The 137,579-nt window shown below is 41.5% G+C and overlaps 6 protein-coding genes across 8 annotated transcripts; 2 read left to right on the forward strand and 4 right to left on the reverse strand.

Moving 5' to 3' along the window:
• Window positions 1-52,995: 52,995 nt before the first annotated feature.
• rpap1 (RNA polymerase II associated protein 1) lies at window positions 52,996-68,052 on the reverse strand (the record flags this gene model as incomplete). The annotated part of the gene is made up of 26 exons (XM_079216454.1): window positions 52,996-53,737; window positions 56,045-56,101; window positions 56,652-56,828; window positions 56,966-57,197; window positions 57,282-57,400; window positions 58,195-58,627; window positions 58,897-59,039; window positions 60,030-60,176; window positions 60,428-60,623; window positions 60,807-60,916; window positions 61,047-61,242; window positions 61,656-61,822; window positions 62,005-62,166; window positions 62,527-62,697; window positions 62,804-62,938; window positions 63,311-63,490; window positions 63,737-63,904; window positions 64,002-64,103; window positions 64,676-64,774; window positions 64,891-65,006; window positions 66,190-66,411; window positions 66,560-66,724; window positions 66,871-67,042; window positions 67,301-67,393; window positions 67,582-67,730; window positions 67,842-68,052. 26 exons carry the CDS (start codon window positions 68,050-68,052, stop codon window positions 53,588-53,590), a joined length of 4,272 nt encoding a protein of 1,423 aa, XP_079072580.1. The 3' UTR covers window positions 52,996-53,587.
• A 1,379-nt stretch (window positions 68,053-69,431) lies between these two features.
• Window positions 69,432-73,759, forward strand: LOC306733910 (transmembrane protein 151B; the record flags this gene model as incomplete). Its single annotated transcript, XM_079215221.1, has 2 exons — window positions 69,432-69,563; window positions 72,137-73,759. 2 exons carry the CDS (start codon window positions 69,432-69,434, stop codon window positions 73,757-73,759), a joined length of 1,755 nt encoding a protein of 584 aa, XP_079071347.1.
• A 2,882-nt stretch (window positions 73,760-76,641) lies between these two features.
• On the forward strand, window positions 76,642-80,407 carry lrr1 (leucine rich repeat protein 1; the record flags this gene model as incomplete). Its single annotated transcript, XM_079226253.1, has 5 exons — window positions 76,642-76,824; window positions 77,747-77,845; window positions 78,599-78,851; window positions 79,063-79,537; window positions 79,632-80,407. The coding sequence occupies 5 exons, from the start codon at window positions 76,642-76,644 to the stop codon at window positions 79,885-79,887; spliced, it is 1,266 nt and encodes a 421-aa protein (XP_079082379.1). The 3' UTR covers window positions 79,888-80,407.
• A 181-nt stretch (window positions 80,408-80,588) lies between these two features.
• Window positions 80,589-82,653, reverse strand: dnaaf2 (dynein axonemal assembly factor 2; the record flags this gene model as incomplete). Its single annotated transcript, XM_079229235.1, has 2 exons — window positions 80,589-80,873; window positions 80,953-82,653. The coding sequence occupies 2 exons, from the start codon at window positions 82,651-82,653 to the stop codon at window positions 80,589-80,591; spliced, it is 1,986 nt and encodes a 661-aa protein (XP_079085361.1).
• A 2,489-nt stretch (window positions 82,654-85,142) lies between these two features.
• Window positions 85,143-88,597, reverse strand: LOC306749177 (Krueppel-like factor 11). Its single transcript, XM_079232437.1, has 4 exons — window positions 88,485-88,597; window positions 87,448-87,717; window positions 85,990-86,950; window positions 85,143-85,756 (listed from the first exon to the last, which is right to left on the reverse strand). The coding sequence occupies exons 1-4, from the start codon at window positions 88,521-88,523 to the stop codon at window positions 85,455-85,457; spliced, it is 1,572 nt and encodes a 523-aa protein (XP_079088563.1). The 5' UTR covers window positions 88,524-88,597; the 3' UTR covers window positions 85,143-85,454.
• Window positions 88,598-100,003: 11,406 nt separating this feature from the next.
• Window positions 100,004-114,452, reverse strand: grhl1 (grainyhead-like transcription factor 1). Of its 3 annotated transcripts, none has more exons than XM_079232539.1 (16): window positions 114,331-114,452; window positions 111,982-112,171; window positions 111,732-111,805; window positions 110,815-110,948; window positions 110,492-110,727; window positions 109,937-110,019; window positions 109,437-109,590; window positions 109,207-109,318; window positions 108,890-108,984; window positions 106,623-106,866; window positions 105,838-105,965; window positions 104,657-104,685; window positions 104,352-104,434; window positions 102,398-102,483; window positions 102,006-102,070; window positions 100,004-101,368 (listed from the first exon to the last, which is right to left on the reverse strand). In XM_079232539.1, exons 1-16 carry the CDS (start codon window positions 114,348-114,350, stop codon window positions 101,254-101,256), a joined length of 1,848 nt encoding a protein of 615 aa, XP_079088665.1. In that variant the 5' UTR covers window positions 114,351-114,452; the 3' UTR covers window positions 100,004-101,253. The 3 variants fall into 3 exon arrangements, with proteins under 3 accessions (XP_079088665.1, XP_079088667.1, XP_079088666.1); XM_079232541.1 differs by lacking the exon at window positions 114,331-114,452 and adding an exon at window positions 114,236-114,272; XM_079232540.1 differs by lacking the exon at window positions 114,331-114,452 and adding an exon at window positions 114,107-114,216.
• Between the last annotated feature and the right edge of the window lie 23,127 nt (window positions 114,453-137,579).

Genomic DNA, 137,579 nt, shown 5'->3' on the forward strand with positions numbered 1-137,579 from the left:
AACAATACTCTTTGGCCCTCATGTGTTTACAAAGGAATCACACAAAAGGTTTTGCTAACTTGTGAAAATAATAATAATGTTTATTTATCATAAAATATGAGAATGACAGGGTGGACAATGACATGACAGGGTGGACACACTGTGGAATGTAATTGAATGGCCTCATAAATGCAATAAATCTAAAGGAAATTATGAAAAAAGATGTCAGAGATCCTTTTTCCATGTTTTTAATTCCCTGGGGAATTACCAGTTGAACAGATTTGACAGTTTTTTATCCCTCTACATGTATGCAGCCACTGAATAAAGATGCCCAAAATGTGGCCTTCTAGTGTTAAACTCTGTACATCATTCTGCACAGAAAAAGAGTTTTTAAACAGTTGATTTAAAAAAAGCTGCATGTTACAGAGAGATCGTATCTGATGTCTTTCCACATGCTGGGGACTCATCAGATGAAACAGGAACATCAGCAAGAGTCCAAAACACCTTCCTCCATTTTACACAGACATGAAATGCCTCAGTATTTCATCTGGCCGGATGCCAGACTACAGTTACTGAAATGCTGCATACGTTGTAACGATGAATGAATGAAGCGTCTGATACATGCAGCAGATTTTACGGAATAACTTGAACACTCTGAAAACTGAACTCCATTCCTGCAGATGTCTCCTCCCATGGACTCCGTAGTTACAGTATTTGCAATCACCAATCAGAGGAGAGGAAAGAAATCCCTGGAAATGTGTGCGTCTGCTGTTGCCCGTTAATCTGACAGGTCAAGCTATATAAACATCCAGCATGGAGAAGCCATGCCTCGCTGTGTCAGCTTCATGTCAGTCGGCAGGGGGAGGAAAACGAGGATTTCAATCCAAGAGGCAACAAAAGAATCCACCCAGCCTCTTTCGCATGCGGCTGCACTTGGAGGGATTCATTAAAAGAATATCTTTGACTGCACTATTTAGGTGGGCCAGACAGTAATACTACAGCTGGTGTTATTAATGACTAACTAGCTCTCTTTTATCAACATGTCATTGTCTAACGTGTATTGGAGGATGAGTATGGGGATAAATAAGCCCAGTGCTGTGCTACTTCAGGTCCATCGCTGTACTGCAGATCTCTGGCGGTGCAATAATTTATTATCTTTTTCTTTCTGGCGAATTTATCAGCAAAGACATTCCTATTACGAAGAACTCATGCCAGATATTTTTGGACTTGCATCTATCAGTATCTCCTTGTGTCCTTCCATGGCCTGGGATTTTAATCTGCTTTAAGTAAAGTCCACTTTAATTCTATAGCCCCCATATTAAATGTGAGCTGTGAAGGCAAACATCAAGGTACCAGAGCTTCCTAATAAAAAGATTAGGTAAAACGTCCTCTGCTTAAAGTTCAAGGCCTGAAAGTCAGAGCACATGACAAGAAAACAACAAATACACTTGTTGTTGGTGGCAGTCAGGTGATGGAGAAAGGAGGGATAGTTCAAGGTCAGCTGGTGGACAGACGGAAAATAGAAATGTCTTGATTTGGGGAACTAGAAATGTGGCAAGAGAGACAGTGTGATCGAGATGCTACAGCGTGGACCAAACAACAAACAGTTCAAGGAAAACACGATAAAAAGCCTTTAATCAGGAGAAGCAATGAAGTAAAGTTAGTTTTGTATTATAACAATAAAGTCTTGACAAAAAGTATTTGCTGAGACTAATAGACTGATGAAACTATGAAGCTGGTGAAACTGCGAAGACTGGGCGATGAAGGCATGAACGTACTGAAGGCAGCGAGATGTATCTTATTCAAAAAGACAGCAGCAAGAAGATGAGCCAACAATGTTGTTGTGTCACTATGCTATTCAAAAGATTTTACCAGCTGATGAGCTGATTTTACGATTGACATCCCGAAACAATGGCAGCAGTACATTATGAGTGAGCGAGTGTGAGAGGAACGAATGGCAGAATGTGTGAGAGATAAGCTACAGGCCTGAGCATGCCAGAGAATAGTATTCCTGACTGAATTTACACTACATAATCAATCCAAATGCACGTGTGAGAGGCAGCAGCAGATATCCCCGATGATCCGACCACGTCTCCAATCTGTTTAAATTCTCTTTTTCCAAATACACAGATCAGAAGAAAAAAACAGGCAGCTACAAATTACACTTCTGTAAATCTGTTTTCCGAAAATAGTTTATTCTGACTGATGTGAAGAGCATTTCACGGAGAAAACCTGTGGAGATTATGTGGAGAATGGAAATGATACGGCCCTCACAGCCAGGAATGCCACGGACGTCTGCACATGTGGAATGACAACAAAGCAGCGCACACACACACACACACACCAGAACTAATGTGGCTCGACCTGCCAGCTAGATGTGAACCTGTGAAGAAGAGAGAGCCAAAGCAGCAGGAGAGAAAGACCGCCTGTCCAAAAGATTTACATGTCTGGAATATTTCATACCAATCTGAATGGTTTCAGAGCTTCCAAATTGACACCAAATGAATTTCTCATAACGAATCACATCCAAACCGTGTGAGAGTTAAACAGCTAGATTAGTGGGGAAGGAAGTTCAATTCCAGCTTTATCTGCAACATGCGCTGCCTGCACAGCTGAGCTGGAGAGCTGTGCACAGTGTGTCAACCAAACAGGGACATGGTGTCTCTCTTTATCTTTTGTCATATGTCCATATGCAAACCAAATGTGCACAAAAAATCAGATGAGGTTTTAGGACTTTGGACTTTGTTTGAGGGTCAAATAAGGATTATTCCAAGGAATACCTCTCCCATAAAATGACCATCTGTATGCCTGTTACCTTGAAGTCATACTTTTCTTTTCTTGCCGGCCTTCAAGGTGAACGGAGTTCATCCAGTCGTATGCTCAGTACCTCCCGAGCACATGCATCTGCAAAATCGTTCACTTCTTAACACTGCCTCCAATATTGACTCATGCTTGTGCGTGTGTGCTCTGACAGTCGTGGAGGAAGTGTTTAAAAAGATTTGAACGAATATGCATGTGTTTGGGAAGTACCGAAGTACTTTAATATTGTCTGTTGTTAAACCTGGCATCCATTTACTGTAATTCATCAAGAATTTACGGAGTGTTTTTGGATTCCTTGTTCACAGTGTAGGCATGGGAGAAAACGTGTTTTCAGGAATACAAGGTAACCCGCGGTCAGTAACAAACATTGGTCACTTTAAGGGTAATGTATTCCTTTATGGGTATGAGTTATAGTGGCTACAATACATTGTTTATGTTCACTGGAGGTCACATGACTATTTGTATGTGAAAGCATCACTTGTAGGAATGAACCTACAGAGAATTAACATCAAACTACAGTGCTACAGAGTTTTATCGCTTCTTGTAACATCCTTTAGGTTTTTTGGCCCACAACTTCACTGTTTTAGTTCACTCTCACATATCTCATATTCAGAAGCAACAGGGAGCTATTTATGATACAGCCAAAAAGCTCTAAATGCACCAAACAGCAGATAGTCAAACCTAGCGACTAGCTGGTGAACATAGTGGAGCATTTAACAGTAAAAGACACAGAATCTTTGCTCCTCTAAATGGACAACAGAAGGTCCCCACACGTATAGTAACTTTTTAAAGGAGCACTCCACTCACACATGGAATTCAGCTTAGTTGTTACAAGGATCACTTCTCAGCCTGTAAATCAACTTCTGTGGCTTTACAAAGATTTAGAACATATCCATATGGATGTCATCGTGATTATCTCGTCGACACATTTTTAACAGAATGCCTTTGTTGCAAACTGGAGGTGTTTGTCGGAAGGATGCAGACTGGATATAATGAAAGAGTTTGCATTACAGATGCAGTGTTTGTGGTGCTTAACCGGTAATATAAAGGTCTGGATAGCTCGGCCTCAGCTGCAGGAAACACACGGATGCAACTAAAGGCTTTAATGATAACTGCAAGGCAACCACTACGTTTGGTATAGTTACGCATGGCTTTGGGAGGTGAAAGAGAAAAGAAGGTGATTATTTTCTCCAGTAAAAGTTAAGTTATGTGTATGTTTTGTTCTTAAAGATATTTTAAATGTAATTTTCCAATGCTGTGAGTACCAAAAAACATTCCCACACATTGTTGGTTTTGTTTTTGTTGTTTAATTTTGGGTGAAGCAACCCTTTAAACGTGCTTCATGTGGCAGGTTGACTTCATACGTTGATAAAATGAACAAGCAAGAACCAAGTCCTCACTCAGTCAACTGTGTCCTTTGGATGTTTCCAACAGTCTGCCTCCGTGACGACACACACACACACACACACACACTAAGCCTTGGATGGGTCATTAACTGGGTCGACTTAATCCTAAAGTATGACCATCCCACTCTTCCTGCTCTCACACACATGCACACATACACACACGCATACCCATACAATCATTATCTCTGTGTTTGAAAGTGCATGTGTGTGTCACATCACACTGAGGGTGTTTAAGAGCAAATAATTAACACAAAGTTCCTGTTTAAAGTGATCACTTCACTATTGATGGTTTTAATGGGTTTATAAGCACACCACACACACACACACACACACACACACACACACACACACACACACACACACACACACACACGCACAGCGCTCTAATTAATTAGTGTGCACTGACTCACACTCTGAACTCTTGTTTTGTTGCAGCTTTGCTGTCCTCATTGTAGGTTAATGGCTGTAATGGAAAAGCTTCATTCGATTAACGTGGATGTTAATGTGTTTTTAATGCTCTCGTGTAAACAGGGGTTAGTTGTCTGTGGTGCCATCATTACAGATTCAGGGGGCAGCATGTTAACATGATGATGAAAAGATCTTTCCTCTGATGACACGAAACACCTCAGAGGAAGAAACTGGACCAACTTATTGTGGACAATGTTTTATTGTATGTGTTGTTTGATCGTATGATTACAATGTCTTATTCCCCTCCTTTTAAATACATCAGAGTTTCGTGACTTGCAACAAAACAAAAAAACACCCAAATGAAATAAAACAATTTGTTGAAAGGATCTTTTAGTTTTCTTTTGATGTTGCGTAAACATGATCAGTCATGGGCCTCCAATTCATTCTTCAACTGATTTCATCAAATACTTAGGAGTATATCTTTAAGATGAAAACTGAAAACAAGACATTCATTCTTACAAACTATAGCCTTTTTTCATAGAGACGCCACTAAGTTGATGCATGAGGATATAGTAAAACATTTAAAACACATTAGAAACCTCGGTAAAGGACAATAACATAATTTATTTTGTCCCCATAATTCATAGAACAAAATAATATTGCAAATATACAACAGCTGCTGTGAAGTAGATAAATCATTGGGAGCACATGTGTAAATTAGGATTGAACCATGGATGACAGTGAGAATTGAATCGTCCTGCAAGCTTGCAAGGCTTCACATTGAATCCAAAGACAACTCAGTCAAGACATCCTCGTGAACTATGAAGAGTTATGAGTGAACCTGAAGGAATCCGCAACCACAATCCAGCCTGTCTAACATGAAGTATATCATCAAGAGAGAAAAAGCCTTGGTGGAAGATTCTTCTGAGTTCGGTGTAACTGACAGAGGTTTTAAGAGGACAACTTGTTTGTTGTTTTAGAATTTAACTCAGTCTGCATGCAAACTGTTCCCGGTGGTAATAATTAAGTTAATTGCCGAGATCTGGGATTGTGTCGTGAGAATATTATTTAAAGCAAAAATCATCAATTTGTTTTTCTCATCACTGGATCAGATGACTATAAATGTGAATTATAATTCAAATTCAAGACTTTCGTATTTCAATTGAATGAAAATCTCAAGAAATAATGTCAAAGTAAAATATTTCAATGCTATGATTTGAGTGGTCTTTAAGTTTCAGTATTCACATGGCTGTTAAAATGCAAACACGTATGTGCCTTCTTTGCTTCCATGCTCTCTGCCTTTCATGCCGGGACACACGGCTCCTTCAGCTTCACACGTCTCCGGCCCTGATCGGTAAGCACGGCCTCTCGCTATCTGGGCATTAAATATTTAACATCCCCCCCCCAACTACAGAGATGATGAGACGGGAAAAGAAAGAAAGCGAAGCGAGCAGCAAACCTGACATAAACACATCATGGCAGCAAGTCAGTGCTGTGCTTTGAACATGCAACGAGAGGTTTGAGGGTGTAAGCGTGTAAGTGTCAGCTTTATTGGGAAAATAAATCATTATACGTGTAAATGCAGATATGATGAAAGTGTTGTGTCCTCTTTCGGTGTGTTTTGTTTTATACTTTTTAATGAATGGCCAAGGGAGAACATCTTATTAAAGTTTGTGACACACACACTGAAGAACCAGCTCCTTAACATTAAGATGAATACATTCAGTGTGTTCTTTTTCTTTTTAAAGCATTGGTGACGCTTGGTGAGAGGCATTAATCTATACCCATTAATACATCTTTTGTGTCGATGTACATGCTTCACATAACCACGCATTAGCACAGTCAAATGAATGCATGCTGAGCTTTTTATTGACACACATAATCCCTTTCAAAAAAGTTTCACACCAGCTGCTTTGTAAAGTCACATCTCTAGCTCTCTCTCTTCTTGTTTTTCAATCTAGCTGAGGCCTGAAGGCCGGCTTTGTTAGCGGGACATCGTGGGAGCATCACGTCCCCCCTCTAATATAATCAGATTCAGTGAATTACAAGAGCGCCTAATGGCATTAGGACCTGGTGACACTCATTCAGTCCACTTAAGTCCCTGCATGTCTCCAACTTTGGAAAGTTGGAACTGAGAGTGACAGCTGTCTAAACAGCATCTCTTCCTGGTGAGACCGGAGCATTACAGTGAGGCTGTTTTCCTGCTGAAGGGCGTCTGAGCAAAAAATAAGAATCTCACTCCAAGGCTGTCAAAATCTTCAAAGAGAATCTCTTATCTTGACTTGAGGCGTTATCTTAAAATACGATAAGCTGTCTTAAGGGGACTTTCAAGGAGTTTAAGTGAGTTGAGCTCAATTTTGTCATATTAAATATTTAACTTATTTGTCCAGAATGCAAATCAAAGCCACGGAGAAAGAGGAATGTTTGTTGAAACTCAAGATATAAGGGGAGTGTTGCTTTGGTCAAACATTGTCTCCACTTTCAGATTAAATGAGCAGAAGCCAAATCAGTCCCTGTCATTTATTCATACCTGCGTTGAGCCTTCGCTGATAGCGTACAGGGCTTTCTCTTAGCATGTTAAACACACTGCTCATGGCCCTCGTACCTTTGAAGATGCTCTGCATGTGATTCTGTGACTGATGAGAATGAGCAACATGCAACATCAGTCATTAATCATCTTCAAAGCACACTTCTTTTGATATCAAAAGCAAAAAGAATAATGTTCAGGTTTATTATTTATGCATATACACACACAGAGACATAAACTATTCTACTTGCTGAGGTATTTAGTAAGCAACACAGTGGTCATAAATAAATAATAGCTACGTCATCTCAACCTCTTCGGTCAGAATTTATATTGTTTATAACCTTCTGTGGCTCAACAGTTTGAATGTGTCTGTTTTTCTATTATCATGACGCCCTCGTTAGCCACTTTCTTGGACATGGTCCCCTGTTTTTTCTAAAGGAATTAACTTCTGACGCTTTTTGCATCGCAGTCACTTCAAACCATATCTACTAACACTTTTAGATCTGGGTGGAATATTTGATGAATATGTAAAAAAAAAAAAGAGTGGGCAGTTTTCTTTGAATCAGCATGTTCACGGTCAAACTCATCTAGGAGCAGCTCTGGTGTATACATTTTTTATGACTTGACTTCTCTCATGCTTTACTACTCAACTTAAAGGACTTGATGAAAGAACAGCATGCAGACTGAGGCAATTAAAGACATTCATTGATGAACAGTTTTCTATTCTTTTTTCTATTCTTGATGATTGTATCAGTTTGTATTAACCTCGTATTTGTACATAAAAGTGCTAAATTCCAAATGCATAGCATATTTATGATATCATATATTTATGTGTGATGTCTTGAGAGGTCGGGATCGTGAGGTGAGGCGTGGGTGTACAGATTGAGACGACAAACAGTGTTTTTTTTTAACTCAAAGGTCTGTATTTAGATGCTTCTTAGCATAAAGGTAAACTTAAATCCAACCAAAAGGTCGTTGCACAAAACAAAACATAAATATTCCAGTTTACTCCTGGTTCCTTGGTTCTTTTAGGTAATCTCCAACTCTCCTTCTTCTCCTCTACTCCAGGGTAATCAGCCTCATTCCTTTCAGCTGGGCAGCAGCCTTGGGCCTGGCTGCACTGCTGACTGGGAATTGTAGTTTATACATTCAATGTTACACTGGCAGGGCTCTCAAGTGTCACGCATTGAGCGTGACTGTCACGCATTTCGGTCTTAAGTCACGCCCTCCCGCCACACATCGTATTTCTCACGCTGAAAAAAACTCTAGGCTATTTAATGTGCCGCAGCGCGCAAACATGACCTGGTCGCGCTGCCCTCACCATGGAGGAATCAAGCACGTCTCCCCCGAATCCCTTGGAGCTCTGCCGCGAGGTGCCACTCATCAGCCAATCAAAAAAAAGAAATGGGCTACACGAATAGCCAATCAGAAAAACGTATCTGTTGTATCTGGGTGAAATGTAATCCAGCAACCAATGAAAATAAAGCTAATAATAATTTGGGGGGAGGGGGGCTGGTCTGTGGGCATACGGCATGGGCGGAGGCGCGGCCGGGGGGGCCCTGCTGCAACCACTGGGAGGGGATGCACCTCCCATTAATGACCCTTCCTCTTATTGTATTGTGCCTATATACTCGGTACTCAAGGACACAACCATCAGGATGCAACTCGACAACTTTAATAGTACTTCTTCTCACACGTATATCACAACATCATATATCAGTGCGCCCTCACCTGGACATAGCCGGCCACTACATCTCCCCCTTTTAGATGAACATTGAACTGCTTTGTCAGAACCTCAAGATGACAAAGTGCATTGAACATTATAGCTACTTTCCAGTTTCCGAACTTATCTTATAATTTCAGGAGTTCACTCAAATCCTTATTAAAACTTAAAAGTCTAAACTGAGAAACTAACAGAAGAAATTATACTTTACTGTAGCTATTGTATGAGATTACTCACTAGATGCATCCACTCAGAACGTAGCTTTTCAACTAGACATTTCACTCTTCAAACCGACTTATGACTCCTCTTGTTTTAACATCTTTTCATGTTTTTCTTTTCTGTCCTCCGTAGTGTGTAGGTGTGTGTTTCGTGTTTAATGGTCCAGTCTTTCAGGAGACCTAGAAAGTCTCCCTGACCTAGTCATTGACATGTCCCCTGATGTTGAGGGCACTGGTACTTCCCTGAGGTGTGAACGGTTGCGTCGCAGCCGTCCTCCATCCGGAGTCTCCACCTCGTATGAGCGTGGTGTAGGTGCAGGGCCCACAACAGTCCCTCTGGTGTGTGTGGGTCCGATCCACACCTGCTGTCCAGACTGAAGAGGTGGCAAGGTTTGAGTGCGGTGTCTCCGGTTGAACGTTTGTTGCTGTTGCAGTTTCAACGCAGTGTCCTTTTCCCTGAATTCCTTGAGATCCGGCCACTGTGGTTGTAGCTGCAGCGGTGACACTGGAACTGGTGTTCTGAGTCTCCTCCCCATCAGTAGTTGTGCTGGGGAGGTCCCGTGTGCCAATGGAGTAGACCTGTAGGCCAGCAGAGCTTTGTGGAAATCACCCTCTTTCTTTAAGAAGCCTCCCCATTGCTGCGGGGATAACGGGGGCTGCTTGTCACATGTGTAAAGTCATAATCTCTTGCAAACTGAGAGAATTCATGACAGTGAAACTGAGGACCGTTGTCCGTGACTAGCACTTCTGGGCATCCATACCTAGCAAACACAGCTTTAAATTGTGCAATAGTCTGTTTAGCTGTTGTGCCTCCAGGTAGGGTGCAAACTTCAATAGAAGTAGTCTATCATTACTAAGTAGTTCCCATTCTGCCACTGGAACAGATCTGCTGCGACCCTCTGCCATGGTCTGCTTGGGAGGTCAGTCGTGAGCAGAGGCTCAACAGGTGTTTGAGCTTCACGTGCACAAATCTCACATCTCTCGACCATTTGCTTTACGGCAGACGTGATGCCTGGCCACCAGACAGATTCTCTAACCCTTGCAAGGCATTTGTTGATACCCTGATGTCCCTGGTGAAGTCTCTGCAGGATGTCAGGTCTCATGTGTTCAGGGATTATGAGTCTCTCACCTTTCATGAGCAGTCCTCCTCCTTCATGCAGGACTGACCTCTCAGGTCAGTAGGGCAACAGCAGCTCATGCATATCTCGTCTGTGTTCAGGCCAGCCGTTTGCAATGTATCGACTGATATGTTTGCAGGTGTTGTCAGAGGTTTGTGCGCTCTTAATTTGCTCCAGCTTTGTCAGTGTGGCTGGCAGGCTTTCTACTACACTGTCCAAGTAAGCTTTGCATTCCTTTTCCAGGTCTTGCTCCGCCTCCGTGGCTGTGGCTGGAAAAGGCGCTCTGGACAGAGCATCAGCCGTTATCAGGTTTTTACCTGGGACATGGATGATGTTGAAATTGAATCTGAGCAGCCTCAATCTGAATCTGATAATCCTCGGCGGAAGGTCATCCAGTGCTCTGGACTTCAGGAGTGTTATGAATGGCTTGTGATCTGTTCTTATAGTAAAATCTAGGCCGCTCAAGTATCCGCGCAGGCTCTCACATGCCCAGGTCGTAGCCAAAGCCTCTTTTTTTATTTGGGCATATCTTGACTCGGCTTTGGTCAAACTTCTTGAAATGAAAACCACAGGTCTCCACTCACCGCCTAGCTGTTTTTGTGTCAAGACGCCTCCTAGTCCATACGAAGAGGCATCCGCTGACACCATGGTTTCGTGGTTTGGGCTGTATTGGGCTAACACAGTCTCTGACCCCAATTCTTTCTTAGTGTCCACGAATGCTTTCTGTTGGGGCGCTCCCCATGTCCAGCTGTTCTCTGTCTTCAACAGATCGCGAATGGGCTTTGCCAAGTCGGGCAGGCGTGGTGAGAATTTTCCTACAAAGTTCACCACGCCTATGAAACGGCGAACATCTGCCACATCCTTTGGCTCAGGCATGTCACGAATTGCCTTTATTTCATCCGGGTCTGCTCTGATGCCCTGTGAGTTCATGACGTGGCCCAGAAAACGGACCTTTGTCAGTGCAAACTGGCATTTTTCATTCAGAGTGAGCCCAGACTCTCTGAATTTCTGTAGCACCCTGTGCAGCCTATCGTCGTGCTCTGCCCGGTCCTTTCCTGTGATGAGGACCTCATCAGCATGACATAGCACTCCGTCAATGTCATCAATCAGTTGGAAAATCCTCCTTTGAAAGTGCTCAGGGGCCGATGGTATACCAAACGGTAACCTCTTGAAGTAGTATCGGCCCTCTGGTGTGATGAACATGGTCAACAGCATTGAGTCTTGATGGAGTGGTACTTGCCAAAAGCCTGATGTCGCATCAAGCTTTGTGAAAACTCTGGCCCCTTCCAGCTTGGCCAGCGTCTCGTCCACTGCCGGTAAGATGTGTCTCTCTCTGATGACGCTCTCGTTCAAATGGGTTAAATCTACACAAATGCGTAGTTTCCCTGACGTTTTCACAATAGGGACCATGCCTGCGCACCATTCAGTTGGTTCTTCAACACGGGCTATGACCTCCATTTTCTCCATCCGGTCTAGTTCCTCTTTAACTTTGGCTCGGAGTGGGATGGCTACACGTCGTGGGGCAGAGAGGGCATAGGGTGGTGCATTGTCTTTCAGCTTAATTTTATATTCACCTTTAAGCCTACCTAGCCCTGTAAAGACATCTGCGTAGATTAAGCGGAAGTGTGTCTCTGCATTGTCTATGCTATGGAGCTGAGGAATCATCTGCAGTCTGTGAATAGCTGGAAGGCCCAATAAGGGTGTCGTCAGGTCTTTCACGATGAACATCTCCTCCTCAATCTTTCTGTCGCCTCTCTGAATGACAGCATGCACTTGTCCTTTGACCTCCAGAGGTTGACTGGCGGGGCCCAGCAGAGGTCTGCGTGTCACCGTGTAACTGCCGTATTTCTCTTGCGTGTATTCTGTTTCTGGGATGGCAGTCACAGATGCCCCCGTGTCCACTTTAAAGCACATCGGGCCACCATTAATGGTAAGCATTTCAGTCCATGTAGACACCTGTGGATGGTCAATAGCTCCCAAATAAGCTGCCACATAATCCTCCTCAATGGATTCTAGCTTTTAGGATGATCTGCACACAGATGCAAAGTGTCCCCTCTTTTGACATTTTCTACATTCAACATCTTTTGCTGGGCATTCAGTGCATGCATGTGTGGGTTCTGCCACACTTCCCACACTGTTTTGGGTTGGTTGAGGCAGGCTGAGGCTGAAAATGGCTTACGTGTTGAGCACAGTTTTTCCTATAAACCTGTCTCTTACCGTTGTAAGCCACTGCATCCATTTGCTCCGGTGAATCGGCTGCCCGGAGAACAACTTGCTGCTTTTTCACCTCTTGCCTCTTGAACTATGGCTGTCGCTAAATCCAATTTTGGGTTGAGCTGCATTTTTTCTGACAATTTGGCATTACGTATCCCGACAACAATCCTGTCTCGGATCATCTCTTCACGCAAGGCACCATATTTGCAATGTTCAGCTAGCTTGTGCACTGCTGTGATGAAGTTCTCTGCAGATTCGCCAACTTCCTGACTTCGTTTATTAAACTTGGCTCGTTCAAAAATCACATTATGCACTCCTACAAAATGTCCATCAAAAGCATTTTTTACTTCGTCATAGTCATCTTGTTTATCCTCAGCCAACTGCAGTGCGCTCAGGATATCGTCAGCCTTATCACCCATTGTGTAAATGAGAGAATTCACCTGGTAAGCTTGGTCTTTTTCTTTCAATCCAGAAGCAAGCCTGAAGCGTTCAAATCTTTTTATCCATGCGGGCCACGAACTTGGCTCGAAGTGGAAAGGTCCCGGTGGTGGGATGGTAAAGATGTGATCCATGCTGTGCGCTAGTAGCTTCCGCTAGCTTGTTGTTAGCTTTCACCGTCAAACTTTCTCTCTAGCTCCACACGTCACCGTCTTTTCTCTCCACACCGTCAAACTACTCCGACTAGTTGTCTGTACCACTAGACTCTGTCTGTCGCGGGTTATAAGCTTCTGACACCATGTATTGTGTCTATATACTCGATACTCAAGGACACAACCATCAGGATGCAACTCGACAACTTTAATAGTACTTCTTCTCACACGTATATCACAACATCATATATCAGTTAATGTTCTCAATATTAAATTCAACCTGCCACGAGAGATCTTGACCATGCAGTCACAACTGGCCACCCAAAATGTTTGGCTGATTTCTGTAGCAGAATGAGAGCTCGGCCATGCATAGACAGAGAGGTGCCATCGCATCACAGACCGATGTTCAACACCACAAACTGTCTTTCATTGTCTTCGGAGATTTTCATAGGAGTAAAACAAGAACTTGTAAAACAATCACACAATATAAATTATGTCTATATAGCATCACAATATCACATACCGGATATGCAGAACGATCCTTGTGTGGTGCACCACCTGGATCTGTGTTCGATTCTCTCTGCATGTTTTTAGATATTGACAGAATCCAAGATTAGTGGAAGAACACACTTCTAAATGTGCTGTTCATTTTTTGGCTCTGATGTACATGCCTGAGAAGAATTCAAAGAAACTTTCATTATAGGAATAATTACACAGGGTGTTGAGACAATCCCGCTACGACATAAAGTCTAAGCACCCACTTATTTGCCAATTATTCAAAATCTTCATTTGAAGGCTTGCTCTCAGAGGTATTCATTTCATTGCCTCCAGATTCCTGCGGCTGAATAAAACAGAGTGAATCTGGTCTCATAACGCACTGCAGAACATTAAACAGGCCCAGTCGCGACTGTATTTCTTAAGAAGGCTGAGGAAATTTGGCATGCCACCCAAAATTCTCAGTAACTTCTACAGATATACGGTGGAGAGCGTCCTTACCAGCTCAATCACAGTGTGATATGGAAACTGCACTGCCCAGGACAGGATGGCACACCTTTTTTTCATTGGGAACTGTGTGTTTAACGTCACATTGCTATGAACTATGGGTAATTGCCTTAGGCAAAGTCAGCTAAGTCCTCCTTACACACCGTTTCACTGAGTGTATAAAGTGCACTATGCATTGCTACAAATGTATCAAGTATGGCAGTGGCATGGATTTTCTACCTGCGCCTTCAGTGGATCAGCTGCATGATACTGGTACCAATAGCTGAGAGTTTGATCTTTTGTTTCCATTGGAATCAGAATCAATAAAATACACAACTCTGAAAAACATAAAATACTAGACCGTTGTTGTTAGCTCCGTTAGCTGCGTTAGCTGCTCGCCTTTGGCTCGGCCTTCACCGTGTTGAGAGCCGTGTGTGGAGGCAATAGTACGTTGACCAGATTTTATAACAGTACAACATGCATTATTCTAAAAACAAAAGGCCATTGTGATTAATGAGTCCTTGCACTTTAAGTATATTTTGATGCTAATCCTTTTGTACTTTTACATTTAAAATCATGCGTTTAACATTTACTAAAACACCAAAGTAGCACTAGTTAATGGGGCCTTGTAATTAGAATTTTAATGAAGCGTCATTGTTTCATCGTTTGTAAGTATCTACCCGACATGCAGCTGCTGTAACAAAGATAGTTTTAGCAGAATAATTTCCATTTCTTTCAGTAGATGTCAGGTGATTGACATGAAGCAGCTCTGATTCAACTCACACTGAAACGAGGATAAAACAGAAACTTTAGACGTAATCCAAGGAAGGATCCATGTCTAGTGTGCTGGATTATCTCACCCTGCGGAAGTTATTCTCTTTTAAAATGAAGCTTCCTTCTGAGGGAGGAATGTCCCGATTAAACTGTGACCAGAAAGAATCCTGGCAGAAGAAGAAGAAATGTGGTATCTTCAATTTATCTGGAAGATGTTTCTTGTGTGTACCAGCGGTGGTAAAAGTAGTTCAATCAGGAAGACATTGTTTAGAGTTTCACAATCATTTATTAAAGTTGCATATCCTTTGAATAGTGTAAAGTATTTTGGACTCCATCCTGAATTAAGAGAAGCAAGGGGTATTGATACTGAGGTCTGAATCCCTCAGAATCCCCCTTGGAGTCCAGACACTGGTGGAGGTGTCTGGGTGGAGGAGGGTGGAGGAGGAGGGTGGAGGAAGGGTTGCATCTGTTTGAGCTGAAATGACAACTGACAGCAGCAGACAGGAGAACCTATTTAAAAGTGTGACAACAGCGATGTGATTGGCTTAAGGAAACTGCTGCAGAATCTGATTGGTTAATGTAAAGTATACGCCCCCCAATCAACTGATGGAGTAATCACTGGGAGAATTAGAGACTTTAAATGAAAAGGAGTGTAAAGAGAGTGTCTTCCTGACTGAACTTCCGCTTCAGCTTCATAAATACCATTGTCTAAAAATACTCCTTTAAATGTAAAAGTCTGAATTCTGAATGTCACAAAAGCACAGAAGTATTAATCATCAAAATGGGCTTAAAGTATTAAAAGTGAAATAAAACAATTTATATTTTCATTAGATTTTTATTGTAATTTGTAAAGAGATGGTAAATGAGCTGGTTTTCCAGTCATCAAATTCCTTCTGTATGTTTTCTGGTGTCACAGAATTTAGCAAAAATTGGCACATATTTCTTTAATGACTGTAAAACCTTTTTAACCATCATCCATGAGAACATTGTTGATCCCATCGCTGAACCCTGACCCTTCAGCGGGCAGGTGGGTTTTAAGACTTTCAGTAACTCGAAAGAAATGAACAGGGAAAACCGGATCACCCAGAGGACCCTCTGTCCAGATTAGTTCTTTGCGATTGAATAAGGAATGAACCAGATCACCCGGAGTAAACCTTTAAAAATAAATGGAAATTAAATCAACCATGATCCCTGTAAACCTAGGAGAGAAAGAAATGAACAGGGAAAACCGGATCACCCGGAGGACCCCCTGTCCAGATTAGTTCTTTGCGATTGAATAAGGAATAAACCAGATCACCCGGAGTAAACCTTTAAAAATAAATGGAAATTAAATCAACCATGATCCCTGTAAACCTAGGAGAGAAAGAAATGAACAGGGAAAACCGGATCACCCAGAGGACCCCCTGTCCAGATTAGTTCTTTGCGATTGAATAAGGAATAAACCAGATCACCCGGAGTAAACCTTTAAAAATAAATGGAAATTAAATCAACCATGATCCCTGTAAACCTAGGAGAGAAAGAAATGAACAGGGAAAACCGGATCACCCAGAGGACCCCCTGTCCAGATTAGTTCTTTGCGATTGAATAAGGAATAAACCAGATCACCCGGAGTAAACCTTTAAAAATAAATGGAAATTAAATCAACCATGATCCCTGTAAACCTAGGAGAGAAAGAAATGAACAGGGAAAACCGGATCACCCGGAGGACCCCCTGTCCAGATTAGTTCTTTGCGATTGAATAAGGAATGAACCAGATCACCCGGAGTAAACCTTTAAAAATAAAATGGAAATTAAATCAACCATGATCCCTGTAAACCTAGGAGAGAAAGAAATGAATAGGGAAAACCGGATCACCCAGAGGACCCCCTGTCCAGATTAGTTCTTTGCGATTGAATAAGGAATAAACCGACTCACCCGGAGTAAACCTTAAATTAAGAACGGTTATTAAGAAGGGTCCAGATATAACCACGATCCCTGTAAACCTCGGAGAGAAAGAAATGAACAGGGAAAACCGGATCACACGTAGGATCCCCTGTCCAGATTCGTTACTCCTCTAGGGAGTTGACTTGTTCTCGGAGGACACCGTTTTGTGCACGACTGGTTTCTCCCTCAACCCTCACCGCCTCAGTCTTCTCCCGTAGAGCCCTTTCCCGGTCCGCTTTTTTAGTAAGCGCCTTGAGTTCTTTGCGAAGGTCAGCGTTCTGCACCTTGATGGCGTTCGTCTCCACTCTCAGGGAGTTGTAGACGGCGGTCAGCGCTCGCTCACCCTGGAGAGAGTTGCTCAGTGCATCGACATTCTGCTGAAGACTGGCTTGGTCTCCGCTCAGGGCAGTGACCTCTGACTGCATTGCATTGTTTTTGGCCTCATATCTCTGTTCTTGAAGGACCTTGTTCTCCAAGTCCTGGTGTTTTTTTTGCAGAGTGTTATTATCCTTGGTGAGAACTTTCTTCTCTTTCTTCAGGGCTTTGTAATTGACCTTAAATCCGTCCAGAACTACCAGCCTGTTGTTAAAAACCTCGATTTTTCCTCTCCAATCGTTGTTCTGGAGCGTCAAGTTATCAGTCTGCATCTTCAGGTCGTCATATTTTGTTCTCCAATCTTCTTCATCTTGAAGCTTCTTGAAGGACTCGGCGTGATGTTTAACCAGGGCTGCGTTTTCTGCCACCAGGCTTTTCTCCCCCGCTTCGAGTTTAAGCATACTAGTCTTGAAATGTTTTTTGATCATAACCTGTTCCTGGACGCCCCGAATTTGCTGTTTCAAGCCTTGGTTCTCCTTCTTCAAATCGTCCATGCGGTGGAGTGTGTCCTTGCACACTTCAGTACACATCATCACCTTCTCATGCTCTTGGTTTGCAAGCTGGAGTTCCTGCTTCAGCTTTTTATTTTGACAGATTAGGTCTTTAACTAAACCTTCCAGTCCCTTATGTCTTTCCTGCAAAGCTTCCTCAAATCTGACCTGGTCGCGTGTCTCGTCAATTTCACGTCGCAATGCGTTGTTTTTCTGGACGATCACATCCTTGTCAGCTGTCACACAGTTGCATGACTCAACCAAGGCTCTGACGTGATTCTCTGCGTCCTTGAGCTGCAGGAGTTCCTTTTGCAGCTCGTTGTTTTGAGCGCTTACGAGTTGGTTCAAAGCTGCTTCGCTCTGCAGCTTTGTGTGCAACTCTTGTATCTCACGTTGCAGAGCATCGTTCTCCTGGCTAACGGCCTCTTGCCGAGCTTTTTTGACAAGATAGGATTTCTTTAACGCGTCGGCAAGTTGTTCCTCTAGGAACAGCGTTTCTCTTTCGTACTCGCCGTTCTCTCGTCTTGTGAGCTCGTAGGCTGCCTCCGCCTTTTTAAAGCTCTTCAGCTGCATCTGCTGTTCCTGCAGTTCTCGTACAAGATCTTGCCGGCGATGAGTCATTAATTCAGTTGAAGCTTTAGCCTCTTTGTACATTTCGTCAAAGGTGGCGTGATTGTTGAACTTTTCAATTAGCATCCCCACCTTTTTATTAAGGTATTCAGGTAATTGTCCTGGTTCCTCGCTGGAATGTGAATCAATCATGATGTAGTCTTCAGACATTTTTCCTGATAAAGTTGAAAGTCTTCGGTTTCTCAGCAATAAAGAACTAAAGTGTGTCTCCAGGGTTTCAAAAGAGAATTCCTGATAGAGTTGAAAGTCTTCGGTTACTCAGAGATGAAGAACTAACGTGTGTCTCCAGGGTTTAAAAAGAGTCTCATTATTGTATTCAAAGATCAAAGCCTCTTGACTTACGGTGACGTCACAAGTTTTGGGGAAACGCCGGAACGACTGCGCATGTGCGGTACCGTCATGTTGGTGCCGTCACACTTCCCGTGTCTCGAGCGCCTGCGCGTGGTGGTCGTACATGTTGTGAACGCGCATTCAACTTGGCCTGGAGTTTCCCTAATTAGGTAAGTGTGTGTTTGTGTTTTTTTTTACTAGACAACCAGTGTCATCAGTAGTGTGCACTGACCCGTTAGCACCGAGAGATGCTTTCAATGTGTTCAACTAGCTACCAACGTTAGCTACATTACACCTGACCGCGCTATTACGGCGACGTGCAGTTGCTGCGATCCCCGCTTTGTTCAGGGTAAAGACAGCCGACCCGTGAAGCTCCTGTTTAATATGGCCGCGGTTGTTGAGACCGCGGGGCGCGCGCACGTGAACGTGTAAAGCTTTGTTTATGCTCGCGCATAGCGCAGTAGCGCGTGCGTGCCTCCTCAGCGCAACTCGGAATTTGCTGATTTTTATTTTTATTTTTTTTTAATTTCTGCTGTCACGCGGGCGTCCTTTTCAACTATACACTGTACATTCCGTTGTACACTGTACATTTATCCACAATATTCCAACAAAAACGGCGTTGTTACGTCGTAAAGGTCCAATAAAAATAAATCCCATAAAAGATTTAGTCCAAAACATGTGATTACATCCATAAATATCCATCAACTGGCGTTGCATCATTTCATTGCAGCTAGAAAAACGGAAAAAAAAGCACCTTTGCACAGCGCACAGCTACAAACTCGCTATCAGCATGTCCGCCGAAATCTCACGTTTCCAAGGTTTCTTCAGTCTGAAGTGTAAATTAGCATAAAAATGCATTTATACTTCATTTTCTCTGTGTCAGCAATACTGGTAGTATATATGAATAGTACCTCTATAAGTTTGCAAGACTATAAGCCTTTTTAATAGGTATATAGTACATATATCAGGAATATTTTCAGTCTCAAAATGAAAAAACGCCTAGATATTTCATTAGAAAAACATGTGTAAAATATTCATTTCCTGTGATATTGTTATCTGCTTTTTACTTAGACTAGAAAAGGCTTCAGGCTATGGTCCCATTGTGTTTTCCAGTCCATAAGTCCCATTTATAGTCATCTACAGGCATCTATTTACAAAGAAATGTTCAGACGGAAATAAAAACCTTATACTTTAGTGTGTTCAAACTCATATAACTCAATGTCAGCAGCACTTAAAGTGATTCTGACTATTGGGGGGGAAAAAGCTTCAGTTTGTTACCTTTCAAAAGAGACCAAGACCATGCATTTACTCCACATAGTTCAAGTACAGCTTGCAATTTACTTTGGGTATACCTGGATAGGCGCTTTTCGTAAAATTTTACAGGAATGTTAAGAGGTTAATAATCGATCCTTAAGATTTATGTTTACCAATGCCATACTTCATACTTGTTTGGCTGAAACTACGTTGTTTATATATTTGCATACAATGCCCGTGAAACTAAAATGCCGCATACTTTGAACAAGATACCCAGACATGTTATGTCTGACATTGTGTTGTTATTGTGTTGTTGCGACATCTTAACAATGTAATCAGATCACCAGCAAAGAGCTCCTGGGGACTTTTAAGTGCATCCCGTGAAGACCTTACATGAGAGGAAGGGAGCTTTTGGTGAGAAGATGGAGACCTCCTGGAAAAGCTTGAACAGGTGAGTGAAGTACCTGAAGCTCACACCAAAGGTTTCCTTTTGACCGCTGACGGTTCAACACCTGCTATTTTAAGCAGTCTAAGGAGCCTCGTCCAACAAAACCTTTCTCCCTATTGAACATTGTATTTTTAATTTGTAAAAGTAGAAAGTTACATTTTTTTATTGTATGTTCTTTTCTTCAGCATGATGCTTTAGGTCTGACCTGATCGTTATCCTCCTCATTACTATACATAACTTGTGTAACTTCACTATGACACTATACTTATTGGGCTGGGCTACGACATCGCGGAGAAGCTCTACAACCTCAACAACAAGCTCTACCTGAAGAGCGGCGTGCTGCTGGACATCCGCCTGCCCAGCCTGTACCACGTGCTGGCGCCCTCCTCGCTGGGCAGCGAGGGCGGCAACGGCAGCGGCATCGGCAAGGAGCTCCTGCAGGGAGAGGACCCGGCGCCGGCCTACCAGATGTCCGAACCGGCCCGGTTTCAGCCCCACCTGCAGGGGCTGAGCAACGGAGCCCAGGAGCCCCCGCGTGAGCGCTATCGGCACCCCTGGGCGTCGGACCCCGATCTGCCCACCGGTGAGGACTCCACCAGCCTGGTCCTGGAGGACTTTGCTGATGTGGCGGGCTCCTTAACGGATTATGGCAGCGAGAGTTATTTGAGGTAGAGGGGCACAGTGCTGCAGCTAACACACGGGGTCACCTTGAGTGCCGTAAGTACCTCACCTGGGCGGGGGAGGGCGGATTGCACAATTCCTACTAACCCGGCTTCATACGAGACACGACGGCAAACGCATTTATTCAAGGCTTTTTTAACGTAATTATTTCACAACCTTTTCTTAAACCTAACTAACTATTTCATGACCTTTTCCTAAATCTAGCTATTTCACGACCTTTTATTGAACCCGACTAAGTATTTCCTGCTCTTTAGCTAAACCTAACTAAGTATTTCACAATCTTTTCTTAAACCTAACTAAGTAGTTCACAATCTTTTATTAAAGCAAAATAAGCTTTTCATTGTATGGAGAAACTGTCTGCTATGTGTGCATCTGAAAATAAATAATAAATTGAATCTTAAATTTTAATGCACTGGAACCTTAATGATGAGATTCCGTGTTTAAAGTCATTGAAATATACTAGAACTGGCTAATCTCTATACTTTCTCCCGATTGAGCTCTTGTGTTTGCTTATTCTCTGCTTTAATGGATGCGACTTCTTAACACAGGTTTACCCACAATGACATTTAATTATATGGATTACATCAATAATAATAAACTTATAGCACTTTGTAGTTCGGTTTTCTTGAAGAAACTGTACTTTCCTGATTCTTGTTGTTCTGAGTTTGCACTTATTGTAAGTCGCTTTGGATAAAAGCGTCAGCTAAATGAAATGTAATGTAATGTATTTACCTTTGACCATTCCATTGAGCAGTGTGGAGGAAGCATATATGGCCTTACAGAAATCAAGAAATGAATTGTTACAAAAGAATCCCTGCATCATGTACAACCGATACCCCGACTGCCATAAACTTGGCTTGATTATTAAGACATTGCCGCATTTTACCATCAGTCCCAGCTGTATCTCCTTGGATCTGAAGAACCACCATTACTAGTATGGAAGAGGAGAGATGCTGATGTACATCACACAAGGATGTGCTCGCCATAATAATGATCAAATGTAACGACTTTACTCAAAAAAATCCTATCAATTATCATCTTGATGATCTCATTGTTGCATGTTACACTTCTCATGTAATCTATATGATTAAATGCGTTCAACTTTTTTTTCTTATATGTGGAACATAATGTGGCAGATTCTACACATGTTGCTGTCAATTATTAAGACACTCATACAGGGAAATAATGATCTCACACCTTTGGTCAGAGTGGACGGAGCATTTTTAAGATCAACTGAGTTTTTTTCATTGAGGCTTGCAAAACCCAGAATATTGTCTCTTAAACTGACCAATCAAACCTTTTTTCTATTGGTGTCCAAATTAAGATGTTTGTTGTGAATCTTCGTGGAAAAACGTTATGTTGTCTTATGGTAACAAGATAAATATCAGACATAGTATTGACAAAAGTACATAGGACATTTAAGGATCATGTCTAATTGTAGTTTTCCTGTCTATAATTTACTTTGGAATCACATTGGGCAGTTTTACAATTAAGTTTAGTTGGACTGTTTTCAGATTCTTCTCTCATAATTGATTCTGCACATTTCCCCATGAATAGAGCCACATACAGACCAGAGGTGGAGGAAACCGTGTGACCAGTAGTACCCTCAGATATACCTTTGTCTTTCACCGGCCAATCACATGCCAAGGAACAATTTAGCCAAGAAATCAATATTCTTGATGATTGTATCAGTTTGTATTAACCTCGTATTTGTACATGAAAGTGCTAAATTCCAAATGCAGAGCATATTTATGATATCATATATTTATGTGTGATGTCTTGAGAGGTCGGGATCGTGAGGTGAGGCGTGGGTGTCCAGATTGAGACGACAAACAGTGGGTTTTTTTTAACTCAAAAGTCTGTATTTAGATGCTTCTTAGCATAAAGGTAAACTTAAATCCAACCAAAAGGTCGTTGCACAAAACAAAACATAAATATTCCAGTTTACACCCATGGTTCCTTGGTTCTTTTAGGTAATCTCCAACTCTCCTTCTTCTCCTCTACTCCTGTCCTTGTTTGCGCCTCACACCAGCTCTCTCCAGGGTAATCAGCCTCATTCCTTTCAGCTGGGCAGCAGCCTTGGGCCTGGCTGCACTGCTGACTGGGAATTGTAGTTTATACATTCAATGTTACACTGGTTTTTGTTGTCCCTGCTGCAACCACTGGGAGGGGATGCACCTCCCATTAATGACCCTTCCTCTTATGACAATGTCATAAGAGGAAGTTTGGCTCTGATATACATGCCTGAGAAGAATTCAAATAAACTTTTATTATAGGAATAATTACACAGGGTGTTGAGACAATCCCGCTACTACATAAAGTCTAAGCACCCACTTATTTGCCAATTATTCAACATCTTCATTTGAAGGCTTGCTCTCAGAGGTATTCATTTCATTGCCTCCAGATTCATGCGGCTGAATAAAACAGAGTGAATCTGTGTCTCTCAATAATCTGCCACATAACAGGTTCGATATCACAACACATAATTAAGCCTATTCACAATTTTTTTTTCAGAAATTGCATGTGCTGAATGAAAATGTCGGCCTTGCAGCTCTCATTCCAAATTGTGTAACCATATGCACTGCTGGGAGCATGACATTACACATCCCATATTTAATCATCTGGAGGAGAGTTTTCAAATAAACATATCCACGATACTTCTCTTTTATTAATTATTTCATCAATGTTGCCATCTCTCTTTGGCAGAGTCCCCTCACCTGGTCTCATAACGCACTGCAGAACATTAAACAGTCCCAGCCGCGACTGTATTCCTTAAGAAGGCTGAGGAAATTTGGCATACCACCCAAAATTCTCAGCAACTTCTACAGATGTACGGTGGAGAGCGTCCTTACCAGCTCAATCACAGTGTGGTATGGAAACTGCACTGCCCAGGACAGGAAGGCACACCTTTTTTTTACGTCTCCATTCTTCCATTGGGAACTGTGTGTTTAACGTCACATTGCTATGAACTATGGGTAATTGCCTTAGGCAAAGTCAGCTAAGTCCTCCTTACACACCGTTTCACTGAGTGTATAAAGTGCACTATGCTTTGCTACAAATGTATCAAGTATGGCAGTGGCATGGATTTTCTACCTGCGCCTTCAGTGGATCAGCTGTTTAACAGCTGGGCGTGGGCGGCCCTTTCCATAAGTCAGCATTAGATGATATGTTTAAATAATCATATTTAAACATATCATTTTACAAAACTTGTGATCCAAAAAATGCAGAAAATATGGCTATATATATATATAATATCTTAATGAATTGTCTTTCTCACCTATCGTGGGACACGCCCCCCTGAAGGCGTCGCAGTCCACGCAGCGCCCCTGCAGGAAGTCCTCGTAGCTGGAGCAGGGGATCCCCGTCAGCGCGCACGAGCCGTTCAGCGCGCTCATGTAGACGTGCAGCGCCCTCATGTGGTCGCAGAACACATAGCCGTACACTGGGAAGTACACGAGAACTGACAACACACAGAGAACTAAGGCCGCCAGGTGTCTGGAGACAGTTCATCTCACACACATGCTATTACATTTACTTAATGCATTTTATTTATTTTTTATTTTTTATACTATTCTATTTATTTCTTTTTTATTTTAATTTAATTTAATATGTATATAGTTTTTATTATATTTCATTTTTATTTTATTTTATTCTATTTATTTTATTTTATTATATTGTCTTTAACTTCTTGAAGAAAAAGAAAGCTACTCTTTGGAGGCCACATTATTTATTTTTTTACAGATTTTAATTTTAATTTAATTTAATATGTCATTAAATTGTTATATTCTATTTTTATTTTATTTTTATTCTATTTTTCTAATTTATTTTTAATTTATTAAAATTAAAATGTATTATTTATTAAAAAAAAACAATGTGTCCTCTTTAGAGGACACATTGTTTTTTTTTTTACAGATGTATTTTTGTATCTTAACATGATGGTATTTTGTTATATTAATCTGAAAAGTAACTAAAAACAGATAATCATTATATTTCCCTCTGAGACGTAGTAGAAGTGAAAATGGAAAGCACAAGTACCTTAAAGTGGTCCTGAAGTACACAGTAATAGAAGTACTTTCCCTGGTTTTAAGCTGGACTTACTTGAGGGGAACCTGGAGCGAGTGCATCCAGTCTGGTCTTTCCCTCCGTTCAGAAAGAAGTCCACGTGACCCACAGGGATGGAAATCCCAAAATCTGAAGCAGAAGAAAAACTTCACGAATGCAGTTTTACTCTGACAGGAGAAAACACACCACAGTAAAGAAAATGTCCTCAGTCTGTGGCAGTTGTGTTCTCAGTGTTTATGTTTGTTCCCACGTTGCATTCCTGCTCTCCGACCACAGCGAGTGACTCATGTTGAGGAAACATCAGAACTCTGTGTTTTTATGAGACTAAACCTCTGAAATGTTTCACTGCGACTCGAGAAAACCAGTAAACAAGAAGAGAAGCTAACATTAGCATCCACAAGCTAACAGCCAATCAACTGAAAGCACGTTTATGTATTGTGTTTTATGTCATACTTTAGTTTTTAATCTATTATTATATTATATATTATATCTATTAATGTGCCTCTTACTACATTTCACCTCATACTATATCTTAAGTTATATCCATCCTATACTATTTTTAAATCAGTTTTATTACATTAGACACAATATTATGTTTGTAGTATATTTATTTCTCATTTATCATGTCAAAACTTAATCATATTATATATTATTACTTATACTATGCCTTGTTCACTTTGTTGCTATTAATAACACCACGGCCACTTGTGCTTGTTGCTCCTGCATAGTTTATATTTTCACTTATTTATTTATCTTCTACTTTCTATGTTTATCTGAACTTATTTCTGTCTTTACGTTGCTGCAAAAACCACATTTCCTTATTTATCTAATCTCTTACTTTTCTTACCTAAATTATTTACTTATTTTAATTTACATGTTTTTATCTTATGTTATCTTTTCTCATCTCATCTAATTTTACTCATCATATATTATAATCTTATCATTCTTATCCAATTTTTTCTTGATCACTTAGTAATTAAACTTTTCTCAAAGAGGAACTTTGTATTAATTCTTCTTTCAATAGTTACAGTCTCAGACTTGTCAATTTGCTTAATGTTTGCAACTAATTATATTTATAAATATATATACATTCATATTTACATATATATATATATTAAAACAAAAATGTTTTAAAAATATATATATTTATATATAAAAATAAATAGATATACAACGAATATATATATATATTATATATATATACAATCAAAAATGAAAATATACAAAATTATATATAACACAATATGTATATATATATATATATATATATATATATATATATATATATATATATATATATATTATATATATGCAAAAATATATATACAAAAAAATATATATATATTCTGTTTCATTCAGTTGATCTTTCAACAGAAAACTTCTCCCAAAGTGTTCTCAGGTATTGATCCACTTATTACTGTCTAGGTTTACCTAGACAGTAATAAGTGGATCATAAGTCTTCCTGCATCTGAACTCACAGTCGGAGTCGGTGTGGACGGCGTCCACAAACTGAGCGTCAGAGGAGTCGAGCCGGTCGTAGGTGTCGGCTCCTTTAAACATCGGTCCTGCAGGACGAGGAACAGGATTTACCTTCAGGACTGAGGATGAAGGGTTTGTAGGTGAAACGTGCATCTTCAATGTCTTAATATAAAGACAAAGCATATTTAGTTCCATCATAACACAAGAAGTTTAGCAGCATTGTTCTAAAGAGCCTGGTGTTCCTTTTGTAAGGTCTCTGTTTTACATGAACCGTCACTTTGTGACTGTAAAAGCTGCAGGAAGAGAAAGTACACAAGAAAACAACAAGAATGTGGAGTTATTACTGAAGGAATTGACTTGTATGCTTTTAGATTCAGACGGAGGAAGAAGGAATCTAAAGTGATAAAAATCACATTCACACAACATGCGTCAACATGCATCAACATGCATTATGTTGCTCGATAGCAACGTCAAGTAAATATTGTGTAAATCGGACATTTGAGTGAAAATAATATGGCCTTTCATGTATATATGCCCCAAAAAATTGCAGGACAAGGAGTCCTAGAGTACCATTACCAGTGCTTTTTGCTTTTTGAGGCCACATGGAAGGTTGTGACGCTCGGGCCTCGTTAATATGGTGAAGTGAAGCCTCTTCAGTTGCTAAATGAAGCCGAACACATATTAAACTTACAACTGTCCCAAGTTTGAAGTTATTCTTCTGAGTCATCATCAGCTGTCAGTTTAAAAGAACATACAAACACTATTAATTCTTCATGATAATGTGTTGTTTTAACAAACACATGATCTATTAATGTGCCTCTCTCTGTTGTGGAAGGTGTGACATCCTGGACAAACCCTTTGTCTGTAATCAGTGGCGGGCCGTGGATTTCCTACCTGCGCTAGCTGTTCGCGGCGAACAGCTTCTTATTCTGCAGCTTGAAACTCGTCAGGTCCAGAACCAAACCGATGCTTAATGTTTGAGCATGATACTGGTACCAATAGCTGAGAGCTGAGAGCCCGTTGTTGTTAGCTCCGTTAGCTTCGTTAGCTGCTCGCCTTTGGCTCGGCCTTCACCGTGTTGAGAGCCGTGTGTGGAGGCAATAGTACGTTGACCAGATTTTATAACAGTACAACATGCATTATTCTAAAAACAAAAGGCCATTGTGATTAATGAGTCCTTGCACTTTAAGTATATTTTGATGCTAATCCTTTTGTACTTTTACATTTAAAAACATGCGTTTAACATTTACTAAAACACCACAGTAGCACTAGTTAATGGGGCCTTGTAATTAGAATTTTAATGAAGCGTCATTGTTTCATCGTTTGTAAGTATCTACCCTACATGCAGCTGCTGTAACAAAGATAGTTTTAGCAGAATAATTTCCATTTCTTTCAGTAGATGTCAGGTGATTGACATGAAGCAGCTCTGATTCAACTCACACTGAAACGAGGATAAAACAGAAACTTTAGACGTAATCCAAGGAAGGATCCATGTCTAGTGTGCTGGATTATCTCACCCTGCGGAAGTTATTCTCTTTTAAAATGAAGCTTCCTTCTGAGGGAGGAATGTCCCGATTAAACTGTGACCAGAAAGAATCCTGGCAGAAGAAGAGGAAATGTGGTATCTTCAATTTATCTGGAAGATGTTTCTTGTGTGTACCAGCGGTGGTAAAAGTAGTTCAATCAGGAAGACATTGTTTAGAGTTTCACAATCATTTATTAAAGTTGCATATCCTTTGAATAGTGTAAAGTCTTTTGGACTCCATCCTGAATTAAGAGAAGCAAGGGGTATTGATGCTGAGGCCTGAATCCCTCAGAATCCCCCTTGGAGTCCAGACACTGGTGGAGGTGTCTGGGTGGAGGAGGGTGGAGGAGGAGGGTGGAGGAAGGGTTGCATCTGTTTGAGCTGAAATGACAACTGACAGCAGCAGACAGGAGAACCTATTTAAAAGTGTGACAACAGCGATGTGATTGGCTTAAGGAAACTGCTGCAGAATCTGATTGGTTAATGTAAAGTACACGCCCCCCAATCAACTGATGGAGTAATCACTGGGAGAATTAGAGACTGAGATTTTGAATGAAAAGGAGTGTAAAGAGAGTGTCTTCCTGACTGAACTTCTGCTTCAGCTTCATAAATACCATTGTCTAAAAATACTCCTTTAAATGTAAAAGTCTGAATTCTGAATGTCACAAAAGCACAGAAGTATTAATCATCAAAATGGGCTTAAAGTATTAAAAGTGAAATAAAACAATTTATATTTTCATTAGATTTTTATTGTAATTTGTAAAGAGATGGTAAATGAGTTGGTTTTCCAGTCATCAAATTCCTTCTGTATGTTTTCTGGTGTCACAGAATTTAGCAAAAATTGGCACATATTTCTTTAATGACTGTAAAACCTTTTTAACCATCATCCATGAGAACATTGTTGATCCCATCGCTGAACCCTGACCCTTCAGCGGGCAGGTGGGTTTTAAGACTTTCAGTAACTCGAAAGAAATGAACAGGGAAAACCGGATCACCCAGAGGACCCCCTGTCCAGATTAGTTCTTTGCGATTGAATAAGGAATGAACCAGATCACCCGGAGTAAACCTTTAAAAATAAATGGAAATTAAATCAACCATGATCCCTGTAAACCTAGGAGAGAAAGAAATGAACAGGGAAAACCGGATCACCCGGAGGACCCCCTGTCCAGATTAGTTCTTTGCGATTGAATAAGGAATGAACCAGATCACCCGGAGTAAACCTTTAAAAATAAAATGGAAATTAAATCAACCATGATCCCTGTAAACCTAGGAGAGAAAGAAATGAACAGGGAAAACCGGATCACCCAGAGGACCCCCTGTCCAGATTAGTTCTTTGCGATTGAATAAGGAATAAACCAGATCACCCGGAGTAAACCTTTAAAAATAAATGGAAATTAAATCAACCATGATCCCTGTAAACCTAGGAGAGAAAGAAATGAACAGGGAAAACCGGATCACCCGGAGGTCCCCCTGTCCAGATTAGTTCTTTGCGATTGAATAAGGAATGAACCAGATCACCCGGAGTAAACCTTTAAAAATAAAATGGAAATTAAATCAACCATGATCCCTGTAAACCTAGGAGAGAAAGAAATGAACAGGGAAAACCGGATCACCCAGAAGACCCCCTGTCCAGATTAGTTCTTTGCGATTGAATAAGGAATAAACCGACTCACCCGGAGTAAACCTTAAATTAAGAACGGTTATTAAGAAGGGTCCAGATATAACCACGATCCCTGTAAACCTCGGAGAGAAAGAAATGAACAGGGAAAACCGGATCACACGGAGGATCCCCTGTCCAGATTCGTTACTCCTCTAGGGAGTTGACTTGTTCTCGGAGGACACCGTTTTGTGCACGACTGGTTTCTCCCTCAACCCTCACCGCCTCAGTCTTCTCCCGTAGAGCCCTTTCCCGGTCCGCTTTTTTAGTAAGCGCCTTGAGTTCTTTGCGAAGGTCAGCGTTCTGCACCTTGATGGCGTTCGTCTCCACTCTCAGGGAGTTGTAGACGGCGGTCAGCGCTCGCTCACCCTGGAGAGAGTTGCTCAGTGCATCGACATTCTGCTGAAGACTGGCTTGGTCTCCGCTCAGGGCAGTGACCTCTGACTGCATTGCATTGTTTTTGGCCTCATATCTCTGTTCTTGAAGGACCTTGTTCTCCAAGTCCTGGTGTTTTTTTTGCAGAGTGTTATTATCCTTGGTGAGAACTTTCTTCTCTTTCTTCAGGGCTTTGTAATTGACCTTAAATCCGTCCAGAACTACCAGCCTGTTGTTAAAAACCTCGATTTTTCCTCTCCAATCGTTGTTCTGGAGCGTCAAGTTATCAGTCTGCATCTTCAGGTCGTCATATTTTGTTCTCCAATCTTCTTCATCTTGAAGCTTCTTGAAGGACTCGGCGTGATGTTTAACCAGGGCTGCGTTTTCTGCCACCAGGCTTTTCTCCCCCGCTTCAAGTTTAAGGATACTAGTCTTGAAATGTTTTTTGATCATAACCTGTTCCTGGACGCCCCGAATTTGCTGTTTCAAGCCTTGGTTCTCCTTCTTCAAATCGTCCATGCGGTGGAGTGTGTCCTTGCACACTTCAGTACACATCATCACCTTCTCATGCTCTTGGTTTGCAAGCTGGAGTTCCTGCTTCAGCTTTTTATTTTGACAGATTAGGTCTTTAACTAAACCTTCCAGTCCCTTATGTCTTTCCTGCAAAGCTTCCTCAAATCTGACCTGGTCGCGTGTCTCGTCAATTTCACGTCGCAATGCGTTGTTTTTCTGGACGATCACATCCTTGTCAGCTGTCACACAGTTGCATGACTCAACCAAGGCTCTGACGTGATTCTCTGCGTCCTTGAGCTGCAGGAGTTCCTTTTGCAGCTCGTTGTTTTGAGCGCTTACGAGTTGGTTCAAAGCTGCTTCGCTCTGCAGCTTTGTGTGCAACTCCTGTATCTCACGTTGCAGAGCATCGTTCTCCTGGCTAACGGCCTCTTGCCGAGCTTTTTTGACAAGATAGGATTTCTTTAACGCGTCGGCAAGTTGTTCCTCTAGGAACAGCGTTTCTCTTTCGTACTCGCCGTTCTCTCGTCTTGTGAGCTCGTAGGCTGCCTCCGCCTTTTTAAAGCTCTTCAGCTGCATCTGCTGTTCCTGCAGTTCTCGTACAAGATCTTGCCGGCGATGAGTCATTAATTCAGTTGAAGCTTTAGCCTCTTTGTACATTTCGTCAAAGGTGGCGTGATTGTTGAACTTTTCAATTAGCATCCCCACCTTTTTATTAAGGTATTCAGGTAATTGTCCTGGTTCCTCGCTGGAATGTGAATCAATCATGATGTAGTCTTCAGACATTTTTCCTGATAAAGTTGAAAGTCTTCGGTTTCTCAGCAATAAAGAACTAAAGTGTGTCTCCAGGGTTTCAAAAGAGAATTCCTGATAGAGTTGAAAGTCTTCGGTTACTCAGAGATGAAGAACTAACGTGTGTCTCCAGGGTTTAAAAAGAGTCTCATTATTGTATTCAAAGATCAAAGCCTCTTGATTTACGGTGACGTCACAAGTTTTGGGGAAACGCCGGAACGACTGCGCATGCGCGGTACCGTCATGTTGGTGCCGTCACACTTCCCGTGTCTCGAGCGCCTGCGCGTGGTGGTCGTACATGTTGTGAACGCGCATTCAACTTGGCCTGGAGTTTCCCTAATTAGGTAAGTATGTGTGTGTGTTTTTTTTTACTAGACAACCAGTGTCATCAGTAGTGTGCACTGACCCGTTAGCACCGAGAGATGCTTTCAATGTGTTCAACTAGCTACCAACGTTAGCTACATTACACCTGACCGCGCTATTACGGCGACGTGCAGTTGCTGCGATCCCCGCTTTGTTCAGGGTAAAGACAGCCGACCCGTGAAGCTCCTGTTTAATATGGCCGCGGTTGTTGAGACCGCGGGGCGCGCGCACGTGAACGTGTAAAGCTTTGTTTATGCTCGCGCATAGCGCAGTAGCGCGTGCGTGCCTCCTCAGCGCAACTCGGAATTTGCTGATTTTTATTTTTAATTTTTTAAATTTCTGCTGTCACGCGGGCGTCCTTTTCAACTATACACTGTACATTCCGTTGTACACTGTACATTTATCCACAATATTCCAACAAAAACGGCGTTGTTACGTCGTAAAGGTCCAATAAAAATAAATCCCATCAAAGATTTAGTCCAAAACATGTGATTACATCCATAAATATCCATCAACTGGCGTTGCATCATTTCATTGCAGCTGGAAAAACGGAAAAAAAGCACCTTTGCACAGCGCACAGCTACAAACTCGCTATCAGCATGTCCGCCGAAATCTCACGTTTCCAAGGTTTCCAAGGTTTCTTCAGTCTGAAGTGTAAATTAGCATAAAAATGCATTTATACTTCATTTTCTCTGTGTCAGCAATACTAGTAGTATATATGAATAGTACCTCTATAAGTTTGCAAGACTATAAGCCTTTTTAATAGGTATATAGTACATATATCAGGAATATTTTCAGTCTCAAAATGAAAAAAAGCCTAGATATTTCATTAGAAAAACATGTGTAAAATATTCATTTTCTGTGATATTGTTATCTGCTTTTTACTTAGACTAGAAAAGGCTTCAGGCTATGGTCCCATTGTGTTTTCCAGTCCATAAGTCCCATTTATAGTCATCTACAGGCATCTATTTACAAATAAATGTTCAGACGGAAATAAAAACCTTATACTTTAGTGTGTTCAAACTCTTTTCGTCAAATTTTACAGGAATGTTAAGAGGTTAATAATCGATCCTTAAGATTTATGTTTACCAATGCCATACTTCATACTTGTTTGGCTGAAACTACGTTGTTCATATATTTGCATACAATGCCCGTGAAACTAAAATGGCGCATACTTTGAACAAGATACCCAGACACGTTATGTACCGTGATGGATTTGGCTCAGACCAACATTCTGTGAAACTTTTAACAGAATTAAAGGCGGAGAGGAGAGGTTGTAAACATGTAAATACTTCAGCCTCTATTTCACCTTTATGTTTTTCCTAAATTAGACAGATTGGTAACATGACACATCACTCATGAGGAAATTCACAATCAATTTATTGTGAATGTTTTTAATCTCAATGCACGATAAAATCCTATACCGTCTCATTGGTGGGTGATGTCACAATTTAAATAAATATACTTCCACTAGCCGATTGGCAATGATCGGTAGAATGGTACTAAAGTGAGAATGAGTACAAATGTATTTAGTCTTTTACATTTTAATTTGCACTCAGTCATGCATGTGTTTCTTTTCCTCAGGACTCAGTTGTGCTTCATGACCTCGGGTGCCTTTGCATGTCTCTGGCTGTGAACACTGATGATGCAGAGGAGGCGAGGAAGACCTTCGAAGCGACTCAGACCTTCTCCTTGGAGCTCGGCTCTCGACGCTCTCGGCGGAGACGTCTTCTGAAAACAAAGCTTTTGCTCTAAATGTTCATGTGGAAGCCAGACGGGACCTACAGCTTTGTTCTCTTCTGTTTTCAGTGCATTGTTAGTTCTCATGTTTAACCATGTAAGTGACCCTTGCCTCTGTAATAGAGATTCACAGAATGTGTGGAAATGCCAGTTCACAATTGGTACATATCCAGTGTTTAAATATGCAAGTGCATTGGTTGTGCTCAGGTATAATTTAAGTGAATGTACATGTGTTTGATTTCTGTGTGCGTGACACCAGGCTGACCTCATTGTGTTCAAACCCTGTTGAAGGATAAATAAACACGGTTTTAGCTAACTTTGAGCTGTGTGCCCTTTTTATTATATTTATTATTGTCTTAATTGAGAATTCCTTGAATACAAATCCAGCAACATGCATTTTCATTGAGTTATCAAGGAGACGTTCTATCTCACTGAAGCAAGAAACATGTTTATTCAACTATATCTGAGTTTGTTGAAGGCAGAAATACATGGCAATGATTTTATTGTTGGCATCACAGGAATATCATCACTGTGAAGTTGGCAGAACTTTTGTCTAAACTTGGAAACCTTAGTTAAGTCAAAAGTTTAGGAAACTTAAAAGTGTAAAGAAAACTGTGTTTAATAACAAATTTCATGTTATATATGTATAATATAATGTGTGAATAGACAACAGCAGGAGCTTCTTACTGAAATCTCTAAGCCGTCAGTGCAGACATGACTCTGTGGAAATTAAATTGTACATATTGTTTTCTAATTGCTTTTAACTGAGTGGAATTAACTTGTTTTAAACAAGCAAAGTACATTTTAAGATGAATAACAAAAAATATATATATATGTAGGACTCAATTAACACATTAAAATCTATGAAATAAACTAGATTAAGACCTGTAACATTTTAGACAAGGGCAGATTTTTGTTATTTTCTTTAATCCAGACAAAAAAAACAAAGTCCTTTTTAAATGTATTTAAAGGTTTTTTTTTATTCACAGTTTCTTCTTCATGGCTAGCAAACATGAAGGAATCCTCCAACAGCGAGTCTGTCCTACAGGTGTCAGAAAGCGGTTTCCCTCTGCTTCCAGTCTTTATGCTAAGCTAAGCTAACAACCTTCCCCTCCTCCTCCCCCAGGTGACCCTGACCGCAGAGGAAGACTCCCGCTACGTCTCTTGGCGTCCCCGGCGTCTGTATTTGGCGATTTCGAAGGACCGCTACGTCGCCCGCGTCTTCTCCGTCATGCTGGGCTACGACATCGCGGAGAAGCTCTACAACCTCAACAACAAGCTCTACCTGAAGAGCGGCGTGCTGCTGGACATCCGCCTGCCCAGCCTGTACCACGTGCTGGCGCCCTCCTCGCTGGGCGGCAGCGGCAGCGGCGGCAGCATCGGCAAGGAGCTCCTGCAGGGAGAGGACCCGGCGCCAGCCTACCAGATGTCCGATCCGGCCCGGTTTCAGCCCCACCTGCAGGGGCTGAGCATCGGAGCCCAGGAGCCCCCGCGTGAGCGCTATCGGCACCCCTGGGCGTCGGACCCCGATCTGCCCACCGGTGAGGACTCCACCAGCCTGGTCCTGGAGGACTTTGCTGATGTGGCGGGCTCCTTAACGGATTATGGCAGCGAGAGTTATTTGAGGTAGAGGGGCACAGTGCTGCAGCTAACACACGGGGTCACCTTGAGTGCCGTAAGTACCTCACCTGGGCGGGGGAGGGCGGATTGCACAATTCCTACTAACCCGGCTTCATACGAGACACGACGGCAAACGCATTTATTCAAGGCATTTTTAACGTAATTATTTCACAACCTTTTCCTAAATCTAGCTATTTCACAACCTTTTATTGAACCCGACTAAGTATTTCCTGCTCTTTAGCTAAACTTAACTAAGTATTTCACAATCTTTTCTTAAACCTAACTAAGTATTTCACAATCTTTTATTAAAGCAAAATAAGCTTTTCATTGTATGGAGAAACTGTCTGTTATGTGTGCATCTGAAAATAAATAATAAATTGAATCTTAAATTTTAATGCACTGGAACCTTAATGATGAGATTCCGTGTTTAAAGTCATTGAAATATACTAGAACTGGCTAATCTCTATACTTTCTCCTGATTGAGCTCTTGTGTTTGCTTATTCTCTGCTTTAATGGATGTGACTTCTTAACACAGGTTAACCCACAATGACATTTAATTATATGGATTACATCAATAATAATAAACTTATAGCACTTTGTAGTTCGGTTTTCTTGAAGAAACTGTACTTTCCTGATTCTTGTTGTTCTGAGTTTGCACTTATTGTAAGTCGCTTTGGATAAAAGCGTCAGCTAAATGAAATGTAATGTAATGTATTTACCTTTGACCATTCCATTGAGCAGTGTGGAGGAAGCATATATGGCCTTACAGAAATCAAGAAATGAATTGTTACAAAAGAATCCCTGCATCATGTACAACCGATACCCCGACTGCCATAAACTTGGCTTGATTATTAAGACATTGCCGCATTTTACCATCAGTCCCAGCTGTATCTCCTTGGATCTGAAGAACCACCATTACTAGTATTGAAGAGGAGAGATGCTGATGTACATCACACAAGGATGTGCTCGTCATAATAATGATCAAATGTAACGACTTTACTCAAAAAAATCCTATCAATTATCATCTTAATGATCTCATCGTTGCATGTTACACTTCTCATGTAATCTATATGATTAAATGCGTTCAACTTTTTTTTCTTATATGTGGAACATAATGTGGCAGATTCTACACATGTTGCTGTCAATTATTAAGACACTCATACAGGGAAATAATGATCTCACACCTTTGGTCAGAGTGGACGGAGCATTTTTAAGATCAACTGAGTTTTTTTCATTGAGGCTTGCAAAACCCAGAATATTGTCTCTTAAACTGACCAATCAAACCTTTTTTCTATTGGTGTCCAAATTAAGATGTTTGTTGTGAATCTTCGTGGAAAAACATTATGTTATGTTGTCTTATGGTAACAAGATAAATATCAGACATAGTATTGACAAAAGTACATAGGACATTTAAGGATCATGTCTAATTGTAGTTTTCCTGTCTATAATTTACTTTGGAATCACATTGGGCAGTTTTACAATTAAGTTTGGTTGGACTGTTTTCAGATTCTTCTCTCGTAATTGATTCTGCACATTTCCCCATGAATAGAGCCACATACAGACCACAGGTGGAGGAAACCGTGTGACCAGTAGTACCCTCAGATATACCTTTGTCTTTCACCGGCCAATCACATGCCAAGGAACAATCTAGCCAAGAAATCAAGACCGTTTGTCTTTCTATTCTTGATGATTGTATCAGTTTGTATTAACCTCGTATTTGTACATAAAAGTGCTAAATTCCAAATGCAGAGCATATTTATGATATCATATATTTATGTGTGATGTCTTGAGAGGTCGGGATCGTGAGGTGAGGCGTGGGTGTCCAGATTGAGACGACAAACAGTGTTTTTTTTTAACTCAAAGGTCTGTATTTAGATGCTTCTTAGCATAAAGGTAAACTTAAATCCAACCAAAAGGTCGTTGCACAAAACAAAACATAAATATTCCAGTTTACACCCATGGTTCCTTGGTTCTTTTAGGTAATCTCCAACTCTCCTTCTTCTCCTCTACTCCTGTCCTTGTTTGCGCCTCACACCAGCTCTCTCCAGGGTAATCAGCCTCATTCCTTTCAGCTGGGCAGCAGCCTTGGGCCTGGCTGCACTGCTGACTGGGAATTGTAGTTTATACATTCAATGTTACACTGGTTTTTGTTGTCCCTGCTGCAACCACTGGGAGGGGATGCACCTCCCATTAATGACCCTTCCTCTTATGACAATGTCATAAGAGGAAGTTTGGCTCTGATATACATGCCTGAGAAGAATTCAAATAAACTTTTATTATAGGAATAATTACACAGGGTGTTGAGACAATCCCGCTACTACATAAAGTCTAAGCACCCACTTATTTGCCAATTATTCAACATCTTCATTTGAAGGCTTGCTCTCAGAGGTATTCATTTCATTGCCTCCAGATTCATGCGGCTGAATAAAACAGAGGGAATCTGTGTCTCTCAATAATCTGCCACATAACAGGCTCGATATCACAACACATAATTAAGCCTATTCACAATTTTTTTTTCAGAAATTGCATGTGCTGAATGAAAATGTCGGCCTTGCAGCTCTCATTCCAAATTGTGTAACCATATGCACTGCTGGGAGCATGACATTACACATCCCATGTTTAATCATCTGGAGGAGAATTTTCAAATAAACATATCCACGATACTTCTCTTTTATTAATTATTTCATCAATGTTGCCATCTCTCTTTGGCAGAGTCCCCTCACCTGGTCTCATAACGTACTGCAGAACATTAAACAGGCCCAGCCGCGACTGTATTTCTTAAGAAGGCTGAGGAAATTTGGCATACCACCCAAAATTCTCAGCAACTTCTACAGATGTACGGTGGAGAGCGTCCTTACCAGCTCAATCACAGTGTGGTATGGAAACTGCACTGCCCAGGACAGGAAGGCACACCTTTTTTTTACGTCTCCATTCTTCCATTGGGAACTGTGTGTTTAACGTCACATTGCTATGAACTATGGGTAATTGCCTTAGGCAAAGTCAGCTAAGTCCTCCTTACACACCGTTTCACTGAGTGTATAAAGTGCACTATGCTTTGCTACAAATGTATCAAGTATGGCAGTGGCATGGATTTTCTACCTGCGCCTTCAGTGGATCAGCTGTTTAACAGCTGGGCGTGGGCGGCCCTTTCCATAAGTCAGCATTAGATGATATGTTTAAATAATCATATTTAAACATATCATTTTACAAAACTTGTGATCCAAAAAATCCAGAAAATATGGCTATATATATATATATATATATATAATATCTTAATGAATTGTCTTTCTCACCTATCGTGGGACACGCCCCCCTGAAGGCGTCGCAGTCCACGCAGCGCCCCTGCAGGAAGTCCTTGTAGCTGGAGCAGGGGATCCCCGTCAGCGCGCACGAGCCGTTCAGCGCGCTCATGTAGACGTGCAGCGCCCTCATGTGGTCGCAGAACACATAGCCGTACACTGGGAAGTACACGAGAACTGACAACACACAGAGAACTAAGGCCGCCAGGTGTCTGGAGACAGTTCATCTCACACACATGCTATTACATTTACTTAATGCATTTTATTTATTTTTTATTTTTTATACTATTCTATTTATTTATTTTTTATTTTAATTTAATTTAATATGTATATAGTTTTTATTACATTTCATTTTTATTTTATTTTATTCTATTTATTTTATTTTATTTTATTTTATTATATTGTCTTTAACTTCTTGAAGAAAAAGAAAGCTACTCTTTGGAGGCCACATTATTTATTTTTTTACAGATTTTAATTTAATTTTAATTTAATTTAATATGTCATTAAATTGTTATATTCTATTTTTATTTTATTTTTATTCTATTTTTCTAATTTATTTTTAATTTATTAAAATTAAAATGTATTATTTATAAAAAAAAAACAATGTGTCCTCTTTAGAGGACACATTGTTTTTTTTTTACAGATGTATTTTTGTATCTTAACATGATGGTATTTTGTTATATTAATCTGAAAAGTAACTAAAAACAGATAATCATTATATTTCCCTCTGAGACGTAGTAGAAGTGAAAATGGAAAGCACAAGTACCTTAAAGTGGTCCTGAAGTACACAGTAATAGAAGTACTTTCCCTGGTTTTAAGCTGGACTTACTTGAGGGGAACCTGGAGCGAGTGCATCCAGTCTGGTCTTTCCCTCCGTTCAGAAAGAAGTCCACGTGACCCACAGGGATGGAAATCCCAAAATCTGAAGCAGAAGAAAAACTTCACGAATGCAGTTTTACTCTGACAGGAGAAAACACACCACAGTAAAGAAAATGTCCTCAGTCTGTGGCAGTTGTGTTCTCAGTGTTTATGTTTGTTCCCACGTTGCATTCCTGCTCTCCGACCACAGCGAGTGACTCATGTTGAGGAAACATCAGAACTCTGTGTTTTTATGAGACTAAACCTCTGAAATGTTTCACTGCGACTCGAGAAAACCAGTAAACAAGAAGAGAAGCTAACATTAGCATCCACAAGCTAACAGCCAATCAACTGAAAGCACGTTTATGTATTGTGTTTTATGTCATACTTTAGTTTTTAATCTATTATTATATTATATATTATATCTATTAATGTGCCTCTTACTACATTTCACCTCATACTATATCTTAAGTTATATCCATCCTATACTATTTTTAAATCAGTTTTATTACATTAGACACAATATTATGTTTGTAGTATATTTATTTATCATTTATCATGTCAAAACTTAATCATATTATATATTATTACTTATACTATGCCTTGTTCACTTTGTTGCTATTAATAACACCACGGCCACTTGTGCTTGTTGCTCCTGCATAGTTTATATTTTCACTTATTTATTTATCTTCTACTTTCTATGTTTATCTGAACTTATTTCTGTCTTTACGTTGCTGCAAAAACCACATTTCCTTATTTATCTAATCTCTTACTTTTCTTACCTAAATTATTTACTTATTTTAATTTACATGTTTTTATCTTATGTTATCTTTTCTCATCTCATCTAATTTTACTCATCATATATTATAATCTTATCATTCTTATCCAATTTTTTCTTGATCACTTAGTAATTAAACTTTTCTCAAAGAGGAACTTTGTATTAATTCTTCTTTCAATAGTTACAGTCTCAGACTTGTCAATTTGCTTAATGTTTGCAACTAATTATATTTATAAATATATATACATTCATATTTACATATATATATATATATATATTAAAACAAAAATGTTTTAAAAATATATATATTTATATATAAAAATAAATAGATATACAACGAATATATATATATATTATATATATATACAATCAAAAATGAAAATATACAAAATTATATATAACACAATATATATATATATATATATATATATATTATATATATGCAAAAATATATATACAAAAAAAATATATATATATTCTGTTTCATTCAGTTGATCTTTCAACAGAAAACTTCTCCCAAAGTGTTCTCAGGTATTGATCCACTTATTACTGTCTAGGTTTACCTAGACAGTAATAAGTGGATCATAAGTCTTCCTGCATCTGAACTCACAGTCGGAGTCGGTGTGGACGGCGTCCACAAACTGAGCGTCAGAGGAGTCGAGCCGGTCGTAGGTGTTGGCTCCTTTAAACATCGGTCCTGCAGGACGAGGAACAGGATTTACCTTCAGGACTGAGGATGAAGGGTTTGTAGGTGAAACGTGCATCTTCAATGTCTTAATATAAAGACAAAGCATATTTAGTTCCATCATAACACAAGAAGTTTAGCAGCATTGTTCTAAAGAGCCTGGTGTTCCTTTTGTAAGGTCTCTGTTTTACATGAACCGTCACTTTGTGACTGTAAAAGCTGCAGGAAGAGAAAGTACACAAGAAAACAACAAGAATGTGGAGTTATTACTGAAGGAATTGACTTGTATGCTTTTAGATTCAGACGGAGGAAGAAGGAATCTAAAGTGATAAAAATCACATTCACACAACATGCGTCAACATGCATCAACATGCATTATGTTGCTCGATAGCAACGTCAAGTAAATATTGTGTAAATCGGACATTTGAGTGAAAATAATATGGCCATTCATGTATATATGCCCCAAAAAATTGCAGGACAAGGAGTCCTAGAGTACCATTACCAGTGCTTTTTGCTTTTTGAGGCCACATGGAAGGTTGTGACGCTCGGGCCTCGTTAATATGGTGAAGTGAAGCCTCTTCAGTTGCTAAATGAAGCCGAACACATATTAAACTTACAACTGTCCCAAGTTTGAAGTTATTCTTCTGAGTCATCATCAGCTGTCAGTTTAAAAGAACATACAAACACTATTAATTCTTCATGATAATGTGTTGTTTTAACAAACACATGATCTATTAATGTGCCTCTCTCTGTTGTGGAAGGTGTGACATCCTGGACAAACCCTTTGTCTGTAATCAGTGGCGGGCCGTGGATTTCCTACCTGCGCTAGCTGTTCGCGGCGAACAGCTTCTTATTCTGCAGCTTGAAACTCGTCAGGTCCAGAACCAAACCGATGCTTAATGTTTGAGCATGATACTGGTACCAATAGCTGAGAGCTGAGAGCCCGTTGTTGTTAGCTCCGTTAGCTTCGTTAGCTGCTCGCCTTTGGCTCGGCCTTCACCGTGTTGAGAGCCGTGTGTGGAGGCAATAGTACGTTGACCAGATTTTATAACAGTACAACATGCATTATTCTAAAAACAAAAGGCCATTGTGATTAATGAGTCCTTGCACTTTAAGTATATTTTGATGCTAATCCTTTTGTACTTTTACATTTAAAAACATGCGTTTAACATTTACTAAAACACCAAAGTAGCACTAGTTAATGGGGCCTTGTAATTAGAATTTTAATGAAGCGTCATTGTTTCATCGTTTGTAAGTATCTACCCTACATGCAGCTGCTGTAACAAAGATAGTTTTAGCAGAATAATTTCCATTTCTTTCAGTAGATGTCAGGTGATTGACATGAAGCAGCTCTGATTCAACTCACACTGAAACGAGGATAAAACAGAAACTTTAGACGTAATCCAAGAAAGGATACATGTCTAGTGTGCTGGATTATCTCACCCTGCGGAAGTTATTCTCTTTTAAAATGAAGCTTCCTTCTGAGGGAGGAATGTCCCGATTAAACTGTGACCAGAAAGAATCCTGGCAGAAGAAGAAGAAATGTGGTATCTTCAATTTATCTGGAAGATGTTTCTTGTGTGTACCAGCGGTGGTAAAAGTAGTTCAATCAGGAAGACATTGTTTAGAGTTTCACAATCATTTATTAAAGTTGCATATCCTTTGAATAGTGTAAAGTATTTTGGACTCCATCCTGAATTAAGAGAAGCAAGGGGTATTGATACTGAGGTCTGAATCCCTCAGAATCCCCCTTGGAGTCCAGACACTGGTGGAGGTGTCTGGGTGGAGGAGGGTGGAGGAGGAGGAGGGTGGAGGAAGGGTTGCATCTGTTTGAGCTGAAATGACAACTGACAGCAGCAGACAGGAGAACCTATTTAAAAGTGTGACAACAGCGATGTGATTGGCTTAAGGAAACTGCTGCAGAATCTGATTGGTTAATGTAAAGTATACGCCCCCCAATCAACTGATGGAGTAATCACTGGGAGAATTAGAGACTGAGATTTTGAATGAAAAGGAGTGTAAAGAGAGTGTCTTCCTGACTGAACTTCCGCTTCAGCTTCATAAATACCATTGTCTAAAAATACTCCTTTAAATGTAAAAGTCTGAATTCTGAATGTCACAAAAGCACAGAAGTATTAATCATCAAAATGGGCTTAAAGTATTAAAAGTGAAATAAAACAATTTATATTTTCATTAGATTTTTATTGTAATTTGTAAAGAGATGGTAAATGAGCTGGTTTTCCAGTCATCAAATTCCTTCTGTATGTTTTCTGGTGTCACAGAATTTAGCAAAAATTGGCACATATTTCTTTAATGACTGTAAAACCTTTTTAACCATCATCCATGAGAACATTGTTGATCCCATCGCTGAACCCTGACCCTTCAGCGGGCAGGTGGGTTTTAAGACTTTCAGTAACTCGAAAGAAATGAACAGGGAAAACCGGATCACCCAGAGGACCCCCTGTCCAGATTAGTTCTTTGCGATTGAATAAGGAATGAACCAGATCACCCGGAGTAAACCTTTAAAAATAAATGGAAATTAAATCAACCATGATCCCTGTAAACCTAGGAGAGAAAGAAATGAACAGGGAAAACCGGATCACCCGGAAGACCCCCTGTCCAGATTAGTTCTTTGCGATTGAATAAGGAATGAACCAGATCACCCGGAGTAAACCTTTAAAAATAAAATGGAAATTAAATCAACCATGATCCCTGTAAACCTAGGAGAGAAAGAAATGAACAGGGAAAACCGGATCACCCAGAGGACCCCCTGTCCAGATTAGTTCTTTGCGATTGAATAAGGAATGAACCAGATCACCCGGAGTAAACCTTTAAAAATAAAATGGAAATTAAATCAACCATGATCCCTGTAAACTTAGGAGAGAAAGAAATGAATAGGGAAAACCGGATCACCCAGAGGACCCCCTGTCCAGATTAGTTCTTTGCGATTGAATAAGGAATAAACCGACTCACCCGGAGTAAACCTTAAATTAAGAACGGTTATTAAGAAGGGTCCAGATATAACCACGATCCCTGTAAACCTCGGAGAGAAAGAAATGAACAGGGAAAACCGGATCACACAGAGGATCCCCTGTCCAGATTCGTTACTCCTCTAGGGAGTTGACTTGTTCTCGGAGGACACCGTTTTGTGCACGACTGGTTTCTCCCTCAACCCTCACCGCCTCAGTCTTCTCCCGTAGAGCCCTTTCCCGGTCCGCTTTTTTAGTAAGCGCCTTGAGTTCTTTGCGAAGGTCAGCGTTCTGCACCTTGATGGCGTTCGTCTCCACTCTCAGGGAGTTGTAGACGGCGGTCAGCGCTCGCTCACCCTGGAGAGAGTTGCTCAGTGCATCGACATTCTGCTGAAGACTGGCTTGGTCTCCGCTCAGGGCAGTGACCTCTGACTGCATTGCATTGTTTTTGGCCTCATATCTCTGTTCTTGAAGGACCTTGTTCTCCAAGTCCCGGTGTTTTTTTTGCAGAGTGTTATTATCCTTGGTGAGAACTTTCTTCTCTTTCTTCAGGGCTTTGTAATTGACCTTAAATCCGTCCAGAACTACCAGCCTGTTGTTAAAAACCTCGATTTTTCCTCTCCAATCGTTGTTCTGGAGCGTCAAGTTATCAGTCTGCATCTTCAGGTCGTCATATTTTGTTCTCCAATCTTCTTCATCTTGAAGCTTCTTGAAGGACTCGGCGTGATGTTTAACCAGGGCTGCGTTTTCTGCCACCAGGCTTTTCTCCCCCGCTTCGAGTTTAAGCATACTAGTCTTGAAATGTTTTTTGATCATAACCTGTTCCTGGACGCCCCGAATTTGCTGTTTCAAGCCTTGGTTCTCCTTCTTCAAATCGTCCATGCGGTGGAGTGTGTCCTTGCACACTTCAGTACACATCATCACCTTCTCATGCTCTTGGTTTGCAAGCTGGAGTTCCTGCTTCAGCTTTTTATTTTGACAGATTAGGTCTTCAACTAAACCTTCCAGTCCCTTATGTCTTTCCTGCAAAGCTTCCTCAAATCTGACCTGGTCGCGTGTCTCGTCAATTTCACGTCGCAATGCGTTGTTTTTCTGGACGATCACATCCTTGTCAGCTGTCACACAGTTGCATGACTCAACCAAGGCTCTGACGTGATTCTCTGCGTCCTTGAGCTGCAGGAGTTCCTTTTGCAGCTCGTTGTTTTGAGCGCTTACGAGTTGGTTCAAAGCTGCTTCGCTCTGCAGCTTTGTGTGCAACTCCTGTATCTCACGTTGTAGAGCATCGTTCTCCTGGCTAACGGCCTCTTGCCGAGCTTTTTTGACAAGATAGGATTTCTTTAACGCGTCGGCAAGTTGTTCCTCTAGGAACAGCGTTTCTCTTTTGTACTCGCCGTTCTCTCGTCTTGTGAGCTCGTAGGCTGCCTCCGCCTTTTTAAAGCTCTTCAGCTGCATCTGCTGTTCCTGCAGTTCTCGTACAAGATCTTGCCGGCGATGAGTCATTAATTCAGTTGAAGCTTTAGCCTCTTTGTACATTTCGTCAAAGGTGGCGTGATTGTTGAACTTTTCAATTAGCATCCCCACCTTTTTATTAAGGTATTCAGGTAATTGTCCTGGTTCCTCGCTGGAATGTGAATCAATCATGATGTAGTCTTCAGACATTTTTCCTGATAAAGTTGAAAGTCTTCGGTTTCTCAGCAATAAAGAACTAAAGTGTGTCTCCAGGGTTTCAAAAGAGAATTCCTGATAGAGTTGAAAGTCTTCGGTTACTCAGAGATGAAGAACTAACGTGTGTCTCCAGGGTTTAAAAAGAGTCTCATTATTGTATTCAAAGATCAAAGCCTCTTGACTTACGGTGACGTCACAAGTTTTGGGGAAACGCCGGAACGACTGCGCATGCGCGGTACCGTCATGTTGGTGCCGTCACACTTCCCGTGTCTCGAGCGCCTGCGCGTGGTGGTCGTACATGTTGTGAACGCGCATTCAACTTGGCCTGGAGTTTCCCTAATTAGGTAAGTATGTGTGTGTGTTTTTTTTTACTAGACAACCAGTGTCATCAGTAGTGTGCACTGACCCGTTAGCACCGAGAGATGCTTTCAATGTGTTCAACTAGCTACCAACGTTAGCTACATTACACCTGACCGCGCTATTACGGCGACGTGCAGTTGCTGCGATCCCCGCTTTGTTCAGGGTAAAGACAGCCGACCCGTGAAGCTCCTGTTTAATATGGCCGCGGTTGTTGAGACCGCGGGGCGCGCGCACGTGAACGTGTAAAGCTTTGTTTATGCTCGCGCATAGCGCAGTAGCGCGTGCGTGCCTCCTCAGCGCAACTCGGAATTTGCTGATTTTTATTTTTAATTTTTTTAATTTCTGCTGTCACGCGGGCGTCCTTTTCAACTATACACTGTACATTCCGTTGTACACTGTACATTTATCCACAATATTCCAACAAAAACGGCGTTGTTACGTCGTAAAGGTCCAATAAAAATAAATCCCATAAAAGATTTAGTCCAAAACATGTGATTACATCCATAAATATCCATCAACTGGCGTTGCATCATTTCATTGCAGCTGGAAAAACGGAAAAAAAAAGCACATTTGCACAGCGCACAGCTACAAACTCGCTATCAGCATGTCCGCCGAAATCTCACGTTTCCAAGGTTTCTTCAGTCTGAAGTGTAAATTAGCATAAAAATGCATTTATACTTCATTTTCTCTGTGTCAGCAATACTGGTAGTATATATGAATAGTACCTCTATAAGTTTGCAAGACTATAAGCCTTTTTAATAGGTATATAGTACATATATCAGGAATATTTTCAGTCTCAAAATGAAAAAACGCCTAGATATTTCATTAGAAAAACATGTGTAAAATATTCATTTCCTGTGATATTGTTATCTGCTTTTTACTTAGACTAGAAAAGGCTTCAGGCTATGGTCCCATTGTGTTTTCCAGTCCATAAGTCCCATTTATAGTCATCTACAGGCATCTATTTACAAAGAAATGTTCAGACGGAAATAAAAACCTTATACTTTAGTGTGTTCAAACTCATATAACTCAATGTCAGCAGCACTTAAAGTGATTCTGACTATTGGGGGGAAAAAGCTTCAGATTGTTACCTTTCAAAAGAGACCAAGACCATGCATTTACTCCACATAGTTCAAGTACAGCTTGCAATTTACTTTGGGTATACCTGGATAGGCGCTTTTCGTCAAATTTTACAGGAATGTTATAAGGTTAATAATCGATCCTTAAGATGTATGTTTACCAATGCCATACTTCATACTTGTTTGGCTGAAACTACGTTGTTCATATATTTGCATACAATGCCCGTGAAACTAAAATGGCGCATACTTTGAACAAGATACCCAGACATGTTATGTACGACATTGTGTTGTTATTGTGTTGTTGCGACATCTTAACAATGTAATCAGATCACCAGCAAAGAGCTCCTGGGGACTTTTAAGTGCATCCCGTGAAGACCTTACATGAGAGGAAGGGAGCTTTTGGTGAGAAGATGGAGACCTCCTGGAAAAGCTTGAACAGGTGAGTGAAGTACCTGAAGCTCACACCAAAGGTTTCCTTTTGACCGCTGACGGTTCAACACCTGCTATTTTAAGCAGTCTAAGGAGCCTCGTCCAACAAAACCTTTCTCCCTATTGAACATTGTATTTTTAATTTGTAAAAGTTTCGGACATGTGTCTCACTGGCAGACGGCAGCTCTGAGAGGTCTACACATTCTTTTGTCCGGGACGACACAACAAAGTTTCTCCTAAAGTGTTTGGTAAGTAGTAATAACATGAGGAAATAGACTTAAGTAATATCGCTGAACCTTCTGAACCCCAAAAACCTGCCGGTGAGATTAAAATGAATGTTTTCTTTAAACCATCGCCAAAACTGCACTGTTTATCTTCGCATGGAGCTGTAAAAGAACGTCAATATTGTCAGATTTTCATCATTCCAACAGTCCTTGAACATCACACGAACGCTTCCGTCAGTAAAGGCAACCAAAACAAAGCTTAAAACATTTTATTCTATTCGTTTCATTTAAAATCTCGCCACAAATAAAAAGTAAAATGAATTAAAGTCTGCGTTCCTAGGAAGCCGTGATGGATTTGGCTCAGACCAACATTATGTGAAACTTTTAACAGAATTAAAGGCGGAGAGGAGAGGTTGTAAACATGTAAATACTTCAGCCTCTATTTCACCTTTATGTTTTTCCTAAATTAGACAGATTGGTAACATGACACATCACTCATGAGGAAATTCACAATCAATTTATTGTGAATGTTTTTAATCTCAATGCACGATAAAATCCTATACCGTCTCATTGGTGGGTGATGTCACAATTTAAATAAATATACTTCCACTAGCCGATTGGCAATGGTCGGTAGAATGGTACTAAAGTGAGAATGAGTACAAATGTATTTAGTCTTTTACATTTGAATTTGCACTCAGTCATGCATGTGTTGCTTTTCCTCAGGACTCAGTTGTGCTTCATGACCTCGGGTGCCTTTGCATGTCTCTGGCTGTGAACACTGATGATGCAGAGGAGGCGAGGAAGACCTTCGAAGCGACTCAGACCTTCTCCTTGGAGCTCGGCTCTCGACGCTCTCGGCGGAGACGTCTTCTGAAAACAAAGCTTTTGCTCTAAATGTTCATGTGGAAGCCAGACGGGACCTACAGCTTTGTTCTCTTCTGTTTTCAGTGCATTGTTAGTTCTCATGTTTAGCCATGTAAGTGACCCTTGCCTCTGTAATAGAGATTCACAGAATGTGTGGAAATGCCAGTTCACAATTGGTACATATCCAGTGTTTAAATATGCAAGTGCATTGGTTGTGCTCAGGTATAATTTAAGTGAATGTACATGTGTTTGATTTCTGTGTGCGTGACACCAGGCTGACCTCATTGTGTTCAAACCCTGTTGAAGGATAAATAAACACGGTTTTAGCTAACTTTGAGCTGTGTGCCCTTTTTATTATATTTATTATTGTCTTAATTGAGAATTCCTTGAATACAAATCCAGCAACATGCATTTTCATTGAGTTATCAAGGAGACGTTCTATCTCACTGAAGCAAGAAACATGTTTATTCAACTATATCTGAGTTTGTTGAAGGCAGAAATACATGGCAATGATTTTATTGTTGGCATCACAGGAATATCATCACTGTGAAGTTGGCAGAACTTTTGTCTAAACTTGGAAACCTTAGTTAAGTCAAAAGTTTAGGAAACTTAAAAGTGTAAAGAAAACTATGTTTAATAACAAATTTCATGTTATATATGTATAATATAATGTGTGAATAGACAACAGCAGGAGCTTCTTACTGAAATCTCTAAGCCGTCAGTGCAGACATGACTGTGTGGAAATTAAATTGTACATATTGTTTTCTAATTGCTTTTAACTGAGTGGAATTAACTTGTTTTAAACAAGCAAAGTACATTTTAAGATGAATAACAAAAAATATATATATATGTAGGACTCAATTAACACATTAAAATCTATGAAATAAACTAGATTAAGACCTGTAACATTTACACAAGGGCAGATTTTTGTTATTTTCTTTAATCCAGACAAAAAAAACAAAGTCCTTTTTAAATGTATTTAAAGGTTTTTTTTTATTCACAGTTTCTTCTTCATGGCTAGCAAACATGAAGGAACCCTCCAACAGCGAGTCTGTCCTACAGGTGTCAGAAAGCGGTTTCCCTCTGCTTCCAGTCTTTATGCTAAGCTAAGCTAACAACCTTCCCCTCCTCCTCCCACAGGTGACCCTGACCGCTAACGTGGGCAATGACAGAGAATCCTGGCGGGGCGTGATTGGGAGGAATGGCTTGCCCGATCTGAACCCGAATGGTGTTTTGTTGTTGGACTTCTGTGCTAGCCACAGTTTGTCCATAACGAACACCATATTCAAGCATAAGGTGGCTCATAAGTGTACCTGGTACCAGAACACCTTAGGCCGGAGATCAATGATCGACTTTGTAGTCGTATCATCTGATCATATGTCTTGGACACTCGGGTGAAGAGAGGAGCAGAGCTGTTAACTGATCACCACCTAGTGGTGAGTTGGATCAGATGGCGGGGGAGTCGGCTAGAAAGACCTGGCAAGCCCAAACGTGTAGTGAGGGTGAACTGGGAACGTCTGGCGGAGGATCCTGTCCGGGAGGTTTTCAACTCCCACCTCCGGAAGAACTTCTCACAAATCCCGAGGGAGGCTGGGGACATGGAACCCGAGTGGACCATGTTCAAAGCCTCTATTGTGGACGCGGCTGCTCGGAGCTGTGGCCGGAAGGTCATCGGTGCCTGTCGTGGCGGCAACCCGAGAACCCGGTGGTGGACACCGGGGATGAGGGAAGCCGTCAAACTGAAGAAGGAGGCCTTTCGGGCCTGGCTGGCCCAGGGGTCTCCTGAAGCGGCTGACGGGTACCAGCAGGCCAGAAGGGCTGCAGCTGCGATGGTCGTGGATGCTAAAACTCGGGCATGGGAGGAGTTCGGGGAGGCCATGGAGAAGGACTTTCGGTTGGCCTCAAGGAAGTTCTGGCAAACCATCCGATGGCTCAGGAAGGGAAAGCAGGGGCTACCCCAGGCTGTTCTCAGCAGGGGTGGGGAACTGCTGACCCGGACTGGGGACATCGTCGGGCAGTGGAAAGAGCACTTTGAGGAACTCCTAAACCCGGCCAACATGTCCCCCGGAGAGGGGGCAGCGCTGGAAGACTTTGGGGTGGTTTCTCCCATATCCCTGGCAGAGGTCGCTAAGGTAGTCAAAAAGCTCCTTGGTGGCAAGGCGCCAGGGGTGGATGAGATCCGCCCTGAGATGCTGAAAGCGCTGGACATTGTTGGGCTGTCTTGGTTGACACGCCTTTTCAGTGTCGCATGGGGATCGGGAACAGTGCCCATGGACTGGCAGACCGGGGTGGTGGTTCCCATCTTCAAGAAGGGGGACCGGAGAGTGTGCTCAAACTATCGTGGCATCACACTGCTCAGCCTCCCGGGAAAAGCTTATGCCAGGGTGCTGGAAAGGAGGCTGCGACCGCTTGTCGAACCTCAGATTTAAGACGAGCAGTGCGGATTCCGTCCCGGTAGTGGAACAGTGGACCAGCTCTTTACCCTTGCAAGACTACTGGAGGGGTCCTGGGAGTTCGACCAACCAGTCTACATGTGCTTTGTGGACTTGGAGAAGGCTTTCGACCGGGTCTCTCTCCATGGTGCTCTGCCGGATAATGGTGGATTGCTCCCTCCAGGTGTGGACCAACTGCCTACCCCAAGCGAAGGAGTTCAAGTATCTCGGGGTCTTGTTCACGAGTGAGGGTAAGGTGGAGCAGGAGATCGACAGACGGATCGGTGCGGCTGCAGCAATAAAACAGCCGCTGTACCGGTCCGTCCTGGTGAAGAGGGAGCTGAGCCGGAAGGCGAAGCTCTCCATTTACTGGTCGGTCTATGTTCCAACCCTCACCTATGGTCACGAACTCTGGGTCGTGACCGAAAGAACGAGATCTCGGATACAAGCGGCCGAAATGAGCTTCCTCCGCAGGGTGGCCGGGCTCAGCCTTAGAGATAGGGTAAGGAGCTCGGACATCAGGGGGGAACCTTGGAGTCGAGCCGCTGCTCCTTCGTGTCAAAAGGAGTCAGCTGAGGTGGTTCGGGCATCTAGTCAAGATGCCTCCTGGACGCCTCCCATTAGAGGTTTTCCAGGCACGTCCAACTGGTAGGAGACCCCGGGGAAGACCAAGGACACGCTGGAGGGATTATATCTCCCGGCTGGCCTTGGAACGCCTCGGGATCCCCCAGAATGAGCTGGAAAGTGTTGCGGGTGAGAGGGAAGCCTGGGTCGGCCTGCTGAACCTGCTGCCACCGCGACCCGACCCCGGATAAGCGGCTGATAATGGATGGATGGATGGATGGATGGATGGATGGATGGATGGACGGACTGTTTTCAGATTCTTCTCTCGTAATTGCGTAATTGATTCTGCACATTTTCCCATGAATAGAGCCACATACTGACCAGTAGTACCCTCAGATATACCTTTGTCTTTCACCGGACAATCACATGCCAAGGAACAATCTAGCCAAGAAATCAATAGACCGTTTGTCTTAAAAATAAAAAATAAATCAGGTTGGGGCAGTTTATCAGAGTCATCCAAACAAAGGAGTGAATAAACAACACCAGTCGTCAAGCTGCTCTTATGTGCATAGTGAGAACTTCTTAAATCCACAAACCACGCTGTTCATTTAAAGAAAGATGGACTCCACCTGTACAAGCACAATTAGTTTTGAAATGTCTGGGAGACGTTTATTTCTGGAATAGACTGATCTCCCTCCAAAAACATTTCTCAATTTGAAAAGTGGAGAGGAGATTTTACAGCTGCAGTAAAATCATGAGAAGAAGATTAGGCATTCAAAAATGTACATTAAAACAGGTTATGGTAATTGCCCACAAACTACTTTGAGTATTTATTATTTGTATTATTGTTGTTGTTATCTTAGAAGCAGTGATTTTAATAGGTGAAAAAACTCCACAAAAAAACTTTTGCCCATCAGCGACACAATTTGATTCGGCGGGTTAGGGTTAGGGTCCCTGGGTGAGTTTTACTTCTGCATCAGTCCCTGATGGGATTTAGAGACGTGGTGTATTTTAACCTTCACAGTTAGCATTTGTTATAGAATAGTGACTGTGAGACTATTACAAAAAAAACGTGTTTTTAAGCGCATCTGTTTCCTTTGAGACTATGCATGAGCATGAAAAGGACAGAAGAGAAAGGTCAGATGGAAATACTGAAAATCAAAAGTTTGTGGACTTTTCTTTACCAACAGGAGCTTGTAGCCCTTAAACAGAATGTTTACGTTTATAAAATATTAAAATCACCAAAAACCTGATTTACAAGGTTTTCTGGTAAATGTGTATTTTATTAATCAGAATATGTATAATGTGCAAAAGTAAAACCATGTATTCTATAATATCAAAATCCAAGAGATCATATATACTGGTTACATAATCAGTTCATCGGTATTTGAAGTTGTTAATGTTATGTAACAGACCTTGATCTCTAACTGATTTAACACTGGAAACAGTTAGAGAAGTTTCAATGGAAATCCAATAAGATCTTTGCATGTGAAGTACGTCAGAGACTGTAATTGACACAGAGGGAACAATGCTCATCTCAATATTCCCACGCGACCCAGTCTGGATGTGGGTTTGTACCTCAACTTTAATTAAGTTAAACCCATTGAAAGCAATATGTTTGCTGTGTTTTTAAATAAAATGGTGTGGGTTTGCGTCTGTGGTGTGGTCGTCTATAAAAAACAAACTATTTTATGGGCTGTAAAAGCAAGCATTGTGATTAAAGAAGAAAAAAAAAACACTGAGTTTAAACAAACTTGAAAACCTGTTTTATTCACACAAGAGACCATTTCAGGCACTTGTAATCAGACACACACCAACTTTGGCAAAGTGCTGGTGTTACAAAATGGTGTTAGAAATGACCAATTGCAGTGTTTTTACTGAGTCCAACAGACTTTGCCAGCAGTTGATACCCTGCAGCTGTTGTGTTTGATTTGAATTCTTCCGGTTTGCTTATTGGAAGGGTTTGTGACCTGCACCCCGCTGCAACTGCACTTCATTTGTAGTATTTGTATTTCACCTTTGGGTTTACTTCAGTTCAGACAGGTTTAAGTGACCTGAGAATACCAACATAATAACAGACTTACAGATCATATACACTGAGTGTCAAATGTAGTCTTAAACTGTAAACTTTACCTTCATTATGATCGAAGCAAAGGCCTGACCAAATCCATCATAGGTTGGGCTTCCTTTAAGATAAAAGGCGACAGAAAATGTTCTTGAAACCTTGATGAGAATCTTTTGTATCCTTTCTTTCTCCGCATCTTCTTCTCGTGTACATCTTCCGATTTGTCTCAGTTCCATATTGTCCCTCCTCCGGAACGGCTGTTTCAGATTCACTACTTTTTTATTTTTCCACTCCCCGCTGCTTTCAGTGTCCTTTGTCATTGCTGCTGTCCTGCTGTTTCAGGACACTCTCCAGATGTTTCGCCCTAATTGGAGGCAATTGCTCATACAAGTCAAAGCCAAACTCTGAGTGCTGTTGTGGCAGACGGAAGAGCAGCAAGTGGTTCCTCAACACCTGGAAATGAGACGAAGGAGGTGAGAAGAGCAGTAACGGTTGTGGTATGACTATTTAGCCTCTGAAGGCAAGGTCCACATTTCGAGAAGGGGTCTAATGGCAGGTAGTACTGACATGACTGCTTGAAATGCAATGAATAGTACAAATAATTTCATGAGGACTAAAGGGCAAAGTCTTTATTATCACACCTCTTTCCCCCGACTAACACACAAACGGAGAGATGTCAGCAGACAGCGGCTCAGAGGGCCCCGGTGAAGACACTGAAGTGAAGATAACTCCAGTTGATGACAACTGTGCTTGTTATTGTAGGTCCAATAACAATATCTTATCAACACAAATTGTTACAAAAAAGTTGTCTGTATGTGGTCTGTTTCGCTTAGTTTGCCACGCATCTTAAATGTTGTCAAATCCTTGTAAACGTATCTGCTGGCTGGGACAAAGCAGCCCGCCCCACTGGACCAGCAGCGGAAAAGATTGATACTGATATGTGTTCTTCATTCTTTCTAAACTTCACTTGAGAATAGTAATCATTTAATTGGCATGTTAGATAGTTTCCAGTGATATATTCATTTAATTCAAATATATTTTTGTATATTTTTTGAGTACTATTCAAAAAACAAGTCAAAGATCATCAGGCAAACTGTTTCATTCTTTCAGAGCCTGAAAAACCTGAAAGCCTTCGCACCAGGTTTAAAAAGTGCTCTGGACACATGCAGGAGATTTCCACATTGTTACCAGATTCCAGGTACTTACAGACAAGATGTCTCTGGGCTTTAGCGCCCACCACCAAAATATCAATTTCCTGACTGTTTAGCTGGAGGAAGTCTGCCGCCATCAAGTGGTTGATTTCTTCCAAGCAGCTAACTTGGGAGGTGATGGAAATTGTCAGGGGGATAAGAAGCTGCATGTCATCTGCATAATTATGTTATGTTTGCTGAGGATGTAGCCAAGGGAAGCACATGTTGAATATAGGAGGTCCAAGGAGGGAGCCCTGTGTGACTCCACACACTAATGTTTGACTGTTGCAGTGGAAGTCCCCAAGTATATATAAATACAAGTTTGATTATGCAGTTAAGATACAACCCACCTGAACCTGAACCGTGTTAAGCAGACCCACTCAGTTTGTTAACCTTTTCAGCAGGATCTCTGAGTCCACTGTGACAATTGCAGATTTTGAGTTATTTTATTGTCACCTTAGATCCTCATGTCATTAACAAACAGAGCACTTTCTGTACATTGTACATAGATTAAATAAGGGCTATTTAACTTTTCATATTGGAAGTGGATTTACGGACATCTCTTTCCTAATTTAAGTCTAAGGGGAAAAGTATTTTTGACGGACCAGGAATTTGTAATTCCACAGTTTGGCCACTATGTGAAATTTGCTTCAAAGGGTTCGGGTTCAGCCAGAGTTAACGGATAATGGATAACTGGGCTAGGACTTCCTCTTCTATGCAGTGGTCTTACGGGCCCATTTAGAGAAAAATAGACCATAAAGCAGGTTATAGCTTTAGGACAGGCCTTGACAGGTTGCCACCGCTACCAGAGCTATATATGGCGTCTATGTCACTCCTTGACAGTCCAAATATTGTCACTTTCATTCACTGGTTGCAAATAGTCAATATGGCACAGCCTTAATCCCAGATGGCGACGGCCAAAACGCCAAACTCAAGGCTTCAAAACGGCAGTCCACAAACCAAAGGGTGATTTAACTATGACTATGTCTACTTCTTATACACAGTCTATGTATGTTACAAACCATCTGGCAGGTCAGGTAAATTCCCATACAGATATCTGGCTGGCCGGCAGACAGCAGCCAAAAGCAAGTAGGAAAACTTCCAGCTCCCTCCTGACGATCTCCCTCCAGCCAGCTGACACCATATTTAGGTTTTTGTAGTGAAATGAAGAGGTATCGTAAAGTCACGTTGCACTGAGCCGTAGGACACAGAACCATGGAAATAATGCACAAAAATGTATATTTGAATAGTTTGAGTCTGTGTTTTAAAAAAAATAATATTCGAATGTCATTATTGGCCAATTTTGAAACACTTTACATGAAAGTTGAAACATTATTCACCCTTAGACATAACAATGAATTGTGTAAGATTTAAAACAAGTGAAAAAACAGTAAGAAAAAATGTCCAGCAGCACAACAGTGACTTGCATGGTGGTGAACATGATGAGAAACAGACGGATTTATCAAAGAATGTGGAGAGACTGTGGAGAAAAAACCCTCAGAAAGTTTCATGGGAGGAGAGGTGAAGGGTTGGTACAATAAAAGAGAAAAGGCAAAAAGTAGAGAAGTACCTTATCGGTCAAGTAGTAAATTTTCCTCAGCATACTGTGTCGAGTTGCTTCAACCTCCTGGAAAAAGGATTTAAGATCAAAGGCTTATTGACGTACTGTACTGAATCACTTTAAGTCACGAGTGTATGAACTCTACACATGCATGCACAAGCATTTTCAGCAACACAGCTGTAAAAAAAAGATCTTTGTGAATACAAGTAAATAAGTTTAAGTTGCTAAATGTATTTCTTATTCTAGGGCGTTTACCCCAAAACATCACAGCGAAATAACAGTCACATACCATGATTCAAAGCAATATTTAGGATCATGAAAGAACCAAGTAGGATGGCCCCTTGACAGTTAATTCATAACATGCGAGTTTTGCAGAAGTATGAAAGCTGAAGGATTTTGCATCCAATGAGTTCATATTTGGTGCAGAAAAATTTACCTAAATCCTTATCAAAACACTCAAAACTCACGCAAATCCAACCTTCTATTCAGTGCAGCAGCTTCTGGATTTGCTAAGTGTCCACATATGTGGCAGCTGTTTGTACTATATTTGACTGTGGCTGACATTGAAAAAGGCACAAAGCACAATCTTAACATTAATAAATATACACTGCTGTACCTGTGCTGCAGCATCCTGAGAGAAGATGAAAGTATTGACGTGAGACAAGGTAACCACGTATAAGACAGGACACCAGCGATGCTTCAGGGTCCCCGTAACCAAAGAGCGGAAGTAGAGATTGAGGAGAGGAAGGGAGTCTTCAGGGGGGGAGGTGAACCGCTCGATAGGAATGGAGAGCTTCAAATTAAGTGACAGAAAAAAAAATACATTTATCCAAACTGATCATAAATTAATCAGAGAATATTGGTCAGGGAACACTTGTCAAATGACTCTCAAAGTACAACTGAGAATAACAGCAGCATCCTCATCATTACCTGTTCCAGAGTGACTCCCAGTGACCTCAGCATTCCCACATGTTCTCCAAACACAGCCAGCCTCATGGTGGCGCTGTACCTCCTCTGCAAGGGTAAGAGCACCCAGCAGCCAAACAGCCGGTCTCCAAAGGACACAGCTTCGTACTGGGACAAAAGAGCAGTGTACAGGTCCTGGAAGGAAGCTAGACCAGGAGGAGGAATGCTGAGGTCCAAAGAGTCCAGCCTGGATCGCCTGAAAGGGGATAAGATTTGGTTCTTCTCTGTGCTCAATTTAGCTTTTGTACAGCAAGAATATGGATATCAAACATGTTCAGACCTGGTCAGCAGTCGGAACAGACCCCAGGCCAGTTTCTGAACAGGTCTCTCCAGGAACAAGTCACTGGAGCACAGGAACACGCAGGACAGGCGGGCGAGTTTGGCGACAGGTGGTATCACCTACAACATAACAAAACATTCTGGAGGTTAGTCACAACAACAAATAGACAGATACAAATATAACGTTATATTGCCTGACAAAGACACGCTAGAATAGAAGCTTGATAACCAGAGGATCAATAGTAATGACTAGTAGCTATTTAACATGAATATATTGGGCCTCATTTACCAATATATTCTTAAGCTTGATCTTAAATTGGTTCTTGAGAACGGTCCTACAAAAAATCTACGTCAGATTCACGACGCGTTCTTCAACTGCACACATGTGCGATTATAATGTTGAATGCCATTGTCCGCATGTTTCCAGTTGACCATAATCAGCTGACACAAAAAAGGCATGAAACTGCAGAGCCGTGTGCGCACAGATATTGAAAGAAAAGTTAAAAGAAGTCAAGAAGAGGGTGGAGCAAATCAATAATAAAGTAATAATTAAGAAAGTGTATGAAGATAAATAAACCCATATCTAAATGTGTATAGTTCTGAAGTGGAGGTACAGGTTCTGCAGGAAGTGAATACCAAACGAGCCGTCATATTTAGTAGCGACAGAAGTGGATATAAAATAACAATGTATGAGACGCGATTACTCATTAAGTGTTAGTGTAGCTTTCTTCTATGTTACAAGAGCATAATGCTTTGTAAAATAATTAAACCAAGTGTCCCAAAAATAAATCCCAAATAAGAGAGTCTTCAAGGAAACTGCATAAGTAGTGTTTGGTGATTGTTATAAAAGGCAGCAATAAACAATTATTTTCGATATGTCTGCTAAATAAAATCTAATTGACTGGTTTCTGCACCTTTAGTGCCTCCTCCCTCCAGACCTCCAGCAGCAGCAGCCACTGCAGACAATGGGTCACCGCCTGCAGCGCCCCCTGTGGGAGGTGTTCCACCTCCAACCCGCCGCCGTCGGACAGCCCTGTCCGCTCATACAGGCTCACGAGTGGGAGGAAAGGCCAATCGGATGGCACAGTGGGACCAGTGAGCTCTGGGAGGAGGTGGGAGCTTATCCAGGGGCCGCGGCCGAGGAGAGCGTTTCGGGACGTCAGAACGGATGACTCCAGATGGGCCAGATGAGTGAGGAAGCAGCCTCGGATGGATGGCAGCTGGATGCAGGCTTCTCTCAGGAGAGCGCCGACAGTCTGCAGCGAGGGAGAGGTGTGGTGGTGTGTTTCCTCTTGGAGTTTCAGCTCTCCCAGCTCTACAGCCTCAGGACCTCCACTATGGCCCTCTCTGGAAAGCAAACAAACATACAATGAGTAACACTGAAGCAGAGAATGAGGAACATCGCTTTTGGTAGAAATGGATCATCTGCTAAATTTTTTTAAATTCCAAAGAGATGTTATTTTGAATATAATATGATCTGTGAAATGAGATTATATTCAGCCCCGTTAATTACAAAGAAAGAATGTATGAGTCAAGAAAACAAAAAAGGCTCAGTGTTGATTGTGTTGGCACCTACTGGCAATTAATTAAAAATGAGTAAAGTAAAGTCGACTTACGATATAAAGTCTTTGTTGAAGATGATGGTGGACAGCAGTTCATGTCCCAGGTATTCACTGCCTGGTAACAACCATGGTAGCAGAACCAGCGCCACCTGGTGGTACAGTGAGGCATGCTTGGCTACTTCTGGCTCAATGGAAACCTGAGGAAACACAAAAAAGGTTATTATGCATTGCTAATGAGAGGTGGGTTTGGTTTGTAACAGAAGCTACCACCATCTGAAAGAATAGCAGAAGATAGTGTTGCTGACTGAAACAAAGCTTTAACTACACGCTTTAGGTCACGGGCCACTAACAGGACCCAGGCGCCGTTGTATCTGGACCCTGGACCTATGACCGATCGATAATTGAGAATTATTCAAACTTGACAGAGTGCTCATATTTTAACCGACGCAGCTTTTCCAGCCTTTACGCCACTGTGTTCAGACGATTATTAAAAGTGCAATGTGAAGCTTTGCTGCAAGACAAAGCACAACTCGTTTGAGCAAACGTATCGACTCACATCTGAAATGAAGGAACAGAATCTAAGAGGCCAATATGATCAGAATCCTAACACATTCATTCAATGTCCAACAATAATGTCAACAGAGATAATAGAGGTGAAACAAGTGGTTTTAATAACAGATATAGTCCTCTCACACATTTTATCAGAGAATAATATAATGTTGTGGCTTTTTTGGTTGCCATCACTAGACATATGAATTAACTGAATGTAAAAAGCTACAGAGGAAAGACAATTCAGTTACATTTATTTTTCAAAACCTTTCAGTAATGTTTTTTTTTTTCATTTTTAAATCTAGCCCTTATTGCAATTGAAATGAGAGGAATATGTTTTTATTAGAGTATTTATAATTCATCCAGTTAAATTTGAGAACTGATAATAAATATTGTTGAGATATTATTTATTTGATTTGACAGTCAGTTGTTGACTTCATACAGATGTTGAAAGAACTGCTAGGCTACTTCAACACATATGGGACTAAATCATAGCGTTAAGTTAAACTTTACTGTGATGTTCCGGACCTTTGCATGAGGACATTTTCACAAACTGGACCTTGTTGAACATTAGTTGAATACCCCTGCTTTAGGTCAACACAATCATTTACGGGACATTGATCAAAGTTGGATCTTACCAGTCTGTGTGCCAGCCGGAGCAGCAGGTAGAGGAGGTGGTGTTCATGACGAACCAGCCAGGCTCTGGTGTGAGACAGAGTGGGCGTAGCCTGACTGCAGCTTCTCAGGTAACCAATCACAGGTTCTGACAGGAGGAGGCCGTTGAACTAGAGAGGGGTTGAGATAAAATATATGGGATTTTGTCCAACCATGCACTCGTCTGCCAAGAGGCCACAACCAAAGATTACACTGGATCGTTTTACTGATTAGTACCTTATCTTTGGCTGAAGGTGTGCTAAGCAGTGATACAATCTAATGAACAAAATGTATGTATTGCTTGGCTCACTATGGCCTGTCCCTGTCCTTGCATGACAAACAACAACTCTAAAGTTCTCCCTAACTCTCCCTAAATATTTACCTTGTAGCTGAGGCCTTTGTGAATGCCTGTGATGGTTTCCAGGAGAAGCCCCAGGGCTGTGAGAAGAGGGAAGGGGGAGCTGGGAGCAACCAGCCCCGGACGGTCCCTCCATCCTGGGCAGGCCAGACCAGGGAGGCTGGGAGTGGTTTCTGGGTCCTGAAGACTAGACTGGACATTACACACCACTGAGGAAGACCTGGTGTAGAAAAGAAAAGAATAATAATTAAAAAAAGCTGTCAAATATAAGTTTTTTTTTTTTTTCAGAACAAAATTAGGTTGAGAGCAAAACAAAGGCAAATGCCATCAGTTTTCCTTATTTAGACATTATTATTTGACAATATGAACAACAACAACTGCTCTCACAGTAAGTCAGACATACTTTAGGTTCTTAATCAGGCCTTGAACAACATGGTGGGACAGCAGGGGGAGGAGAAGCTCGGACGCCAGCCGCTCCAGTTCCTGAAGGGCCTCTACTGGCTTGAAACAGTTCTGAGGAAGATAGTCAAGTAGGTCATGGATTCAAAGCTTGGTAAAGCACACATAGTTCAACCATGGAAACTAGTTAAGAGATAACAATACACTTAAACACTGCAGAAAGTATAACTTGATTTGTCCTAACCTGTCTGGAGAGCTGATGGTAGTAAGCTTCTAGGTAGACCAAGTAAGCTGGTATGACAGCCAGGCTGATGTCTTTCTGAACTGGATTATCAAGGTTCTTCACAAAGCCCCGCAAATGTCCCAACAAGGATGCCTGCAACCCTGTGACATGACCCCAAGACACAGGAGGAGGAGGAGGGCACTCTTCTCCATGAGAGCTGTGGTAAAACAGAGAGGGTAATGTGTATAGGGCTGCAACTAAAAAGCATTTTAATTGTTGATAATCTGGCAATTATTTTCATTATTAATCGGTTAGTTGTTTGGTCTATAAAATGTCAGAACCTGTTGCCCAAAGCCGAGGTTGACGTCCTCAAATGTCTTGTTTTGTCCACAACTCAAAAAGGTATACAATTTTACTGTTGACACCAGAACATATTCGCTTTTAAGAAGCATGTCTGAGATAATTTAACCATTTATTTCTTTAGAAATTACTCAAACCAATGAATATATTATCAAGATAGTTGCTAATTAATTGAACAGTTATCAATTTATTGATCCATTTTTGCAGCGATAAAAAAGGATCCAATTGTGTTGTGTGATGATTTCAAACTCCTTTAATCCTGAACTGTACCTGACCATGCCAGCCTGCAGCTCCTGGTGGCAACCAGCTGTGTGTGTGACCTGCGTGAGCAGAGAAAGCAGAGCCAGAACCCGCTGGAGCTGCAGAGGCAACAGAGGATCTGAGTGGGCCAGGGCTGTGTGAACTAGCTGTAAGGTCTTCGCTAAGCTTGGATATAGGTCTCTGTGGAAACATAATGACAAACACTGTGAGAGAAGCACAAAGCAGTGGATTAGAGTGTCAAGCTAATCAGTACAGTCATTATGAAACGGTTCTACAGATTCGCTGTCTCTAATCAGCCTACTCAACGCTCCTGAAGAGAGAGTCCTCTGTCCCTTGTGGTCAGATTGAATGAGTTCACTTGCATGTATAATTTGCAGGCCTGTCCATAGCCAGCTGCCACCGCCCACAGCCTGTAGGCCTCCGTGGTGATCCTGAGGGCCTCGGCCGGTTCCAGCAGCAGCTGACCGGGCTCAGCACTCAGCAGACAAGGCAAACGCTCCTTCACTCCAAGAGAGTTTAACTGGAGAGAGGGGAGAATAACTTAGATAGGATAATGATGATATTGGTACTTGTCGTGAGGTTGCAAATCAGAAACAGTTATGCATTTCATTTTTCACTTTTTGTATTTTACAGATAGTCAGAACTGCAAGTAATCCCAGAAGTTGGATTTCAGACCGGTGCACATCCTGTACTAAGCACAACAAATAACTTGACATGATCAATAAAGATAGGTGTCAACACAACACCCTTCACACACCACTGGACACTTTCATATCAGCTGCATCAGTTCATCTAGTTATTAAAGACCTCTCTAAAACACAGTCATTCTAATACATTCTAAAGCAATTCAACAATGTTGCTGGCACTGTATTCCACTTACCAGTCTGGCACAGGTATGTCTGCCAGCGGTGGCCAACACTCTCAACAGCTTCATGGCGCTGGCCAGTGGGAGTCCGTAAACAGACTGAGGAATGGAAGAAGATGGAGCCGTCCAGGAAGCCGGAAGGAACTCTGACAACACCGTCTCCATCAAGCGAGGACATTCAAGCACCTGTGAGTGAAATGCAATCTTACTGAATTTGGCAGGATGAAACTGTAGACAACAATAATTAATTGTCCTGTAAGCATGTTGATTAAGTGACTGTTATTTTTGTTACATGGGTGGCAGATAAGGAAGAGTGCCTCGCGATGCGAGTCAGGATCTGCAGGACGTCCTGGACCACTCGAGGAGAAGGTCGGATCACCTCGAGGATGTAACGCAGTCTGGGGAGCAGTTTCATCTTTAACAGACCCTGAAACACAGACAGTAAGCATTCAATCTTAATCTTCAGAACTTAATTACTGTACATTTACATAAAAAAACTCAAATCTCTCTGCCTGTATGGCCTCGATTTACTCGACAATCAACGTTTATCATATCGACTTCACACTTGGCGGCATGCTGGGTACAGCTCGCTCTCCGTTGCGCAACACATTAAATAACGTACCAATACCCACACTACCATATGTATGCCAGAAAAAGATTTAGTATGTTCCAATACAAAAAAATGGCACCCAAATGATGTGTATATTTCCAGACAGGCAGGTTTTGAGCCGGCACTGCAGCTCTGGTTATTAAAATCTGAAAAAGCCAAGGAAAACAAGCAAAAAGTAAACATGTTTACCTTGACAACATCCTGCCTGGCAGCGTCATGATCAGTCTTCCTCTCCTCCTTTTCTTTAGCCGTCTCCTTCATACATTCGGGCAGCCCAGCATCATCCTCTTCTTCCTCCTCCTGAGCAGACGGCAGCAGAGGGAAGGAGGCCAGGCCGCGAAACCAGGAGAAGGTGTAGTCCAAACACTCCTGAGAGGGGAAACAATGAATATTTGAACATGAGGGACAAAACATTGGGATTGGGATACTCTTATAGAAAAAACAGTAACATAAAACCAAAGTATATCATCTCTTCTACTAATTAAGTTTTCGGTTCTGGGACATATTTTGTGATACCTGGTCAATGTTACTGTGATTTTATTGCACTGCATTTTGCAAACTTTATTTGTCTTTGCAGATAAAATGACATAATAAAAATGTAATGGATTGTCTTACTTCATCGTCTTCACACACAAGGAGGGCTTTAAGTGCATGCACAGCTGCAGACATGACTCCCTCCACACCGTCGTCCAATGCAAAGCGGAGCTGGAAGAGCAGGCCGGCGTCGAGCAGAGTGGACACCATGTTGCCTTTCAGAACTGACAGGTACTCTCCAGCACGTGTCTGTGGGGTAAGAAAATCCGCCATTTGAGTGAATAAAAACATGTGCCTCTGCAGCTACACTGTGTGTGTGTGTGTGTGTGTGTGTAGGTGTATGTACCTTTGAGAGGATGTTGGCCAGAGTGCCGAGGGCCAGACTCCTCTGCTGGATGAGCTGACTCCGAGACAGCAGGAATAGTTCCTGCAGGGAGTAACCTGCCCGCTGCAGAGAAATCCTCAATGTTAGGAGTAAAATCATCTCAAAGCAAAATACCTGGAGCCTTGTCTCACACGCTAACTTTGAGATTTATCTGGTTTTCAGTCTCACAATGATGCTTCACTTTTTTACAGGTGTCATAAATGTAGCATAACAATCTGTCATGGCAGAAAGTGGAAGTTCTAGTGAAGAGCAGGTTATGTCTCGGGAGAAAATGGAATCAATACTTCGACATTAGTTCACAAGTTCTATTTACTAAAACAGATCCAAGAAAAACACTGAATTCAAATGAACAAGATAGGAAATTAAAGACTGTTCCGGAACAGTCTTTAATTTCCTATGATGATCAATGAGCCACCGTAATGAGATTCAAAATTACAGGTAATGTTCAGAACTAATCAGAATTTAACTTTGCAGTTAGCTGGTAGTGCTGTTGTGCTGTGTGAGCCAAACCCAGCTATTAAACACAAAAGAAAGTCATGAAGAATAGATCTGATGCTGGTATAAACATTGTATTGGCGACTTTAAACATTAAGGACACAAAAATAAATATGAATAAAATGACTTCTTCCACTGACCTCAGGCTCCTCTCCGTGGTGGTGCAGGCCTAAATGGGTGGGCAGATCCTCAGTGGGTGGAATCAAGGTCCCCGTGAAGTCAAACCGAGCCTGCATGGCCTATCAGTACACAGAACCACAGTTGACTCAATGCAAAAATACTCAATGAAATGCAAGATTTAGGTTGAAATTGATCAAACTGGCACCTGCTGGTGTCATAAGAAATATCTCCTTACCTTCTTGGTTGCTTTCCTTTTGGGTGCAGGCAAGTCTTTCATCCACTCCAGCTTCTCTGGCTCCAGCTTATTCATGTGGACCCACTCTTTCTGAGGCTTCAGCAGCAGGTCCGTCTCTGAATCCACACACACAGAAGTGTAAAAGCAAGACTCGTAACTATGGATGACTTAATCTAATAATTGGTACAACTGTTGTCTGTTGTAGCCAGCACAGATAAAGTCACAACTCCAACATGTGTCAAAGCTGTAAACGCAAACTACTCCTGCACTCACTCCCCTCAACACCGCTCTTTCCCACGGCTATGATTAATGATACTTTGGAAGGAGCTGAGGCAATGCCTCGCTATTTATTCTCAACCTCAAAACAAGGTTTGTTTTCTCTAAAGGGGTGGTAGAGAAGGCAATAAATCATCTCTGCGGAGAAAAAAGTGAATCGCCTTAACATGAGTCTTCAGAAAGGTCCTTGAGACCAAAACGACAACGTGATATGTGGTGTGCGCGTTGCCTTCAATTCATCTAATAAATCATCTTTGACCAAAATAACAGAATGACACATTTTGGAAAACGTTTGGTATCCATGATGTGCAAGATCTGTCTATTAGCAACACTTTCATCAGGACTGGGAGTATACGTTGAATGATCTGCAGTAACTTAATTGCAGAGAGTGGCTACTTCTGGCTCAGTCTGGCCTTTCTGCTAAATCAATCAAAGTGAAGTCAATGATCAGCATTATATCGGGACTTTAGCCTTGCGGCAGAAGCATTGCACATGAATTATACAATTAAGAGAATGGATCCTTGAGAGAGAGGGAGAGCAGAGAGAGTGAAGGAAAGAGAAGCGAGTGAGAAACATCAGGAGGGAGATGAAGGGAGGAATGGAGGCAGAGAAAGCTGGCAGACACACAGGTGGGATGGTCTGACGGTGGCACATTTAAAGCTTTCCCAGAAAGATAAACCACTGATCAAAATAATTTGATAATCTCAGCAACAAGATTACAATTAAACAGTGGTGAAAGAAGAGTTCAGGTCCTTAATTTAAGTACAAGTATTACCGCACAGTGAAAATACTCCACTACAAGTAAAAGTAGTGCATTAATAATAGTAATAATAATGTACTTTGTTACATTCCACCTCTGGAATATAAACAAGTCTAAGGAGGTAAGAAGTAGTGTAAAATAATAGCATAGTCATCCCTATAACTTTGATGCTATCGATGTATTTATATCTCCGGCAGCAGCAGAGACCAGGAACAACTGACAAGATAGACCTGATAAAGAGGTTGCTATTAAATTCATCATACCCGTCACAGCAGGTGGTGGTGGCAGGTCCTCCTCTCTTTCCATCTCTACTTCTTCGGGTTTCGGAAAAAGCACAGCAGCACCAGAGGAGACTGACTGTCTGCTCTTATTTTCAAGAGGAAAATTGTCCCTGCTGCTTTTGCCCCAGGGCTGTTTGGATGCGGAGGCAGAGGACGGGACGCTCTGGGCTTTGCGAGATTTAACAAAGTCCACTAGTCTAGGATCTGGGAAGCAGAAATAATTGTGTTATACGCAGTGGTACCAACAAAATGTCCTGTACTAGTTATAATACAAGCTCAACACATATCATGTCTTCATGTCAATATATATGATATATGAATTAACCATCATGTGAACACCATGATTGCCTACCGAGCTGACATAAGAGCTTCTTCTGCTCCTGTAGTATCTCAGATTGAGACATGGCCTGGAGCTTAGCCTGGTTCTCCCTGTGGATCCTCATAGTTTCTCCTGAGCTATCTGGGGCCCCAAGCCCCTGACCAGACAGCCGACTGAGACATGAGACTGCAGTTGGCTCTGGTGAGTGGAGTGGAGAGGAGAGGGGTATAAAGACAAAGGGAGATCAAAATAATGTGAAGAAGGGGTTCTGTGGAGAAAGATACCACAGACCAATTCCGAAATACAAAACATGTGAAATAATTACTCCTGATCATCTGAAGCACCACACTGACCTGTATCCATGCTGGTCTCAGGTGGCATGTTCTGCTCTCTGTGTTCAGGTGTGTGAGCAGCTTCAGATGCACAATGTAAAGGTGTCTTTCCCTCCTTTAGTCTCTGAGCTGCTAACTGACGTGCAAAGATACTCTTCTTTCCAACAGCGGAAGACAGCGACGCCTAGACGTAAGGATGAATTAACTTTAAAAATCAAGTGGAATTACATGTATTGTGATGATACAATGAGAGTATGAACACACAGCTTGAATATTAAATCTTCAGAAGTTTAAAGTATTTTTAAGTAGTATGAGATTCTGCAGGTAAAGATACGCTATTTATTGTAAATTGCCAGAGTATGTTGCAATGTTTGTAATGAAATGTTTCACACAATGTAAGAATCACATCCCTTATAAATAATTGACATCAATGTTATCTTACCTGACTGCTGGTTTCTGAACGGTGCAATACTTTAGGGAAAGCCATGCCTGTAAATGCTGGTAGAGATATTGGAGTAGCGCTGGTGTCTCTCTCCTTAAACAAAGAGGGGTGTTACAGATCCATTGATGAAATAATAGATTAACTCTGATAGAAGAAATCTGCGAAACCCACTAGATGCATGCATACTTGGAGAGGTCCAACAGGGGGGGGAAAGCTACTTTTTATTAAGCACACAGTCACTGATTCATACTTGACATTTGCATTCAACAACAGGTACTTACAACTATTTTGGAGAGAACAGCACTGATGTGCATGTCATGTTGGTCCAGCCTCTCCCCAGCATCCTCATCCTCGAAAGTAACACGACTGGCTTTGAATCGAGACTTCTTCGGAGGGGCAGGCGTCAGAGACGGGAGTTGGTCTGGAAGATCTGGAGGAAACATAAAAAATATTCAATAATCTTACATTCTGTTATATATGATCCATGTGTGTAACTCATCCCTGTCTATGTGTTTCTAATCTCAAGAAACACATCTTTTACCTTCTATGGTGACAACATCCTTCTCTCTTCCTTCGTTCTCCTTGTTATATTCCCTTCCTTCTCCTTCTTCTCCTCCTCCTCCAGGCTCGCCTCTCCTCTTGTCAGGTCTGCGGACCACAGTGGCAGCAGACGGTGCCCCAGAGGTCAGAAACTCCTCCTGCTCTCTCAGGAGGTCTGCCTCACAGTCCGATGGCTTGGGACGCCGCAACATCCCTCGAAAGGACACACAAGATCATGTTAAATGCATTGCCACTGTTGGGTGTAATTATAACGCCTCTGTCCATTCATGCCCGTATTTACTTCCATAACACCTAGCTAACTGTTAACCTAAGCCCTGAATCTGCTTTACGGGAAAACTTTCGACAGAAGACTATTGAAGTGAAAGGTGCCGATTCAAGGAACCCAAAGCTGGAGTTTGCCCTAAAAAACAACTGCGTGACGCCCCTGTTGACAGATTAAAACAATATTATTTTTCTAAACAGAGAGGGGGCCATCGTAATTTATGGAAATATTGTAATGTAAACGTTAACTCTGGAGTAACGTTGATTAGTTAGATGCTGCACGTTGGTTAGCTTTGCTAACCTTAAGGCGAAGTAACGTTATCTGGGAGTGTAAGAAAGGACAGACAGCAACACGCTTTCACTAATAAACCAATTAAATGACACATAATTAACGTTAGCTTAGAACCGTTAGCTATTGCTTTAACGTCAGTTAAGTTTACGTCCGACTCGGACCGGGGGACGAGTTCAACACACAGTTAGTTAGCTATCGTTAGCTTAACGTTAGCTTGAAACGTCAAACAGTATTCAGCTAAAGGTAAAATTACCCAACATAATACTACAATGTGTCATTAAATTGTGGCCGTATTTGTTGTTTTAAAATATGTCACAACTGTCGTGGCTAACCTTCAGTTGATGCTAAGTGTTGGGTCCGTGTTACCAGCGTGATACACAACTCTCGGTTGACCACACGGAAGATTTTTAATGTGACACCAAGCTCCTCCTTCATAATAAAAGCTCGGCCCGAATAAACCGACAGGAACGCGCAGATTCTTCCTTCGTTTTTCTCCTACATCCCGCTATTTCTGCCAAATAATTTAAAGATAATTAGAGGCTTAGAAGGCATACGCAATGTATCTGAGTTGTTGACAAATATTGTAATGCGTCCTCGCTGATTTATCCCGTGTAACGCGCAGGGTTTCCCCCACATACCTCAGCTACATCTCGCGGTATCCTCCTCCCTTCTCCAGGACACTGGACAGCGCGCCGGCATCTGGATCAACATTGCGCAGTGACGGTTTTTGTTATGTATGGTTTTATTAGATAATTGAAACTGGCCATTGGGAACAAGCCTCGTTTACTGCATAATGGTCAACCTCTGCTGCCTTTGCTGCGGTGAAATCCCTCTACCCCGCCCCCCTCCGTCGGGCCAGGCGGGACCACCGCGGGATCCCCGCTCCGTGCAGCAGCAGCCCGCTGGCTCCGGCCCAGACGGTGTGGGGCTGAAGGGGACACACAAAGGGGGGACAAAGAAAGCGGATAAGAAGGAGTGAGTTTATAATCACTCTCTCTGACATGCGAAAAGTGCAGCATGCTCTCCTCCGATCCGGACTCTGCGGACTCTGCGGAGGACACGGCGGCCAGCGCTCCCAATGATGCTGAGGGAGAGGAGCAGGAGGAAGAGGAGGAGGACTCGCCAGCTGAGAGTGATGTCCTGGAGGAGGTAGGTGTAATCGTTCATTAGTTTATTTTTAAACAAAACCCTTAAAAATTACACACACACAAATGGCAGTAGTTATCAATTGATCAGCCATACTATTCGAGAAAAGTATTCTTGTTGTGCAATACAACAACAAAAAACTATATTAAGTGCAAGTTCCTTAAGCTTAGTCTGTTTTATTAATTCCTTTAGAACAAAATGCATACAGAAAAAAATGTAGATTTAAAACACATTTGAGTTCTGGGATCACTGGAAAAATAAATATTGACATCCTCTCTGTGCCATTAGAGTGCCAATGCTTCCACCTGCAGCCTCTCTGCTTGATGAAATGGCATAGTCCATTTCACATAGTGGCAGTAGAATCCATTGATGTGGAAAGATACTCTCACAAGTGCATGTATACTATTCCGAAAGAGAGTTGTTAAGCCAGCAAACAATTATTTTTGCAAAGCCTATTTCAAGTTTTGATCAAGTGTACATGCATGTGTCTGTGTTTGCTCCACTATGGCCTCTGTCTTTACTGTCATGGAATAATTACTGTGATTCCATCTGGGGGATTGACTGTGTGCAGCCAGCCATGCACAGATAGTAAGAGAGCATGAGTTGTCTTACCTCAGAGCCATTCTCCATATAACTGCCAGGTCCTATTTTATACTGCGGAGTAGATTAAAGTACAATTTAGTAACAAGCAAACTGTGTCTTTTTCACAAGCGTCCTATTTATCTTCAGCCAACAGAACTAGTTTGTCAGGCATTATATATTTTTTATTGGTATAACCTTAAATTTACATTTTTCTAAGATGAATCTTGCACATCTAAACTGTATATAGTCTGTAATGTCTGCAGTCCAGAGGCCTGGACTACTGAATGCCATCCTCTAGTACACAAGAATTGCATCCGTGTTCCATAAATAACTGAGGTGGAATCCGCAAAGTGACATCCCCATCTCGGTGTCAGCGCAGTAATGGATGGGCTGGTTGTCAGCATAAATTGGTGCACTCCATAAAACACCAGAGGTAGTACAAGAGCACAGGATCTCATGGGGATGATTGTCACCACAAGAACCCAAAATATTAGAAAGTACCATGAAATCATTTAGAAGTTGATAAATGTGACTGACAAATGCAAATTACTTTTGAATGTGTGAAACTTCCAAACTAAGAGATGCACACATTAAAAGTGTCAGTCCTGGTTTGCTCTCTTTGTGCACAAAGGGTTACACTCAAGCTTATTTTACTGTTGGTGTTACTGATGAGAGCTTGAGGCCATTGTGTCTTTGCTGAATGTGCTCTTTCTGTTTCTGTTCTCTTGCTCTCTAGCTAACCACCCAATACTCAGCAGATAGATGTAGATCAGAGGTGTGTGTGTGTGTGTGTGTGTGTGTGTGGGTGTGTGTGTGTGTGTGTGTGTGTGTGTGTGTGTGTCCTTAAGCACTGCTTTTTCTTGACTAAAAATATCAAAATTAGAATAAAAAATACTACATTCCATGTTAAAAGTGCAACAGAATGTATATTATTACAATATTATTTAATTATATTTACAGATGGGTTACTATATCAGCAGCATTTTTCCTGGTGGAGCTCATTTTAATTATTTTACATACAATACATACATGCGGGTCATATTTCAGTATATTCATTTTATACTGTATATAATAACAATTGTCATGTATAGTAATTCCAAGTTCAATGTATACACTATACATTTAGTCATATTCAAACACTCTGTGCACAAATCATACATGTGTGTCATTGGAGCGGCATCTAACAATAATTATTAGTTTTATTTTTTCCGTTATCAATTACTATCTTATGAAGTTTTTTTCACTACTTATTATCTATAAATATCAGAAAGATATCCAAAGTGACATCTTAAGATTTCTTGTTTTGTTTTTTACCAACAGTCCAAAATGTAAAGGTATTTCATAAAAACAAAACATTAAACAAGGAAAAGCAGTGAATCCTTACATTTGGAACCAGAAATATTTTGAGTTTATCCTTCATGAATGAGGTAAATGTTTAATTATTTTTCATTTTCTGCTATTTATTCCGTGACTGGGGCGTAATTTCTGTTCAAGGTGCCTCTATTAAAAGATAAGCAGTAAGCAATTGAAACACAGAAACATGTGTGTTGCTGATCAGGCTCTAATACAATGAATTTTAATCTCCAAAGTTTTTAGCAATTGTGCCTACATATACCCAAGTGCTAACGTGTGATATTAATGTGACAACTTTACCAGGTAGTACATTCGCCCATGTGCAATATAAATTAAATTAATTTCAGAGAAAGATGTGTGAAAACATCTCAGTTAATATTTATATGTCAGCTGCTTTGAATCACGGACGAGCAGAGACATTGGAAGGTTTAATTGACTTCCTCTGAGCTTTCTTTAGTTTGATTTACTTTGTGCTTAGGTATGGGAAAGCTTAGCAGTCCATAGTGGAGTCACGTTCATTTGCATTTCTTCTGCATGTCACCGCCAGATTTCATGGCCTCATTGCTTTAAGTACCTTTTTCTCATTACTCTCTCTCTCTCTCTCTCTCTCTCTCTCTCTCTCTCTCTCTCTCTCTCTGCAGCAGTGTCCAGTGAAGCAGTCCCTGGGTGCTTGCATCTGCCGGGAGTCCCATTGGCGCTGCCTGTTGCTCTCTCTGCTCATGTACGGCTGCCTGGGCGTGGTGGCCTGGTGTCAGCTGACCCGGGTCACCAAAATCCGCTTCAACTCCGCCCTAACCTCCTCCTTCACGGCCTCTTTCACCTCCTCCCTGCGGGGGGCCTCTGGAATGACCGTTGGAGGACACTCAATGATCTACCACGACAGCCCCTGCTCTGACGGATACATCTACATCCCTCTGGCCTTCCTGCTCATACTCTACGTCTTGTACATGGTGGAGTGCTGGCACTGCAGAGCCAGGAGCGAGCTGCAGAGCAAAGCAGACGTGGACAATGTGTATGAGCGTGTGCTGCGGATGAGAGAGGCCCAACCTTGCATATGGTGGAAGGCTATCAGCTACCACTTTGTGCGAAGGACTCGGCAAGTCACTCGATACCGTAACGGGGATGCGTACACCACCACTCAGGTGTACCATGAGAGAGTCAACACCCACGTGGCTGAGGGTGAGTTTGACTACAGCCACTGTGGGATGAAAGATGTATCGCGTGACCTCACAGGCTTGGAGGGGCATCCGGCAACTCGCCTGCACTTCACCAAATGCTTCAGCTTCACAGAGGCCAGTCCAGAAAATGATTACCTCAACCAGAGAGCTAGGTTCTTCTCTGAAATTGAGGGGTTGGACGAATACATGGAGGCCAGGGAGGGGATGCAGCTGAAGAATGTGGACTTCAGAGAAAACCTAATAGCCTATATAGATCCAGATAGGATGCCTTGGTACACTTCCCAGGTTGCCTTCTGGCTGACAGCTCTGCTGATGTTGTCCTGGCCTCTGAGAGTGCTGATAGAGTACCGCACTGCTTATGTGCACTACCGCATAGAGAAACTATTTGGGTTAGAGTACAGACCCTCTCCTCGAGATGAAGACAGGCCTTTGGGGAATAATACTGGTTGTGTTATTCCAAGAGTAGACACACTGGACAGCACTGAACTGGAGTGGCACATACGATGTAACCGCCAGGTGATTCCCAGCTACTCAGAGGCCATGCTGATAAACTTGAGCACAGCAGACTCAAACTCATTACAAGACGCCGAGTGCACCTCGTCCTCAAACTGCTTCCTTCTGGACAGCAGCCAGACTGCTCAGAGTTACGGCGCTCTGCAAAGCCAGGAGGACTGCGAGCAATGCAGGGAGCCGAACGGACGAGGTGATGGAGGAGGCGGGAGGAGGACCATCACCAGCTCCAGCTGCTCCTCCATCTTCTCCTGCCGGGGAGCGCTGCTCCACTCGCACCTCTCCTCGGACACGTCTCGGTTCTCTCTCTGCCGCATGTACGGCTCCCATCGCACCGTGTCTCTGTGGAGGAGCCACAGCAGCAACCTGACGGACCCCTGCTGCATCGACGAGCAATGCTGCCAGTCCGACTCCAGCCGGCTGGCGCTCAGCGATAGTCCGCCGACTTACAGGGACGCCCGGTTCTTCCCAGTTCTCATTGTGCATCGGTCTGAGGGCTGTGGCAGCGAGGACGGGAGGGAAGTGAGGCGGTATTACGTACGCAGAGGGTCGTCCTGTGTGGAGACGGATCTGTGAAGGGCACAGAGACACTTATTGATGAGTCAAGATATATCAAAACCAGTAATGATGGATGGTGTTGGTCACTGTTTGCTCCATAGACAGAATTACATTAATGAAGATTTATCGAGCTCTTTCAAAAATATTCCACTGAAGTGACGGAATAGTCACTTCTATTTTGTAACACAGTCGCCAAAATGTCAAAGAGTCCTCGTATTGAATTGCACATGTCAATATGATTACAGTTAAATTGTCTCTATGAAAACAGACACAGGTAGTGACTCTAAACGCATCACCTCTGCAGTGTCGTACCCTCCTGGTTGCAGCAACAGTCTGTCAGTTGCAGTGTGTATAATGATAATAATAATCTGATCACATGGTGCAGACATGCCACTGAGACATGAAAACTGCACGACGTCGGCATCCGACTGTTTTCATCATTCACATTTCTCAAAAATCACAGGATGCAAAACTTCACCGGTTCTTACATTGACTGTGTATGTGTTATTATACGTGTGAGGATGTGCTACTTAGAGGTAAGACTAAAAGTTGCATGTCATAAGCTATTGTCTTTTTACTTGATTTATAGAGAAACCAAATACATGGTTTTTTTCTATTTTTGTTTTTCCAAATGCTTGTATTAATCAACTAATTTGAGTAAATAAAATGCTATGTTATTCCATTCAATCTGACATGGTACAAGTCACAATACTGTTGGACAAAAATAATTCGTCAGGACTACTTTTATTGCTTACATTTTAACATTCAGTTCATGTTACTCATTATATCCCTCATCAATAAAAGCGTTGTGGTGTTTAAGTCATACACTGAATCATATCACTGTGTGGCAAATTTCTATATTTCAATTTAAGTTCACAAACTAATGTAGACGGCCCCTGTTGTGTGTGCTCAAGAAGAAGAAGAAGAAGAAGAAGAAGAAGAAGAAGAAGAAGAAGAAGAGAGATGCTTTTCTCCTGGTCATGTTGATCTGAGGTGACAGATCCTCTCAGACTCTCAGCTCACTGGCTCCTCAAGTACAACGAGAAGGAAAGAGGCACTGGAGCGACTACGCTGACATTCACTGTCTTCAACCAATAACCATTTTTTTGTGGTTGCTAGAAAGAGTGTGGTTGGTACAAATAAATAATTTATGTAAGCAAAAGTTGAAATGCAGCATGTAGTTTGAACTAGCAAGACTTTTATTATGATTAAAGCAATAATACATAAATAAATACTCCATTACAAGTAAAAGTACAGCAGTATTATCAGACCCAAATAATTGTAAAATGTTAAATACTACACAGTATATTACTTTTCTGGATTATTATTACCAATGTATGAATGAGTATGTAGCATTGTAATGCTGTTGCAGGAGTAGTTCAAGCTGTACCAATGCATCATGTTTAAAAGATGACCGTGAAAATCTGAATCTACAAAGTAACAACAGCTGTCAAAAGCATGTAGCATATCGCCCTGGTCTTTCTTTCTGCTGACCACTAGATGCCACTATTACATTACATTTAGCTGTCGCTTTTATCCAAAGCGACTTACAATAAGTGCATTCAACCATGAGTATAAACTCAGAACAACAGAATCAAGAAAGTACGATTTAAGTTAAACTAGAAAATGCTATAAGTAAGTGTCATTTAAGTGCTGCTAAAGTGATACTATTGCTCATATTGTTATATATCTCTTCATGGGTATTTCAACAGTAAAGAAAGATTTAAAGAAAGAAAGACAGAAAGAATTAAAACTACTTCTCAATTTTCCTCAGCGGATGAAGTTTTAGCTCAGGAGAAACTTCAGTGAGCAACATGCAATAGGGGGATGTGGACCGTTGAAAGGCCCAGAAAAAGCTAGTAAGTGGACCTTGAGTTAAGAGCTTTTGTCAAACCTCTATTTGTTGCTTTATGATTAGCAAAAACCTATTAGCTAATAATTTGGACTGGATGAATTACATAGTAGTCGTTGTTCTTAAATATGACTGCATTAGAGAATATGAATTAGTCATTTTTAAATAATTATAATTGTAATAACAATTCAAACAAACTACCACATATCCCAGTTACTCAGATATCAGAAGTAGCAATGCAACACTGGGAATACTTTATTGCAAGTAAAAGTAAGTAGATTAGCATCAAAATATAGCTGCTTGAAGTACCAAAAGTAAAAGTTGGCTATTCATTATGTCGAAGGCCTGTTGCAGAATAGTGTATAGACTATATAGCCTACTGGATTACATTAGTGATGCATTAGGTGGAAGGTTATCTTTACATATTAATAATAAAAGTGATTAGTAACTAAAGTTAGCAAATAAGTCAAAGCTAGGCTACAATATTTGTAGTGTAAAGTAGCAGAAAATGGAAGTAATCAAGTATCTGACACGTTATTCAGAAATGCACAGTGTTTGAATAAATGTACTTTCCACCAGCTGTGTCACGTTTTATTGATCGTTTATTAAAAAGTAGCTGGAGTTGTCCGTCTCTGGACGAGGGGTCTGTCCCGCTCCTCTTAAACGCGCGCCCGCTTCCATGACGTCACTTCCCACGCGCGCGATTGCATGCTAACGGCAGCTAACCACACCGACTAAACAGAGGGCGCCTTTCACACTTTGTCAAGACACTGTGGAGCTCAGCGCGTCTTCCCCGCTGACGACCCGGTTCCCCCGCGGTGTGTCGAGTCTCCGACAGCCGGACAGAGGCAGCTGCCGCTCGGTAGAGACGGCCCCCGGTTGTTGACATCCATGACGGGGACGTGTGCGTTGTGCCCGTAGCTCCAGCACGTCACTGGCTCCGCGTTACTTCTCCGCGGAAGTTTATTTCCTCCCTCTGGTATGCATTTAAACCCTCGGTTCGCTCGGACGCGGCCTTAAAGCTGGACCACCACTTTAGTATTTTGGGATGAAGCTGCAGTGTGACGTCGAAGTGCTGAACCGAATGCTCCCCTCGTTTGGGATGAAGAGCCGAGGGAAGGGCACGCGAGCGGTGCTGTCCATCGGGAAGCATTTGGACAAGACGAGTCACCGCAGCAACATCTACATGATGATCTGCACAGCTAAGGACAGAGCAGGCTCCAAGTACAAGGTCAGTGACTGTTGTTGTTCTTGTTGATTGTTTGTACTGGAGGGTTGCTGGAGTTTCCTTTACGTGTGTTATTCACAAGTCTGATCGGTATGTGCAGGATCTGTTTATACTTCAGTCCATCCACCAGAATAAGCCCAGTGGTTGACTTAAGTTGCAAAGTTTCTATTTAAAAAGGAAAGTAAAACATACTGTTCATAATGTTATTGACCTCAAGAGAATGACGAAGAAAAAATCCCCCTCTCTTATATTGGTCTAGGATGTTTGTGGTGCTATATTATTTGTGTTTGAGTTAATGCCCCTTGTTAATACTGTTGTCGTTGTTGGTGTTATTTGTCTCCTTAAACTATCATTTGAAATTGTTTCATATCTGGATGCAATAGGGCTAAATGCATATTTGTTGAATGTAATTAAAACAGTTTGATACACAAAATGGTGCATTCAGTATATAGGTCACATTATAACAAATATTTTCATTGTTTTCATGAAGTATCATTTGATTAGACAGTGCATGTGTTGATCTTCATGTCATACTGTTTGTCAGGTTTCTACCGTAACCTTTTTAAATGAACAGTATCAAACATTGCATTAGCAACACATTCCAGCAACTTTGACTGTTTTGGGTTTTCAGTCAACTCAAACCCATGCCACTTGATAAATGTACTTTTTTATTTATCTATTTATTACTCCTCATCAAATGCTGCCTTCAGGGGCTCTTCGGGAGCTTCTGATTTCAAACGGCCATTTAAATAGCTCAGTAAAAATATACACCTGCATGTGGAGGAAAAGGTTCCAAAGCTTCTGCTATTCTTGCCTTCACTTGTTGAGACCGTGAATCACTCGTGGTTGAGCGGTCATGTGTTCCCGCCCTATAGTTGCGTTGTGTGTTTTTCCATCACTGACATTTGCCAATTTTCTCTTGCAGCTTAAAGACAACATAGAGAAGTTCTTTACTTGGTTTGTGGAGGAAGGAAAGGCCACTGTGAGATTAAAGGAACCTGCTATTGACATTTGTTTGAGCAAGGTACAACTTCCGACATGGTGTAATTACAGTGTTTATAAGTTGTTGTTGTTTTCTTTACCAGATTTGCAGGTTCATGGATGAAGCAACTTCAAATCGTATTTCCTTGAATGAAATGTCCCAAGGCTCAACCTAATTGTTCATCAGCAGACAGATGCAGTCAGTTGTTTTGACTGCAGCTGATGCCTGGACAGTCACCATAGCAGCCTCATTGTTAACAGTTGCTGTAAAGCCCTCCTCTCTGTTTGGAGGGCCGTGGTGACCTTTCACTTATATTCGAACATGGTTCAACCTGCCCTGTTGAAAGAAATGCACTCCCACACACACACACACACACACACACACACACACACACACACACACACACACACACACACACACACACACACACACACATATATAGCATGGAAGCAGGGGGGAACAGAATGTCCTACATTGAGGGAAATGTGGAATACAAACTTCAATCAACCTACAGCACCACCGTTTTTTAAAATCACAAATCCATTTACATACATTTAAATGAACACCCCTGATATGTCTTTGGATTTTTTTTGGTTGACGGTCTATTATTTTGGACTGCATTGGATTGTACAGGTGTTCATCATGTTTATTTAAACAAAGTGTCAAGATATTCCAGGCCTGTAAATTGAGATATCTCAAAGAATCTAGTCATACACAATCACCTGAGACTGCTTTTTCCTCTGACCTATGAATCCGTTAATCCACCAGTATCTTCATCTATTCATTTATTTGCAGGCGGATGCAAATAGCTTGAAGAACTTCCTCTCAGCGGCTCGTCTGGCAGACAGAGGAAGTGACGCCAGTAGCCTTCCTCTCTCCACGCTCACTCCTGTTCGCGCCAGAGATGTAGAGCAACCCAAGAAGAAGCTCAGCATCGTGTCCAAGAAAGATTACCCCCTCACCTCCAGCTTCCCCTACTCTCTGGAGCAGCTGCAAGTCTCCTACTGCAAACTGTCACGGGTGGACATGCGGATGCTGTCACTTAAAGGTAGAATGAGCCGACGGGGTTGTTAGCTGCACACTGAAACTTATATTTTGATTTCCAGTCTGTTTCTGAATTTAACTCCCTTTTTGTTTTTATAGAGAAGATTAGATGGCATTAATAAGTTAAAGGTTATTGATTTGATGTTATGCAATAAATAATGGCTGGATTACCCACTTTTAAATTGTAGTATTTTTCTTTGTTTTTGTTTTTGCAGCACTCCGCAAGCTAGACCTCAGTAACAACCACATCAAGAAACTCCCCGCCACCATCGGGGACCTCGGCTGCCTATCTGAGCTCATCCTGCACAACAACCACCTGGAGGCCTTCAGCGAGGCCCTCTGCCTGTCCACCCTGCAGCGGACCCTCCAGCTCCTGGACCTCAGCCAGAACCGCCTGCAGTCCCTCCCTGCTCAGTTCTGCCAGCTCAAGGAGCTGGTGAACCTCAAGCTGGACGACAACGAGCTCGTCTGTTTGCCATTCCACGTGGGCCGACTCTCGAAGCTGAGGTTCCTGTCAGCGGCGCATAACCAGCTAGCCATGTTGCCCTCTGACTTCCGTAAACTTAGTCTGGAGAACCTGGACCTGTTTGGGAATCCGTTTGTCCAACCTAACCCTCTGGACCACAAAATGAATCTTACATTCCCGCTTCCACTCCAAGAGATGGCTTCCAGAGCTGTGGCCAACCTCAGGTTAGAATTAAACATGTCCGGTATGTCACACTGTGTTGTCCCTGTGGCTCTTACAGCGACCTCCTCATTGTGTCCTTTCTTATTCCCCTCGCAGGTTACCGTACGGTCCTCACCTCATCCCTGCCCACTTGTGTCGGGACCTAGAAGTTGCCAAGAAGTGCGACTGCGGCCGCGTGTGCATCAATTTCTACATCAAGACGGCGGTCAGCATGAACCTGCACCAAGTCTCTCACACGGTCGTCCTGGTGGACGACATGGGCGGCACGGACGCTCCGGTGCAGCAGCACTTCTGCTCCCTCTCTTGCTACTCCGAGTTTTTAGACAACTCGCTCCAGAGAGGAATCAGATGAGGAAGAGCAAACTCTTTTGTTTGACAGGAAAAAACTGCTGGAAATTGCTGTGGATTTTTGCAATAGATTGCAAGTTAAGAGATACTGTTGGAGGATACAGTCTTCTGGTAATGCCTTCACACGAAAGGAGAATATTGACTCTATTACGCTTTTTAAAAGTGCTTGAAGCAGCTGGTTTTACAACTTATATTGCACTTCCTTTCTTCCCTGCTCCACCTGCACTGACTTTATGTAATGATAGCGGGCAGCCACACTGATAGAACACGAACGTTTGTCATTGCTGCCGGTAAACGTCATGCATCGTCTTTCCTGTTCTTCCCGCCTCTTTGAGCGCACTGTAGGCTCCCCTACTGACCGGCTTCTGCAAAGCAGGGAATAAAGAAAGTAGATTAATTGGAGTTTCTTCCTGAACACAGTGCCTCAGGGTCTGTGAGCATTGGCGAAAGGGAGTTGTTTTTTACTGTGCTAATGAATCTACAAGTTTTATATTCACGTGAAAAAAAGCAATAAAATAATTCACATTGTTGTCCCAAGGATTTTATTCTACATTGAAATGACTTATGCGTCATGTATTTGAATTAAGTGATTGAAAAGAACAGTGAGGTTTTGAGAATAAGAACATTCAGTATTGTTTAAATAAACAGAATAACTTCCATTCAAACCTGTATGTGATACAGGAAATACCTCACAGCCTCTGGACCTCAGTCCAGCTCATACATCAGGGAGTTCTGGAAGATGAACCCAGCAGAGGTGGAATGGTCGCTGATGATCGTTTCGTTTCCATCTTTATCAATTTCCCTTAATAACACAGGTGGTGGCTCGTTATCGTGCTTTGGTTTGTGGAAGATTTGCACCCTTGGCGGGTCATCTGGGTCGGTACTCTTCCTCTCATCCTGCTCCATGTTCTGGCTCTGAGCTTCAGCAGCTGTGGACATTTGGGATTCCTCACCTGATTTGTGATTTAGAAATGCAGCGTCCGCTTCCACCTACAACAGAAAAATATATACAGCTTAGTTTGACCCCACGTTTACATCCTCGTCTCTGACTTTTCAGGACTTATCTCACCTCTCTGATGTCTGTCAGGTTGACTCCTCCCTCTTTTTCTATGTATTTTAAATGTTCAGCAGGGATTAAACCAAGCTGGTTATCTGTTTCAGGTGTGGCCTCAAGCCTGTTATGATCACCAGGCAAGGAGTTTTCTTCTTCTACAGAAACATCAACAGTACACCGTTGAAAACCTAGACCAGAGTCCTCGTCTTCAAGTTGCTGCCTTTTCTGTCGGTTAGACTTTATAACCTCTTTGTCATTTTCCTGTTTCTGCTCTTTCAATATCCCATCCTCGACTTCTAGAATTTCTTCTTCTTCTTCTTCTTCTTCTTCTTCTTCTTCTTCACTATTTTCTCCTTCCCGCGTTTCCTTCTCTTCCACTACCCTTTCGTCTCCCGCTACGCCTTCCTCCTCTTCCCTCATCCGCTCCTCTCCTTTCTCATGACCTCTTTCACCCTCTTTGTCAGCTTCCTCTCCCCTTGTCTGCTGCCTAACATCCTCCTCAACAGCTCTTTGCTCCTCGCTGTTTTTGCTTTCCTGCTCCTTCTCCTTCCACTCATCCTCCTCGCCCACCTCTTTTTTCTCCTCCTGACTCTCATCATCACTAGCACTCGCCAGAGCAGTGAAATTGAAGGCCTCGTCAGAAGGAAGAACCGACAGCGTGACTGTGAGCTGTCCTCTCTGTTTGTTGAACTTGGCCTCTCCTTTATCTTCATCCACAGGGTAGGCCAAGGGCAGCTCCAGTCTGTAGGCCGGTTTCTTGGACGCCAGCAGCAGCTGCCTCTCTTTCACCTCGAGGCTGGCGTCTGAGGCCGCCTTCAGAAGGGGCATGGCGACGGTCACCACTATCTCTTTGGGCCTGGGGCTTTGGGCGGAGTCTCTAGCGTATCTGAAGTCCTGGAGATCCACGAAAGATCGATATTTTACTGTGTAGTTTGGCTTGGTGGGCTCTTTGACTTTGTCATGCTCGTGGCTTTTGAGTTCAGCGTCACTGCTGTTTTCCATTGCAGCTGATTCTGTGGGCTTCATTTGCAGGGACGTGGAAGGTCTTTTGTCATCCGGGTATGGGAAGGCAAGAGGGTCCGGCTCCTCTGAGGGCTCCTTGGATTTGTATCCAGGGATGGGTTTTCGGAGGACACAAGGCTGAAGGGCGCCCTTGTATTTAGTGCTCATCTCCCTCACATTGTTTTTATCCAGAGTCACTTTGAAAGCGTTCTGGATTCCCTGAATGGCCGTGCTGTCCACCATGTCCATGAATCTCTTGTTTTTGCTTGCCATGTGGACAGTGTCAGGGTGGAAGATGACATCATGGATCTGGATCTTGTTCCCTTTGGGGTCTGTGTCTTGTCTCCCCGGGGGCAGACTGTGTGGCAGGGACCAGCACTGTCCTCTGCGGCCGTCCTCCGACACCCCGCATTTACATGCGGGCTTTCCAACGTGTTCACTGGCGCAGATGTTGATGAAACACTTCTGCTTGCCGTCCACACTCGTCCTGAGAGACCGAAACGGTTTCGGGTGGATGAACTCGATCGTGTTTCCTCTCTCCTGCTCCAGGAGTTTGATCTCCTCTTCGTACCTTTTCTTATTCTCGGGGTCCGACAGTTCACGCGCGTAATCGCGCAGCATTTCCCCGAATTTCTCGTCTTTGAGCGCTTTGGTCAGCCGGTCCACTTCCTCCACCGTCATGTCGAGTTCTCGCAGCTTATCTCCAGCCTCCATGCTGACGACGACGAGGAGAAATAAACGTCCTAAACGTCCTAAAAGTGGGTCCAGAAGCGAAGTGAGCTAATTAAAGAAGTGGCACGAGCTGTTTTTGGTGTCGTTTTAAATGTCCGTGTGTTTAGTTTCTGGCCTCCTCGTTCGGTTGATGTAACCATAGCAACATGAAAGTCTTTGGTGCAACAAGGAAACTCTTCCCTGTTAAACTTTTTTGTGTGTGTGCCTCGTTTAGATCCGACAGAATTTGATAAATTAATGAAAATATTTAACTGGATAAATATAATCTAAAAATAATTTAATTCAAAATAATAGTTGACAAAAAATAAATTGTGCCTTGGCTGATAAAAACACACACACACACCTGCAGTGTTTTGTTGTGTTATGATTGATTGATTGATTGATTGATTGATTGATTGATTCATTACATGTATGTATTTGTACCTTTTGGCACTGCAAATTATAAGACAATTTTCACAGCGGATATTTTGACAACTCAAACGGAAACATATTGCTCTAAATACCCTTAAAGTTATTTGAAGATCTCGTTTATTACTGCCAACCTCGGTTAAAATTAGTGGATTATTAAAGAAGAATAGCCTTTAATACAAGTAAGCTGCATTGTGTTTTGAGACCACACAGACAGCTTCTTATCTATGTCTAGTCTGTGAACATATATTATGTGTCAATTTGACCTGCAAAACTATGCACAAAAAAACATGAAAAAAACATATTCACAATTTGATGTTTAATGACACGTCATTTAAATTATGAGCGTATGAAGCTTTTTCATTTCTATGCTTTTTAATTCATATTATGTTAGTACAAAAAAAAATAATGTCAGGTGTATATGTAGTGATGCAAACAAAATGTCTTTGAGTTTGGGTTCTTAATAACAAGTACAACATCAATAAATGCACACAATCCAGTAAAACATGTTTTGCAATGCGCAATCAAATGTGAAATGGATTATGATCACCTATACTATTAAAACTAGGATGTTCTGGTGTAAATAATGAAATTACATTAATTGGCCGCAAGATGTCGCTGTCGATCGCTGCTCTAGTGGCAGAGAGCCAGTGAAGAAGTCGGTCAGTAAGGCGAAGGGGCGGATATGCAGGAAAGAGAAGTGATTGGTCGCACCCCCGACTGTTCATTTTTCTCACTGTCTGATTGGAAGGGGTGTGCTGTTACTGGGTGTGGGACCACTGCTTGCGAATGTGTAGGTGAGAGGGAGGGAGAGAGGATGGAGGCAGGAGGCAGCACACAGGACCGCTCTGTGGTCCAGCAGCATCCATACGGTTTCTTTTTATTTACTTTATAAAATTCCCTCTTGCATCCTCCCAATTTCTCCAGCTGAAAATGTCTTCTATGTTAATAATGTATATGACCAAGGATGCCCTAGACCTTATGAACATGCACAATCTTTTCCTATAATTTGTTCATTTCGTATATAGATTTACTGCATTACTGCACAACCTATATATAACCTATATAGGTTGTAATATACCTTTATATTACAATCTATACATTAAACTATGACTGTACACTTGTCTACAACAGTGTTATATATGGTTATAGTTTATTCCTACGTTCTAACTGATGCACTATTTTGTGCTTTTATGAACTATAATAAGATTTTACTTACCCAAATACTTTTTTTTACACATTTTTATCAGCATTGTTGGAGAGAACATGAGAACTAAGAATTGCACTTCCAACGAGTGCTTCACTGTAATTGTTTTGCACATGACATTACTAAGAACTAAGATTTATGACCACTAAGTAGAAGAACAAGAGATATTTTCCAAATTATACCAGACTGGTAAGATTTTTCACTGATTACAACCGAGTAGTTTATGATGCAAGAGTCACACAGGCCCACCACCTCCTGGTCCCCCCCCATGTGACAGTGCTGGATGGGCTCAAGAGATCAGCTAATAAACTCTAAAACAACGCAAACAAGTCTGTCTAGTCTGCTGACTCATCAACAATCTGGCACTGAGCTAATCAACAGGACACAATGTCCTTAGATGGTCTGGCCAAAGAGGTTTTATAACACCTCATTTCATCCAGCCAGCGGACCAAAAGAGGGCGGTAGTGGGCGGAGTCAGCGTGTGACGCACACAGGATGTGGACAGACACCACTCTGGGAAAGACTGCTGACTCTACGATCCCACACATAGGTTCACCAGAACGGTCACAAAATGCACAAAGACTGACTCACTTAATCTTTTTTTATTACAAATATGTATTAAATAATATGAAAAGTTAGACAGGGAGATATAATCAAGGTATAATTATAGTACTGATGGTTAATATTCTCATCATTTATGCATGTTTTCTCAAAAATGACAAATAAATGCATTTTCATAATACAACGAACAATACATTCCCAGACAAATATATTCATATATATATATATATATATATATATATATATATATATATATATATATATATATATATATATATATATATGTGTGTGTATATATAAATATATACCAGTATCAACACAAACAAAGAGAAAGTGTTGTAGGAGGGGTGGAAGGTGAAATGTATAAGACAAACTTCATACAAAGGCTTTGGCAAGAGTGCATTGATATTTTGAAATATATCCAAGTAAACAAAAGAATCCTTTAAAGAAAAATACATGTACAAATGAGCAGTAGAGAGGAATAAAAGAGTCCAGTGCATGTTTTTCTGTCATTCCCATGAGTGAAATAGCAGCAGCCTTGTGTGCTTGGCTGCTCCCGGTGTCCCTGTGGTATCTTGGGAGTGGGTAGGATGGCAGTGTTCATTGTCTACTTTGAGCCGGCAGGTACCAGCATGCTTAGTGTGGCAAGGCCGGGTTTAGGAGGAGGTGTCTTGCCAGCAGCCATTTTGTTCAGGCTACGGACATCCGCCTGCCAGGAGGGCATTTTCTTTGTGGTCATGTGGCGACGGGCGTGTTTGGTGAGATGATCACTGCGCATGAATCGCCGGTCGCACACGGGACACACAAATTTCTTCTCACCCGTGTGTGTCCGCCGGTGGCGGGAGAGCTCATCGGAGCGGGCGAACCTCTTTTCACAGCCGTCCCAGCTGCAGCTGAAAGGCTTCTCACCTAATGGAGGGAAACAAGGAGCGTAGGGAGTCAGTAAGTGAGTCAAACTGCAGTCATAAAAACTCCGTGCCTGAGATATAACAATGAGCTCACTTTCTTCTCGTCAAGAATGACAAAACCAAGAAAGGAATGTTTTACAAACAGGATGCAACACTCATGTGGTCCCAATTTTTCCCCACATCCTCACGAGTATCAACCAAACCAAACACTTCTGTATGCAGTTAACCCCTCACCTGTGTGTGTTCTTAGGTGAGCCTTGAGGTGTGAGCTCTTAAAATACGTCTTCCTGCAGCCTGGGAAGTTGCAGACATAGTTCCTCCTGCGAGAAAAGTCCATCTTTGTTGCTGTTATACCGCAGCTGGGCCCCGCTGCCACATACACAGGGGCCGGGGCCAGAGGTAGCAGCTTGGTGTTGCCCAGAGTCATGACAGTCTGAGGGCAGTGAGTGGCCTGAGAGATAGAGGATTGAGGGAGAACCAGCATCACCGTGCCCTGGGGCATCGCTGAGCCCATGATGAGGGACTGCTGGACAGGGGCGGCATTAGCTGAGGCCGGCTGGGGGAGGATGGGTGTGGTGGTGGTCCGATTCCCAGTATTGGATGTTTGAACCGCACCAGGGATGAAGGCTGAGATTATACCCGATTGGCTGCTGACAGGGAACATCTGGCAGATGATTTGAGGGCTGGGAATTGAGGCCGGGGACATGGCTGGGGGAGCAAAGGGAGTGGGAGGGCTGCTTAGCGGCTGCATATTGACAGGAGTGGGGGTGGAGACACTGTTCAAACAGGGTTTTAGGGGACTGGCGTAGTACTCTGTTCTTGAGGCGAATAATGTGAGAGGAGCAGGAGTAGATGGAGGTCTGGTTATCTGCTCAGTCTTTGTAATACACTGCTGCTGCTGTTGCTGCTGCTGGCAGACCGTTCCAGCGTCTCTGGTTTTCTTTGGATTGGGGGCCACTGGAATGCGGTGTTGGCAGGGGGTACTGTCTGCGGTGTGGCGGATGACGCTGGTCGCCATGGCTCTGCAGGGCTGTGGCAGAGGAGGGAGGGAGGGTGTCTTTTCAGCAATGGGTGCCAGGACAGGCTGATGGAGGCCGGACCCACAGTGTTGTGAGGACACGGCCAGGCCAGAGTTTGACTGGAGCGCTGTGCTGGATGCCTCAACAAAGCTGGGGCTGTGAGGGGGAGTCATACACTGCAAAAAGAAGGGAGGGAAGAACATTAGAAGATGTAACCAGTGCACCCTGATGACATGGTGATAAGGAGGGTGTCTCTAGATGTACAGATAAACGTGTTTGCAGAGACATGTATCACAGATGGCAACACAAGACTAATGACCACGTCTCAGTTATAAAAAACTATAAACTGTGATTTTTATGACTCTTTATAACACTCTGTCTGAAGGTCAAACCACGTTACAGTATCATGACATTTCCTGCTGCAGCCCCTTTCACCTGCCCGAGTCTCACGTAATAAACCATGAACACTTATCTTTACACATTCATATGAAAAAGCCATATGGTTTGATGGAAACCACGACTCTCAGGAATGTTTACTAAACAAACAGAAGTAATCTAAATGGTTTCACGGCTGTGTGAAATCCGTGTCTGCTCTTATTGAGATGAGGGTTAGAAATCTGACATAGATATCACTCAATAGTTTGACACCCATACAGCATGAAAAGTCCCTTACCAGGGAGGAGAGGGACACAAAGTCCTTCGGGGGCTCTGGAAGTTCAGACGGCATGAGGGAGTCACAAGAGTCCGAAGCTGGGGTGAGGGGTCTGGGCTTGCAGGGGTTTGGCCTGCTGCTGCCGAGGAAGTGGCCCTGGCCCCAAGAGCTCATGCACACCAGCGCTTCAGCAGCCTCTAGGTCGGTGTACTCCAGACCACTCGGAACAGACTGTTCACTGTCATGCCTTCTTCTCTTTGCATAGGACCCGCAGTGATCCATATACTCAGCCTAAAAGGAACAACAAATCAACTTCAGACAAAGGGAGTGAAACGAAAGTACTTCAGTGTTGGGTCATCAGGTTCATTTTCAACTAAATGATTTGGTAAGCTTTTTATTCCATTGACCAGAATGAGGAAAAATCTGTTTTCAGTTATCATCTGCTCTGTCACTGTTCCTCAATCTAAAGTTCCCATCCAAACTGCAAGATGCTGCCAATAAGGGAGAGATGACTGATTGATACCCTAGCCCAGCACGCACTGCCTCTGGCTCAGAGCCAGGACGCCTCCCATTGCCAAATATAGACCAAACAGTGACGTGCTGCCGAGGTGAGCAATGTGAAATCCCCATAAAGCGGGTACGCATCAGGAAGTAACTTGTTATTACATTATAACTTTATTACACATTTTTTACAGTGCACTAAGCGGATTGCTGATCCTCCACAAACACACAACCAGATGCAATCATTTGTCAACAATGACAGGCTACTTGAATTAAATTAGAAAGGACTATAGATATGTGTAGGTAATGACTTTTTTAAAGAGCAACATCAGGGTTCATGGTTTAGGTTTACATTTAAGACGTGTGATTTGGCACGGCCGGGTCAATGACGGCACCAATATGAATGAAATTGTATAAATATGCGTCATTATCTCATGACTTATATTTCGTATTGAAATATCAAATCAAGTAAAAAAAAAGTGAATGTTACTGGACGGCGAAATAATTGTCGCGCCCAAATTGAATTAACGTAAACAGCTTAAAAAAATAAATCTTACCCCGTTTGAGTCCATTTCTGTAAATTTTCGCGATGGCATTGAGGAATACAAAGTCTAAATATCACTTTGTGGTCGTCAGAGCCCGTGCAGAACAAAGAGACGGCGGTTGCCAGAGCTGCTGCCTGCGCCGGGGTAGGGTTGAGGTCGCTTTTTTCTCTGACTGACTCCCTTTTCTCTCAGCTGTGTGTGTAAAACACGGGGAGGAGGGAAAAGAAAAGAAAAACAAAACTCACAACACGCACCGGCGGGTGGCAACACTGCGCCAATCACAATTGAGTGTGTGAGGAGCTCCGGCAAATGGGGGAGCAGAGAGCGCGTGAACAGTGCGTGCTCGCCGGACGGTTGGAGGAAATAGGGTGCGTGGCCGTTGGTGGGCGTGTCCGTGAGAGTCAGCAGTGTCAGGGTAAACCCGATGAACTGCCGTCCGTTAACTAGGCGAAAGGTCGATCCAGTCTATGCTGCATTTAGGGGCTGTAGGAATAACCACGTAGAAATCAGCAGAGAAAGGAAATTGTTTTTTTAACCGATCTAAAAAGCTGGGCATCGTTGTTATCGGTACATTTTGATGAAGATAATTTGCTAATATGGACTACAAAGCAGTTCAGTAACAAATCATTTACACCAAATCGTTCTATACATGGGCCTATGCGAATTCCCACAAAAAAAAGGGCCTACTGTATTGCTGACGTGCATTTTAAAGCTGAAATGTTTCATACATTTTTATCAATATAGTTAAGAAATTTCACAACTGGACCTACCTATTTTATAATGAAACAAGAGTGTGAGAATTGTGTAATCCTGTTTATCCTTGTGTGGCTGCTCAGGTGTGGATTACATATAATGTATCACTGTCACTTAGTTTAAAAGTATTTTTCAATGTGATTTTGCAGCAAATCAGGTCACCCAGGAGAGGCCACCAATTAAATGCTATAAATGATACAGTTGGAGAAATGTTGCTTAAATATTCATGGCACGATTTTCACGCTAGTCTGTGTGTGTAGCCACTAAAGGATTCTGGGGTGGAGCCAACCTCGGTGCCCCATTATAAACATGTGGACTATACTTAGATTATTGTTACATTTGCAGACAAATTCATTTTCATGGGAATTCAAGTGTACAGATGCACTACACTGAGAGAAAAAAAGAGTGTGCTTTGTTCTCCTGTCACTAAACATATTCTTTAAACTTTATGTAAAGGTAATGCACGTTGGCCTGTTTTTCCTGTGGCGTATTGTCTGACAATTTCTATGAGATCATTCTCACAAGCACATGTAGGAGAACTCAAATTGGTCTTGACCTACATGTGTTGTTATATCACCAACTGCAATTGGACAAAGAGAAAATGTGTCAGAAGTCCCAATGAACTTCTGAATGCCCTGATGTAAAAAGAAAAAAGGTCCACAATGATTTGTTAATATTACCAATTGGTAAAAACAATATCATTTTACCTTTGGTAAAAAAACAATAGCAGACACAGTGTCCTTTTCATGATCTGCTATTTTAGAGTCTGCTTCTAAGATTCCCTGCTTATATATAAACAAAACTCATATGACCTCACTTCCACACCTGGCATAACATTGGTAAATTGGTGTTTGTTTGCAACTTGCCAGCAGCAGAAGGTAGTATAGCAGGTGTGTTCGCCCAGCTCTGTTGCTAACGGAGGCCGTGCCTCAGTATGACTCACGTAAGCATGACCTCAGGGAGCAATGAGGGCTTGGGACTGTAGCAGCAGTTTAGCTGCAGTGCCAGCAGTTAGTGAGAAGAGAGGAGAAGAGGGAGGAGTTATGAGGAAAACGTGTTCACATGCCGGAATGACAGGCAGCCCGGGCCTAAGCACAGCAGCCTGTTTGTGATATAAGTGGGGCAGGCCGCTTCAACTCAGTTATGGAATCTGGAGGAAAGGTTACGCTGGCCCTATCTGGGCCTCCACATGCACACCTCCCCTGTCCGGCCAACTCCCCCAACTCAAGAACTCCAAGAGGGGGAAGTTGCCCCAGCAGGTTTAAATATATCACCCAAGGGCTGTATTTCACTAAAAGCCTCCAGAGCACTGACAGGCAGCCATAGGCCGTGTCATCTAGACAAGAGTGTTATTTCCACAGGAAGTAAATCCACTCAGAATGTAAAATGTTGTCATATTAGGTAGACTGCCATTACACGTTTGAGCACAATCAACCCAAAACGTATTCATGTTATGAATTGATATTCATTTTGCAAATATCCTAAATTCATAAATTCCAATTTACATTGTTTTACATTCATGTAAGAGCGCACACTTATGTCTCAATCCATTTTGATGCATTCTAACTCACATTGAGGACTGCAAATGCATGACATGTTTGCAAATATTTTTGATAACATGTTTAAAGAGAGCTGTCAAAGTGGTAATACTTCAATTAGATCACAAAAGAGCCACAAAAGTCACCTGATTATTCCCTTTTTTGTTTTGTATTTATGAGTGTATACATTCATAAGGAAATAAAACAGGAAAGAACCAAATGAACACCTTAGTGCTTGAGAAAAGTGGAACAATACTGTGTTGTGAAATCCCTTCATTGTGCTCTTGTCAATGGGTTTACATTTTTGTTGTGATGGATTGCAGAGTCAAACTGGATTTTTCTGATTATTATTGAAGATAATCTAGTAGCACTTGTCTCATATGCCTCTGAAATGTATTTTTTCATTCTAACCTTTCAAAGTGTAGTGATGATATTGTGTATTTACAGAAGCTAATACCAAAGTTAAACAAATATTCAGAATGTCAGCTCCTCACCTCCATCACTACAAGCGGGCGTCTGGGGAAAAGGACGCAGCAAGCAATGAAGGATCCTTTATCCTTCATCCTTGCTTCCTTCTGTGCCTCTTTTTGTTCTATGATTGCTTTTTAAAATGTAAGATCAATGCAAATACTGGACACAGGCAGAAAAGACTCTAGGAAAACTCTTCTGCTCTGTGCATCAGTATGAAAAATGTAATGTAGAAGCGTTCCTTTAGTATTGCAGACAACTGCGGTTCAAGCAGACCATGCTATATAAAAAATAATGACAAGCCAAAACATGTGGAGTTTATGTGCTCTTTCTACAAAAATTACATGGAGTTTACTTTTTTGATTTCTTTATGTCTGAATGCTATTTTGGCATTAAATTAGTATTTATACAAGGGAAAAGAGTCATTGTATTTTGTTTGTTAGTGAAGTGTAACTGCATGAGTAAAGTGCAAAATTCCATATTTAATTACTTACTTTAATGTTTAAACCTTCACAGCTCAGCCTTCACTTTAGCTTCTTCTAAAGATACAAAATGGTCATCAAATGTATCACAAATCCATATGTATTACAGTATCGCCTACATTTTATAGTAAGGTCATGTTTGCATACTACAAAACTAGAACAAATAATTAGGTAAATAATGGACTTTTAGACTCACAGCAAACCACAATTCAATAACATGTCTACAAAGCATTTGGATAATACTGCAAAAGCTATGAGGAAGGATTTAATGGCCAAGTGGTCTGAAACAATCAGTGGGGGTTAAGGCTTTTCAAGCCATTTACATTTTGCAGAGAGCAATCATTGTATACTCAAGAGATGTATAGCCTCGGATTCTTAAGCATGGACAATCTTTGTTGTGGTTTCAGTCAAAGTCCACTGAAAGTAGCAATTTTGATATGAATCTCATTGGAATTCTATCTCACTTCTTTGAAAGTACAGAAATAAAACAGCTCACAATGTCTGAGTTTAAAACGCCATCTATGGTACAAAATCACAACCACTCCGTCTGGCAGGGATGTGAGAAAAGCTTTAATTTCCTGATACAATTGTTGGCCTTCTGTAGTTTTATGATTACATTATATCTTAAATTTATTTCAAAATACGTCATGATCAGTTATTGCTGGAACGGAGCAAACAGAGATTTTTCTCAACATTTTGTTAGAGTGTGTGTGTGTGTGTGTGTGTGTGTGTGTGTGTGTGTGTGTGTGTGTGTGTGTGTGTGTGTGTGTGTGTGTGTGTCATAGTAAATATTGCCTAACAACAAACCACAGATGGCCTGTTGTTGGAGCCATCTCTGATATCAACACTACTGGAGGATGCTTTGTGTACCACACACACAACACAAGTGGCCCCGCCCTCTCTCCTCCTACACATCAGAATGGAGGGACAACAGGGATTCCTCTACAAGCACCTGGCTCCTGATTGGTGGGAATGGGATTCTAATCTGTTGCTATGAGACACTGACTAGTGTTCTGTTGTCCTGGCAACACAAGGAATAGGAGGCAGGGTTGCGGACTCCCTGGAGGAGCTCCTCTGCAGACGGTCTGAGCATGTGTGTTGCTTAATGATGAAGGCTTGGAAATCTGGGATTTTATTAAATAATAATAGTGTTTTATAAGACATAGTTCGGGAGCGAAGATCTCGGCCAATCATCCAAGCCCTATGTACCATTGAAACTGTCCACTTCCTCTTTGACATCCCTCCACCACAACCCCGTTCTTCTCCCCTCTCTCTCTCTCTGTCTCTCTCTCTCCCTCCCTCTCTCTCTCTCCCTCCCTCCCACAGGACTAGAGGACCAACGAGGGACTCTGCACAGCCAGAGCTTCAGAAGAGATAACCCCCACTCACGAGTCTCCACCCCCGCCGTTTCCTCTAGCCACCGGACGGCAGCAGCCTCTCATCGCACCCCTTCAACCCTCTCTTCACGACCCCCTCTACCCTTCTCGTTCCCGCACCTACAATCATCCCTTCATCCCTCAACCCCGGTCCGACCCTCTCTTTCCATCGCACAGTAAACAATCTGTAAACTCATATCTCTATTGGCGTGGTCTTTGATAGTGAACATACTGTTATTTCATCATCTCCTTTCAGAGACCTAGAGTAGAATATTAAACTGCAGTCCATTTGAAGTCAGCAAATTACTCTTATCAATAAATATGAAATGCTTTTTATGGTAATGCATAGCTATTATTCACTCCTTTTGTGCAGCGATGTAGATTGGAGACCTATCAAGCTCTTTTCAGTGTTGAGCAGTGGCAAATGCACTCATTTCTTCCAGTTCATTCCTAAAAAAAGATCACAACATGTATTGTAAATGTTACTTACACCTCACCTAGCAAGGGGAAGCATAGAACCAGTTGGTATCGGGGAAAATAAAGTCATTTTTTTTACCTTTTACAAGTTCAAACAAAGAGTCAAACTACAATAGAACAAAGGGCCTCGGGCAGCTCCGTCGGGCTAAAGAGGAGGCCTACAGAGATGGGGTCAGGATTCTGTACAACCAGGCCAGAGACACACTGACGAGGGAGATCAAGGTAGCTAAGAAAAGCTACATTGTTAAGCTGGAAAAAAAGTTTTCAGCCAACGACCCCTCGTCAGTTTGGAGAGGCCTGGAGGTACTCACGAACTACAGGAGACCCCCCACTGTGGACAATCACCGACTGGCTGACGACCTGAATGTCTTCTATTTCAGGTTTGAAAAGCCCACTTCCACCCCGCCCAACTGCCCCATCATCAAACAACCACCTACACTCTCTGCCTCCTTCTCACCTCTCAAACAACCCCCCACTGGCACTGAGGAACTGCGAAGAGGATGTGAGTTCACAGACAGAAGATCAGGAAGGCTCCGGGCCCAGACGGTGTGTCCCCCTCCTGCCGGAAAGTCTGCGCTGACTAGCGGGCCCCCATCTTCATGCATATCTTCAACTGATCACTGGAGCTGTGTGAAGTCCCCTACTGCTTCAAGCGCTCCATGATCAAACTTCCTGACAGACAGGACGCAGCAGGTGAGGCTGGGGACAACACATCCGGCACCCGGACAATAAGCACTGGCGCCCCCCAGGGATGTGTGCTCTCCCCACTGCTCTTCTCCCTCTACACCAAAGACTGCACCTCAGGGGACCCGGCTGTTAAACTCCTGAAGTTCGCAGACAACACAACGGTCATCGGCCTCATCAGAAACGGTGGTGAGTCTGCGTACAGCTGGTCCTCTGGTGTGGTCAGAACAACCTGGAGCAGAACAAGCTCAAGCCTGTGGAGATGACAGTGGACTTTAGGAGGAGGCCCCCAACACTACAGCGGATAGTCAGGTCTGCAGAGAGAACCATTGGTTCCAGCCTGCCCTCCATCCTGGACTTGTACACCTCCAGAGTCAGGAAGCGGGCTGGAAAGATCACTGCAGACCCCTCACACCCTGTTGTCTCTGTTTCTTTAATGTCTTTTTTTATATTTATCTTGTTTATTGTATATAATATGTATATACCGTATGTACAATGAGAGCTACATGAAAACCGGAGTCAAATTCCATGTATGTGTACACACACATGGCCAATAAAGCTGATTCTGGTTCTGATTCTCTCGGTACTTAAATTAAGCCGAGCCAAAAATTGAGCAATGCCGTTAATTCAACATTTTTGTTTAAAGAGAGCACCTTCTTTTCAAACATTTTAACCTAGTTTAACCTAGTTGTCAACATCTGACCGCAGTGGATTACACAACCAAAAGTGTTTTTCAATTTTGTCTGTTTTTGTTGTTTTTTTGAAATGTTCTTATTTGAAATGTTGGAGGAAACACTGAGCCGCAGTGTTTTTTATGTTAGACATGAAATATGGGAGGACACTGGAGGAGCCGAAGGAAACTCAAGGAAAAGGGGAGGATGGTGATTTGGCAGCTGCCCCTGACATACCACTTGAAAGGCTTGATCAAACTTTTTCCCATTTCTGAAAAACACCTGGCAACTGTGCACGTCTTTGGGGGGGAGGGGGCGTCAGATGGATCTTAATATTCTGCAAACTGCAAACTGCTTTTCAAGGTCTTTGATAACCTTGTTGATTTTTGTGACAGCAGATCCAGACACGTTGATTTCCTCCCGCAGCTCGTCTGACAGGCGTTCGATGAGGCCGTTGCCGTCTGTATTTAACACGTGCCATCTGGTTGTGCAAGAGGCTTTTGTGACAAGCCTCATGGACGGAGCAGTGAGGAGGTTGTTGATCAACCTCTCTGTTGTAGGAGATGAGGTATCATTTGACACTGTGAAGATCCATTTTCGGGCCTTAAGGGTGTCTCCAGACTGGGGTAAGGCGCTAGTGGGGAAAAGACCATTAAAGGCTCAACAGATTCAGCAGACAGCCACTTCAAAAATCGGACTCTATCAACATGGTAACTGACATTCAAGCTGACACCATTAAGATCATGGCAGGTGGACTCATTATGTCTTGGATCTCGGTGAGTGCACCAGAAACATTGTCTCTGGGACTTGCTTTTTCCTGAAGGCTCCTTCTCCAACTAGAGCAGCACCTGCTGCAAGAACGTTCCCACCGTAACCTCCGTCATGGCGTAAAGAACTTCAGGAGAAGAGGGGGACTGTTCTGCCCCACATTTTCATGTGTTGCATTGTAGACGCCAAGTGGTAGAGAATGTAATTGCATCTTTGTTTATCCCTCCTCTCTTACCATAGTTAGTTCTGATTCTACTGAGAAACATGCTGCAGCTACTTTTCACACTTACTGTCTGGTAGCCTCTAAATATCTAACATTACGTCTGGAAGTACTTCTGTATGTGGCATGTAAATATCTTCTACGATATATTCTCTGTATGTTTTAGTACAACCTTGTGTTGTATAGATGCTAATCGCGATTAGCATTTCCGTATTGACATCAATGTTAATTAGCTTAGATGCTAACTGGTCAAGGGAGCCTTATGTTAATGGTTACCTACCTTTTCTGGCATAATCACTGTATGTTGAATCCAAGCTTAATATTCATGTGTATGTATATGTACGGTTTGTAAGTTAATTTCATGTTCTGTTCCACAGTCTTACAAAACCAAGATTCTAACTAAAAATCCTAAACTCCACTCCGGATTCCTGGTCCTTCTTTTATGGATCTGCTGTTAGCTATCTGCTAAGCTAACTTATAGAAGCAAGGGCAGAATAGGGACTTAGTGGCATCCACCTTCCTGAGCTCAGAGAGATATTTTCCAGTTTGAAATATGGGAATCTGATATATCGGGCCAGCCAGCTGTCAGCTTCTTTGAGAACTTCCTGATTTTGCCACTGGACATGATGGGTTCCAGTGTTTCCCTGACAGGTTTAAGTAATCCAGTACTCACAAGCTGTCAACATCTTTTTTGATGGTCTCAAAATCGACTTGAGAAGACAGCTGCCTTCTCACACCACACTGATCGATGTTGGCTTGCTGCTCAGAAAGATTGCTTCAGGTTTGGGCCTGGGAGTATCTGGAACAGCTCCTAGGAGAATGCCGGCTTCATCTTGTACGAGTCTTTGCTGTTTCAGACTCATAAGGAAGTTGATGTCTTTTGTTGTAAAAACGCTCTCCAGCTCCGCCTGCATTTAAAAAAATATGTTTGAACGAACTTGAAAAAGCTGTGTTTTTTAACATTTTCGTTGTCTGTATCTTCTGACGCTAAAAAGGTTTTTCTGGTGTCTCGCTGGACCATTTCATGAGGACCTCACTCACAGCTTTTGTCGCTGATAGCAAAGATTTTCGCTCTGAGGTGATTCACATTTTTATGTTTCCAGGGTTTGTGGTGAAACACAAAATGTTTTTTGTGCCAACACAATGTCAGCTTACCTACATATCTTCTCAGTCTTTTGTTTAGCATGACACATATATCATGAAGAGAAGTTGTGTTGGACATGGTGCCATTGTGTGTCTGAGTCCCAGGTACAGCTATCATCTTCCACTGTACCAAAGAATGTATTTATCAAGGGCAGAAAAACCTCTTTTGTGATCCTGCACTTGTTCATCTTGGATCGGGCTTGTTCCATTTGTGGAGAATTCTTCTTTCACAAGACGCCTTTGTTCGGGTTTGTTTGAAACTTTCTGTAAATTGTTCAGTACGTAAGTGTTGTTCAAGAAGAACATTTCATTATATAGTTTGGTGGCGAATAAGAGGACATACAAAGAAAAACACTTCACATTTATATAAATATACTGAGCACAATATGGACCACCATATGCTCTATTATGTGCACTCAAATACTTCACTCATGAAAATGGATTTCTTAAGTATCAACACCATCGTCTTTGTGAGTGAGTGTGTGCGTGTGTTTGTGTGTGTGTGTGTGATAATAGATGAGAGATGACATTATTTTATGAACCTCATTAGTTCTCTGGTTTCAGCTTCCTCTTTAATTATCTATTTGAACAAGTATTTGCTCAATTCAATCTGCTGAAACTGATAGGAAAACTAAGTGTGGATAAATTCAATGACATGTAAAAGGTCATGGTTTAACTGTGTGGGTACTGTAGGTGTGTGTATATTTTCAGAGCTAGATTGAAACGATCATATTTTCAGGAGGCAAAACAAAATTACACTTAATGTTATGTCACCATGTCCACACTTGGCAAGTGAATAACTTCCCAGCAGAAGGTATTTTTGACTTTGAAGAGTGGTTCTATAACAATAAAAAGATATGAATCATACAAACACTAGATGGAACAAACTGACTCAAACAGTGAGGACAATGCTTTTTTTTCTTATCTGTTTAATAATATTAGAGGTTGTTGCTGCTGTAATTGCAAATCAAATAAAAGAGATTGGTGATGGAGAAGATGATTGTTAAGAACACTTTCCAAATTAAATCACATCACAATGTTGTTTATTTCTTAACTAAGTACTCCTGTATGAGAAACCAGTGTTTCAGTATGAACTTAGAAAGAGATATTACTATATTTATCTGGACTCCAGTCTGACACCAGATATGGAACACGATAAATCGGTGTCAACTAGAGAAGGATTGCAGTGTTGAAGAAGGAATTTGTTTAGTTTTCTCAAAGTGTGAAACTAGAGCTGCACTTGGGATGTTTGAACAGCATTACAGTCGGTCACTTGTGGTCTGGCTTGCCGATGGTACGCTGTATCATAAGAGTGTGCAACTTAAGAGGGCAGAACCCAAAATAGTTCTGAACCTAACCTCAGAAAGGTCTGTTTTAACTGAATATACTCTCCAAAAACAACTATTCTCGTGAAAAACTGCTGCTTGACTGATGAATGAAACTATTATTGTGAATATAATATTCTTATTTAAAAGTCAGTTGTGAAATTGCAATCATAAAAGCATTCTAAACATCCAAGCTTTCAGTCATAAATCATCTTAGAGATCCAAGGCAAACTAAACTTGATCCCAGTTTGTAACCTCATTGCAAATCATCTTTGCAACCCAGCGTTAACAGCTTTTAGGCAGCGTCGACTATCGAACAACGAATCTACACGTGGCAAAATACATTTGCATTAACACAAGTAGGACAATGAGATTAGGAAATACCCCTCAACTGACATTGATCCCACTCAAGGGTTTTGTAGTCTTATGACATCATGACTAAACAAATGGAGGAAAAAGGAACAACATTTGAATCTTGCAAACAATTGCAATGCTATATTAAAAATAATGCATTGAAAAACACCAGACACCAGACAAATTCGGTCTTACCGTACAAATACAATCACTCACTTTGTAAGTCGTAATAAAAAACACCAATTTATCCAGACAAAAAGCAAATGTGATGGAAAACAAAGAGAGAGCATATGCCAGTTTCCTGACTGCTCCGAGTCATCTACTGTATACAGAGGACAGGAGCTACATCTTGACACCAACTGTTGGGTTTAAACAAGGACATCTGAGGAGAGAATGAGAGAGAAGAGACAGTAAAAGAAAGACAGACCACAGGGCCCTGCACTAAGAACAACAAGGCAGCATGACAATGTTGGCGTGGCCAGTTGGTTAAATTATCACCAAATGAGTCTTTAGGCCGTCCTTTACCTGCACACCTGAGCCTTCAGAGAGGGCCATGTCCTCGGTATTTGGTGGTCATAATAAACACAGGAATTATAGCCTACTGTCATACTATCACTTCTAAGAGATCAAGTCAGAGGAATGGGATTTCTCAAAGTTGTTTATCTTGAGCAAACTGTAAAATGTGAACAGTCTGTTTTTACAAGTGAGTAAGTTTACTAAATGTCCTTCAAATGTATACAAATGATATGGAATAGCTTATAAGGGGTCAAATTTCCTCTACTTGGTTATTTATTTAATGTATAGACTAAAGTGGGTCCTGTGTTTTAAGCTAAATGCTAACACAACATACGACCAGAGTCATGAGGATATCTGTATCAACATTTAATGACAATCCATTTAATAAATCAGATATTTTCCGTCTGGACCAAAGTGGTGGACCGGCTGATTGACATTACTATTCCTAGAACTGTGCCACTAATGGGACTAAAATATCAAAGAATAGATTATTTTAACCAAAGGTTGTATGCAGGAATTTGTGGCAAGGTTTCCGACAGAGGAGCTTCTCTGTGGACACACACAGAAAACACTGGCATGGCAAAGTTAATCTCTGCTGCAGATCTACTATGAATCATTTTAAACCATTTCCTATTCATAGACGGTTGTAAAAATGGACAATTTGAATTATATGGAGGCAATGTTTGAAAAGGAATGATGTCAAAAAGTACAAGCGAACTCAAGGAAGAGAAGATCTCAGACAACCAAAACAGAAGCTGCTGGTGAGCTTTTATTGGGCACTTTGTGCATCAAATCCTTTACAAATAAAAACAAATTAATAACTTGTTGTCCCTTGACATAGAATAACTTCATATAAAAAGGAGGAAAAAAAAACATTATATTAATAGGAATAATAGAAATTTGGATATATATCGTAAATAAAAAACAAACAATAACCCACATCCATCTCTTAATAAATATATACACAATAAGTACTGAAATACAAAAGAAAGGATCAGAGAGATCCATTTTTCCAGTGGCTATATACAACAGTATTTCCATTTTAAAAATAAATCTGTTTTATCAGATAATATGTATCATCTACCTTAGCCATGGCAATAGAGGAGAGGTTATTTTTCCGAATGTTTCTGAACCTAAACGTCACATTGCACTTCCAGAACAGCCTGACTGTAGTCGACATCCATTGACCTATTTCATCAACATTCAGAAAACTACTCTACAGGGGAACGGTAGCTGTGTTTTAGCATCGTTATCGATACATATTTAGTGACTATTTAATACTTACAAAGAGGCCATTTTTATATTGATTGAACAAAAAAAACATATTTTAAGTAATTTCATTCACAAACATGTACCCTATGCTAAAAAAAAAAACATTTACATTATTCTACCCTAATTGTATGATGGTTGAAGAGTTTTGCACACTAAATACTGCCATATTGTTTTGTATTAATACACTGAACCACTGGGGCTCCATCAACAATTAGCTGTCTTCATTTTGGGCACAAAATCCCCAAATTTACAGATTGTAATCATCAGTGCTATGGCTTCGGGAAGCAAAAGACAAGCCGTTTCCCCTCAGAAAAAAGAAACACTGCTGCTTGCATAGCATGAGGTATAGCAGCACCACAAATGATCTGCACACACATTTACAAAGGTATAGGCATTATTATCTGAGGTGCAACTTAATCAATACAAAATAAAGAAGTCATAGCAATGACACCTATCCTCACTTGTTGATTTGTATGTACAATTATGTTTTAGTTTTTTTGTGAATCAAAATGTATAACTTACCTATCTAATCAACATTGTGATCTATTAAGAGCTATGGGTTATTTAAATACCTCTTGTGAGACTTTTAAAATGAGTTTGACGTGAATACGGCACAAAGACACCATGATTTAAGTTTGAAATCAAGTCCATAATCACTGCTTAGCTAGACGTGTAAACCATTTCATTCATCCTCCATCTCTCTGGTCTGGGTGATGTCACCTCCTCCCATCCAATTAGATCTCAGTGAGGGTAAGTTTGTACATGCCGCCCATCTCCTCCATGGTGATCTGGAAGGTGTCTTCGTTTGAGTAGTGTTTGATGATGTTGTCGTCCATGTGCACTAGGATCCTATTATGAATCAGATATGGGTGTTAGTGAACTGTTCATTTCATCCTCAAAAAAATAAAGACTAATGTCCCTAATTAAACAACATACAAAGAAATGGAGAAATCAATCGACTGTATGCATGTATATCTGTAAAATAATTGGACAATAATCTATTTTTAAAGCAATACTTTTTTTGTTCCTACAGCTTTGTACATGCTGGCTGATGTGCATCACAGCTGATGTGCATCACAGCTGATGTGCATCACAGCAGCAGCGAGTCTGATTGCTAATGCTGAATTTACTCACAAATTACCAAATAAATACCCATTAGATAGATGTTTGGAAGTTAAATCAGGCAAAATTTCAGTGTGATTTAGCGCTAGTGTAAAGGAGTGTTGGCCTCTCTGTCAAAGGGATATGACATAAGTCAGCCAATGATGAATCTGGGAAAGCTACGGGTTTTATTTACACTCTCATTATGCACATTTTGACGAATAAATACTTTTTGGTTTATTTGCCTTTAAGGGGTAAAAACAATTTGAGAGAGCCTATTGAATGAGGAATACAATTAATGTATGTGGTTATTAATTAATGTCAGGTTTGGGCCTTCACAAAGTTTGACACATGTTGTCGTGCAGAGTTCAGAAATCATACTAACCCTTTCTTGCACTTCTTATAGACTTTTCCAACCTTATCCAAAGGTAATTCATACTTCTCTGCAATCTGGTTGAAAAAAACAAACACAAATCAATTTTAGATTATTGACAGAAACATAAAAGCTTGAACAAAGAACATTTGAATCCTTAACTGACATCTGGTTCATCAATTCCACTGTTGCTTCTCCATAATTTCTGAACACGGCCCCTACTGGCTCTTTTTATGCTTCTATTTCTCTTTGCATTTTACACACCCTTGTCTCACATCTTCTCTGACACACAGTGCGAACTGTGTCTGAAGTGCATTGGCTGGAGACATCCAATATAAAACAAAATCATGAAGCGCAACAACACCAGCAGCCACAACCAGTACGATGACCTGAAGTCAACTTACAGCTTCCACCAGGCCTTTCAGCGAGGGATTCTTCAGCATGAGGGCATCAAACACCTCCTCCGTCTCCTTGCGCACGTACAGCAGGACTGTGTGGTGAAAAAGAGAAAGAAGAGACGAGAATGTGTCAAAGCAAAGTAAGTTCATGGGTTGGACACAAAAGCAAACCCCAAATTTGGCCTCAGACTAAAGTCACTGGCAGGCGTGAAGCGTGCATTTGCATCAGTCTGAACAGCTTGACTGCTGGTTTGGTTTATTTGTGTGGGTTTGAGGATTTGTGGCTTCACTGCATCCCTGTCTCCATTTTGCAGCAGCGAAGCACATACACACACATATGTTTAATCCACTAGTAAATTTGAAGATGTACTGCATAAATTAAATGCTCCCCTGCCAGACTTTACAGGCACTCGTCCAGGCTCAAAGAAGTGGCACTGGGCCCAGACATAGCACACCTAGAAAGCACACTCATTATACATGGGAAGACCCATTCACAACACGCAGTCTTCTCAAAATAGATCATGCCCGAAATAGATTTTCTCATATTGTTTTCCAACCAGTTTTGGCCTCTAAATACAACAATTAGTTTTTTCACTAGTGTGTGCTCCAGGATAGAGCCAAACCAAATAAGAAAGAAGTGAGGCAGTACGGTAAGTGACTGCATGCTGGGGTTCATAATGCTACAACATATATATAGGCCACAGTTCACTGTGGTCTGGAGCTGCCATGGTTAACCTTCTTTGAGGCGTCATTTCATGGAAGCTGTTCAACACATTCGTAGTTCTCTTTCACTCGAACGTCAACAGAATCCCTGCCAAACCATTGCAGCATTGACAATTTTCTAACTGGAAAAACACAACAGTTGTTGATGGAAAGATGTTGTGGAAAGGTTCACCGAAACCTTAAACTCAATTTACTTAGATCTCAGGTAGATTTCAGGTGACAAATTGGCCATGCTTTTTGCTGAATAATGCTGAATAATAATGTTTTATTTATTTATTGTATGGTCGTATAATGTTCCATGAGTTCTGAGCAGTTTTAGCTTCTGTGATTGTTAATTTGATGGTCTTTAAAAGGGTATACAGTATTTCCCACAAAGAAAGTTAGAGAAAATCTGAAATGTACAGGAACATGATCCCTGGAAACGTCCCTGTGGTTCACTGATTGGTTTAGTATAAATCTGATCAGGTCTACTGGTTCTATGTAGATAGTTTCCAGATTAAAATTCTGCACCACAAACATATCTTGCAAGATCTATCCAGGCTTTGTGAAGCTATTGACTATACGTATGCAGGTGTATTTAAATGATCAAGTTGAAGCCTATAACTTTCCTCTTCTAGATACAACACATCGTAAAGCATTTATTTACACATTGTATTATTGGAAAAAGCTTGCTGCTTGCCTATGAATAGTAAATGGAGGAAAGGGCATAGACTTGTTTGCATAAGTGTGTGCACGTAGCTATCAGTGGTATGTTGTTGGCTCAGTGGAGGCCTTGGACACGTGTATGTGTTTTGAAAGACCTGGAATCACATGGCTCAGAGAGGAAGGGAGGGAGGGAAAGAGAAAGAGAGAGAGAGAGAGAGAGAGAGAGAGAGAGAGAGGGCAGAAAGGAAAACGACAAAGAGTCAAACAGTGCATGCATGTGTGTGTGTGAGTGAGTATTAATCCTAATAAGAGGCCTCCCAGTGTAATGTGTGTGTGTGTGTGTGTGTGTGTGTGTGTGTGTGTGTGTGTGTGTGTGTGTGTGTGCGTGCGTGTGCGTGTGTTGCCTTCAGGGGCCAACCACAGCAAATACACACTTTAACACACAGAATTGTCCCCTGAAAAGAGCATAACTCACCTGATCAGCATGTGAACAGTCAAAGCATTACAATACAGCAACACACACACATACGCACACACACACACACACACACACACACACACACACACACACACACACACACACGTGTAGTACCTTTCTTTGGTTCCCCTCTCGCCATCTTGTTTGGAGGCGAACCAAACTCCTCATCATTGAAGGGTAATCTCTTCATGCCCGAGCTACAGTGGACACACACACACACACATCTCTATTGAAATGCCCCTGACAACCAGCTAACAGGCTATAAAACTGACACATATGCACACATTGCCAACGGTCATTTCCTAGAAACAGCATATGTATCTCTATTCCTTTTACTGGGGAGGAACCAAAAGGTTGCCTCACTTCAAAACGACTTTAAAAGCAATTGTGAAAAGAGCGAGTGTAATATCAGTGCTTACCTTTCCTCGCCATCTTCTGCTGGGAACGGCTGCAGAGGAAACAGAAACGGAGAAATTAACTCATATGGAAGATAAGAATAAAAACAATAACTACCAACTATATATAGTATCAAAGAGGACTTTGAATTGTGAATAGTATCATCTGTAGATATCTGAGAGTTGGGTCCCTAATATTGATGGTAAAATTATTTTAATACACTGTATATCCAGCAATGCAGGTTTTTTGGAGCCTTTTTTTCAGCATCTTTATTGATTGCAGGCATGGCTGTTAATAGCATTCTATTCTGAGAGGAAACCCAGAATTTATCAGAAACTGATAGCAGTTCAGTCAGGTTCAATGTCATGTCAACTCCAAAAATAACCTTCTGTCCCTCCCTGAACCTCGCTAGTGCAAGGTAGACTTAGTTACTCAGCTAGAACAGTTCATAATGTGGCCAGAGGGGGGCACTCAAAGGTCACAAGCAGTCAAATCAATTTTCTTTCAGAGTCATTTACTACAAATAAAGCAACTCATCCTACAAAGAAAACATGAAAAGTGCCTGGAATATGGTGTACAGGACACACACACACACACACACACACACACACACACACACACACACACACACACACATAGAGAGAGAGAGAGAGAGAGAGAGAGAGAAAGTGTGATGTGACGTGTTCATCCTGACTGGAAGAAGCAAAGCTCAGAGTCCAGTCAGTGGAAGATAAAAACCTGAGATACAGGGTCGGTAAAATCTGCCACATACAGCATCTCCACATCCTTAACGATGCAGTCTGCAGTCTTCTCTCCGTCTCTAAATCTATCTCTTTATTTTCCTCTGAGCATGCGAACACATAAAGTTAGCAGTACAGGTAGAATCTTCTGAAACCCTCGGTTTGTTTTGAGTCACCGGTAAATGATTCATCCGGTGAGTAAGCAGTCTGAAATACAGCCACTGGTACGTAGGACTCAGAGCTCTAAACCAGAACTCAATGTTCCTGCCAAGTAGAGTGAGCATGTCACCTCGACCCAGCTGCCTGATGAGTGGGCGGAGGCAGAAATCAAACTGTTTATGGAGCATCTAAGATGCCGCGAATGTTGCATAAGTGTAGCAAAACAAAATGTTTGAAGGTCAGAAATGACAGGCAAGGCGTGTTGATCCATGGCGGAGTGGTGTGTGTCTGTGACTGGCACTCACATGGCGCTGGAAGGTAGAGAAGTGGATGTCAGGAATGAAAAGGACGGGCTGGGTCTCGTGGTCACTCATCATCTTGAAGATGGTCACATCGTTGCGCTTCTGGAGGATGGGAACTTTGGCATCTACAACTGGGAGGAAAAGACCCAACAGGGAGCCGTTTAGTCTTTTATCAGGTTTCCATTAAGTGTCTTTAAAGTCTGCATTAATATATTGTTATGGCCACTTGGGAGCAATACGCTGTAAAACATTGACATTATAACGTTGTTATAGCAAACGTGTTAGAATAAAGTCATTTACACACCCCGCAAACACAGAGCAATACAAGCATTTAGAGTTGTGTCTGAGCATATTTAAGGCCAATATTCACTCTATTTTAGCTGTGTTTTGGTTTCTAGCAACTCTTAAGGTCTAACTTTGCCTGCCGTCGGTTCGTCAGACCTTTTCTGTTGTTGCTGAAAACATCACCAGCTGTGGTTGACACCAAGACTGATATTGACAGGAGTGATGTGAGTGGTTCATCACCGCCAGCGTTCCACTTTCATATTACACATAGTCATTGAATTTGAAGCATTATCTTAAAAATACTGATTCCTGCAGCTTTAAGACAAAACCCCACAGGTGATTTGGGGGGAGAAAGAGCCCAGGTGTTTTTTCATCTGTTATGAAGTGTAACCGACACTAATACACTTAAACATTCTGGCATTAGGTGGGAAAATAATCTAGATCAAAATAATAGCAGCTTCAGTTCCCCTGCTCATGCTTGTTATACAAGGTGAGTGACTCACAGGCCAGGCTAGGGTTAAGTTCGGCGACCTTCCCTTTTCGGCGGGACTGCTTCCTCTCCTCGTCTCGGATCTTCCTCTCAGCTCCCTTGTCGCAGAAGACTTTGATCTGGCAGTAAGCGCGGTGGATGGGCTTGTTGCTGCGGTTGTTGTAGCTGTAGGTGTCAATCTGCAGGTTCAGAGGAAGCCCCTTCACGCCCTTCTGGGAGGAGAAGTCGGTGCTCAGACAGTTGACGGAGATGAAGATCTGTGGAGGGAGGAGCAGTTGTGTTTAAAGCACGGAGAAAATGTCCAACTTCACCCGTATAAGTTGGAGAAACAAACATAAACAATAAAAACATTGACAAGCTTTGTCAATTAAAGTCACAGCAACTTCTATTTCTTTAAGAGCTGCTTCTAAATCATGAAGGTTTTTTTATGAATCATTCTATCATTCACATTATCATCATAGTAAAACAGTGGAGGCCTTTCTGCAGCTCAGTCCTCATTCAGTGTCCTGTGATGCCCTCCAGTGGTGAACTACAGTAATCACAGGCTCATTTATTTTGTCTCATGGAGATGCTCCCCTGTCCTCCCGGTGCTTGTATTGAAAACAGGTTATCATTGTGTCAACAAGACCCATGAACAAGATCACGAAACAGAAAGGAACCAAGGGGTAAGCAGCAGATATCTCAGATAATATATCATAATATATTATTGAAAGGCCGAGAGAAAATCTTAGTGAATGTATTTGTGCATTGCATAAATACAGGAAAAGCATCTGGAGTCAGTCTCTTCATCGATGAATACACTGAGCATTGTATTTATATATTCTATTCATATATCATTCCTATCATTATAGTATCATTATCATCAAGCTGATGTCACGATGGCTCTCAAGTTGGAATAAAATCCTGTTACATGTAAATAGATTGTATTATATGTGTGTACCATATTTTCTACAACCTTGAATTGTCCTATAATAAAATTTGGGGTGAAGATTCGTACGTTTTTAGATGAGTATTCTTTCTTGTATTTGGGGGTTATGGCTGCTTTATACTGTATTAAAAGCATTAAAGAAATAATTCCCATGACTTTTGATAACATCAGTTACCTGCCCCAGAGCAGGTAAACATAAGGGAGGGGCTGCCTTTTGCAAACACACCACAATACATATATGCTGCGGAGCAATCACCCTGGGGGGAAAGCCACACACCTGCTCACACACAGAGAGAAAATTAAGAAGATAGGTAAATACACACACACACACACACACACACACACACACACACACACTTTTTCATCTGTCACCCAACATCTCATCTAAATGAGGAGATGCTCAAACAACGCAGCAGGGTGGTGCTTCAAAAAAAACACACAAGGATGAACATCCTATGGACACAGGCCTCGAGTCATGAGACAGTTAGACCCACATCCTGGTGTGTGTGTGTGTGTGGGGGGGGGGGGAGACGTTTTTGCATGTGACTATTCAAGTTGTAGCCTACAGAGAGCAAGACGCTGGAGATGAGCGGTGGCGTCATGTTGTCTCTTCGTCTGTTTAGCTTGCCAGTCGTCCTCCACCTCGGGCTGGCAGTGGCTCGCTGCCAGGTTGACATGAGGGTCAACAACAAATGAAAAATGGAAGTGGAGCTCCTCTTTTCAGTCATCTCTCCTACCCGTTGAACAGGATTGTATTTGTTAACGGTGTGATCCAGTCTCCCCCCCTGCTGAGTTTCCTCATTCCTACACTCTTTGTTGCACCTGTCTGGTGGTGGCGTGCAGACATACTTTAACACACAGCATCACAATGGGGGAGACAGGCAGGTTGGCCGAGTCAAGACAACGCTCACCTCCATGTGTCCGCGCAACAAGAATAAACACGCAAGAGGGGAGGAACAACGTGACGGCATCCTCGCGCTTCTATTTAAGCCCCGATGTTCTTTAACGACTATTTTGGACGATCACAATGAACAAAGCTGATGATGATCACCAACAAAAGGGTGTTAACACCTGAAACCTAAATGCTGGTCTCTGGCAAAAAACACACAAGACCTTAAATAAAGGAGGAGTAGTCTATTTTTGGCTTAAGGTTTTAAGAGTGTTGATGTGAAAAGTTCAAGGCTGGTATTAAGAATTTAATTTAAGGAAGTATATGAAAACCCTGTGGACTAAATACTGTTCTTGTTCTTACAAGTGATGTCAGAATTAGCCTTGTGATTTGAATATGATGTCATTCAGTTGCATATCCGTTAATCTGTTTGTTTGTGTCCCTTTTTTTTTTTTGGTCTTACTTTGGCCTCATCATTGGTGTCCCAGGTGAAGGAAATGGCGTTATACGAAATCTCCTCGATGTTACCAATGGTGTTGAAGCTCTCCTTGTAGTCAGCTGTCACAATAAAACAAAAGTTTCGTGAATTTAATAACAGTGTGAAAAAGTGTCGGGAAACTTTATCTTTATTTATGACATGCTGAGCTCTTAAAAGCTGCAGAATTAATCCATAGCAACACACTTTTTTTCCTGTTAGCTATACTACTCAACTGCTAATTTGGCACATCATTGCAGCACCAAATAGTACATATCTTTTATGTGATTCTTAGTGGTTCTTACCAATGTCCAGACATCTCTGTTTGGCAGTGTGCTGTCTGGAGTGCCAGTACTTCCAGTGCTTCAGCTGATCATCTCTGCACTTCTCCTCTCCAAACACCACCATCACTACACTCTGGCAATGGATGAACACATACAATGAGAAGGTCATAGATTAAAATGAGAATTTAGCGTTTGATTAAAGTGATTAATACTATGATATCCATAGTTTTAGGTTTATTTCGTATTCTTACCCTGACTTTGGTAATGGGTTGCTGCATTCCTTTGTTGTCAACCTCCCTGAGGGTGATTGGGTAAAACTGTCCCTTGTTGAGGTACGTCATCGTCCCGTCACCTGTCTTCTGACGCAGAGACTTGGACGCCTCAAGGGTGTACTCAAAGTTATTCCTAAAACAAGCAGCAGAATGACATAAACGTCAGGAATAAAATGGGTAGAAGAGGCTTTTATTTTTCTGTAAAACTGACAATTCAACAATAGCGCAACAATAGCATTCAAAAACCAAAGCATGATGGTGCACGCGTCATTTATCAATTGCATCTAAAACGTGAATTTGAAATCAGTGTGTGGAGGCCAGATAACACCCGTCTGTGTGTGCAGAATCTTGTCTTTCACACGGAGGGTAGTCTGGTGTCTCCCTTGTGACTGCCATGAATGGGGCCATTCTGTGGTGTTGTGTTAAAATGCTGAATGGCGGTGGAAGTCTGACGGTGGGCAGGCGGCAGTGCGACTTACCCCGGCAAGGTGTTAAACTGAGTGTAGTCCTCAGGCGTCATGGAGGCCATACGTAACTGGATATCCCCAGGGAAGGAAAACACCTGCAGCGCACAAAGAAAACAGTTAAAGAGTGAAGGCCCAGCAAAAAGAGGATATTAAACAGCTACTTTACTTTGATTAAATTATTTATTTTCATTTTAATAGCCTTCCTTTAACCCCCCACCTCCCTCTCACATTTTTCTGTACAGGGGTTTTGTTGGGTTACTCTATTCTAAGGTAATTCGCCTCCAGGTAAAATAGAAAAAGAGGAGAGAGAAAGGGCTTTGGCTATTGTAGGAGAAGAGTCCAGCACTTTATTGTGTTGGTGAGACAATGGCATAATAACACACTGGCCGCTATTTTGGCATGTTCAAATAAAACCAGGGAAGGCTGAGCCCACCGCTGGCTCCATGGGATCAGGTGAATATCCTATTGTGTGATGGGAGAGATCTGAGAGCGGAGAAGAGAGGAAGGAGGGGTTTTTTAGGGAGAGCATTAGTGGGGTTTAGAAAAGAGGGGGATCGAAACACACACCTCCTGGGAACCATCCTTGTAACTCTCGGAGAAGGTGGAGTCGGGGGGCGTACGGGAATGGGTGCTGGGGCTGAACTGCACCGAGTTGTGGGTGAGCTGCCGGTCAAAGACGCCCACATGGCCCTCGGTTTCGGCACAGTTGTTTGGCACGGTCACTGAGAAGCCGTGGGTGGGCATCTCCGTCTTGACGGGCGGGTAGTTTGGCACGGCGGCAATGGAAACAGTGACGGTCGTGTCTGAATAGAGAAAATCAGCAAACTGACGATCAGATTTACAGTTTTTAAGCTGCTCGTGTCTGTTTGTGCTGTTGAACGTGAACAGACCTGGTGAGGGGAACTGGGCCCTCTTGTCCTGGGCCAGCTGAAGAATATTGAAGGGCCCCTTGAGGACCTGGATCCTGTTCTCCATACCGCCTTCCTGGTGTTGCACTATGGGGTGTCCGACCTGGATCTGGTGTCTGCAACAAACAAAAACAGCACATAGCACTGAATCTTTGGTGTTATCTGCTTTATCGTGAATCTCGTTAACCAAAACTAACATTAAAAACTTGTTCTTATACCCGTATATGAACACATTTACCATTTTAGGACCTTTAATATAATTTAACTAATTTTTTAACTGATACGTAGTTGTTATTTGACTGGCTTTGACTTGTACTTCTTCGGGTTTATTTGTTTTGTATATGTGCTCATGGGATTTGTGTTTTTTATTCTTTTTTTTCACAGCTTTGCAACCAATTTAGGGACAAAAAGATATATATTTACTACCCTTTGGATTGAATTTGGACATTGGATTCAGGTACTACACCATTAAGAGCTTGCAAGCCTAATTATTTTATTCTGCTTAAGATTGTCTCTGTCAATTGTTTTTGTGTCACTGACTTTGACTGTTTTTTACTCTCAGGTTTCTCTTGAAAAATAAGTATGGGACATCAACGGATACATTTAGTATAACCTTGTGTTTTAACTTTAAATAGAGAGCAAATCTAGTGAATTAAACTTCTAAATTGTGCTCAAGCTAAAAACAAGGCTGTTTTTGGTCCTGAAGAGAGGTTTTGGATGAACAAGATGCTCCTTCACAAATGAATGTGTGCAGTTTTAATTTAATTAGTGAGCAGTTCAGGCTGCACTCTGTGCTGCTCATTTGTATATATGCAAATGTGCACACAATATTTAGAACGTGAAAGGGCTCGAATCCCTTCATGCCGTGGTTCCCCTCTGCTTTTCGTGCTGTTGCTTACCTTTTGTTGGGATCCACATCACAGACCAGGGCTTCTGGCTTGCTTTGGGTTATTGTTCTCTTCTCCCTGGGCACCTGTATGGAAGGGTAAACACAGCCGCTCAGCATCTGACCACATCACATCCAACAAGCCGGGTCATCCTGCTGTCTATAGATCAGTTACATGACATAATCTCTGCCTCACAGATGCTCAGTGGTCAGATGTCAGAATGGACAAAGATCATATAGGTAAAGCCTGGATTTCCTGTTACCTTATAGTAGTCGTACAGCAGGCCGAGAGCTGCGGCGCTGTCCTCGTCCCCGTTTATGCTCATCATGGCCTTGGTGGCAGCCGTCAGCGGGTTCTCCAAAAAGGATTTCCAGGCTTCGTCTTCTGTGGTGAATGAGCGACGCTGGCCACCGTAGCCCGGCTCATTCTGGAGAACCAGGACCGCACGCTTACTGTGAAAAGACAGAGTTTCATAAGTGACATATACAAATGAATTATTAAGATGTGAAAGCTTTTTTTCAAATGCATTTCAAAGTTTTTTATCAAATTATTGTTTGGTTGTCAACAATTTAATTTACTAATACATGTTTAAAAACTAAAAGCAAATATATCTCCTCATATGAGCTTCTTCTCAAGCGTTCGACAGATTGAGTTGCCGACTGACTTCATACGAGTTCACGAAGCCAAGACCTACAATCACAACCTTGTTCAAAACAGACAAACAGGTTATAAAAGCGAGAGATCAACCATGTAGCTGTTCTTTATATGTAAGACCTGTTGTTCAAGCTTTTCAAGGATTGTGTAACAAATCTCAGCCGTCAAACCACCAAGGTGTCTCAAGCAAAAGAAGCTCTACAGGCTCGTCCGGTGTGACGACTCAGGAACTTCTCATTGGCTGAGAAGCTGACCGCAAGTGACGCAAGTGACGCGGCCACATTCCAGCGCCTTGCTACTGTGTTCGGAAGAGAATCATGAGTTTTTATTCAAAGTCACTGGCTGCGTATTTCTCCTTCTCTTCCTCCTCCATCTTGTGAGGCCTTTAGAGTCATTGCTGTGTAAACAGGACTGAGTTGGACCAATAAGATCCTACCAGCTTGTGTTTTGATGCGGCTCATCTGCTGGTAACCGTCATAACACGTTCATTTAAGATCATTCAATTGAGGTAAACGTCTTAAATTTTAAAAGAAACGCATACACAATTTCCACAAGTGAGACACGTTGATCATTTCAACACTGAACTCTGAGTAAATGTTTTATGTTTGCTTAGCTTATATTTACTTAGACGTGTTAAACAAACAAAGTAAAGTAATTAGTTGAGCTCTTGCTATTAAAGTGTCATCTATCATTAGCTTTCCTTGTCCAACTTTGGAAGCTACACACACTCTTAAGACGCCTTCAATCATCTGGCCACTAAATTCAACTGCCTGATTTTCTGCCCCCACAAGGTGATTATGACAAAGTGTAAACGGACAGGCTCAGTTTCCATGTTGAGTATCTACAACAAATACAGCTTTTCCCCCCTCTCAATGGTCAAAGCTAAGTGATAATTAGTAATCCTATATCTAATTGTGCTATTCATAAAATGCAACCTGATAAGATCTATTATTTACTTGCAATAAAACTCGAAGTACATGTAATCCATTACTAAAACAACAACAAAAGAGTTTGATTGTTTTTCAGAGAGAGAGTAAAATTAGATTTCACTTGTAGTCAGTAATGCAGCATGATTTCACTCTTGTCTCTTTCATTGTGCAAGAACATGAAAAAAGCAACACATATTTAGAGAACTGCGCAATGCATTTAGTATCACATTTTGGACACCTAAAACATTTGAGTCATGTAGAGTAAAATCCACTAACCTCATATGGCCCTGTGCTTGCTTAGACTACTGTCTGTGTTAGTAAAGTCGAGCCAACGCCTAGCAGGTGTACAATTTCACTCCCCTCAAAACGTCCCTCGTTATTGCCCTCAAATATCAAACAGAAAATAGGTAAAGCATTTTTACCAACATGAAAAATATTCATACTATATAAAGTAAAGTATATATGAATGCTTTATAGTGACGCTGTTGTCATGAATGTACAGCCATCTGCAGCGCCAGTTTCTTTAGCTGACGTCTCGCTGCTGAGGTTCATGTTTATTCCTAAACAAACATCATCGAGACTATCCACATAACTGTTAGAGCTTTAAGCAAATCAAACAATAAACCGCCCATCTCTATCACGGGACAGTTTTTATTCTAACAGGCTCCTCTGCTCGCACGACAGGTGGAGATACACCTGTACAGGCTTGAACATGACAGGTGAAATCAGCAGAGTTACACCATGGGAAACTATGAGATATAATCGCTTTACAGCTTGGCAAGCCAAGTCTTAAAGTAAACTCACCCGAAAAAAAACTATGATAAATAATCCTAAAAAGAATACATAATAAATATCAGAACACATTTTTAAAACAGCAGCTGCAGGTCAGATGTGGACCGTGAATTAGAAAATCCATCAAAGCCATAAACTCACAAAAAACAGTGTAAAAATTCCCACAATAGTATTTTCAATCTTATAATGTCTCGTTGTCGTTGTGCATGCTGTAAATGCAGAGTCAGGACACTTACTTGTCATGCTCCTGTGACATTTCGGTCGGTCGAACTGGACTTTCTAGTTGGTACTGAAAATCCGATCCGTCTTCTTTCCTGAGAAAACTCCGCCGCTAACTCTGGATGAGGGCTGCGGCAACAAACAAGGTGTCCCCTTCTGAGAGAACGGGTTTTGTCGGCTTTTCTCGCTTTTTTTGGGGCAACGCTGAGAAATTGAGGCCGGTTTTACCTGTGACAGGCGCGCGGATTGGATTACAGGTGGACGGGAGGGCGGGGCCATACTGTCAATTATGCTCTCTGAGGTTGTGATTGGCTCATCGCGTGGCCTACCTGAGTAGAGAGACTCAGGGTGAGCCAGAGGAGGAGCAGGGTTCAACAGCTGGGATTGTATCGTGTTGGGTTATTAATTGGGAAAGAAATGTGTTTTGAAATACTTCATTGTTTTTTTAAGGGTTGCATGTAAAAAAATTAAAAAAAGAAGGGGATAAAAAGGACTGAAGGGTGAAAAAAACTAAACAGGTATGCACCAGTATTACAATTGAGTCACAACTGATACATTACACGTGGTGTGTTTTACATGTGGTGTATCAATGCTAATTGAAGGACTGGAGGAGCAGTTAACACACTATTTTGGGCATTGCCACTGCAGCATTATAATAATGGTTTAGTCCTGCCATTCAACGGGAATCAAATAAAAGAAATAAAAATAACCTCATGGGTATCTGCAGGTTTGATCAGATTTCATACTCTTTTCCCAAAATGTTAAATCTGTAAACATCACTGGATGGAGCTCATGGAACCCATTGATCATCATTAATGCAAGTTAACATGAGGCTACTAATGTACATAGACAAATAAGATGTTTTAAAGGGTATGTTCAACATAGGCAGGTGCCCAAATGAACATTGAAACAGGTTTTGTTGTGGAGAAATAAATCCTTCTCTAACGAGTTTCCAACGTAAAAGATGGGAAACAAAATGCAGAGGACTTGATTTGTACAACATGTGTTCAGAAGTGTATTTGAATATAACATGAAGCTTCATTATATAGTTACTTACAGTCTTCTTCCAAGTCAGAGACAGACTTGAAAAGTTTTGTCCTTTAACGTCATGACCGATTCTCAGTCTGCTTAAAAAAGTCAGAATCAGCACCGATATCAGTCCATTTTATTGGACAGATGCATTTAAAAAAAAATGGAAATTTCTACTTCTAATATATTTGATACGGTTGTAGTGTTTGTGTGATACTTTATAGTGACTTCACTACAATTAATTGCAAGAAAAAGTAGAAATCTGATCATCTACAATACTACTCGACAGATCCTGATGGATGTATTGGACCTTGTGTTGAGATTGTTTTCTCAACCATTGATTTATAGCTTCAAAACATGTTGCAGGATCACTTGAGTTCAACTATTATGAAAATCGATAGATTATTTATATTATTATTATACTTTAAATTTTGATTTTACTTCTTACATTTTCTGAGCCAAATGTCATACAGAATTTCCCTCCATGTGGCTGTGAGTTAGTCTTCCATCCTCCTTAACTGTAAGTCAACCTTTTTCCTAACTTTATGAAGAAATATCCCACCTGTGTCACCGTTACTGGATGACAACATAGAGAGATGCTTACATTCTCTTGGAGGACAGATTAGTATCAGCCTGCACAGCTGCAGATAAGAAAAAGGCAAATTAGTCCCGAAATCTCCAGAATCACAAAAGAGAGCAAGTTAAACGATGAATAAACATGCAACCAAATCAGGGGGCCACTCTTGACAGTTAGCATCTCATTTACATCCTGCAGCAAGCAGTATGAAACAGTAGCAAATTTCTGTCAATGGGGCTTGATAAAGCGGGGAGTTTTCTATGGATGTCTGGAAGATTTAAACAACTAGTTTCCAATTTGACACACGTTTATATCTATCATATATTTTAAGCTGCTGTGAGCCTTTGTGACATATTTGCATTGCCTCTACTTTTCCTAATCCTCGACAACTAGCTGTGATGATTACGATAAGAATAGATTTTAAAAAAGAAACATACTTTACAAACCAGTCATAAACCTCCAAACAGGAGATGAAAGAATCAGCTCAAGTGAAAACAAACAGCTTTGTTAGAGACATAGGGAGCTTAAAAGATGCTATCAGGAATATTCAAAGTGTCTCCCCAAAAACACACACTGAGACAGAAACTAACTGTAATCCCCCTTCCCCCACACACTCACTCTCTCTCTGTAACACACACACACACAAACAGACTCAACCTCCTGCTCCTGGATCCTGGTTTACTGTTTATTTATCCCAATGGAAAGACACCTGCTTCTCCTGGAGCTTGTTTGTGTTTGCACTGAGGACATGGGATAATACAGTGATGGAGGGATACGAGGATGTGTGTGTGTGTGTGTGTGTGTGTGTGTGTGTGTGTGTGTGTGTGTGTGTGTGTGTGTGTGTGTGTGTGTGTGTGTGTGTGTGTGTGTGTGTGTGTGTGTGTGTGTGTGTGTGAGGCTGGGAATATGTACCTGGGCTGCTGATGGTGGGACTGACTTGACGCTGACTAGACAAAGAACCGAGAAGCTAAACCATGAGGGAAAAACACACAAAAAAAAGAGTTGGATCAAAGTGTGGGATCAAACCTGAGAAAAGAACTACTGAGCTATTCTCCAGAAGTAACAGACGTATATTTGGACAGATCTTTAAGGAACAAATACTACTATAATGCAAAAATACTCTATTACATAACAGTAAAAGTCACAGACAGACGTAACAGTCCTACAAAATTAAACTTAAATAAAAGTTCAGAGTAATCAACAAAATCCACTGAATGTGTCAAAAGTAAAATTACTCATATGACATTAATACAGTGTTTATAATACAAATGCAGCAATGATCATTTTAGAGTCGTAGCTGGTCAGGTGAAGCCAGTTTATGTTCAGTTAGGCATAGTCACATCCAGTGGTTCTCAAACTAAATGTCTGGCCCCTCCAAAGGGTCAAAGGATACATCTGAAAGGTTGTGAGATAATTAGTGGGAGAGGAAAGAAGTGACTCACCTTTGTAAATACCTCTTGGACTTTTTTCTAATATTTTCTTTATTGTGAAATATTGATAATTTCATCTGACATCAAAACATCTGGGTAGTTTAGAGGGGAAATGTCTCTTTGGTGGAACTGATGACAATGCATCTGAAATGTGACAACAGGTCACCAGCCAAGAGGTTGGAAACCACAGATTAAACAATGCCTTATATTTAATAAACGTATCATGTATTGTTTTTTAATCTATAGCTAATAACTATTGCTGTCAGATAAATGTAGTTAAGTAAATGCTAGATTAAGCAGTATTTCACAACAGCAGTGTTTGAGCAAAGCATCTTTGCTCAAATACTGTAATTATTTTCCACCTCTAGGTTTGGAACCCAATGTTCTGGAATGTTCAAAGACAAAAACAAAAAGAGGAAGTAGTTGTTTAGATGAACATAACATTGTTACTAAGTACCTTTCTGATGAGATAAATACAGTATATGTTTTTACTTACATAACATATTTCAGTTTCATGAAATGGTCTGATGGTACAGTAGAGCAAGGTATTGTAAGGCTTTATAGACTAAATGTTATGATCAATTCTGAAACTAAACTAATCCAACAGGTGTAACATGATCACTGATGATGTTACATAATTGGATGGCTTACAATTTTCTACAACGTAATGCTGATAAAACCGAGTGTCCCTCTCGGTCTTGTCCCTGAGAGGCAGGAAAACATGTGTTCCTTCTTTAGATGTATCTCATCTCTTGACCTGTATGTGGAACTTTTGATTTGTTCATGTTCAAGTTTTGCTCAATTTAACCCTCAAACTGAGATGATTATTTATGCTTAAAATGTCATCCCATCTGGACTACTGTAATTCTTTCTTTACCTGCTTTATGTTAGCATGACTTCAACATCCTTTATAAGAGGCCCAGAGTGCTGCTGCAGGACTGTAGCCCAGTCAGTCCCCTTGTGATTACTTTGAGTTCTGCGTGGGCAAACACCGGACCGCATTAGATGTCTATTCCAGCCTTGTCACAGGTTCGTCTCTAAGATCCTCTGTTCAGATTTTATTAGTTTTTCCATGTTTCAAACTCAAAGTCCCAGCTTCAAAACAACTCTCTCCAGTTTGATCTAAGATATCTGCACACCTTTTGGAAGCAGCTAACGTCTTTTATTTTAATAGAAAGGTGATATACAAAATTACTTTACTCCCTTCATTTAATCACATAAAAACAGGAGTAAAACCGCTGAACACGTGCCAAATGAGAATAGAAATACAGCTTAATCCTGTTTGTTGTTGCTTTAATGCTCTCCAACAGAAGGCAGCGGCCCGGGCCAGGCTTGCGGTAGTCGCTGGTGTTCAATAGCCCAAAGCAAAGAGGTGATCTCATGACTGTTTGAAAGAGAGACACAGCGAGAAATGAAAGGTTCTCCAATAAACCAAAGACAAATGGACATCCAAGCGTGTGTCAGCACACCCTTGATGCAACATGAAGCCAATCTCAACAGTTTCCAACGACTCAAACCCTCCAAGATGCTTTGGGACATCTTTGTCAATTTGCTTTGTGGGCTTCAAGCCCCCCGGAGCTCTCTCCCATTCCTCCCTCCTCCTAGAAGACAGTTGGTTTTCAGTGCCGTCCCGCCTCTTTCCAGGCATCAAACCAGGATGGAAATAAGATGCAAATCCATCCCTTTTTTTAACATGTGTGCACTTGTCTGAGCCGAAAGCATGAAACTGTTTTGTGGTCTGTTTGAGGCACACTGGACCGTCAGTTTAGGTTTGCAGCTCGGGAGCTCACGGTGAAGCTTTCTGTTGTTGGGTAAATAGCAGAGGAGCTCATATGAATAAAGAAACAGTGTGGTAATGCGTTTTAAGATCATTATCACGCTGTTGGTCGTTACCAAACTAAACGTTAACAGGCATCGTAAATGTGCACACAGTCGAGGTTTGAGATGAAGTGGTGGATTATTATTTATCTACATCTGATCAACTCAACCTGGGTAACAGATGAGTCTGATCCATAAACATTATTTTATAGGGATTGCCATTGCTCCCGTGTAATTTATCACTTGACAGCCTCATCAGACTCTCTCCATGGTCGTGATGTTTTTCAGTGAATTGCTGAGGCCGGGGTTAGATGGTATCACACTGTTCCCACTGATGACAGTAAAAACAAACACTGAGGGCACGGCAGACCCGCATGCTGCAGAGCAACTCCTAAAACACATTATAAACACACACACACACACACACACACACACACACACACACACACACACACACACACACACATAGGAGGAAACAGGTCAGTACTTTTTCCAGGTGTATATGGGATTTTGGGATTCTCGATGGAGTGTTTGTGTGTGTTTTGCTTCACAACACTGCTGATGTTTTAGCCCTGAGCTGTGGATGTTACTGACCATTGAGTACGATTAAAGATTCAGATTCAGATTCAACTTTATCATCATTGCACAAGTACAAGTATACCGAATGTACCGAATATTAAACGGCCTCCCTTTTGATAACTGATTGTTTGATTACAGTTTTTGCATCTAACCAGAAGTGCAAAAAGAAGCAGTAAAAGTGCAGTGCAATTTAAAGGGAATGGTGTTATTCAATTATTATTATGTAAATAACTTATTAAACCGAATATTAAATGGCCTCCCTTTTGATAACTGATTGATTGATTACAGTGTTTACAAATGCAAAGGCACAGATAAGGGTAATTGTGCACACAGGGTACTTTTGCAAATAACTACACACGGCCATCTACATTAGACAAACCACTCAAACTAAAAGCATGTGTGTTTGCTAAACACTGTCATTGAAATACACCACTGAATCATCAATCACCTGAACCCAGAATGCATAGTTGAAAACATGTGTAACCAAATAAATTACTTGGAAATCAGGGCTTGAACACTAGAAATAAGATTCAAGTTTGTTCTTTGATGTTCAATGTTCATGCTACAAATGGAAATGAAACACTCTAGATAATATTGTATCAGTGTGCGGTTGACATCTGGAAGGAGCTATTTTATTTGGTGTTTGTGTGTGCAAATGTGATGTGTTTCACGAGAGATCGTATAAAGATTCAGATTTTGTATTTTGTGTATATGCTTTTGGTTGTGTGTGTAAAGTTTTGACAAAGAGGCCTCTAGTTTCAGAAGTTTTGTTTTATAATTAATTGGGGTTGAATGACATTATTGTTATTTGCAATTCCATTCATTTACCATCAAGGACCGAACAAAGCAGGTCAATATAATGTTACTGTCCTTTTCATTTCCCCATCAATTCATCTTATTCTAAGGAAAATGTCAAACCACAAAACAAATGTTTTAATAAATGTTACTGTCAAAGTCAAATCATTTGCTTTATCATCCTCGCAGGGAAATTTCTCCTGGATAACAAACAGCAGTATTATTAATTATTAAAAGTTAATAGATTATAAATAGTATAAAGCTATTCGTTTTAAGGGGTTTAACTGACAAAAATAGAGATGCTGCATCATCTATTTGCAAAAGAAAAGGAACGGTTTGGGTGAAATAGTTTTATTATTAATCTTTCCACAAAACAAAGCAAACCCCTCCAATTTATTTCATTCAGTTACTTTGTAATATTCACATATCAATATTTGTTTTAAACACTCTTTGAATTTAAGGTCAGAATTATACAAGTGAAATAAAAAAGCACCTTCAGGTTCTAATACATCTTGTGGGAAGTCTTTAGGTTTACAAATCAACCAGACAGGGGTTTGCTTTAATGGTACAGTAGCTGCTCTGTCATGTTGTACAAGACCTTCATGACCCATCTCACACACACAAACTAGTTATTATAGATACATTCTCAAACCCTGTCATAACACTAAATATTGAAATGTACACAGGGGGTAGAAAGAACACATTTCTCTGCAGCAGTAAAATGAAATTAATATTGACATTCCCTCATGTCAGCTTCATTTAGAGATTCTTCGAAGCTGAGATAAAGATCTGTGAACTGTGAGGGATTCAGCCACCCGATTGATGGAAAGCACTCACTGCGACCTGACACTGAGTTGAGCAGCAGCTCCACGGGCATTTCCATGGAGCAATGTAGAAGGAGGTTTACAGGCAGAATAAACCCAAATTACACTGCAACATATTCTATTACAGTTATTAGACGGGCATGTGTGTGCTTCCTTTATCTTCCCACGACTGTTGGGCTAATTCTCTATTCTGATACACGCTTAATGCCACAAAAAAGGGACGCCGTACAAACTGTTGTATTTACAGTTAGGTGTTGAGGAATGCTGGCAAACAGAACACACAACATTCCTGCGTGATCATCGTTGCTTCAACGCACATTCTAAACACACATAGGGACATAAGTGTTGAGCCACGATGACATTGTGACTTTGAGTTTACATTTGAACAGTTTGGATCACGCTCTCCAGTTCCGATACTATCAGATGCAAAACTATATACTATTTGTAGTGGTGAGCAAGTGTGATTGTGTTAGACAACCTCTGCTGCTGTCAGATCCCCTCAGTCTTCTCATCGGGCCTCACACACAAGCAGTGGTTTGTCTAAATGAAGACTTTCAAACGTCTTAATATCAGTTTCCAGCCTCTTTGAGAATTGACAATGCATTCAAACTTTAGTAGAATCAAACGAAATCCTCTTTCCGCGTTGTTTTCTGTCTCTCAACCTTAACTCACTGCGGTGTTGTGACTTCAGACCACACGGACAACAATGTGTGCCTTATATATACGTCCCACGGGAGCTTCATAGAGTGGTGGAGGTTTGTGGATGGAACCAGTGAGGTGACTTGTGACTAAAGGCGGTTATTGTTGAAGAAAGCGTGGGAGACTGCCAAACAAGCTCTTCCACTCGTCACCTGGTTCAGCCTCTCCGACGGCCTCGGCCTGTTTTCTTTGTGCTGTGATTGAAGTTGATTCTCCTGCTTCGCAGCTTCCTCACTATTTATTGCAATGAAGATTTAGTCAGAGGTGGAAGTCAAGGTGGAAGTTATTCAACTTTCTTTGAGATATCCTATTTTAAAGATGTATTTAACTTATTGTATAATATGAGGAATGAGAAACATGAGATAACAAGGATACAAAATCAGGATAAAGAAAATATACTGTATGTACAATAAAATATTGTACAAACGTAACTTGAATATGCAAATGTGCAGGGCAATGCAGAGGATTCACAGATAATAATGTGCTGGGCATTATTCATACAGTTGTCAATTCAATGCAATTTAAATCTTATTCTCATCAAAGGATTTTTAAAGGTTGATCTGCAAAGTGCAGCTGTTTTAGAAATGTGAAGTGGAAGTAGACTGTTGCATGAAATGGAAATATTCTGATGAAGTAGCACCTCAAATTACTTTAGTTCAGGACTTGAGTAAATGTACTGTGTTACTTGGGTGGACTATACTATAGGACACACATGTTGTTTCACTTCAGAGAGAAGCTGAACAAGGAACATGCCTTTTTTTTTCCAGTCATCAAAAAGTAAAGCAGAGAAAGAAAAGGCAGGATTCGTGCGTGCTGTTGGACTTCATGACTCCTTCATGTGCGCAGGCATACGTCTGTTCACTCCCAGCCACACACAAACACACTTGTGTGACACTCAGAGTCACGCCACTCAGCAGAGAGGAATCCTTCCTGAACAGATTTGCTGTCAAACCTGAAATGTGTCTTCATGAGGAAACAGGAAACAAAAACAGAATCTGACATGTATCTGGAAAACGTACTGAGGTTATTGAACAACAGGTTCGGCATTTACAGTCAATTTGATTTGGCTGAATGTTTTTATGTAGCTTCAGTGTAATATCTCTGAAATTAATGATCTAAATTGTCTTTTTTGCTTTTTTGCTTTTGACAACTCTCAAAATGTCGTGATGCATTAACACCATATAGGATCTGTCAGGTTTAAGTTAACTGAGGGGAACTTTGTACAGACATGATGAAGTTCCTTTTTCTGCCTGTTGCGTCATTCGTCCTTCTTTCTGTTTGAGTGTGTTTGTCTTTAAACAGCTTTCCAATGTCTTATTGTGCAATACATGGTTTTATGTTGTTTTTAATCTATGATTTTATTATATAGTTATTTATTTCTCATATTTTTGTAAGCTGGGTTGTTTGATTGGGATGGGAAAATTGTAATTTTAAATGGGGAACCTTGAGAAGTCTTTTATTTTGTACATTTTAGAGGCCAAGTCCTCCTATTGATTAGCATTGTAAAGCAACTTTGCTCCGTTTTCACACAGGGGAATAACAACTAGTTTGACACCAGTAAGGAGAGACTTTACAGATAAAAAGCAACAATCAAACTCATTTTCTTCATTGGTGTTCACAATAATGAAGACAAGAACAGAAGACCAGAACAGAGCTGCGAAGAACCAGTGATACAGGAGAAGTTTCACTCAGGGATTATTGATTTGATTCGTCACAACACAGACAGACAGACACACACACGCACACACACTCACACTCAGTCTCAGATTTAATTTATCTTGGGCGATACAGTCAGCAGGACCTCAGAGGGCATGTATAAACCTGCAGGAGTTTCTGTTGTCTTCCAGCCAACCGTTGCTTTTTGGCAAATACTGGGATCTTCATACTGTGAAGGAGCTGCTACTGAAACCCATGTGTCCACCTCACCTGTTTCACCTGTAGCAAAGCACTCAGTGTGGTGCGACACCGAGCAGGGCCCTGCCTCATCCTGAACGGGAAGGTTCTGGAGGAATTCTAGAGAATCCCCAGGAAAGTGTCTGCAGTCATGAGACAACCAAACCCATTTTTATGTAAGGCCCCGACGGTGAGCGGGAGAACACTGAGGAGTTTCACTTGAACCGGCGCCAAACCTCTGAGCCTGAGGAGTGAGAAGCAGGGAGGATCGGGGTGATATTTACATTTACTGAAAAACATGAAGTGGATTAGCGGTATTATAATAAAGTAATGAAAGACAGTAGGAAATCAGTCATCGGAACTGTTATGTTGAATAATAAAGGAATAGAATATAGTCTGTCCTAATCCACGACACTGAGGTCGTATCAGGACATTTAATGGCTTTAGTAGTAAGTTAAATTGAAATCCTTTTAGCCCGACCAAATTAATTAATTTAAGACTTCAGTAAACCTCAGTATTTCTAAAATGATTAATTTATCAAGGCAGTTATTTCTTTAAAATAATCTTTTTAATCTACGGGGTTAACAAACAGTTTGATTGCATGAGTAAAATTGCTCTAATCTTGACTTTCTTCTTAGTTTCAACATCAGGTGTAGAGTTTTAAAGTGAGAACAGAACGCAGAGGTCAGAGGGAGTGTGAAACTGCTGCTAAGACAACTTCTTTTCACCGATGTCTTTTGTTAGCTGATCCTCAGACCAGTCAAACCAGCAATACCTCGGTCCTTGGTCCATCCCAGGGTGGAGCAGAGAAATCACTGCAGTTGACAAGCTGGGTGAGGCTAACTGCCACCTTTGCTTTTCATGCAGGTCAGGTCTGTGCACTGTGGAGATTTGTTCATGTGGCACATGTATGACATGTACAACACACACACACACACACACTAATGCGTGCACAAAAAGTCTCAACTGCATGTTCTCACAGGTTATCATGAGGGTTCGAGGCATGTTTGTTTTTAATCAATTGAAGTGATCATGTCATTGTAGTTGCTCTATAAACTGGAATGGAGAACTGCTGTCAAGACAGCTGTAGTGGCTTTTGATTCATCACCAGTTATGACATCTCAGTTTAATGACATTATAAAGAAGCTCTTAAACAGCTGGGCCATAAATGCACAGCAAAGTAAAACCAAAGACCTTGTTCGGATGAACTGAGAGGTCGAGTGGATGTATAAATCCAGCCCATAGGAAACATGTACATGGAGGTCATATCCTCTTATATTGGGAGATGTGGGAGATTTAGAAACCTGTGTACAAATGTGTAATTTTAGGGGAAATACACCAGGATTATGATCACTGACTAGACTACATCATTTACCTTTTTTAAATGTATACCTCTTGCACAGTTAGGTACAGTTACGCTAAACGTGTTGATCCAGGCTCTAATGAAGTACACCTCTGAGACAACTGATACTTTAGTTACCTGATGTTAAGAATAAAAAATAAATCACCTGCGTGACCGCTCCCTCTCTGCACGTCCACACCATTTTAACCGGTGCAGCAGTGTCAGCTAAAGGCCAGTAGAGGGCAGCATATGATCATCAACCTGCAGCAATCAAATCCATTCCTCTCGCTCTGTTTCAAAAAGAAAAGAGATTGTATAACATTGATGTTTCAAATATCTGTTCCATCAAGCCGACTGTTCTGTTGTGCTTTAAGGCAAGGAACTGGGCTTCACACACTCTTGTGCACTGCCTCATACAACACACAACTTCACACAACTAAAGAGGCTTTATGTGCTCTCAGCCTTTTCTGACCCCTCTATTTTTATGCAAATGTATTCCTGTATGGATGCTCTTGTCTATGGAAATTAATAGTGGACTGTAACTGACGCTGCAGATAAAAGACCATGTTTGATATATAAAGCCTCGACACCGGGAGACCTCTTATTAGGAATAATACTCATCCACACACACACACACACACACACACACACACACACACACACACACACACACACACACACACACACACACACACACACACACATGCACTGTGTCTGACTCTTTGTCTCTCTCTCTCTCGCTCTCCCTCTCCCTCCCTCATGCATAGTTCACCATTTTCATTCCCCTGTTGAGTTTTTCTTTTACTGCTTCTCTCTCCAAAACCCCTCTTCCTCTCTCATCTTCTTCTTCTCCCCTCCTTTTCCTTTTCTTTCATCCTGTTTGGTATTGATCTGCTTGTGTCCCGATCAAAGCAAAATAGCAGAATTTATTATCACAGATTGCTATATCCGCAAACAGGAGGGCAGAGAAGCTGCCCAAACACCCAGGCTTCTGCAACACGGCGCCTCGCTATGATGCCCGAGGATGATTTCTGCCACAATGAAGCATCTTTTTAAGGGGAAATCCACTCTGCGCTGCATGTTTCCAGACATGCAGCGAGGCTGATGAGGCAGTATGACACGACAGATGGAGGACGGACAGTGTTGGCCCACTCCTCAAGAGACCGGATATCAAGACAGGAAGTGCGGCAACAACATCATCCCACCCCTCCTCGTCCTCCTCCTCCTCCTCGTCCTCCTCCTCCTCCTCCTCCTCCTCCTCCTCCTCCTCCTCCTCCTCCTCCTCCTCCTCCTCACACACTCACACACACAGATGTTCAAATGTACCTCCCCTCCCTCCCAATCCCCCGCACTTGTAAAACGTTGGCGTGCCGCTGGTAACCATGGAAACAGTTGTGTGCTGGGCCCTCTCGAAAATGTATTCATAAGAATCACACTGTGATAATAAAAAAAAAACAGAGGCACTATCGGACCCACTGGAGGGAAAGAGGCTGCATTCATCACCATGACGATGGCAGGAGAGGGTGTTGATGTGGTGGACTTTACTGGACACACAAAAAGTTACATGTCGTCTTGTGTCTTTTTTTTTGTACAATAAGAGTGTTCAAGAGCAAGTGCAGGCTTTAACAACAAGAAAGATGTGTCATTAACATTTTTATTTGCGTCCTTCCAATTCACCAAAGTTTAATTATATGTGTTAAATAAAGAAACAGCCAATAAATAGATTTCTCATATCGTCGCCTTCCTAATAAATGTTTTGTCAAAAAATGACTTGGGCCATTATGTTAGGAAGGTGACGATATTGAGCTTAGTGAATAACCTTTTAACAAAAGCTTTATCTTTCTTCTTGTCTCCAGAAAACCTCAACGGAATCCACTGTAGTTTTACAGAAAACTCAAGGTCCACTTACTCGCTTTTTCTGGAGGTTCTCATCTCATGGTCTTCTTCTGTGGATGGAGTTTGTGTAGTTCCTCCATTACCTCATTACAACTGAACTATTAAAGACTGTGAGACAAAGAGATAAGATTGAAAGCAAGGAAGTTGTTATTAAAACCCTTCAACCACTTGTGAAAAGTTAAACTCCACATGACTCCTTTTCAAGACTACGCCTGATGTTCTTTACTGTTTGAAAAAATATATTATAAAACATAAAGTACCTGTGTGTCATATAGTGACATTTTTTTAAAGATCTGTATAGTTTACTATCTCACTTCATGTTCTCTCTGCTTGTTTGTACTGTAATTGTATGATATTTCTGTAACTTTATACTGTAAAAAATTATCCAACATTGTGTTCTCCTTTGTGCTTCAGCCCCATGGTGAACACACACCTTCCTGTCGGTTTCTCTCATTGTATCTACACACACCAATCCACCCATCAGCCCAGTTAATGCCCTGGGACAGCTGTCATGGTGGAATGTAAACAGCAGAAATTGAGTCACATCAAGACTCACAAAGGGAGAAACAAATCTGCATTGTGAACACCAGAAGCCACAGGGAAGCCATTCTCCCTTTGTGTGTGTGTGTGTGTGTGTGTGTGTGTGTGTGTGTGTGTGTGTGTGTGTGTGTGTGTGTGTGTAGCACGAGGTGTCGGACAGATTACAGACCAGTCGGCGGTGACACACTCTGCTGGCATCCTCCCTCTGTCTGCCCCCCCCCAAATCCTGTCTGTCTCCGGGTTTGATGCTCTCTCTCTCCCTCTCTTTCTCCCTCTCTCTCTCATTCTCTCTCTCTCTCTCTTTCTCTCTTTCTCTCTCTCCCTCTCTTTCTTATATGCACCACATGACCTCACTGCCAAGAGATCACACAGGATGCCAGTGAGCATGTCAATCTGTTTTTATTACTGCCCTTGGTCTCCATGGCAACAGTCAAAGTCAGGGAGTGTGTGTGTGTGTGAGAGAGAGAGAGAGAGAGAGAGAGAGAGAGAGAGAGAGAGAGAGAGAGAGAGAGAGAGAGAGCTGCAGGTTCATGGAGATGAATCATGGCAGGATGCAGACCATTTGTGACTGGAGGAGCTACTGACTCCGCAGTAATGGCTATGCACTTAGTTACCAGTTTATTAGGTACGTTTAGCTCAAACTAATGCAATCTCATTAGAAAGCCGTATCATAAAGGTTAAAAAAACGTGGAAGGGACTTGATTCCTGCATGAGTTTTTTTTTCTTCACTTCGTTTAAAAAATACTAAATGGATTACAAGAATAGTGTTCAGTATGTAGACTACAAAGTAAAACATGGTTTAGAGTGAAATAGAAAACACATGACAGAGGAGAGGAACTCAGTGCAAATTAGCCCTTTTTTTTTAAAGCTCTCTGCTGCATCATCACAGAGCAGGGTAACCTTGAGTGAGGAGAACAGGAGGAGGAGAGGAGGTGGAATAAATAGAAAGGAGAGCAGAGTGCTCGTCATCAGAGCAGAACGTGACCTGAGGCCTGGATGCAGATTGAAGCCTCTCTCCGTCTCTCTCTCCTCTGCCGTCTGTGCTTCTTAGCCTTTTAGTCAGATTACCTCGGTGAAACGAAGCCGGTGTGCCGTCAATTTTGTGCTCGTGCAAGAAAATCATTCATCACAAGTGTAAAAGCTGAAGAACATGCAGATCTCCATCTGCGTGAGTCTGATAGTGTTGCATAATCAGCACGGACCAGACAGTAGCCTCAAGTGAAAAATAAATGAATAAATAACAGGTACGCCTGTCAAAACACAGTGCTGATATTGTTGCAATGGTGTAGATATGTTTTTAGAAAAAAGAATGATTAAAAAATCGAAACTGAAGAAAAGATGTAGAAACTGATGCAACATATGCATTAACAAAGCACCAAACATCAGATGTTACATAAATCACTTCCTGTTGAAGCATAGTGTCCGGAAGACAATATGGCACTACTTCCTCTGGGGATATCCTTTGTGTGTTTATGGACACAGGATATTTGTACCAATTCTGGCTCCTTGCCTGTTCCTAATATAGTGCAGTGTAGTAGTATAGTGTAATAATAGTGAATGATAAGAACATTTAGCCAATTCTTTGTTTACTAATTCATCATAAAATATCCTCTAATGGTACAGATTTTTTAAAGCTGATCACAGTGGAAGAGTTTGAAAGTTGACTTTAGATGCTCAGGATATCATCTCTGTTTCCAATTATATTCTACCGAGCCATTGTTTTTTTTTAATGACAATAGAAAGTGTGGGCAGACAGCTCACATTGCTATGGTGACCAGACCACAGCAGAAGGTAAGAGACGCAAGAAGGAGGAATCTGTAACATGAGAGGAAAGAGAGAGCAGATCAATTCATAGAAAGATAATAAATTATGTTGGAAATAAAAGCAAAGACAAAGAGATAAAGGGGCTCACAGGCGAAGAGCCTCTCATATCATCTGTAATGGAAGTTAATGTTAGCAGAAATGTCAGCAGCAATGGTATTTACAGCAAACACTTGAGCTGAAGGGCCTATGATAGAGGCCTGTGTGGCATTTAAATACATCCCTGTGCAAACACACACATGCAGAGAACAGACCTGGGTCCTCTGAGTAGTCTATACTAACATTCTACACAGTACATTTGTCAAAGTAAATTTTACTCAAATTGAGAAAGAAATGTACTATATAAAAAAAATATATAACATTTGGTCCTAATCTAAATAGAGTAAAATCTACTCTGACCTCAGAATTAAAAATTCAGAGTATGTTTTACTCTATTTAGTGTTCATATTGAACTCTACATGATGATATATTTACTAGAATTGGAAATAAATTATATGCAGAATTCAACTTTATATAGAATTGGATTAAATTCTATATAGAATTCTATTAAATTATATATAGAATTTGATCCAATTATATATAGAATTGGATTCAACTCTATATATAATTCTATATAGAATTGGATTTGACTCCCTTAAGCTCTCTCCCGTCCCATAAACCGTCAGCTCGTTCCAGTGTAGCGAGACGTGTCATGGCGGCGGAAATGTTACTGAAGGAACCGTGGTGAGCGTGGTCACACTGTTTTACTCCAAAAGACTTTATTCTGAATATTTGCTCCTATACTCTACTGGCTACAGATGGTAATTACGCTCCAAAATGATAAAATATTTCTCCTTCAGATGAAAATAATAGTAACTCCGGAAAAATTACTCCTCCGTACACAGTATGTGGGATGTTTTAGCTCATCAAATCACATTTCACCTCTGTTTCTCTCTATAGTTAAACTACATGGTGACAGCCAGCTAGATGGGTTCTCACACTCCGGTACACTTGGTGGCGGTTTGCCGCGAACAGCTGATCCACTGAAGGCCCAGGTAGAAAATGCACGGCCCGCCACTGCTATAACATCAACAACACTAAAATCTAAGTGTAAGTATAAGATTCCACTTTTGCCGATTCATTATTATTTATTTTTTGTTCAGACTTTATGATTCTCACGAATCAACGGTCACATGAGGTCTCTAAACCCCTCTCTAACCGGAAAAGAGACTCTAAGGAAGTGACTTGGTTATTACAGTTAAATGGTTTCGAAAAGATAAATACGTTTGTTTATTCATACAAAAGTATGATGAGCGATGAGACACATATTGACATGGCCCTGAAGATAGATGCTACCCTCGCCACATGTATTCCTTAAATATAAGGCGACAGCGAGCCTGGCTCGGCTCAAAAGTAACACAATACATCTCCCTGCACCTCTTTAAAGTTAAACAAAAAGGAAGTTTAAAAGTGACATGTTGAAGTGTACAGCTGACTGCGTACCAGACTATTTTCTGTTGTACATTTGTGGAGTCTTGACGTCGGCATGAGGTTTTCATGAAGTCACTGCCTCAAAAAAATATAAGGCTTTTACATTTTAGTTTTTGTATGATATAAACCAACAAGATAAAATGTGAAAACGAGTGAGCTTTAGACAAGGCGGACTTCGGACAGAGCCAGGCTAGCTGTTCCGCCCTGCTTGGCTTGTGCTAAGCTAGCCTAATCAGCTGCTCTTCTTATCTAACTCTTTGCAAGAAAGGGAAAAATAGTTTCCTAAACAGCACGGATACGTACTGACAATTTATTTTGAGTCATTTTATTTCCAACAGAACCAACTGTACCTTTCTTTCAGTGATAAAGCTGACCTGTTTAATGAGCTGTGGCTCATATATTCTGGCATAAACTGCATCCCCCACTCATTCTCTCTGTCTCTATTAGGGCTGCAGACTGACCCGGCTAGCTGTTGCTAAGTTTATCTCTGTGCCAATCTGTGCCCTATAGGCATGCAGAGGCAACCCAGAAAAGACAGAGTGCACTGTCAGTTAGAATAATCAGGGGATGGAGGAGGGGATGAAAACTCATGATGGCCTACTCTGTTTATTACGACCCACAGACTGTAATCTACTGCAGAAGAAGGGGCTGTGGGCGAGCATGTGCATGTAAGCGAGTGGAATTGAGAGCGTGTGAGTGTGTGTCATGGTCACCCGTGAGAAACCATCTCATAGCATCCAAAATATTAGCTGCAAATGAGTGCAGGGTGCTTTTGAATCTTTAGAAATTAGCTTGGTGCCCTGTTGCTGATGACCTTTCTGCTGCTGTTTGCCTGCAAAGCTCTGATAATTAACACCAACCCCTGAAACAATTTAATGTGGTCCATGCTAATTACGTCATGGTTACAGAAGCACTGTCTGTAGGTTTACAGTCTAGCTCATGTAGGCTACATTGGAAAAACAGGTTACAATCTTTCATCTTTTGTTCAACTTGTGGTCACAAGCAGCCAAACATGACCTAAAATACATGTACACTGTCAGGGAACCAGATGGCCCAGAACAGCACAGCAAATGCACTATTCTGTTTAAATATATGGTTTTAACTGGTGCACTGGAGTATACTCCAAACCTATTAGTCAATATATTGATCCATATAGTGAGGCATGCTTGTGAATAATTGAGTTTGTGACCTCTGTGCAGTGAGCTGTCATCGCTGCACTGGAAAAGCGCTTCAGGTCAGGACCGAGAGGTCTCAGTCCTGCTGGTGGGGTGCTGCATCAGGTCGAGCTGAGAGCTTGATATGATGTAGCGGCTCTCAGATGTTGAACCTTTGACTGAGGCCTTTTAGCAAATACTGCACTGCAACAGAGCGTTGCTCTTTTTTTCTTTTCTTTTTACCTCTGGTATAGTTTGAAAAGGGATTGTGCAACATGTCCCTACTTATTACATGATCACAAAGTCTTTTCAATATATATATATATACAGAGAGAAATTGATGTGAAATTGACCTGGTCAGAAAATGTTTGCTTTAAAAGTCATAGTCCATGTGAATGAAATCCTTCAGGGTCAGTGGGACACTTCTAAATGTTTAGTTGTGTGGTCAACAGCAGCATTACATGACAATACACTTTTAGTTTTTGAAAAGACAGTTTTGGAGGAAAGAACCACCCGTTTTGGTGTTTTTAGCCGTCTAAAAGTTCGTTGAGTGACTGGTTCCTGCGATAGATGCTTGTCTTTTCGACTTCACTTTCATAAGGCTTCCATTCATATATGTTTTGTTTTTGAAATGGTTATTTTTTAAGATTTCAGTTTATATATATAGATTTATTGTTGGAAATAAGTAATCTAATTTAGTGTAATTGAATCTTAAAATGGCTATTATGACCATCTATTTCTAAAAGCTTCACAGTCCTGCATACATGTAACTAAAACCCCATTTCCATTACTCATCTTTAGCAGCAGAAGCCTCTCTGGGCATGTTGAAGCACAGTCAGGGCAGTATTCATTTTCCGCCTGGCACAGTATTTGAGCCATGCCCTCTGATGACTCATAAGACACTAAAGACAACAAAAAAAGATGACATCCAAACGGGCTTCTGTACTTTATAATTATGCCCCTGTCTTGGTCAAACTGTTGCTATTTTGTTTGTCACAAGCAAAGCTCTGCATTTATTAGCCTTAAACTGCGCAGCAGCCACACAAGGGACACGCCCAGTCACACATTACAGAGCATGGCTGTGTCGGATACAGCAGCATGCCGCTCACCTTACCTTTGAGTAAACCACAGGGAGTGGCATCATAAAAACAACTTTAGTAACTTTCCATTTCAGTTCATCTCACCACAGAGAAGGAAGGGAGAGGCTGGTGTGATGCATGAGCAATGGATTATTGTATTGTCTGAACATGATCACATTTTAGTTCCTTGCAACAACTAATTATGTACTCCACATTTCTGCTGACCACTTTCAATGCACGCTACACGATTTTATGATTTTTTTTTAAGTATGTCTCCTATCATTACAGGCGTTGTCGTTTATTTGTTTTTATAATATTCATGTTTTTTGTTTTGTTTTTTATTTGCCCTATTGTTGTGAGTTCACGCAGTGTAGATTTGTATCAACCTGAGCTTTAACTGAATTATAATGCAACAATAATGTAATAATGACAAAAAATACTCCATACATGTTTCCTGTATTGAAATCATGCAAGTTTCAGGAATCCGTTAATAAATTTAATTTAATGGAAACCAATGGATGCATATGAACAGCATACGAAAAGCATAAAAATCCCTAAAACACATCAGCAGAGTTTGCTAAATAGTATTATAATGTCAAGGTGATTTGTAGTAAAGTGCAATAAAAAAAGAACATATTCTTCTTCTAAAGTTACTCTCAGAAAATGTAGAACCAGATTTCTCCAGGGATTAAACATGTGGTAAATGTGTACATAAAGCAGGGTCTGCCTCCACCACTATGACCCTCCTACTAGCAGATGACTGCTCTCCCCTCAGGGGACACATGTCCTTATCATGTGCACTTCCCTCTCTTTCACGGTCTCCTCTACCCTCATTCTTTGGATGCATTCCTGTGCAAAGTTGGCTGCGTATCATATCTGCAGGTAGACACATGATCTACCTGACAACACGCACACAGAGTGAATGATGGTATTTGGGTGTTTACTGTACCTTGCACAATACAGAGCGACAATGCTAAAGAGATGCTCTTTCCAATGGTGATATTGCATGCGTTTATAGAAAAAGGGACTAGCCAGCAGCACAAAGCAAAAATATATTAAGGGAAAGGAGGGAGTGAAAATGAAGCAATGTGATGGAGACAGATGGCAAATGAAAGAGAGCTAGGAGCACTTAAGCCTACTCCTATCACTGTTTATTTGGCTTAGTCTCTGGTACTGTAGCACCATTGGTGGGAGTATTGGAAGCCCACTTGTTGTGTAACACCTTTTCCCTCCTCCACACTAATGCTAAACTGTACTACAACAAGGTTGAATCACAACAGCTTTCATCATCCAGTGTGGGATATTTCAAGTTTTTTATGCTGTTTTCATGCTTCTCCATCTCCCCACTTCCCTTTTCACTGTAAAAAAAAGTTCAGTAAGTCAGTGAATCAGACAGCAAACTGTGTGCAGTCAATCGTTTGACCGATAGAGTTCATCTCTATTTATTCAAAACCCTAAGAAGTGATTTCAACATGGATGTTTTAGCTTGAAGAAACCTGTTATCCAATAAACTCAAATTACAGAATTTTTGGTTGGGAGCACTAATGAATGGAACTCTTAAGTGTTCTGTTAAATACACATTTCTTACTTTTAGAATATCAGTAATATAGGACTTAATTTTTATTTCATAATGGCATTTTTCTCAATAAAGCTTGTATTGCATGTGTTAATCTAAGACCAAGCATAACATGTTACATAAAGCTGCTGCACACGGCTGCCATATTGCTAAAGAGCAATCATGCTTCCTGAGGAACATCATCGATTTTTCTGTTTTGATCTGCTCTTCGTTGCCCTGGACAATAGTTCTCTATTATGCTGAGTTGGAGATTGGTTTCCCTGCATGTCTGACTTCAAGATTAATGGAGACAGTGATAAACCTGCTTCTACATCAGCTAATTTGAAATTAAATCTAAGCTTACTCTATTCAACGTTGACCTCTTTCTGCATTGGACAAGGCCAATAACATCACAGCTGACTTAGCCAGACTGATTGCACCACAGAAATATGCAGTAATTTATGGGTTTCCTGACATTTTAATCATTGCAGCAGGAACTCAAAAGCATGTGTTGTTGTGTTTTTTACATCCTACACATTTCTCATCTGTCTTTTCACTTTCTCTCAAGCCGCCTGCTCACGCCCTTCAGTCAGTGTAACATGTTTTCTGGCTCACATAGAGCAACCCGACTGAGATCTTGTGCCTCGCTCTGGGCTCTTCCGCAGCCAACTGCTACTCCAATCTGCAGCGAGGTGGAATGATGCTCGGCAGCCGCAGCGTCCATGCTGGAAGTGCTGCAGCACGTTGCATGTTTGTGCATGTGTGTGTGGGAGTGCTGGGAGAGAAAGACACATAAATTAAAGTGCTTCATCTATGCTTGTTAAAAGAACAGGACGTGAGGAGTGAAAATGGACACAGATCTGAACAGATTTTCTGCTAATGAGCCAGTGCATAGGTGTGTTGGAACATGTTTGACTGTCGATCCTCCGCAGAAAGGCTGAGTCAGTCAAGAGAAACACAGACAGAGTGAAGAGAGAGATGGGAGGGGGAACTGATACTGCGCTGACTCCATACATTATGAAAGCAGAGGAGATGGGAAATGAGACAAAAAAAACAGAGGACACTGTCTGAGGGATACTGCATCTGAATTAACCTCAATAAACCTTTCACAAGTCTGTGGAGAAAACACATAAGGTGTTCTGTCCCATTTCCTCCAAAGCACAGAATTAAGGATAAAAGAATCAATAAATGCGTGTCTTCCAACAATATCCGTATCAAATATTGAAAATATAACCTCAAAAGGTTCAACAAAACAAAAAACTGCAGACAACTGGATTAACAGCATTATTAGGGCCCCTAAAAGAGGTCAATAAAACATACTGTAACTATACTGAAAAATAAGGCAAGCAAAGCAAGACGTTAAACTAAGGGAAATGTGCATATCAGTGGATTAAACCAATAAACACTCGCAGGGGAGAACGGCAGATAACTATAGCTTAATTCAATGGAACCCGGATCCCCCCCCATGCTGTCAGAGCTTTTGGTATGGTCCATGGCGCGGGCCTCTATTGCAGGCTCGCCCTCTGCCTAATCTTTTGTTCAGCCAGATAGAAGAACTCAGCAGCCAGGTAACACAAAGGAAAAGATAAATGAATCAATATAACTAGCAATTTGACAAAACTATGTGAGCACCGTGTGCATGCCTCGTCCAGAAAACAGTGCATCTTTAAAGGTGCAAATAAACGAATTCTAAACCCAAAAAACTGATTGTGTTTTATGTAGATTTAACATTAGTCATTTTCACAGTTTGAACATGTGGGTACAATAATGTGGGTGCGTTTGAGAAACCTCAAACATGTAATTGTGTGGCTGAAGCCTCAGCCAGCACATGTCATTGCTTGAATAATGATTGTTATCTAGTAGAATGCACAGATATGTACCGTTAGCCCGTCTGTTTGACACAAAGCTGTCGTTCATCATTCCTACTTTTGGATCTAATTTTCAAAGAAATAACGTTATGTCAATCAGTGAGGACAACATGTGTAAAAGTACAAAAGGCTTCCTGCTATTGTTAACAAGCCACCGTGGTGACAAATATGTCAGTCGTCATCACCAACCCATAACTCCTCCACAGATCTCAACATAAACTGCTGAGATCATTGGTGTTTACATTAAATGCCAAGATAAATCTGTGTGTTTTATTCTGACGTCACATTTGCTGCGGATATTCTTTTCCCAACAAGATAGCATAATTAAATGTAATGTCTTAGTGTGTTAAGAAAAACATTCACTACTGAAAAATATGAAGGTCCTCCTGACCCTCTGGGCATCCAGGAATGACTACTCATCCGTCTCAGGTTGCCACAATATCAGCTGCATTAGCTTCCCTCCATGATTGTAAGGCACTGCACAGACTATCTGAAGTGTTAGTATTCTATTTTAAAGAAGAGAGGAGAATTCAGCTGACTTTGATGAAGGTCGTGCTGAAGAGTGATGGCAGTAAGCACGTCCTATTGGACAGAAAAGCCTATATGTACAAGCACACACCCACATACACATATATAGAGCTTTGGTGTAGTGAATCTCTACAGTGATGTGCACTTTAGTGAGCACAGGTAATGTATTATTCATAAAAGCAGTCAAAGAATGAGGGAGGGAATGCAACCCGCATACTAAGCTAACTAATACACACACGTACACACACGTACACACACACACACAGCATTTATGCAGTAGTCTACATTTTCTGCATAGGCCTTAGCACATAACCTCTGTTTAAAAGCAGTGGATGCAAATATGCAGAAGCTGATTTTGAGTGTAAAGAC

Source organism: Taurulus bubalis (genome assembly GCF_910589615.1).
Source record: "Taurulus bubalis genome assembly, chromosome: 1".
NCBI classification, from domain to species: domain Eukaryota; kingdom Metazoa; phylum Chordata; class Actinopteri; order Perciformes; family Cottidae; genus Taurulus; species Taurulus bubalis.

What these genes read in the sequence shown, in the direction of transcription:
- LOC306749177 (XM_079232437.1), bottom strand. Translation starts at nt 88,523, where the DNA reads ATGCCATCGCGAAAATTTACAGAAATGGACTCAAACGGG. An exon ending in TTGTGTCCCTCTCCTCCCTG is followed by an intron (nt 86,951 to 87,447) that starts GTAAGGGACTTT and finishes TTCTTTTTGCAG; the next exon opens with TGTATGACTCCCCCTCACAG. An exon ending in TCACCTAAGAACACACACAG is followed by an intron (nt 85,757 to 85,989) that starts GTGAGGGGTTAA and finishes TCCCTCCATTAG; the next exon opens with GTGAGAAGCCTTTCAGCTGC.
- grhl1 (XM_079232539.1), bottom strand. Translation starts at nt 114,350, where the DNA reads ATGTCACAGGAGCATGACAA. An exon ending in GGCCCAGTTCCCCTCACCAG is followed by an intron (nt 110,728 to 110,814) that starts GTCTGTTCACGT and finishes TTCTCTATTCAG; the next exon opens with ACACGACCGTCACTGTTTCC. An exon ending in ACAAGGATGGTTCCCAGGAG is followed by an intron (nt 110,020 to 110,491) that starts GTGTGTGTTTCG and finishes TGTGCGCTGCAG; the next exon opens with GTGTTTTCCTTCCCTGGGGA.